Genomic DNA, 144,179 nt, shown 5'->3' with positions numbered 1-144,179 from the left:
CATTTTTGTTTTAATCTTAGATGTATATATACTTCTATGTTCTTAAATGCTCACCATCAGTCTGATTGCTAAAGTTTTCCCAGTCATCATTTGGTTAGATAACAGTGATTCTTGGCCAGGTGCGATGGCTCATGCCTGTAATCCGAGCACTTTGGGAGGCCGAGGCAGGTGGATCACCTGAGGTCAGGAGTTCGAGACCAGCCTGGCCAATATGGTGAAACTCTGTCTCTACTAAAAATACAAAAAATCAGCTGGTCATGGTAGCACACACCTGTAATCCCAGCTATTCCGGAGGCTGAGGCAGGAGAATTGCTTGAACCCCAGAAGGTGGAGGTTGCAGTGAGCTGAGATTGCGCCATTGTACTCCAGCCTGGGTGACAAGAGCAAGACTGTCTCAAAACAGAAAACAACAAACAAACAAGCAAAAAACAGTGATTCTCTAGTAGATTCTTCAAGAAAGGTAGATAGGTACAGATTTCTCTCAGTTATTATCTGGTGAAAACTATGTTTCTTTAGCCTTGATATTTAAAGGACAATTTGGGTATAATATCCTTGGATCACATTTTCTTTCTTTTTTTTTTTTTTAATAATGCCCATTGTTGCTTTGTTTGTATTTTGGCTTTGAAAAGTTTGATTCCAGACTAATTCTCTTGCTTTTGTAAGTTATCTAATATTTTTGCCTGGGGGGCTTTGGGATTTAATCTCTGTCTTTGAAATCTAATCATTTTCTTGGGCTATGTCTCAGAGTTGGTATTTCTGGGTTAGTTTTCCCCTTCCCCTGGCAAGCCCGTTCACTAGGCAATTTTTTTTTCATTTCTTCCTGCCATTCCTGTGAGTCATGAAATTAGTACTCAGATCCTACAACTACCCAGATAGTTAGCTTTTGGAATCAGAAAAGAGCAATTCTTTGAATTAAGATATCAATGTGCATGGTAAACACTAGACTATATTAGTTCTAACTAGCAACCTAAATATTGTATAGAGAAGCTGACTATGATAAATGTTACTGAGAGTTCACAGCGTGCTGGCAGTCCTCACAGCCCTCGCTTGCTCTCGGCACCTCCTCTGCCTGGGCTCCCACTTTGGTGGCAGTTGAGGAGCCTTCAGCCCACTGCTGCACTGTGGGAGCCCCTTTCTGGGCTGGCCAAGGCGGGAGCCGGCTCCCTCAGCTTGCAGGGAGGTGTGGAGGGAGAGGTGCGAGCAGGAACCAGGGCTGCGTGGGGTGCTTGCGGGCCAGCTGGAGTTCTGGGTGGGCGTGGGCTTGGCGGCCCCCTCACTCAGAGCAGCCAGCCGGCCCTGGGCAATGAGGGGCTTAGCACCCAGGCCAGCGGCTGCGGAGGGTGTACTGGGTCCCCCAGCAGTGCCAGCCCACCGGCGCTGTGCTCGATTTCTCACCGGGCCTTAGCTGCCTTCCCACAGGGCAGGGCTCGGGACCTGCAGCCCGCCATGCCTGAGCCTCCCATCCCCTCCATGGGCTCCTGTGTGGCCCGAGCCTCCCCGACGAGCGCCACCCCCTGCTCCACAGCGCCCAGTCCCATCGACCACCCAAGGGCTGAGGAGTGTGAGCGCATGGCGCGGGACTGGCAGGCAGCTCCACCTGCAGCCCTGGTGCAGGATCCACTGGGTGAAGCCAGCTGGGCTCCTGAGTCTGGTGGAGATGTGGGGAACCTTTATTAGAAATAATAAATCAGGGATTGTAAACACGCCAATCAGCACCCTGTGTCTAGCTCAGGGTCTATGAATGCACCAATTGACACTCTGTATCTAGCTGCTCTGGTGGGGCCTTGGAGAACCTTTATGTCTAGCTCAAGGATTGTAAATACACCAATCGGCACTCGGTATCTAGCTCAAGGTTTGCAAACACACCAATCAGCACCCTGTGTCTAGCTCAGGGTCTGTGAGTGCACCAATCAACACTCTGTATCTAGCTGCTCTGGTGGGGCCTTGGAGAACTTTTGTGTCAATACTCTGTATCTAACTGATCTGATGGGTTTTTTTTTGTTGTCAATACTTTCTGTTTTATCTAATCTGTATCTGCTGTGGGGCCTTGGAGAACCTTTATGTCTAGCTCAAGAATTGTAAATGCACCAATCAGTGCCCTGTCAAAACAGACCACTCGGCTCTACCAGTCAGCAGGACGTGGGTGGGGCCAGATAAGAGAATAAAAGCAGGCTGCCCAAGCCAGCAGTGGCAACCTGCTCGGGTCCCCTTCCACGCTGTGGAAGCTTTCGCTCTTTGCAATAAATCTTGCTACTGCTCACTCTTTGGGTCCACACTGCTCTTATGAGCTGTAACACTCACGGCGAAGGTCTGCAGCTTCACTCCTGAAGCCAGCGAGACCACGAGCCCACCGGGGGGAACGAACAACTCCAGACGTGCCGCCTTAAGAGCCGTAAGACTCACTGTGAAGGTCTGCAGCTTCACTCCTGAGCCAGCGAGACCACGAGCCCACCAGAAGGAAGAAACTCCGAACACATCCTAACATCAGAAGGAACAAACTCCGGACACGCCGCCCTTAGAACTGTAACACTCACCGCGAGGGTCCGCGGCTTCATTCTTGAAGTCAGTGAGACCAAGAACCCACCAATTCCAGACACATTATGAAAATAAGAGCCTGGAGTGGTGGTGCACACCTGTAATCCCAGCTATGTGGGAGGCTGAGGCAGGAAGATTGCTTGAGCCCAGGAGTATGAGACCAGCCTGGGCAAAATAACAAGACCCCTGATATGGTTTGGCTGTGTGTCCCCACCCAAATCTCATGTTGAATTCTGATCTTTAGTGCTGGAGGAGGGGCCTAGTGGGAGGTGATCGGATCACGGAAGTGGATAACCCCCTTGCCATAAGGCAGAGGGTCCGTTGAGCTGATGAACACACAAGCCATCTGCAGACGGCAAATCTAAAAGAGCTTGGTAACACACGCCCACTTGCATGTCGGGAGTCGACACCCACCCACAGCCCAAAAGGGCTTGGGTGGGCCTCTGCGCCTGCCCATCTGCATGCTGCCTTTAGGGGTTTAAGCTGCTGGGCAACCAAGCAGGCAACAACCCTGTCACATGTCCTTTGAGGGGAATCAGAGAATTCTCCTGTTTCACTGGAGCATAACACAAATTCTATTTGTATTACTAACCCGAGGAACATGAATATGCTGTTACACTAAAACACACAACAACAAAATCTTCCACAAGTTTGCATTCATATGAGCTTACTGAAGTAGATAATATCTTCATTAAATAAGGAATAGTATTGTTATACCCAAGCAAGTTAGAGAAAACGCCACACTTTGAGACCAATTAAGAGTCCTTTACTTAAGCCGGCGGCTAAAGAGACGGCTAACGCTCAAAATTCTCTCGGCCTCAAGGAAGGGGCTTGATTAACTTTTATACCTTGGTTTGGGAAGGGGAGGGGAGCTCAAATGCAATAATTCTACAGAAGTAAAAACATGCAAGAATCAAAAAACAAATGGTTACAGAGAGATAAACAATTTAAAAGACAAATGGTTACAAAAAAAGCAACGGAACCAGGTGCGGGGCTCTAAATCCTTCATAAGAGTTAGATATGGATGCTATGCGGGACACAGACTCGAGGCTTTATGTTGTTATCTTTTTGAGCAAAATCCTGGGAACTTCATACATTGTTCCAGTACCTTATCAGTTAATTGGGCTCCTTTGAAATGCTGAGGATCTGCTTACACAGGTTAACTCCTTGAGGAAGGGGGTTGGGTAAGGAGCCCTTAGTGTCTTGTAAATCAAGGGGCCAGATGGAGTTTGTCCGGCTTTCCCAGCTAAGGGAGAGTCTTATTCATATGGGAAACAAGACTAGGTAATTAAGGAGACAAAAAGGGAAAATTTGAAAATAGGGTTAGTAAAAAAATAAGGTTAGGCATTACAGTATCACATTTATTTTTACCTGGATTTGGACTCCCTAAAAATTCTAGCAGTGTGCATAATATGCATTGCTGGCCTTAGAAACTGTATGACCTAATACATGTTTGTTGTTTTAAGCTGTTAAATTTTGGGGGTAATTTGTTACACAGCAATAGATAATGAAAACAGTGAGATATAATCTAGATTACTTAAGCAGAGTATTTGGAAATTGTTGGTTGCCATGGCAGGACATCCCGGGACTTACTGAGTAGTTCTAATTAAATCAATATATAATACATTGTTGGAGATAGAGTATCTTATGGCTTACAGTACAGTGTCTTGAAATACAGCTTCATTAAGCATTTCCCCACCCCTGTCTCCTAGTGGGAGAGAGGCACTACATCTGGATTATGAGAGCAACTTGTCTGCATTGTCTGTTGGAAAATAAAGATGAACTTACTTGCCTGTTTCTGAATTTAGGTGAATAATACCTTCTGTTTGTATGCTCATCGAGCAACTCTGAATAATCACTTGGCTTTCCTGGTGGCTAGGAAGGAGTGTGGGGTGCCCTGGTTATGAAGTGCGAGCATTTAGGTCTGTGGATATTGTCCTAGCCAAAGGCCATCAGGACAGATCTGATGGACAGGATAGAAGTCCAATGAAACCAGGCTTATTGGCTCTTGGAAATGAGGAAGACTGCATGTCAATGGAACTACTGGGCATTTCACCAAAGAAAGAAGAGATAAGGTTACGTGATTTGGGTGGAAGGGAGGCCCTTAGGTAAAATTTAAACGAAGCAATGTTTTGATGGAGTCCAGGCAAACAGGCTGTGGGTTAGGGTTCAGCATTGGGCCTAAACTGCGAAGTTCTCTGTTTCTTGGAAATTAGGAAGTTAAGATAGCTTTGCTGTGTTGTGTCTAGAAGCCCTTGTCTGCAGCCTGCATCTGAGTGGGAGATTGAGGCTGCTTCTCTATGTTAAAAGACTTGGATCCTCCAGGCAAAAGTGGAACATTTCATTTTTACTGATTTGATTTCAATCAGCTAAGTTTCTGACTGCGTAAGACTTCAGAACAAGGTTTCTCACTGAGGCAGAAAGCAGAAATCACTCAAAACTGGGTTTGTGACATTTTACAGATGTAGCATGACCCTGGGAGAAACATTGTTTCCAGTTAACTTTGCAGCAGCCTTTGTCTGTGTTAGGCCAGCCTGATTCATAGCAAGGAAGATTTTTCCTTTTTCAATCTGACTTGATTTTTACTTTCTCAATAAAATGTCTGGAAGGAGAATTGTTTGGGACTTTAACAAAAAACCCAAAACATTCATACTTTTTTTTTTGTACCCAAACACTTTCAGGTCAACTACATGATTCTTTCAAAAGTATCTTGGCCAGCCGCGGTGGCTCACGCCTGTAATCCCAGCACGAGGCTGGTGGATCACTGGAGGTCAGGAGCTTCAGATCAGCCTGGCCAACATAACGAAACCCCGCCTCTACTAAAAATACAAAAATTAGCCGGACGTGGTGGTGGGTGCCTGTAATCCCAGCTACTCCAGAGGCTGAGGCACGAGAATCGCTTGAACCTGGGAGGCGGAAGTTGCAGTGAGCCGAGATCGCACCACTGCACTCCAGCCTGGGAGACACAGCCAGACTCTGTCTCAAAAAAAAAAAAAAAGATCTATTAAAAGATTAAAAGTGGCTTTCATACTAAGACAGATCCAGAGCCTGGTTTCGGAAGTAATTAAAACATAATAACATGACACGGGAAATGTGAAATGTGATCATGATAGAACAAATGCCTTCATTCCATGAGAAATTAAGAGATGAATGCCCTGAAAATGTCTGTTAGTCCAATCAAGAAAACAGACACACTATTTCAAACAGAGAGGTTTAATCCAAGGGATTCGCTATAGAGAAGTTGGTAGGGACGACAAAGCAAAAGACCCAGGAAAGGAAGGGGCAGAGCCGGGTCGGGGCCAAAGCTCCCCAGCCTGGCTAGAGGCCATCATGAGTCCACACTGAAGTTATGGTTCTTGTATCATTGAATTAAAATCAAAATTTCGATCATAGTCGAATACCAAAAAATACATAAATATGCCAGGGTAAGACTATTGGGTGGTAGTTCAGAGCATGAACCTGGGCTCACAATGGACCAATTATCACCTGTGTGATTCTGGGCAGCTTCTGAGTTGGCAATTAGCGAGAATAGGAGGAGTTGCCTCACAGGGTCGCCGTGAGGACCAGGGAAGACACTACTTGTGAAGGATGCAGATGGAGCCTGGTCTCGGTCCGCTGGAGCTGCCCCTCTCTGAGCCTGGGGCCATTGCCAGGGACAGCCACTGTCGGGAGCAGGGAGAGGGTGGGGTGCTGAGAATGGAAGGAAGAAGAGGGGAAACTCAAGGAGGGGAAAATAAGTGTGACTGTTCTGGAAACCCCCAAAGCATTGAGAGAAGAAAAAGGAGGTTGGAGTCAGTCATGGGTTTAATACCTGCTCAGCCTCCTCCCTGGCCCTGGAAGCCCAGGAGACCAGGTCTGTGAGTTTGCTGAGCCTCAGGTTTCCCATGTGAAAAACTGAAGCATTTCTTTCTTGCAGGGTGGATGTGAACACTAGATGAGGTTAATGTCCACACCCAGCTCCTGGCAGGATGCTGGGTTCCGGGAAAGGCGAGGTTTCCAAGATGGAGCCACCAGGGGGCGCAGTGGTTCTTTGCCTTGGCTGCCGTGAAAAATTGCCAGGCTTGCAAACCTGGGAGTTGATCAGAAACTCCGGAAGGCTCAGCGGCTAATCTGGAAATGGTTAGGAGGGTGGGAGACCTCAGTGAGGCGGGGTAAGAAGGCGAGGGAGGGAGTCGCGCGGGATAGCTGGAAAAAAGCAAGCGTGTCCGTGAGGCTACCCACTGAGACCTGGGCGGGGGTCCGGCCCAAAGCCCTCAGAAAACAAACTCATCCCTTTCTAGTCATTTGCTGAGCACCTACCAGGAGCCATAAACGGCCGTGTGCAAAATCAGCCCCTCCACTGGCTCCCAGTCTTGCTAAGGCGACTGGCACGTGGACAAATGTCATCTATACTATATGCAAATGAGAAGTCCTATAATGCCACCATGTCTGTAACCTTTGTGGCATGCCAGGCATTGCATAATAGTTATCCCATTTTACACGGGACGAAACTGAGATTCGAAGGATTCTCTCATTCCTGAAATTCACAAAGCTAAGAAACAGTGGATTCAAGCTACGTTAGTCTATTATAAAGCTATGTTCATGCTTTGCAGATCATTCCTCCTCCAGTAAAGCAACACGAAACAACCCTGCTCCTTGAAAGTTCACATCAGCAGCCCTCGGCAGTAGCCGACAAGCAGGATGGCAGCACGCTCCCCTACCCGCATGGCTCCCAGTCAGCCTCTTCCCTCCTCTTTGCTCGCCTCGCCCCTCCTGCTCACCTTCACTGTGACTGCGGCATCTGGCTCACCCCAGCCACCATGTTCCCGGTCACCTCCACCGTCCATTGCCACAGCTTCAGCCTGGCCTTGTCATCGCTGTTATCTCTCTGGAACTGGGCGTTCATATGTCTCACTGTGGACAATGGTGGTCTCAGGTCCCTCGCTGCAGCTGTCACAGCCGCCTGCTGCCTGCACTACCTTCCTTCCCACCCTATCAGCTCTTAGAAAACACCCTAAATGGCTGGGCACAGTGGCTCACGCCTGTAATCCCTGCACTTTGGGAGGCCGAGGCGAGTGTATCACCTGAGGTCAGGAGTTCGAGACCAGCCTGGCCAACATGGTGAAACCCCATCTCTACTAAAAATACGAAATTAGCCGGGTGTGGTTGCGCACACCTGTTATCCTAGCTACTCAGAGGCTAAGGCAGAATTGCTTAGAACCCGGGAGGCAGAGGTTGCAGTGAGCCGAGATCACGCCATTGCACTCCAGCCTGGGTGACAGAGCAAGACTCTGTCTCAAAAAAAAGAAAAAAAAAAAAAGAAAGGAAAAGAAAACACCTTAAATGCCCCCTTGTTTCCCCTTCTTCCATCACACCTGTCTCTACCTGGGATGAGTCTGGACCAGCTCCTGCCCATATCCAGGCCGGGGAACCCTGCCCTGGAAAACCATCCAGCAGGGCAGGCAGGAGGAGGAAGGGGCTGCAGCCACTGGAGGAATTCTCCAGGGAGTTGAGGGAGTGCTCACTGGGGACAGCCTATTTTCCCAGGAGCATATAGGAGAGGGTGGGAGACAGCTGCAGGGAAAGCCCTGCTACAGGGAGGGCCTAGTCAGGAATGGCAGCCCTTGGATTTAAGGCCAAAGCAATCCCTGTGAATGTTATTCAGCTGCCGAGATGAGTGCTGAATTTATCCAGGCTGGAGTTTGCCACGTGGTTCTGATGAAAAACAATGGGGCTGGGCGCAGTGGCTCACGCTTGTAATCCCAGCACTTTGGGAGGCCGAGGCGGGCGGATCACGAGGTCAGGAGATCAAGACCACGGTGAAACCCCGTCTCTACTAAAAATACAAAAAATTAGCCGGGCGTGGTGGCGGGCGCCTGTAGTCCCAGCTACTCTGAGAGGCTGAGGCAGGAGAATGGCGTGAACCCGGGAGGCGGAGCTTGCAGTGAGCCGAGATCGCGCCACTGCACTCCAGCCTGGGTGACAGAGCGAGACTCCGTCTCAAAAAAACAAAAAAAAAAAAAACAAAACGAAAAACAATGGGGATGTTGAGACTACTGGCTGAAGGGATGGGGCACTGAATCTACAGAATGATGACCCGAGGTCCAAGCGTGCTTGTTTACTTACGGTTTAGAAACCGTTCGTATCTTGAGTGCAGGGCCTGGCCGTGTTCTCCACTGCAATCCCATCCTGTAGTCGGTCACCTTCCTGAGCAAGTGCTCTGGCAGCGGGGGAGAAAGGCTGGAAGGACAGAAGTGTGGGTGGAGATGTCTGAGTGCATGGTCAGAAGTGGGTCACCCTGGAGATGGCCTGCTCCAGGGGGTGGCCCAGGATGTGGGAGACAGAGAGGTGGCGTCAAGGGAGGGGTACCAACCTCTCTCAGTATGCTAGGATTTTCCTGACTTTACCACTGAAAGCCGCATGTTCCAGGAACCTCCCCATTCCCAGGTGAACCAGGCCAGTTTGTCACCCTAAGTGGAGGACAAGAATATCCTGGAGAAGCCAGGGTGTTGGCAGGTGGTCTGTGGAAGCTACAGTCACGCAGGGTTGACCTCGTGGGCACACCTCATTTTTTGCCACACTTTGTATGTGTGACCCCTTGTGCATGTTTGTTCATCAGTGGGATGGGGCTTTTTCCTAGCCCTGAACTCCAGGAATAACAACCATGTTGAAAATGGCAAATATTTTCAAGAGTGGGAATACCAAAGCGTGGTTACATTGGCATTTTCGAGTCTGCAAATTAGGTGCATTTTACTCAGAGCCTTAAGAAATCAACAAAAGTAACCTGGCTAATTCTTTCTTTTCTTTTTCTTTTTTTTTTTTATTTTTTTGAGACTGAGTTTCGCTCTTGTCGCCCAGGCTGGAGTGCAATGGCACAGTCTGGGCTCACTGCAACCTCTGCCTCCCGAGTTGGACCGATTCTCCTGCCTCAGCCTCCCGAGTAGCCGGGATTACAGGTACCCACCACCACCCCCGGCTAATTTTTGTATTTTTAGTAGAGACGAGGTTTCACCATGTTGGCCAGGCTGGTCTCCAACTCCAGATCTCAGGTGATCCACCTGCCTCAGCCTCCCAAAATGCTGGGATTACAGGCGTGAGCTACCGCGTCTGGCCTAATTCTTTCTTTTCTATTGGAAAATTAACTGCTGATTCTCTGTAGTCGTGTCCATTTTCTTAGAACCTCGAGTAATGGTAATTTGTAGTATGACATGAAAGGACTATATATCGATATCATAATTTCATTTAATCAAGCACACAAATCATATCAGGAATGAAATAGTCTTTGGTTAAATAGATCTAGTTTTGAAAAGAGATTTTACATTTAACATGCATTACATGGCACAGACAAATAATCACATCATTACAATTCAAATTGTACAATAATTGACTTTGTTATAGCAATCAAATAAGCATCAATAAATTATCCTAGAGAGGTTTTATTTTCAGAACAGTAGTTGATAGTTCAATTATTTAAATAAATACAGACTTTTTGGAAAAATTGTAGAAATACTTTTGTTTTTTAAGAGACAAAATCTCACTCTATCACTCAAGTGTGGTGGCATGATCATAGCTCACTGCAGTGTCAAACTCCTGGCCTCAGAGCAATCCTCCCACCTCAGCCTCTCGAGTAGCTAGAACTACAAGTGTGCGCCACCATGCTGGGCTTTTTTTTTTTTTTTTTAATAAACATTTTTTGTAGAGATGAGGTCTCACTATGTTGCCCAGGCTGGTCTTGAACTCCTGACCTCAAGTGATCCTCCTGCCTCGGCCTCCCAAAGTGTTTGGATTATAGGCGTGAGCCACCTTGCTTAGCCTAGAAATACTTTTCAACCAAAAAGTGACTCTCTTATAAACAGCTAATATACCCAAAGCATATTGAAATAAGTAACATCAAAATTATACTCTATGTCAAAATCATGGATATATATAGTCACTGTAAATAAAAACATGGTGGTCTGGATAGACTTTAATTAGCTTATTCACTAAAACAGAATTATTTCCCACAATATTTAGGGGAAGATTACTGGAAATATAGTTCTCTATAAAATCAGTGGAGAACCATCATATACACACTTGGATACTTATATACACCTATAGCTTACTCAACATGTTTATACCAGAAATTTGAAGATGTCCTCTCCTCCTAAGTGACCCACTTAAAATCTATACAGCAGATTTGTTGAATTCTTATTAATTTGTATTTAACATTAAAGTGAACATATTTAGGAAAATTTTAAAGAATTTTACACCTCTTCTGCAAATGGATATATTAATGGTTAACAAATGAAATGCTGTCTCTTTGTACTAGGTTTTGGCTTAGCTCAGTTCCTCATTTTATTAGGGACTAATAAGAGAGAGAGTATAAATGCTTTATTAAGCTAAGCCTTAAATCTTGTTTATGTTAAGCTTTTTACTCAGAGATAATTGTAGATTCTGAGGTAGTTGTAGATAACTATAGATTCACATGCAGTTGTAAGAAATAATACAGAGATCCTATGTTCTTTTTACCCAGTTTTCCCCAGTGGCACATCTTGCTAAACTATAGTACAATATCCCAACCAGGATATTCACACTGATTCGGCCAAGATACTGAACATGTCCATCACCACAAGGATCTCTTGTGCTATCCTTTTACAGTTATGCCCAACTCTCTTGTTCTCCCCACTCCTGCCTGGCAACCCCTAATCTATTCTCCATTCCTATAATTTTGCATTTCAAAATGTTATGTAAAATGGAATCATACAGTGTATAAACTTTTATGATTGGCTTTGCTCACTCAGCATAATTCTCTGGAATTCATCCCAGTAGTTGCCCATGTCAGTAATTAGTTCTTTTTTATTGCTGAATAGTATTCCAGGCATAGAGGCACCACCCACTGTTTCACCAGCCACCCTTTAAAGGCCATCTGATTGCTCCAAGTTTTTGAACATTATGGATAAAGCTGATATGAACATTCATGCACAAGTTTTTGTGTGAACCTCTTTTCATTTCTCTGGGATAAATACCCAGGAGCAATTGAGGGTCAGTATGGCAGTTGTATGTTTAGTTTTATGAGAAACTGGCAAATGGTTTTGCAGAGTGGCTGCTCCATTTTACATTCCCACCACTAGTATATGACTGACTCAGTTTATCTGCATCCTTGTCAGCATTTGGTGTTATCATTTTTTTTTATTTTAGCAATTTTGGTAGCTACGTAGTGATGTCTCATTGTAGTATTAGTTTGCAGTTCCCCTCGTGACTAGTGCTGTTGACTGTCTTTTCATGTGCTTATTTGTCATTTGTATATCCTCTGCAGTGAAATGTCTGTTCATGTGCTCCATTTTCTAATTAGAATTTTTTTAACTGTTCAGTTTTGACAGTTCTTTATATATTCTAGATACTAATCTTTTGTTGGATATGTGGTTTGGAAATATTTTCTCTCAGTATGTGGCCTGTCTTCTCGGCCTTTTAACATGGTCTTTTGCAGAACAAATGTTTTAAATTCTGATGAAGTTTAATTTATCAAATTTTTCTTTTATGAATTGTGCTTTTGGTATCAAGTCTAAGAACCCTTTGCTTAGCCCTAGTTCCAAAAGATTTTCTATATCCTATAGTTTTATAGTTTTACATTTTATGTTTACAGATATGATCTGAGTTAATTGTTGTATAAGGTATGAAGTTTAGTTCAAGGTTCATTTTATTTTTCTATGGATGTCCACTTACTCCACACTTATTGAAAAGGCTATCCTCTGTTGAATTAGTTTTGTACTTTTGTAAAAAAAAATCAGTTGAACATATTTGTGTGGGCCTATTTGTAGATTCCCTATTCTGTTCCATCAATGTGTGTTCCTATGCCTCCACCAAATACCACACTTCTTGAGTACTGTAGCTACATCATAACTCTATATTAAATAGAATGATTTCTCCTACCTTATTCTGCTTTTACAAGATTGTTTTAGCTATTTCAATGCCTGTGCCTTTCCACGTAACTTTTAAAATAAGCTTGTATAGGTCTACAAAATCCTTGTTGAGATTTTGATAGGAATTGCATTAAACCTAGAGATGGAGATGGGGAGAACTGATATCTTTACTGTTTTGTATCTTCCAATCCAAGAACATGGTATCTCTCTTTCTTTGTTTAGGTCATTAATTTCTTTTCTTAGCATTTAAAAATTTTCACTACACAGGTCCTGGGTAAGTTTTGTTTATACAGAAGTATTTCACTTTGGAGTGACTGCAAATGGTATTGTGTTTTTAGTTTTTTCCACACATGTTCATCATTAGCATAGAGAAATGCAATTGACTTTTGTATGCTGATCTTGTGTCCTGAGACCTTGCTGCACACTCACTTACTAGTTCCAGAGTTTCTTTTTTATAAAATAGATTATTTGGAATTTTCTATGTAGGCAATCCTGTCATCTCTAAATGGTGGTACTTTTTCTTTCTTTCGATCTGTATGCATTTAATCTCTTTTTCTTGCCTTATTGCCATGTCTAGAACTTCCAGAACAGCCTCTAACATTTTAATCAATGTAAATTTCTAGAGATTTGCTGAAACACACTTGCCTGAATGGAGTCCATCAAACTTAAAACTATGAATTTTCAACACTATCCTTACCCAACCTTTTCAGGTTTCATTTCCTGTAATTTGGATACGTAGCCGATAACATTCGTCAGTGGTTATAAATGGCATCCACTCGGCAAAGTCCTTTGAAGCAGCAGTGACCTTTTAATGAGCTAAATGGCACCTGACTATAAACGCAAACCTAGCAAGAGGACCTTACCTGCAAGACAGGATCAGGAGGCAGAGAAGCTCCCAGTATTAAGGTGTGAGGTTGACTTATGCAGTACATTTGAGCATGTCACTTGTTCTTCCAGCTTTCTCCCCTTTCTTCTAAATTGGGAGTAGCAATAATTTTAAACTCTGAAAATATAAAATTCCCTCAGAGGTACCTTATTCTTATGTATTAGAAATCACCACTGTTAGGAACTCTTTTGAGGACTGGCTTATGACAAACAAAGAATTCTCTGCATCTTCCTATGTTTTTAGCAATAGATAATTAAAATATATTTTGACAACTCAAGCTCTCATCATGTGTTATTTTGTTAAGCAAAAGTTTATAATCATTAATAACACTTTTATTTACTTGAAAAATGTATATTTCCTATATATAGTGATGTGTTTTTTATGTTGTACAACCTCCCTAACCTACCAAAGAAAGTTTGTAGCCATTACAGAAAGACAGAAAACTTGGGACAGCTCAACCCTTTATAGGTTTTAATGATCAGAGGTCTTAGATATATATACATAGGTCCATGTAGGCCTTAGAAGTGTACACAGGTACAGTCTAATTTCTTGAAAACACTAGGAGCTCCTACATATAATATGTAGAAAGTTTTAAATCTGTAGTAAGAATCAAACTTCATAGACTTTTTTTTTTTCCCAAAAGCAAGAAACATCATCTCCAGGCAAGCTAGTCCTTCTTTTTTACAATCACTTTACTGATTTTCCTTGTTCAATTTCTACCCGTGCATTTCAATAGCTCTTTTGTTGTTAAAACTGGATATCTTCCAGGAACCACTCCATCTGTGTCTGCCGTGAGCTGTCTGGGATGTGGACTCAGCCTCTCTGAGTCTAGTTTTCTTGTCTGTAAGAGCCAATGATGACGTGCATCTCATTGGTTGCAGGGCTTAAATGAGATGGCTTCTGTTGAAGGCCTGGCCCAGGGCCGGGCAGGCAGTGGGCCCTCAGTTACTGGCTTCCTTTCTTCCTTCTGTAACATGCTGCCTTTACTTTCCCAGCTTCACCCTCTCCCCTCTCCGCTTTCCCCACCACAGAATGGGGAGCTTCTTATTTTGGATGCCCCCGTTCATGCATGAGAGAGGGGAACCCTTGCCAGAAGTATGAGCAACAGGGATCTGGGGAGCTTAATGTCAAAGCTACTCCTTTCTCTTTAATGGACTGCCATGGCTGCTTACATAGAGAAGGGCTGTGCACAAAGCACCCTATGTTCTTACACTGTTTTCATGTTATGGTGGGAAAAAAGCTGCATTCTAGCCAGTATGACCTAATAATGCATCTGCAATCCACCAGCAGGAGGAGTAATCCACGGACACACAGTCCTCCACCCTCAACCTAAAAACAATATCATGGCTGCGTGATGCACAGTCAGCTGCTTCATGGTCACAATGAGCTTAGAACCAAGACTCCGTTTGGCACAGCAAGCAACAAAGATACTCTCACAATACAAAGCAATCACATTGTAGGTACAGGCATTTTTTTTTCTTAAAGAATGAAACAACAATGATCTCAACATGTCATTTTGACCACCAACTATTATATGATTTCTGAATCGGTGAGTCTGGATTGAATACAATGGAATAAAGACTATCTACGTGAAGTATGCATGTGAGTTGGAGATCTGCAAATGACCACTTTAATCTCAAATCTAGCATGGAGTTCCCTGTTCACCCTCTCTCATTCTGCTGCAGGGATGGCAGGGCTGCTATGAACCCTTCAACAAAGAGACAGTAATCAATAGCTGTCTGGCTGCATCACTGAAAAGGTTTTCATTTAAGTGCAAACACCAAGGACTTTCTTCTTACTCCATCAGGCCTTTCTGGGAACTGCTTTGAAATATTCCTCCCTTGAAATATTGGATACGCCTCCATACCATTTCTGAAGCCAGATATGTTCTATCCTCATCTTCATAAAGAACCATTCATATTGACGAGGCCACTTCCTCATCCCTGGGTGCCTGCAGGAATAAAGAGAGACCACAGTAAAGATGCTCTTATCAGAGAGGTGCACCCTGGGCCAAATCACAGGACCTCCAGAGTCCAGGCCTCATTTGGGCTGACAGCTGCTCAGATAAGCCGGAGGGAGAACCAGGGAGCTGAGTGTCAGTGCCTGGGACCACCGTAGGAAGGCAGGGACTGTAGACCCTACTCCATGTGGCTAGAGGCTCAAGTCATGGGCCAGGCTCCTTGGTGTGAATCTCAGTTCAACTGCTGAAGAGCCATGATGCCGTGGGCTGTTGGCACTCACAAGCCTCTGTCTCATTACCTGTCACATGGAGTGATGCTGATGCAGCTCTTCATAGGGCTGTGTGGGGAAGCAGGCAATGAACCACACAGAAAACACCCTCGGAGAGTAAGTGCTCAGTGGAGGCTGGTTACCATTCTTTGGAAACATAAAGAAAGGCTTTATGCATCTCTATATGAAATGTTAACAAAATGGTGAGCCTATGAAACCAGTTTGTTCATGGGAAGATTTCCAGTCGTGCAGCAGGCTGAGAGCTACTGAGGCAAGTAAGAGCCAGCTAGAGTTGACAGGCAACGTCACATCTCGTCTTGTGCTGTTGACTGTCTTGCCTCTCCCCGATGCATACCCCTAAACAGGCTGCAGTATCATTGAGGGCAGGGGCTGTGGCTCACTTCTTTTTTTTAACTTCATAAAAATTTCCTTTTTATCTAAAAATGTCATAAACATAATTCAAAGACCAAGTCCAAAACATTTACTACAAAGCAAATGCAATAATAGGTTGATGATCTTTATTTATTAAAAAAAAATTTTTTTAGAGATGGGATCTTGCTCTGTTGCCCTGGCTGGAGTGCAGTGGCGGGATCATAGCTCACTGCAGCCTCGATCTCCTGGCCTCAAGCAATCCTTCTGCCTCAGCCTTCCAAAGTGCTGGAATTATAGGTGTGTGCCACCACAACCAGTCAATCATCTTTTTAAAGAATAATTTATTTTGAAACAATAATAAACATACAGGGAAATTGAAAGTACAGCATCCAAAACTATCTTATTTTCTTAATCCATTTGAACAGAAGTTGCTGATCTGATGCCATAACACTCTAAATGTTATGCAGCCACGATAATAACATGATTGTTGTTGTTTTAAGAAACCTACTTTTGTACTGATAACTGGAACAAAGTTTGATACCTGGAAGCGGTGCTGGTGCAACAAACCCTAATCCATGGGGCACTGGCTCTGGGCCCAGGCAGTGGGTAGAAGCTGGAAGGACCCTGAGGAGACTGACAGTGAGGGCTTATAAAAAGGTAGTGCCTGGCTGGGCATAGTGGTTCATGCCTGTCATCCCAGCACTTTGAGAGGCTGAGGCAGGAGGATCACATGAGGCCACGAGTTTGAGACCAGCCTGGAAAACATGGCAAAACCCCGTCTCTAATAAAAATACAAAAACTAGCCAGGCGTGGTGGCACACACCTGTAATCCCAGCTACTTGGAAGGCTGAGGAATAAGAATCACTTGAACCCAGGAGGCAGAGGTTGCAGTGAAATATGATTACACCACTGCACTCCAGCCTGCACAAAAGAAAAAGACTTTGTCTCTAAAATTAAAAATAAAAGCAGAGAAAGGCTACTGAAAGCTGGAGGTAAAGGGATCTACATAGACAAACTTGGCAATGCTGTTGTCTGTAGTTAGGTAGAAAACAGGAAATGTTCACATCCTTCACCCACTTTTTGATAGGGTTGTTTGTTTTTTTTCTTGTAAATTTGTTTAAGTTCCTTATAGATTGTGGATATTAGACCTTTGTCAGATGGGTCGATTGAAAAAATTTTCACCCATTCTGTAGGTTGCCCGTTTGCTCTCTGATGATAGCTTCTTTTGCTGTGCAGAAGCTGTTTAGTTTAATTAGATCCCATTTATCAATTTTGGCTTTTGTTGCAATTGCTTTTGGTGTTTTAGTCATGAAGCAAAAGAAGACATTTACGCGGCCAACAAATATATGAAACAAAGCTCATCATCACTAGTCATTAGAGAAATGCAAATCAAAACCACAGTGAATACCATCTCATGGCAGTTAGAATGGCGATCATTAAAAAGTCAGGAAACAACAGATGCTGGCGAGGCTGAGGAGAAATAGAAATGCTTTTACACTGTTGGTGGGAATGTAAATTACTTCAACCATTGTGGAAGACAGTGTGGCGATTCCTCAAGGATCTAGAACCAGAAATACCATTTGACCCAGCAATCCCATTACTGGGTATACACCCAAAGCATTATAAGCCATTCTACTATAAAGACACATGCACATGTATGTTTATTGCAGCACTATTTACAATAGCAAAGACCTGGAACCAACCCAAACGCCCATCAATAATAGACTGGATAAAGAAAATGTGGCACATATACACCATGGAATACTATGCAGCCATAAAAGGGATGAGTTCATGTCTTTTGCAGGGACATGGATGAAGCTGGAAGCCATCATCCTCAGCAAACTAACACCGGAACAGAAAACCAAACACTGCATGTTCTTTACTCATAAGTGGGAGCTGAACAATGAGAACACATGGACGCAGGGAGGGGAACATCTCACACCCGGGGCCTGTCGGGTGGTGGAGGCAAGGGGATGGAAAGCATTAGGACAAATACCTAATGCATGGGGGCCTTAAAACCTAGATGATGGGTGCAGCAAACCACCATGGCACATGTATACCTGTGTAACAAACCTGCAGGTTCTGCACATGTATCCCAGTACTTAAAATTAAAAAAAAAAAAAAAATAGGAAATGAACCTAATGAACCCACTGATCTAGGGAAGATTTTGGCCTGTTCTCATTGCTTATAATAACATGTGAGAGGAGAAGAACTAAAGAACTAGAGTTGAGTTTAAAAGCTAGCAATAAAAAATAAAAATTAAAATTAGAAACATTTGTGCACACGCACACACACGCACACCGACATCTGTTTCTTTAGGTATTGAAAGCCATGAGCTCGTGTGAACATATCCAATCCCAATCATTCTAGTTTTCTCCAATTGTGACTTTAGCCTTTTTCCGTGTCCTTACAAGCCTTGCTTATTCACTGCATCCCTGCGTGCAGGATCTTCCTCTTCCCGTGGTGTTGTGGATCGCCCCTCCAACTGACCACTTACCTTCGTGTTACTCTCCCACTGATGCAGACCAATGCCTTCTAGCCTATTTCCATTGCTGCACCAGCCCGCACCCCAGCTCTGAGCCTCCACTTCCGGCTGCCTCTGCATGGACACCTGTGGAAAGGCCACCCCCGTGTTCATGCGCCGTCCTCAGCTTGCACAAGCTCTGACTCCAGGCTGGGCCGCCCTCTCACTTGTGTGGACCCCTGCAGCAGTGGTTCTCAAACTTTAGAATGCACATCAATTTCCTGGAGCATGCCTTTTACAGATTCCTGAGCCTTATTTCCGGAGAGTTTGATTCATTTAATAGGTAGGGGTGGGGCCCAGAAAGCTACGTCTAAGTCAGCATCCTACTGATGTAAGGGTGAGAACACCACACTGAGAAATGCTGCGCTGGCATCCTCAGCAGGCAATGTGCTTTGTTTCCAGTGGATGCTTGAATCTGTTTGTTGTGTTGACGAGGAAGCCTCAGCTATTTTCATGGCAAGGCAGGGCATTGTCAAAGGTTGGAAGTAGGTAGGAATTGTACCTGGAATAGCTCAGTGCGGTGCTCTCCAGAGGCATTTACCCGGCTTCTGCTGCCACTGCTAGTGATCTCCACAGCCAGGCTGAGCTTGGCCCTATTACCACAGAAGGGCAGTGGAGACCAATCACTGTCATTTGCATCAGAGGCATCAAATGGCACAGCCTGACCTCTGCTTATTACTATTGTGTATTTCTGGGCATATCAATTTTAAAGCATTTACACACCTTGAAAACATGGCTTGCTTGGCAAATTCTACTTCTTCTGGAGACACTGCGATCATCTGGCCAGTGAGCGTTAACTGGACACATCGGGGATCTTCTGGATCAACGATGTTTTTTCTGCATGTGAAAAACATTTTTCGTATATCAGAACAAGGATAGAACATCAGCCGGCAATTCTAACGATTTTATAAAATTAAAAATAGTAGTCACATTCCTGGTTATATCATTCAGGTTTTGTTATGGATAGTTACTTTAAAATACTCAGGCCTTGCAATAGGTGTGCTTGTGTAGGTTAGATATCAGTCTGCATTCTGGGGCAGTGAGATAACATCCAAAGCGCCCTAGGCAAAAGTGCACATTTGAGGGTGGAGGAAATTGAGATGGGAAAGTTTCCTGACCCTCTGAGGGACTTGCGACAGCAGGGTAGGGTGGGGTTCAGAGGGTGGGGGTGCTTGTTTTGCTGAGCTCAGACCCCTTGCAGGAGGAGGAGTACACAGGTGAGCAGGTGCAGGAGCTGGGGCGAGTGATTTTTTAGGCACTGGCAGGAATGAACCCTGTACCAGCCTGCGGCAGCGTCTAACAATCGCCCACAAACTCTGGAGCCCCAGAGGGCATGTATTACAAACAGTGCTCTTTTAGTGGTTGCCGTCAGCAGGTGGCTAAGTGTTAACCAGCTCAGTGGAAAGTCAGGGTGACATACACTCTGCCCTCTTGGTACCTGGGTTCTTGTCCGGCATCCAGACTTAAAGGCTGGTGAGTGCAGAGGTTTTATGACGCAGTGGAAGTGGCTCTCAGTGGAAGAAGAGCTGGAAAGGGGCTGGTGCAGGACGGTGATCTTTCCCTGAGGCCTGGCCATCTCCAGCCAGGCTCCTCTCCAAAGTCGTGCGGTCTGAAGTTAAGCTGCATCTATCCATCCTCTCTGACTCTCAGTTGCTTCTTCTCCTCTCAAAGTCCAGCTGCTTTTCCCTCTGCCATCTGTGCTTTGGGGTTTATATGGGCACAGGATGTGGGGGAGGGCAGGCCAAAAAGCAACATTCAGGCTCAAAAACAGGAATGCCTGTTCTCATTTAGGGCTTCGGGTCCAGGCTTGAGGGTGGAGCCCTCGCAGGACCCGAACAGGAGTTCCTATCAAAATGGGGAGTTATTATTCAAAGGGAATGATGTTTCAGTTCTGCTATGAATAAATTCTAGAGATCTGCTATACAACATAAGAGTTCACAAAATAATATTGTGCACATAAAAATTTACTAAGAGGATAGATCTCATATTAGGTAGGTTTTCTTTTTCTTTTCTTTCTTTCTTTTTTTTTAAACTGCAGAAACAAAACACATCAAATGGACACAAGAAAACTTTGGCAGGTGTTGGATGTGTGTGTAATATGAATGGCATCCCTGGAGTAGTACAATGCATCTGTCTGGATCCAGCAGTGACTGGAATAAGGGCTTTCAAATATTGCCATCAGAACCTGCACTGGAGGGTTCCTTAATCAGCAAAAAGTGTATTAGAAATAATAAGAACAGTAGTGTGATCATATTTGTGACTGCTTGCTAAGAAATGTTTCTGCAGTGACAGAATTATCCTAAGACTTGTTTCCATTTTAAAGGTCACCTGGCAGTGAGGACGTGGGGAAGGGAACTTTTTCTTCTTTTTTTTTTTTTTTTTTGAGACGGAGTCTCGCTCTGTCACCCAGGCTAGAGTGCAATGGAGAAACCTCGGCTCATTGCAACTTCTGCCTCCTGGGTTCAAGCAATCCTCCTGCCTCAGCCTCCCGAGTAGCTGGGATTACAGGTGCCAGCAACCACACCCAGCTATTTTTTTTGAGACGGAGTCTCACTCTGTTGCCCAGGCTGGAGTGCAGTGCTGCCATCTTGGCTCACTGCAACCTCTGCCTCCCAGGTTCAAGCAACTCTCCTGCCCCAGCCTCCCGAGTAGCGGGGACTATAGGCACGTGCCATGATGCCCAGCTAATTTTTGTATTTTTAGTACAGACAGGGTTTCACCATATTGGCCAAGCTTGTCTCAAACTCCTGACCTTGTGATTCACCTGCCTCGGCCTTCCAAAGTGCTGGGATTACCGGCGTGAGCCACTGCGCTCGGCCCAATTTTTGTATTTTTAATACAGATGGGGTTTCACCATGTTGGTCAGGCTGGTCTTGAACTCCTGATCTCAGGTAATCCACCCGCCTCAGCCTCCCAAAGTGCTGGAATGACAGGCATGAGCCTCTGTGCCTAGCCTGTGGGGAAGGGAACTTAAAGCTCTCACCTACCTCTAATCATGTCAGGGTGCCTATTTCTGGAAGAAGCATAAACAAGAGAATCTGATTCTCCAAATGTCATTCAGAGAGTGGCTTCATGTAAATCCACAAGAGAAAGCTCTTCTTGGCCACAGCTTGTGCCTTATGCTGTTGCAAGCTGTGTCCATAAGTGTTTGGGAAGATGGTTCAAGGATGAGGCAGCACAATGATAATATTAGTCACTTACATTCACATAGTGTTTTCAGTATTTCTAAAAGGCTTTGATGTATATTCCATCATCTGCTGCCGTAGTAAGATTTGTTCATTTTTATACCAAGGACATTTGTACATCACCTCATTTGGTTTGATGTTCATGACAACCCTAGGAGGTTTTATTATTAACCCCTGTTTAGAAGTAAGAAAATTGAGACTCAGAGGGGTTAAGTTGTCCAGGGCCACAGAGCTCACAAGGGTGCAGCCAGGCCTGTAGGACCCTACCTTAGGTCCTCTGGTCTCAAGTAGAAAGCTAGGCTACTTCTCATCTGGTCCCTTATTTATTTATCCTTTTTTTTGAGACAGAATCTCACTCTGTCGCCCAGTCTGGAGTGCAGTAGTGCGATCTTGGCTCACTGCAACTTCCGCCTCCCGGGTTCAAGCAATTCTCCTGCCTCAGTTTCCCAAGTAGCTGGGATTGCAGGCGCACACAACCATGCCCAGCTAATTTTTGTATTTTTAATGGAGGTGCGGTTTCACCATGTTGGCCAGGCTGGTCTCAAACTCCTGACTTCAAGTGATCCACCTGCCTCGGCCTCCCAAAGTGCTGGGATTACAGGCGTGAGCCACCGCGCCCGGCCCCATCTGGTTCCTTATATCTGGGTATATCCCAGACTTGACCTCTCCTCTATCTCCCAGATCCAATCAGTCCCCAAGGTTTATGGATTCTTTATCCCAATATCTGATTATAAACTTTTAAATATCATGCTGGGACATTTTCTCAAAAGCTTGCCTTGGGGGTAAAAAAAAATACTACCACATGGGAAAAAAAAGAGCCTGTTGCACAGAATTGTTTATGATGGCAAAAATTGGAAGTAACCAAAAAGCTTAGCAGTGGGGAAATACGAATAAATTAAGTTTTATCAATACTATAACATACTGCCTTTAAAACAGATGAGATAGAGCTATAGGTGTCCATGACAAAGACATAAGTAAAAATGTTACAGGCAGTGAATCCATATCGATCTGCAGCAACCTCAATTCTTGCCTCCTCGGAAGAAAGAATTCAACTGAGGGGGGCATAAGGCAGAGTGAGAACTGAGGCAAGTTTTAGAGCAGGAGTGAGAGTTTATTAAAAAGTTTTAGAGCAGGAATGAAAGGAAGTAAGGTACACTTGGAAGAGGGGGCCAAGTGGGCAACTTGAGAGATCAAGTGCATGGTTTGACCTTTGACCTAGGGTTTTATATATTGGCACACTGACCTTTGGCTTAGGGATTTATATGTTGGCACACTTCTGGGGCCTTGCATCCCTTCTTTCTGATTCTTCCCTTGGGGTGGGCTGTCTGCATGTGCGGTGGCCTGCCAGCTCTTGGAGGGGAACATGCACAGTGCGTTTATGGGACTTGCACACATGCTCACTTGAGACGTTCTTCCCTTACCAGTCAAGTCTTCGTATAAGGTCACGTACCAGTTAAACTCTGCCATTTTATGTCTTGGTGCACACGTGTGAGCCCACTCACCCGACTCCTGAGATATTAGCAGGAAGTCGCTGATCACCAACTTCAGGTTTTTTCTATCTATTGGGAGACGACCTTTCCCTGGCACTGGGTGTGACCAATTATTTTTTTAGAGAGACAGTTAACAACCACCTGACTACCACCTGATAGTCACATGACATTCCTGGTGGGGGTGGGATTGGGCCCTCTCCCGGCCTGCTCATGTCTGACTAGCTACCTACAGTAACAAAAACAGTTGAAGAAATTTTAAAAATCTCTGGACCTTCAAACTCCTTATGCCAAAGGGAAGGTTAAGCCTAGAGGTTGAGTTATGCAACTCCCTCTTCCAAATAAATCACTGTTACCAGCATTATGCATCAGCCAGACTCCCCAGGAAAAGGTTAAAGGCTTCAGGAGTCTCCAAGTGACTGCCCCTACAGATCATTCATAAGTAAACTTTTTGCTGTCCTCCCACGGACAAGGACATGCCAATTGTAACTTTAGGTCTGCAATCTAAGTCTAGCTCCTGAAACTAAAGTCTGTTTGATTCCATGCTGATAATGGAATTGACATTCAATTGCAAGCTTATCTTCCCAGGTGCAGAATAAAGACAAGACTGGATCAATCATTCCTCTGCTTACCCAGAGACATTTGCATAATAAATTCTTCCTTTACTCCCCTTTTTTCTTTCAAACATTCACCTTATCTTATGTAAAATATTGATTTACTGGGCACTAACTAAAGTCTCACAAAGATATAACCATTGCCTTACCACCTACCTGCCTCTCTTCCTACATGCCTTTCTCCCCTTTAAGAAAATGTACAAATACTAAACCTCCTGAAAACCTCTTCAGGAAAATAACCACAGATAGGTCTGTGGCTTGCGTGTTCCTAGACATGCACTAAGGTTGGCTTAATAAATCTCAACTGATTTTGACACTTGCTTCAGTGACTCATTTTGGTTATCAATTTTGGTTATCAAGAAAAATATGTGCTGTGTGGCTCCATTAAAAGAAGAAAGAAAGGGCTGGGTGTGGTGACTCACACCTGTAATCCTAGCACTTTGGGAGGCTGAGGCAGGCAGATCACCTGACATCAGGAGTTCGAGACCAGCCTAGCCAACATGGGTGAAACCGTGTCTCTACTAAAAATACAAAAATTACCCGGGCATGGTGGTGGGCAGCTGTAATTCCAGCTACTCAGGAGGCTGAGACATGAGAATAGCTTGAACCTGGGAGACGGAAGTTGCAGCAAGCCGAGATTGCACCACTGCACTCCAGCCTGGGTGACACAGCAAGACTCAGTCTTGGAAAAAAAAAAAAAAAAGAAAAAGAAAATTATAATCTGTGGTAGTTTTGATACTGGAAAAATGTGGTTGTTAAGTTGTAAATTTTTCTTCTAAGTTAAGATGAAAGAATGATGGAATGTAATCTACATAACAAAAGCCAAATCTATATCTTTATAAAAATAACTGAGATGCATAGGAGAAAAGAAGTAAAAATTGTAAGAAGAAACTGAATTCACATATATGAAAAATATTTAGAATTTGTGTCTGAATGATACTGTCATTAGTTGCACCCAATTTATTTGTTCACTATTAAAGCTAATTTCTTCATTAAATTGTTCTGTGATGAAAGCAATGAAATTAGCTTTCAGATGTAAGTCATTATAGAATAATAACACAGTACATTTATATAGGGAGCATTTTTGCTTCTCTACTGTGGGTAATTACATAGAAATAGAAAGGAGATTATATATTTTAAAAGGCAATAGAAAACTTTGCATTTACACAGTGGAAAACCCAGCTGAACTTGGTATCACTTCCTTCTACATGTGGTAGACAGGCTAATGGTCCCCCAAAGATGTCCACATCCTAATCTCTGGAACATGTGAATATGTTCCCTTATGTGGCAAAGAGGAAGTCTGTTGCTAATCTGCTGATTTTGGATCAGAAGATCATCCTGGATGATTTGGCTGAGCCCAAGGCAGTCACAAGGATCATTAAGTGGAAAGCATTGAAGTGATTTGACTCAGAAAGACCTGCCTGGCCATGGCTAGCTTTGAATACAGAAGGGGCATGAGCCTTGGGTTGCAGGCAGCCTCTTGAAGCTGAGAAAGGCCAGGAAACAGACTCTGCCCCAGAGCTTCCAAAAAGGAACATAGTACTGCCAACGCCTTGGTGTTAATCTGGTGAGACCTCTTTTGGACTTCTGACCTCCAGAACAATCACATGATAAATCTGGGTTATTTTAAGCCAGTAAGGTATGGTAATTTTTTACAGCAGCAATACGAAACTAATACACCATCTAAAGGAAGTTGGATGGCAGCCCCACCCTTAGTCACAGGAGTGCAACACACCTGTGGTTACTGGCAGCTGTGCCCCTGAAATGGCCAGCAAATGCAGCACCAGCTAGGCGAGAGGGCCCTGAGCACCCTGGGGACCCTGATGCATGCTGTCAATTGGTGAGAGGCTACTTTGGTAAACAGGGGCTGTAGGAGGTGCTGCCCCTCCTCTGGGGAACAGATCTCATCTATTGTTGAGGCATTCACTTCCCTCTCACACGCAGCTTCAGGAACCCTAGTCCATCCCCAGGTCCCGAGAACCTGGATTGCCTAAGCCAACAAGCATATTCCATTCCCTGGCTATAGTGATGGATTCAGGGACTGGCACAACAGCAAGTTTGGTCACGAAAGCTCAAGGAGCTATTTGCTGAGGACTTCCAGAGTGGAAACCCCCCTAACTCTTTTTTGGAGTCTACCTGGAGAGGCGCTCACTTTTTGTTGGACATAAACAGGGGAGCATCCGTACCTGGGGAGCAGCCACACTGGATTACAAAGGAGCCACCCTTAAAATGAAACAGACACCACAGGAGAGAGCGAGAGGGAAAAAAATCTCATTTGGTGGACATTGTTTAGCCCCTAAGAAAAGCCTTCCTCTGAATTTTTCAGTTAAGTGAACTGTTAAATTTCTCAATTCTTTAAGTCCATATGAGCTTACTTTTCTATTTCTTTCAACTGAAAGGTTGCTCACTAATTACAGGGCTTCAAGTTTCTGGAGCTCTGTTTTTCTCTGTTCTTAGATGTGGTGGAGACGTGCCCACCTAATGTTAGATCAATGTTAATAGCGATCAATGAGCTATTTTTCATAAATACAATAAAGAAGCACCCTGGGGTGTCCCTTTGGGCTCTCTACCTCCTGCAACTTGAGCGAGCTTACTTATTTTATTTGTGTTTCACTGGTTTGGGTGACCCTGGGAGCTGAAGGACATGGGCTGTGCTGATTGCATCTCTCCTTCAGGCCAGTGGACATTCTTTTGGGTATTTCTCCCTTTTTCACCTGACTTTGGGGTCGGCTACCCATGCCCTGTGAGGATGGGCAGCTTGTAAACCAAGAGGATTCAGGTCTCAAGGGTAGGACCAGAAAATCCTGATCCATGCTCTCAAAGTGGCCACCTGGGGAGCCCAGAGGGATGCCCTTCTTGCCTGAGGACCCTAGTGGAGAGTGGCAGGAGCTGTCCTGGACTGTGACATCTGCCCTCCGGACCCTGACTGTGCTCACTCATCGAGGCTGTCCTGGTCCCCACCCAGCACTCAACAGGTGGCCTCTGCTGGGTGAAATGCTTGCATACCCAGCCAGGAGCTTCTTTTAACCTTTTTATTTTTATTTTTCCTATAACAGGGCCTAAAATAGTATGTGAAGATTCAATCTAGGGAGTCAAGGGATCAAATATCTGTTCTTAGGGGTTCGGTTTCATGCCCAAGGCATGGACCCCATTGTACTGGGGATTCCAGAATGCTTCCGAATCGGGAGAATGATCAGTCACAGCACTTTGTATGCAGCGGAGTGGATTACATGGACCTGGGGAGTCATAAAGGACACAATAAGGCAGTGCTCTTGTACTCAAATGATCTCCAATTAAAGGTGAAGCTTGCATTCTGGATAGCTAACCTTCTCGGAGATAAGTAATTCTTCTCTGCTACAACAATTTCTTTTACACTCATATTTTTGTGGGCTACAATTTTGTAAGAGCTTCATAAGGGATGTGTTTTTCTAAAAATACATGTAACCTTCCCAAACACTTTATATCTTGATAGTATATTTAAAAGTCTGTTTTATTTTTATATGTTTATGTTCAGTGGTAAAGAAAAATATTGGAGGAAAGCATGTATTATGTTCTTTGAGGATTTCAGAAATTATACCAATATATATAAACACAGTGAACAAATGACATTAAAATATTTGTTTAACCTTTGATTTTTTTTATAATATAGAGAAAATTGGCCGGGTGTGGGGGTGCACACCTGTAGTCCTAGCTACTCAGGAGGCTGAGGCAGGAGGATCACTTGAGCCCAGGAGATTGAGGCTGCAGTCAGCTATGATCATGCCACTGCACTCCAGCCTAGGTGACAGAGTGGGACCCTGTCTCAAACACACACACACACACACACACACACACACACACACACGAAAAAAGGAAGTGGATTGGACCACCCAATCCTGCAAATGATAAAATCACCACCATTGTACAATGGTTCTCAACTGGGAGAAGTTTCCTCTCCACAAAAGGCAACTGGAAATCTGGGGAGCATCTTGGTTGTCACAGAAACCGGGTTGAGGGGCTCTATCTCCTTGTACTTGGTGGGCAGGGGTCAGGAATTCTAAATGTCCTGCAATGCATGGGATGATCTTACACAAGGAACTGTCCTACCCCAAATGCCAATAGAACCCACTGAGACACGTCGCAAGGCTTTGTCTCTCCCTGATGTATCCAGCCAGATAGTAACAGAAGGAAGGTAGATGTAGACCAGGCTTTCTCAACTTTGGCACGGCTGACATTTTGGGCTGGATGATTTTTTGAGGTGGAGGGCTGTCCTTCGCATAATAGAGTATTTAGCAGCATTCCTGGGCTCTACCTGCTAGATGCCAGCAGTACCCCCGACCCCAACCCAAGTTGTAACAACCAAAAAGGTCTCCAGACATTGCCAAATGTCCCTGGGGAGGAGTCTCTCAGCTCCCTGTTTGAGATCCACTGGTGGAAATGCAGGTAAACTTTTCGACTTAGTGGAGGGAGAGGAGTGAGTTGCCTTGTGTGATTTCGTACTGTGTCAAATAAGTATGGGCATCATCTGCAACTGAGAGAGAATGAAGGGGAACGTTTAGGTTTGTTCTTTAAAAAAGAGCTCTTACTGGGGAAATGAAATGGGATTTTCTAGGCGTGCTGAGAATGCATGGGAGGATTCTGTTCATGAATTGAAAGGGGCAGCCTCAGTTCGGCCACGTGGTTTCCCTGGGCAGACCTGAGCCACCTGGGTGCAGGAACAGAGGAGGTGGAAACAGGGCTTAAAGGGGCTGGGTATGGCCAGGCGGGAGGCGAGAGGGTCAGAGGAGGTATAGGTGGTCTCAGGGCAATCGTAAAGATAGACCAGGGAGTCTAACCTGGGCAAAGAGAAAGGGGAGCCAGGACGTGCTGACGGGTGGGAGGATCGTGATGGGGGCAAAGGGTTGGCAGCTCCATGTGGTCCAAGCATGTTGCAGGAGGGTTGTACGAGCAAGAAGGATACAGGGTAGGAGGCGTGGAATGGAAATTCTGGATGTGGTGCATTTGCTAGCAAATCTGGAGTGTGGGTGGTGAGAATCTGGCTGGAGAAGCTGGAGTGTAGGATGCCCCCTCCACACAGTGCTGAAGGCGAGAACAAGAGGATGGCAGCAGAGAGGAAAATGGTGAGGCCTGCAGCTTCTACTGCCAGTTTTATTCCTGTTCCCTAGGGTAACCCTAGAACAGGATTCTCCTGTTCGGTGCTAGCCTTTCCGGGATCTGCAGAAAGCATTGCGTCATTCCTGGGACTGCTCCTTTCCAGGCTGGCTGCTTTCAGACATCCCAGCTTGTCAATGTCCCTGTTAAACTATGGGATCCAGAACTGTCCTCGAAACTCCAGCAGCAGGTGAGCAAGGTTGGGGAGTCGTCTCACCTCTACCACCCTCTACTCCATCCTCCAAGGGATGCTATCGACAATAGTTCCCTGATTTGTCATCATAGGAAACCTGTCAAAGAAAGGAATGGTCTTTGGTATGACATCCTTCCCAACCAATATTGCCTGTAAGTGGTCACTTCTTCCTATTCTTAGGGCACAGAAAAAGCTTGTCTATTTTATTAATATCTTGCTTTTAGTTTTTATTTTATTTTACAGCATACCAGTATAATGCCTCATACTGTCCTAGTTAATTTTTTCCCCAGTTTTGTTCATCCTTCTTGGCACCACTTTCCTGGTTATGACATTGGCTTCTCTTGACAAATTTCTATGTCTCCCAAATATGTATTTTTCAGTGTCTCTCACTATATCAAGCTTCCAGTCGGTTCAACCCCAGAATCCTTCCTCTGGCTCCCAGAACCCTTCCCCCTACTTTTCAGGGTATTGTGAAAGGTCAAGGAAGCAGAAACCTCCTACACAGAGTTCAGATAAACCCCACCCTACCAGTAGACCCTTTTGATCATTCACCCAATTGTTCATTCATCCACAGTTTCACATCCATTGTGAAGTTAGATATAAGAGAAATAAACAAATATAAATCTGCCCAGGTTATTATTCCCCAGTTTATGTTATTCCGTCTTGTCTATGAGAATATGACCATGCAAGTTTCTTGGAATGCCTCAGGGAAATCCACAATAGTTTCCTAATTCATCATCATAGGAAAACTATAAAAGAAAAGCATAGTCTTTTGACATGACATCCTTCCCCACCAACATTACCTGTAGGCGGCCACTTCTTCCTACTCTTAGAGCACAGAAACCATCTCTTCAACAGCCTGTTCCAGAATCACTATGTAAGCTATTTGTGTTCACCCACAGATCCTCCCAACCTCTGATTTTTGAGACTGAATGACGCTTGCCCATTTTCAGGCTGTTGATGTCTCTTTCACTCCTCAATTCAACGTTCCCATCCATGACTTCCCTGCTTTCTCTGAATGAAATGTGTATTGTTCAGAAGCCTTGGACATACAGTTGGCCTTCCACATCCATGGATTTTTGCATCTGTGGATCCAACCAACAATAGACTGAAAATATTTAGGAAAAAAAAAAAGCTACAATACAAAATAAAAAATAATACAAATAGGCCGGGCGCAGTGGCTCATGCCTGTAATCCCAGCGCTTTGGGGGGCCGAGGCAGATGGATCACCTGAGGTCAGGAGTTCAAGACCAGCCTGGTCAAATGACAAAACCCCATCTCTACTAAAAATGCAAAAATTAGCGAGGTGTGGAGGCAGGCGCCTGAAATCCCAGCAACTTGGGAGGATGAGGCAGAAGAATCGCTTGAACCCAGGAGGTGGAGGTTGCAGTGAGCCGAGATCACGCCATTGCATTCCAGCCCGGGCGACAGAGTGAGACTCTGTCTCAATAATAATAATAATAATAATACTACAAAACCAATATAGTATAACAACTATTTACAGAGCACTTAGATTATACTAGGTATTATAAGTAATCTAGAGATGACTTAAAGTACGCAGGAGGATGTGCGTAGGTTATATCCACAATATCCCATTTTATATCAGGGACTTGAGCATCCACGGATTTTGGCGTCTTTTGGTGCAGGGCTGGAGGAGGGTTCCTGGAACCAATTGCCCATGGATACCAAGGGATGAATGTATGTGTTTAACTGGAATAGTGGTCCATTACATTTCCTTACTCATCCTGGGTTAGAATTTTCTCTTATCCAGTGTCAAATGTTGTGATTCAACAGACACTGGCCAGCCACACACAACAGACGGCACCAGAAAAGGGGGGATGTGGACCCACTTCCTGGACAGGAGAGCAACAGGCGTGTTTGAACAATCCACTCTGAGAGGCTAGGCACTCTCTAGCAAGACGGTTCAATGTATGATGACCCCTTTCCTTTGAGCTTTCACATTTATGTATAACTCTGATATGCTAAGATTATATTAAAATTTATCTTCATCAATTGAATCTCACGTGTTTGAGCCATTTTAATTTCTATATTTAAAACATTTATATTATAAATAAGTGCAATCATGACACCTCCAACATACCAAAGAGGGCTGTAGCATACATTAGAATAAATCACCATGTTTCTATCTCCACTTGCACATCCATTTAAACTGTTACTTCCATCCTGAGGTAGACGGAATAACAGCTCCCCCAAAGGTGTCCTAATCCCCAGATGCCAAAGAAGTCCTAATCCCCAGAATGTGTGAATGTGACTTTATATGGCAACAGGGACTTTGCACATGTGATTAAGTTAGGGATCCTGAGAGGGAAAGATTATCCTGGATTATCCAGTGGGCCCAATATAAACAGAAGATCCTCCTAGAGGGAGGCAGAAGTTTCAAGTGAGCAGTAGGAGGTGGGATGACAGAAGCAAGCCCCGAGAGTGAGGTAAGCAAGGGACCACGCGCCAAGGAATGCATGCGGCCTCTAGTTGCTGAAAAGGCAAGGAAACGGCTTCTCCTCTGGAGCCTCCAGAAGGAAGCAGCTCAGCCTACACCTTGGTTTTAGCTTTGTGAGACTCATTTCAGACTTCTGCCCTCTAGAACTGTAAAATAATACATCTGTGGCCGGGCGCGGTGGCTCATGCCTATAATCCCAGCACTTTGGGAGGCTGAGGTGAGCAGATCATGAGGTCAGGAGGTCGAGACCAGCCTGGCCAACATAGTGAAACCCTATCTCTATTAAAAATCCAAAAAATTAGCCCGGCATGGTGGTGCGCACCTGTAGTCCCAGCTACTCGGGAGACTGAGGCATGAGAATTGCTTGAACCCGGGAGGTGGAGCTTGCAGTGAGCCGAGATCACGCCATTGCACTCCAGCCCGGGCAACAGTGCGAGACTCTGTCTCAAAAAAAAAAAAAAAAAAAAAAGAATACATCTGTGCTGTTCTAAAGCACGAAGTCTGTGGCAATTTCTTCCAGCAGCAATGGGAAATGAAAACACTCTTCCTTAATGTCCCCATGAATATTCCTCATATGCAACCAAAAAATGGCCCCACACTGTGCTCAAGGCTCTGCTCTTGTTGAGGGCTGCAGACAGCAAGAAAGACATGGTCCTGGGCTTCAGGGAGCTGCACTCCAGCAGGAGACACAGACACCAGACAGCTTGCCACGCAATTAGTGATTTCATCACCTGCTATTACAACATGGAATCCTGAGAGTCAGTGAAGCTCTGAGGGTCAGTGAAGGCTGAACCCTAGAAAACGAGTAGGAATCAGATAAGGGGGGTGGGCAGGGAAAGCACGCTAGACAAAAGTGCTTCCCACCCTCCTGAATGGGATTAGTATCTTATAATAAAAGAGGCCCCAGAGAGTTCCCTGGCCCCTTGCCTCATGTGAGGGCACAGTGAGAAGATGCCACCTATGAACCAGAGAGTAGGTGCTCACCAGACACTAAATCTGCCTCAGCCTTGGCCTTCCACCCTCCAGAACTGTGGGAAATAAGTTTCTGTTGTTTATAAGCCACCCAGTCTGTGGTATTTTGTTACTGTTATTTGCACAGACTAAGAGCCAAAAGGCTACTGGGACCAGGATAAAGACAAGGCAAGAGAGTGATGTCCGAGGCTGGAACTGTGCCAGGGTGGGCCATTTAGGCCTTGCAGGACATGTTAAGATTTTAGAACTTTCTCCTAAGAGCAATGGGAAAGACTGAAGAATTTTAAGCTGGACAGTAGAATGATGAGACAGGTGTTTTGAAAATATCCCTCTGGCTTTAGAGTGGAGAATGGGTTGATCCAGGGAGACCTAGTTGGGAGAATTTAGAATACAGTGAGTGATGCCAAGGGCTTGGGCCAGGGGGTGGAGAGAAGCAGCGAGCTGGGAGAGGCCTGGGAGGTAGAGCAAGTGAGCCTTGCGGACTGGGTGGTGGTGTGAGAGGGAGAAGGAGCCACAGCTGGCAGCTGAGTCTGCCACGCAGATAGGGAGCCCAGGTAGAGGAGGCCTCTGGGGAGGAGAGGAGGCTGGGTTCGAGGTGCCCAGGAAGCAGGTGGACTTGGGTCTAGAGCTCAGATGAGTGGTCTCAGCTGGGACTATACATTTGGGAGTCACTGGCACATATGAGTGGAGGTTTTAGGGTAGACTGGATAGAGCAGGAAGAGGTGTAGACTGAGAAGACACCACTGGCTCATAAGAGCTTCTCTCTCCCACCAATCTTCTACAGGCCGATAACTTGTAGGGGATTTAACACAAGCAGCTTGAATGATGAGTATTTCTATGTGCATCTTATACCTTCTCCCTCCCCTCAAAGGCAGATGCTCTCTTTTTTTCACGTTTATCTGTGACGGTGTTTAGCATGGCTCGTTACCCAGCAGATGCTCAGTGAGTATTTGTCCATGCGAATGCTTTATTGGAATAGGTGGCCTGCGTGGACCTGCACGCACGTATTTAGAGCAAATTTCAAGTCTCGCCTCTATTGCAGTGCAAGCCTATGATGGACATGATATTTGAACAATTCAAACCAACTTAAAAAATACTTCTGTGTTTTTGTTGGTTCTGCAGCTTCTGAATCCGAGCTTTCTGAAACATGGGTGGGGGTTCTCACTGCCTCTGGGATGCAGCTGATTCCACAGAGACAGGGAATACAGTGGGTAACAGTCCGGCTCGGGAGCCAGGTTGCCTGGGAGTGAATCCCAGCCCTATAAGGATTTGGCCTGTGGATCCTTAAGCAAGTCCTTCCCACCCTCTGTGCCTCAGTTTCCTCATCTTTAAAAAGGTGCTAACAAGTGTACCTCTCTCGGGACTCTCATAAGAATCACATGAGTTATTTCTATAACTCTTCATGTATATCATATACTGTTCCTCCCTTTATACATAGGAGGGGTACAGTGTAAATAGGGCACTATTGATTTCCATCTTTTTTTCCAGTCTCTGCCATCCCAGTCCTGTGCAAAAGAAACACCTGTTACTGACCATTGCTACCATTTACTGGTGCTGAGAGTGTGCTCAAAACTTTACACAAATTGAAACATTTCATCCTCACAGTGGACTTAGGGTACAATTATTCCCATTTTAGGGTGAAGGAGATTGAAAATCAGACAAATTAAGTTTCTCAAAGCCAGGCAGATATTAATGGGAGGGCTTAGGACTCAAATTGATGATCCTCAAATTAGAAGCCCTTTTCTCTAGTGTGGTGATTCTCCTATCTAACTGTGGATCAGGAGTACTCTGGCTGTTCCTTGAAAGTGCAGATCTGAAGGCCCTTATTTTCAGAGACTGCTGGAGCGCAGAATTGGCATTTTCAACAGAATCAGGTGGCTCTCCTGGGCTCAGGCTGCTTCTGAGCAGGGTTTAGTCATGCTGCAGCCCACCAAATGCTTCCAGAATCAAGCCCAACAGGGTCAGGCTGGCCTCAGACCTGCTCCCAGGCCCCGAGCTAGCGCCCAGGTTGAGAAAGCAGACTTCAGGGTCACCCCAGGGCCCTCTTGGCTCATCTCCAGGATCAGGTGATCCTGTGGGACTGAAACAGGGCACCCTGGCAGCTCCCCCCTGCTGAGGGTCTTGCTGCAGTGCTGACCTCTGATTGGAGGCCACTCTGAAACCACTTCTCAGATTCCTTCTGAGTTCCCTCTGCCATTTCCGCAGACACTGCCAGGACCTGTCCTGGGCAGGCAGATCTCTTGCTACTCAGCCCTGGGTCCCTGTGCCTCAGCCTGGATGGCAGATGTCAAGAATACACCCATGACCCCTGCCCCCTCCCCGTAGAGGCCTCCATAGACCAAAGGAAGCCTCAGGGGGTGCTCTGCCTTTTTTCTTTTTCTGCATCACAGAGGATCCAGGAGGTGCCCCATAGTCTAATATGCGACATATGCTATGGAGTGACGCCCTCCCTGCAGTGCATGTTCAATTGTCCTTTCCAAAAGCCTGCTATTCATCTCGTTAGAGATGCACCACAAACAATGCATTTAAAAAGGGACCGGCCTGCCATTTGAATGCGTGATTCATTTAAAGGGAAGAAGGTGGCTACAGGGAGAGCAGAGGCCAAAGGGAAAGGGAGGCTGAGCCAGGATTGGAACTGTCTGTAGAGACGATGCAGCAGAGAGCAGGGTATGGTCATGAAGACTAACTACTGCACTGTCCATTTTTCTGTCTTGCTATTCTCAGCCCCTCAGCCTCCTAGTCTGAACGATGAAAGGCAGGAGTGGATGGCCAGGGCCCTTCCAGGCCATAAATACTTCTAAGCACACTGGAGTCTCATCTCATTTTAGAGGGGAAGCTTTGCTGCTTCGAGGGTCACACTGGCCAGCAGCCCCAGGTGGCCTTAGCTCTGCCCATGCTGCAGAGACCTCAAGGACAAACAAGCAGGATGGAAGTGGCTTCACGAACCAAGATCAGCAAGGCTGTCCTAGAAGACCAGGGAAGGGTATGGGTTTCTCAGAGGGAGGAGCCTTGGACTGGGAAGTCCCAAGAGGTTGAGTCACAAGAGAGGAAGAAAATGAAATCCTGGGCAATAAATCGGTGAGGGAACTTTAGTCCATAGGACTAGAAAACTGAGATATAGTCTTAAGATGAGAAGAAAGAGGTAAAGAAGGGAGGGAACACCAGGGAGGAGCTTAGTGTCTTATTTTTGAAGGTCAGGTTGGGCAGGCTGAGCTGGAGATGATGGGTAGAAGGATGGATGGACATACAGATGGGGAGTGAGGATGTCAAGGTGGGGGAAATTGTAGCCACGCTGTGGAACCCTACTCAGCTCCCCTATTGTGGACAGCCTTGGTGTTAACTGCTAGGGGACTTTGTATATGTGGTCACATGTTACACCTTGTCTTGATTCAAATGATGCTGACAGGTAAGCAAGGAGGCAAGAAGAGCCTGTGCCTTTAAGTGTTCACGCCTACATGTGCCTGGCTTATAGTAAGTGCTCAGTAAATCTCATTTGAAGGAAAAAAGTCTTATTTTCATCACAATATTTAATACGTTGTCTTGTACTCAGTATGCTTAATTGAACTGAGTTTATTATTAGTATCTCCCTACCTTGTCTTTATACGTTTGGAGTAACAGCTTTCCCTCCCAAATTCCTTTCAATTAATTGAAATCTTTTCTCATGTTTAGACACTTTCTTACCATTTCTACACACCAGATAACTTAGGTACACTTCTTTGTCATCTCAGGAATGTTACTTTAATTATTTGCTTGTCTGATGGGGAAAGCCCAGCCTGTAAGCACAAAAGGACATTGACAGAGAACATGTGCAACTGGAATGTCAATATTGAATCCTCTGCAGTTTTCCTGCTTCTTCCAAGACAAAAGAAGAGAAAATTAGACAAAGACACACAGCACAATATTTGCAAGTCATATATCTAAAAAGGTTCCTATCTAGAATATACAAAGAACTCTTACAACTCAACAATAAAAAGATAACCAAATTTAAAAATGGGTAAAGAGTTTAAATAGACAGTTTCTCAAAGGAGACATACAATTGGCCAATAAGCACACAAAAGGATGCTCAGCATCATTAGTCATGAGGGAAATGCAAGTCGAAAACCACGTCAAGATATTACTTCACACCCAAAAGGACAGGTATGATAAAAAAAGACAGACAATAACAAGTATTGGTGAGGACAAAGGGCAATCAGAACCCTCATACATTTAGGAAAACAGTTGGGCAGTTCTCCAAAAAGTTAAACACAGTTACCGTAAGACCAAGCAATTCCACTCCTAGCTATATACCAAAGTGAAATGAAATCATATATCTGCACAAAAACTTGCCCATGAATGCTCATAGCAGCATCACTTATGAAAGCCAAAACACGGAAACAAATGTTCATCAACTCATGACGAATGGGTAAATAAAAATGGATAAATAAAATGTGGTATATTCATGCAATGGAATATTACTCAGCCATAAAAAGGAATGAATTAAGGCACATGCTACAACATGATGAACCTTGAAAACATTATAATAAAGTGGAAGAAATCATTCATAGAAACCCATATATATAATGTCCAGAATAGGAAAATCCATAGAGACAGAAAGAAGCTTAATGATTGCCAGGGGCTAAAAGTCCTGCAATGAAACACTTATGTCCATCTTAACAGCCCTCAAAGCTTTTTGGTGGATGTATATTTATGGGCGTCACATCCTCATGACTTATTTGTATCATTTCTGCTTAAGATGGAGTCATGTCTAACAGATAAATAAACACTGATAAGCTGGATGGGGACAGGTGGTCAGAAAATGGAGGAAAAGGATAGTGTAATGGCAGAGGAACTACAGTCATTAGTGAATTCATGAAATAGGAACCACAGAGACAAAGCTCAACAGGGTTGAAATAAAATTAGGGAGAGAGAAGTGACTGCATGAGATATGACATCAGAAACAAGAGGAAGGTGAAAGAGAATACTTGAACACTGGCTCATCAAGCTTTCTCTTTGCAAAGTTCTCTGACTCTTCCTAGACGGCTCTTTTATTTATTTTTATTTATTTATTTTTATTTTTTGAGAACAGGGTCTGCACTCTGTCACCCAGGCTGGAGTGCAGTGGCACGATCGCTGCTTACTGCAGCCTCGACCGCCTGGGCTCAATGGATCCTCCCACCTCAGCCCCTGAGTAGCTGGGACTATAGGCGTGCGCCACTACACCTGGCTAATTTTTTTTATTTTTTTGTAGAGATGGGGTTTCACCCCATCGACTCAACGCCCTGCCCTGAGTCATTTTTAAAAGAGCTTTCCGCCAGGTGTGGTGGATAGCTCTTTTTGGGAGGCCGAGGTGGGTGGATCACTTGAGGCCCAGTAGTTCTAGATAAGCTTGGGGAACATGGTGAAACCCGTCTCAACTAAAAATACAAAAATTAGCCAGGCATGGTGGCGCCTGCCCGTAGTCCCGTCCAATGGGAGGCTGAGGCAGGAGAATTGCTTGAATCTGGGAGGTGGAGGTTGCAGTGAGCTGAGATCACACCATTGCACTCCAGTGTGGGTGACAGAGCAAGACTCTGTCTCAAACAACAACAACAAGAACAAAAATGACTCAGGTTAATGTTAGCTCTAGGAATACACGAAGGTACAGCAAAGAAGAGGTAACATGAATCAGAACAGAGAGCAATTTATTTAAACTTATATGTTCCTTTCAAAAGGAATGAACAAGATTCAGTGAAGAGAAATTGGATTCAGCTTCTATATCCAATTAGATCTGGGCCCTGGGCTTTGAAATGCGCATTCCATCTCAGGTGGACATAGACTCCAGACAGAGATGCATCTTGGCTCTTAGCAAGCCAGCTGCTGCAAGCAGGTGCTCACTGCGTGTGTTTGCTTGATCCAGCTCATCTAAAAATGACTGTATGAATAGAGTGCTTTCTAAGTCCAGTTCTAGGGGAACAAATCCCAGGGCCTGCCTTTGGAATTAGATTGGTTTGAGGTTTTCATCTACCATTCGACATTTTCTTCTTCCTACAAGTATAGTTAAAAAGATGGAGGCCGGGGGAGGAGTGGCCACAGGCCATTCGCATTTCCAGAATCTCTTTTTACTTTTCACACAGAAGAAACAATTAAACTTGGTGCACCCTCATTTAGTTGTTTGCACTAAGGGTTTATCTTGAACCCGCGACATAAAGGCAAACTGACCCTCCTGCTGACACCTTTCCCTCAGTTACTCTGCTTCACAGAAGCAGCTCCTCTTCCTGTTGATGTGTCTGCAGTATAAGGTGCTGCCTATGAGATAGGGCAGGGATTACATCTACGTCCCCGCACACCATCCCAGTTGCTCTGGTGTGAGCCGTCCCTCTCTGGTGTGTGATTCCTCAGTGCTGACTTGCAGCTTCAATATGAGCCCCTAAAAGCAAGTCATTCCGAGGGATCCTCGTTGCTGAGAGGCTTCCACTCTAGGTCTCGTTGAGGCCCACTGGGCTTCAATCCATTCCATGGTCTGGCACCTCCCCTCTGCAACTAGATTCCTTTGCAATCTGGAATCTTTTCAGTTTGCAAAACCACACCGAGGCCTGTCAATCAAAGGGCTCTGCCAAGAGCCGCTGGTCATGGTGAGGCAGGGACGCCTTCATCCTGGGGGAATAAGAGGGGGTGTGACCCGTGGCCATCTTTCATTAAGAGCCTTTGGAGGAAGAGGAAAAAGTACTCCTGGATCCTCCTTTCTTGATAATCAAACCAGTCTACCTAGGAAACTAGCACTTGTCCAAACTATCAATAGGAATGTTCTAGGAGCCCTCAGGAGTGAGGTGGCTGAGTGCCCTCTGTGGCGCCCCAGGAGGCCGAGTTCTGCTTCTCCAAACCCCAGTGGTCAGACCTGCTCACGTCTAGGCATTTCCTCGGGACCACCCTACCCCAGGATGGGGTGGGGTGCAGCACATTCACCTGACACTGAGCCACCATTCTGGCTCCAAGGCTGTGTCTCTCCCCTGAACTAGTGAAAGGGCTGACAGTGTTTTGCTCCTGGGCCTGTTCCCAGCTGCTTATTTGAACCCTTGCTCTGCGAGGGCCTATGCTGTGGCTGCAGCCCTTCCTCTTCACAGTCACTGGGGCCTTGGACAAGTCGTTACTGACTGTGTTCAAGGGGGTGCATCTCAGAAATCTGTCAAGGCAGACCTGTCAGCACTTTCAGCTTTCAGCTTTGCTGGGCTGTGCTGTTTCAACTGTCGCGACATGGGCATCTGCAAAGCTGCAGTCATGCTGTGGAAGCTCTGACCTTTTTGATGGAATACTTTAAACCCATGCATACATTTATGTAGTCGGGGGGCATCTGTCCATGCTTATGTTATTGAAGGAAAGGGAAACTGGTGTCTGCCTCTTTGCCTCTGCTTTCTTGTGCCATTCAACTTACAATAGGGAGGAAATAACAGAGAAGTCCATTAAACAGACATATTCTCTTAATCACGTGGTTATTTTCAGAATTTAATTTTTTTTTTTTTTTTTTAAGACAGAGTGTCACTCTGTCACCCAAACTGGAGTGTAGTGGCCTGATCTCGGCTCACTGCAAACTCCACCTCCCGGGTTCAAGCGATTCTCCTGCCTCAGCCTCCCAAGTAGCTGGGACTACCGGCCCACACCACCAAGCACGGCTAATTTTATTGTATTTTTAGTAGAGACAGGGTTTCACCATGTTGGCCAGGTGGGTCTTGAACTCCTGACCTCAAGTAATTTGCCTGCCTCGGCCTCCCAAATTGCTGGGATTATAGGCATGAGCCACCTCACCTGGCCCAGAATTTAATCTTTGAACAAAAAGGTTTGAGAATAATCTTACCCCAAAATTGTGAGACCGAGGTCTGTATTCTGGTGGGGTTGCCTCCCAGCTTCTCGCAAGACTCACAGTATAACTCAACATGATACGAGCTTTTGCCTTTTAATTTAATAATCTCTTAAAGAGAATCCAGCTTTGTTACTATCACATGATCAAATTTCTCCTTTATTTTCCCTGGGAATAATGGACAGAGGGAAATACTGTTAATTCATGAAGAAAAACTTTGCAGAAAATTAGGCAGTGTTTAATTTTAGAAAACTTCCCTCTCTCGTCAGTAGACACCAGCTAGACTAGGGAAACTGTAAAATTAGGAAATGCTGATTTCCTCTCACATCATGAATTTCTAAATCCTAGGAAGAAAAGCTTGGAGAGCTTCTGAATATAGAGAAGTTCCATTTAAAGATTAGGCCCCCCCTTGGAGATGTATCAAAATATTATAAATTCTAAACTGAGACTTAATTCTCAAAGATGTTTTACTTGTACTAAAACAATCTGTCCACAAATATAAAACTCTAAGTGATAAATTGTTATTTTTTTCCCACTGTGGGAATCTCTAATGTGAAAATATACTCTATGAAAAGAAATTTTTTTAAACCACACAAACTGTTGTATAACAAAAATGTATTCTACTCTTAAAAAACAAGAAATGTTTTTATTTCAGGAAAAGCATCTGATAAAACCTCTTTGGGTTTCATTTACATCCTGATCTTCAAAATGAAAATTGATCCAATATGATCAGGGAGAATATCACCCCTCAGACAAGTCCTCCACAGTCCCAAGGGCTTCCTGCCCTGATTCACCAAGAAGGTGCGAACCTAAAACTCATGCTGTTCAAGGCTGCATGCTCTGTAAGGGAAGATATTGCAGGGAAAGAGACATTTTTGGGTGGCCTTTCTTTGTCAATAAATATTTATTGAATTTTCATAAAGTAGATTTCTTGGCTGAGCATAAATTCATTTGGTAAAGGGGCATGTGTCCATACTTATGCCATTGAGGGAGAGGGAAATGAAGAGGAGAGGGCGTTGCTGATTGCCAGTGACTCTTTTAAACTAGACCGTTATTCGCCATTTGCCATTTTAACCTGAGCTGGGAAACAGATTCCCACCCCTAATTCATCTCATTAATTAAATGAAGACATCACAGCACCCAGGAGTAAACAGAATAATTGGATAAAACAGACTTTAAATAAACTAACAATTATTAGGCAAGACATGTTGGTAGGCTCCGGCTTGTATGGGTATGACGTCTGACAAGTGGAAAAGCCACCTTCCTTTCATGGCTTTTTAGCCTAATCTTTTAGCATTTTAACAATATTTAATTGTCAAATAAAGATTGAATATATTCAACATATGCAATGTGATGATTTGATGTTCATACATATTGTGTGAGCATGGCCACAATCAAATGAATTCATACATCCAATCCATGCTGTACATTAGATCCCCAGAACGTGTTTGTCTTCTAACTGAAAGTCAGCACCCTGTAATCAACATTTCCCCATTCCCCCCTCTCGCCTGGTCCCTGGGAACCACCATTCTGTTGTCTGCTTCTATGAGTCGATTTATTTAGATTCCACATATAAGTGAGATCATGCAGGATTTGTCTTTCTCTCAGACTCTAATCTTGACTTCATTTTACAAATGACCTAAGCCACCCTGAGCCTAAATCACAGTTCTTAGTAGCCTTTACTGGAAACCCAGGAAATGCATATAAGGCAGCTTAAACGTCCTCATTATCCTAAAGCAGTGTTAGCATCACTCAGGCGCTCCTTCCCCTAAGAGGTCCTAGGGGAGGGGCAAAGCTGTCCAGGCCGATAATACGTCCCTCTCATCCTTGCCCTTCAAGCAGTTGAAAGTCACTCTTCTACTATAAATTTGCAGGAGTTCGCACTTTATAACAGTCTATGTAGAAATCTATATACCAAATCTATATCAGCCGTGATGGCTGTGCTCACCTATTCCTTCTTCACCATTCTTGGAGTACCCTACCTCCAGTCAACCATGGATCCAGAGGGCCCTTAGATATCTTCCCCTCCCCTCTTCATCATACCAGTGGGAAAAGTGACACCCTGAACCGGCAGGGTATTTCATTCTAGCCCAGCAACTTTGTTCTACAGAAATCGCCAATCTAGCTGGGCACAGCACTTTGGGAGGCCGAGGGGGGGGTGATCACGAGGTCAGGAGTTCAAGACCAGCCTGGCCAAGATGGTGAAACCCCATCTCTACTACAAATACAAAAATTAGCTGGGCACGCTGGTGGGTGTCTGTAATCCCAGCTATTCAGGAGGCTGAGGCAGAAGAATCGCTTGAACCTGGGCAGCAGAGGTTGCAGTGAGCCGAGACTGCACCACTGCACTCTAGCCTGGGCAATAGAGTGAGACTCCATCTCCAAAAAAAAAGGAAAGAAAAAAGAAAAAGGAGAAATCACCAACCTAGTACTTTTCCAGCTGAAAGTCACATTCTACTTATCATCCAGTCAGATTCACTTTCCAAATTATCTCCTCCAAAAAGAAGGGCAGGCCAATAATGCCCAATTATTATGCCCTGGGGTGGGAGTCAGGACAACTGCGTCCCATTAAATCTAGGAACTTTATTGTGACATTTTAGGGAAAGTTCAGGGAACTGTGGATCAGGGCAATGAAAAGATCTGGAAAAAATTCCTAACTAGGTGGGATGAACTAGCCCAGGCTGGACTTGACAGGTTCATTTAAAAACTCTTTAAGGTCCCTAGAAAGCTGTAAAATATGAAGAGATGTGCATTCCTTTCATCATTCTCAAGATATTGGCTTCTCACGGCTGTGGTTAGGGAAATTGCATCTGCTGAGCATTTTCTTCATTAAATTTCCTGAGACTCTTGGGGTCATGGATACTCAATGTCCTTCAGCTATTTCAACGTGGATCTAACTTTATCTTTAAGACACAGGCCCGTTAATGGATCTAAATATCATTTTTGAGTGACATGACTTGTCAACCTACATGCAGGGATTGCTAATGGAAAAGCATTTTCTTAACTCCATGCCAAAGAACATACATCAGCTTTGACTACAACAAGCTATCAGGTTGATGCTTTGAATTTGATAAAACTAGATATAAATCAAATATTAAGTCAATCAGTAAAGAGCCAGACACCGCTATTTATTCTTAGAGGGAGGCAGGCCCCTGGCCATGAAGGGCGTCCTAGGCCATATTAAGGATTCTGTTGCTTTTCCTCAGGATCTGATTTGGATTTTAAGAGAGTACCCCAGCTGCTGGATTGAGGATGAATTCAAGGTGATGAAGAGTGGATTGGGGAGACCAAGTAGGGGCAACTGTAATATTCACTCTTTTGAATAGAGAAGAGTTGAATGTGTGAAAGCTTCTATCTATCTATCTATCATCATCTATCTATCTATCTATCTATCTATCTATCTATCTATCTATCTATCCATCCTCCATCTATTCATCTATCATCTACCTATTCATCCATCCATCATTTATCTATCTATTCATCCATCTATCATCAATCATCTATTTATTATCTATGTGTAATCTATTTTTTCATTTATGTATCTGCTTATTAAACATGTACACATTATAGATAAAATTGTCTGGCACCAAAGGGAGCTCTGAAAGTAGCCTGTCCTCACAATAGTCTCAGACTTGCATTCCTCCTTCCCTAAGCCCGAGTTGTTTTTGCCCCAGTTGTTGGAGGCTTCTTGCTCCCGGGCTGTATCCTTGGTGGAGGTGGCACTCACCAGCCCATGCTGGTGCAGAATCTGCAGTAACCGGGGCTAACCTGATGAATGCAGGGGCAGGCTTGCAGCTGAAATGCCCCCTCTCCCAGGGATGCCCAGTAGGCTGTAGGAAACGGCCGCGAAGGCACCCCCTTTCCTTCCTCAGAAGTCAGTGGCCTCCCAACTTCCTCCCTGCCCAGTTCTGGGATGAAACAGGGATGATTCACGCCCTCCCCAGCTGCACAGACTAGCAGAAGAACAGGAGCGCTCAGAAGGCACCACATGGGATGGTTAAAAATGCTGTTGCAGGCCAGGTGCTGTGGCTCACACCTGTAATCCCAGTACTTTGGGAGGCTGAGGCAGGTGGATCACCTGAGGTCACGAGTTCAAGACCAGCCTGACCAACCTGGTGAAACCCCGTCCCTACTAAAAAAAATATAAAAATTAGCTGGGCATGTTTGCATGTGCCTGTAATCCCAGCTACTTGGGAGGCTAAGGCAGAAGAATCACTTAAACCAGGGAGTTGGAGGTTGCAGTGAGCTGAGATTGCACCACTGCACTCTAGCCTGATCACAGAGTGAGACTCCACCTCAAAAAAAAAAAAAATAATAAAAGCTGCTGCAAATTTTCCATGCACAGGATGCACAGGATGGAAGGCAGTTTTTATCGTTCTGAGTATGAGCTGCCCTCTGAAGCTGAGAGGAGCAGGTGGCCTTGACTTGTCGTTATCATCATAAGACATGGGCGCTTTCTTGAATCTCCCTGCTCCTGTGGGAGACGCTGTGAAGCTCGGAAGCACCTGACGACGAACTCCGCCTTTGCTGGTGACCTCTTCAGGCCCGGTGTCAGGCAGGAGGGGCCCCTTGCTGGTACCTTGCCGGGCTGTCCTTCAAAACTCTACCCAGGTGTTTGGGTAGCTGCGGACACTTCTACCAGATGCCTCGCTACGCTCCGGTGGCCCTAGGAACCCCTTGCTTGGCTTGTTTATTCAGGGCTCTTTTTCAATGCCAACCACATGGCTTTGACTTGTTAAGTCCTTGTGTTCAATATTACCAAGATTCTGAAGGTAAACCTAAAATGTGATGCTCCACTTGGAATGTGAACCTCACACAGGTGAGTCACATCTGGGCTTACGCCGATTATGGGAAGTCGTAGACCCTAGGGTGACAAAAGCCCCATTGCTTGGTAGGCTTTGCATCGAAGTGTGATGCTTACTAAGGCAAAACTTGGTTTTGTAGGCATTTATTTACATCATATGTCAATACTTCAGAAGCTTAAACAGTGTCGGGGGTATAGCAGTTCTGGGAAACAGTTTTACAAGAAGACATAAGCTAAGGGGTACCCACGAGTGTGTCTCATCCTTCCTCTCCCAGGCCAGAGTAACAGGTATGCTGAGATGCTCTTGCCCTTGGCCCCGGGGTGCTCACCTCCAGCCATGAGCTGCCTTACCCAGTTAGCCACGGGGCTGCACAGGTGTTTGTGTGTCCTACATGTGGCCTGCCATGAAGAAGGTCCGCAAACGCGGCTCTAGGCCATGCAGGCAAGTCTTCCCCAGGGACTGAAGGAAGTCACCCTGAGATCCTCTCCCCCGTGAGGACCTCTCCTAAGTCAGATTTCTCACTGCTCCTAGCTCCAGCTCCTGCTGCCATCTGCCTGAGGGTTGCCAGTTGACAAATCCTCCCCCAGCTGGAGTGCTGCCGCAGCTTTGTCCCAGGTATATATTCTGTTGCCTGTCCCCAGAGCGGCTGTGCTCTGGGTTCTGGGAGCCACACGCTCCAGCATGACTGCTTTCAGGATACCTGAATGAGGAAAGCCTGGGAAGCTTAGAAAGGTATCCTGGATTGGAAGGCCGAGGCAGGTGGATCACCTGAGGTCAGGAGTTCCAGGCCAGCCTGGCCAACATGGCAAAACCCTGTCTCTACTAAAAATACAAAAATTAGCCAGGCATGGTGGTGGACACCTGTAATCCCAGCTACTTGGGAGGCTGAGGCAGGGAGGATTGCTTGAACCTGAGAGGCAGAGGTTCAAGGTTGCAGTGAACCGAGATTGCGCCACTGCACTCCAGTCTGGGAAACAAGAGCGAAACTCTGTCTCAAAAAAAAAAAAAAAAAAAAAAAGAAAGAAAGAAAAAAGAATAAGAAAAGAAAAGAAAGGTATCCTGGAAATGTACTTCTAGTAACAGTAAGCTTGACTGACCAAGAACAGGGAGAATATTCCATGAGAAAGGAAGTGTTTCTTTTCCTGGCTTCTTGCTGTAACCTGGTGGGGAACAGGGTCAGCTGAAGTGTCTTCATGTGGTCTGTCGTGGCTGAGGGGAAACAATGGCTTATCCAGGATGCATCTTGCATTGTATAGTTGCTTTGATTAGCCTCTGTAAGAACTAATACATTGTTTGGTTATTATGTTTTCCGTGTTGTGCATAAAGAATAAGAGAATTTCACAGATGGGATGAGGCCTGTTGATTTTCTAAAGCATCACTACATTTAGGTGGAGTGACTAAGGTCCTGGAGGTTAAAGGGCTCACCCCAGGCCATCCTGGACATTTGCTGCTCCTCTGGGAAGGATAAGGGGATCTCAAATGCAGCCCCCACACCAGCTCCATGCACACATTTCCCGGGGAGGACGCGAGTTCAGGCTTTGCATTTTGAATTCAGATAAACGGGCCTGCATCAATGTTCTGTTAATGCTTAAATGTCTTTAGAAGCGTTTTCTTTCAGAGAGCTTTTGAAAAAGTGAATTAAAAAATGCTGGCTCCTTATTGCACATATCTCTGGGGACAGGATAGAAATAAATTGGAAAGACAATATATAGACTCTGTGTTGCATGACTCTGTGTTGCATGACTCTGTGCTGGGGAGATGAACTATTGGCTCTTCCTTTACCAACCCTCACTCCCACCCTCGCCCTTTTCCATAACAACAGGAGCTGTCTGGACTCCTGCCAGTGTGGCACAAAGCATTTTGCACCTATTTCCAACACTTGCAATAACCCTCGGAGGCAAAGATTATTATTCCCATTTTACAGATGAAGAAACTGAGGCTCCCAAAGATCAACTAACTTGCTACGAATCACACTGCTTGGTGAGTGGCGGAATTCTAATTTATCTGATTTCAAGGGTGAACATCAATGTGCATCTCAGAGATCTGTTAAAGTCATGTGACCCAGAGAGAAACCCACCTCCAACTCTCTGTCAAAAACTTCCCAAGACCCGTGTGAGTGAGGGCAAACCATTGTCTACCTGCAGAACTCCCCTTCTGATTCTGGCAGCATCAGCGAGGCCATGGGGTTTTTCATCAGATCAGCCACCACGAGGTCCTTGGCTGTCATGTAGAAGAAAGGAATCCCAGTGCTATTGTTGAAGGGGCCATCACTGATGGGCAGGCAGTTCCCAAATGGCAGTCCTTGGATCTAACAAACACCAAAAAAGGCTTTTTCAGTGCAGAGCTGTGGTTTGACTTGATCTGGGAGCTTAGCTTGTGCCTCTGGCTAGGAAATACAACACCAGGGATGGGGGGAATCATAGCATCACAGTGGCTCTGACAGGTAGTAAATCAAGGTAAGGTGGTCCCCAGTCTGCCCAATTCACTCCGTGGTGGCTCTAGAATTTCTCCATAGGAGATGCTTAGCAGTGGCATCCTGTTTGGAAGGGGTGGTGAAAGGATTCTTCTTGAAGCTGCCTGTGCATGGCAAATATACTCACTTTGTTAAATTTCTTGTTCTTTTGGGGAGGGACAATGACATTTATGGGGGGTGGCACTAAGCCTTCTCCTCAAGCTGCCTGTTACAGCCCCACTGCCTTAACTCCAAGGTTAACTGCCTCTCCCAAGTTGTTAGCAACTTTAGGGAGGATGTTTAAGTCTTTAACATCTTGCCTGCTCTTTGGACTTCAGGAACTTTCTATTATTGTTTCTTTTAGGGCTACATCACTTTCTCATTTATTAGTTGCATTTTTTATTGTAATCAATAATATTTCATTGTATGACTCAGCAAGTAATGAGAAATAGATTTGTTACCCTTTTTGCATAAAGGAAGTCACAGAAACATGATATGCCAATTTTTCTTCATGATCACCCAGTAGGGTGGGAGAAGGGTGGTGCTATAGTTTGGATATCCATTCCTCCAAATCTCATGTTAAATTCTGATCCCCGGTGTTGGAGGGGAGGCCAAGTGGGAAGGGTTTGGGTCATGGGGGTGGATCCCTCATGAATGGCTTGGTGCCCTCCTCGAGGTACTGAGTGAATTGTCCCTCTGTTAGTTTCCTTGAGAGTTCCCCTGAGAGAAGGTTTAAAAGAGCCTGGTGCCAACTGGGCGTGGGGACTCACCCTGTAATCCTAGCACTTTGGGAGCCCAACAGTTCAGGATCAGCCTGGGCAAGATGGTGAGACCCCCATCTCTACAAAAAGTTTTTTAAAAAATTAGCTTGGCATGGTGGCACACATCTGTAGTCCCAGTTACTCGAAAGGCTGAGGCAGCAGGGTTGCTTGAGCCCAGGAGTTTGAGGCAGCAGTGAGCTATGGTCACACCACTGCATTCCAGCCCTGGTAACAGAGCCAGACCCCATCTATAAAATAAATAAATAAAAATAAAAAGTGCCTGGCACCTTCCCCTCTCTCTTGCTTGCTTTCTTGCCATGTGATCACTGCACACACTGGCTCTACACCTTCCACCATGAGTGGAAGCAGTCTGAGGTCTTCCCAGAAGCAGATGCTGCGCCATGCTTTCTGAACAGCATGCAGAACTGTGAGCCAAATACACCTCTTTTCTTTATAAATTACCCAGCTTCAGGTATTTGTTTACAGTAATACAGATGGACTAAGACAGGTGGTATATCATGTTTCTGTGACTGCAGATATAAACAAAAATATTTATTTATTTATTTTACTAGTATTATTATATTTTTGAGACAGAGTCTCACTCTGTTGCCCGGGCTGGCCTTCAGTGGCACGATTTTGGCTCACTGCAGCCTCCGTCTCCTGGGTTAAGCGATTCTTATACCTTAGCCTCCCAAGTTGCTGGGATTGCAGGTGCATGCCACCATGCCTGGCTATTTTTGTATTTTTAGTAGAGACAGGGTTTCACTATGTTGGCCAAGCTGGTCTTGAACTCCTGACCTCGAGTGATCTGCCCGCCTCGGCCTCCCAAAGTGCTGGGATTACAGGTGTGAGCCACGATGCCTGGCCAACAAAAATATTTAGTGTTGAGCTTTTCCCCAATCCTGCCAGTCAAGCATCCCAATTTTCCATGATTTTATCCCTAACAAAGTGCACCTGGTTGTTACTTAGCTCAGAATTCAGGGGTTGTCTTTGTCCTTGAAATGTTGCATGATAATGGTGTGTAGAATTATAAAAGGCAGGGCTTTAATTTTTTCAGGAACATGAAATGTTAAGAAATCTTCCAAAATGGTAATATAACTTTGTACATATATCTCATTTTTCAGCTTGTCATAGCTGCCCAGAGTCATGCTTTGCATACCTGGCAGTACATTGTGTAAATGCTTTCTGAATTTATTGTTTAAATCAAATGTCAATAAGGATTAGAAAGAGGAACCCCTAACAAAGCTAACAGAAGGAAGGTTGAAAGTCAAAATATCTCTAATACATTGGCACTAGACTTTATTTAATTTCTTGAAAAGATTTGTGTTTTCAACTAAGATCAGTGTCATCTTTAATCTTTATGTCTTTTTAAGATGTGTCTTAGGAGTGCAAGATACAGCTGTGAAAAATCATCTAGATGTTGAGAATATCCAACTGGATCTGCATTTGACACTGAAGAGGTTAAGACCATTGCCAAAATCGAAATAAAGTTGCCATTTAGGCAGTTCTTAAGCAAAAAAGGACCTTAAAAACTAAACCTAATTTTATAGACGAGGAAAGCAAAGTGGAGAAGCCAGTGACTTGGCCACAGTCTTGGTGAGACCTAGAGATGGGGCAAGAATCTGGCCAATGTCCTATGCCTTCTATAAAATAATATTTGCTTTTTCTAGGAAGTAAATATGAGTTCACATTACTGCCTTGTAGCTCTTTCGTCTCTCTTAACACCCCCAAAAGCCTTCTGGAGGCATGGAAGTTACATCTACATTACTTATCCATGTCATTCTAGGTGGAATCATGTCTAACAGGTGAGTAAAGCATTTGCGAACTGAACAATTACAAGTGCAGCGAATAGCTCATTCCAGCATTTACACACTTTGCATAATAAGCCTCCTTTCCAGAAAAAATCTTGAACTCCATTTTCTTAAATGCAGATTTCCGTCGAAGCCCTGGTGCTGTCTCTCTCCCCATCCCCGCTTCAGCTCCAGGTCAGAAGGTGATGGGGAGTTTGGGTCTATGGGTTTGTGCCCTGCGCTGGGAAGGGCTGTCCCTGCCTACTCTGCGATTGCAAAGGCGGCTCTGGCTGCTTTGGTCCAGGTCTCGGTCAGACGCTGGTTAGGTGTCCGTCTCTCTGCCTGGCCACCTCAAAGTGGGGATTCGGTACCCAACCCAACCTGGCAGGAAGCCTGGTTATCCATGCCCCTCTCCCACCCTCCCCCGACTTCGCCAGGCTCACGGAGGCACCATCGCCTTCCATTATGTACAGTGTCGAGGGTCCCATCCAGCGCACCGGGCACGTCTGGTGGACCCGGATCCCAGTCCCGAGCGGTCGAGAGCACGTCCCAGTCCCCGTCCCCCGGCCGCCGCCTGAATGCCAGGCCCCCTTGCGCTCCCCGCCGGGCGCTTACCTTCTCGTGGGCGGACACGGTGGCCAGGCAGCCCCAGACGCTGGCGTGGGCCAGGGAGCGGGCGGTGGCGGCGCGCAGTCTAGGGCCCGGGGGCGCACCGGCCGCCTGGCCGCCCTCGCGCCGGTAGGAGAACATCCCGGGCGGCGCCGGGGGCGGCCTGGCGCGGGCTGCGCCCGCCTGGGGCCGCAGGTGTGCATCCTCCTTGTGAGCCGAGGCGGGGAAGCTTTGCTGCCAGATGCTGCCCGAGTCCTCCAGCAGCGCGGGCATAGCCTCCTCAGTGGAGGCGCTGTCCAGCTCCTCGTCCACCTCGTTGGTGATGGCCCAGGACACCGAGCTCACGATCACGTAGCCCGCGGCCGGAGATAGCAGGGCGCTGCAGCACAGCAGCCAGGAGAGGCGGGTCCCCGGCCGCGCGGGCCGCCGGCCGCGGCGCACGGACATCTTGCAGGCTGCACGCCCGGCCGCCGGGGCCGCCAGCAGCGATAGTGCCGGGGAGCCCGGCAGCGCCCCCCTGCGGCGGAAGCACGGAGCCCGAGCCCCCTTCTCACCCCCGCAGGATCCCCGGGCGCGGTCCCCCGCGCGAGTCCCGGCGAATCCCTGCAGCCGCACGCCAAGCTCAGAAGTCCAGGCTCGCAGAATACCAGGTTCCACGCACACGCCGCGCATCCTGCGGAGTCCTCCTCGCGCGCCAGGTCCAGGGATGGGTTCGTTTCCTGCAGGATGGCACAGGTTCCGCAGCCAGAGGGTGGGCGTTCAAATCCCGGCTTAATACACGCCTCTTGCTCAACAGCTGTGAGACCTGCCAAGCCACTTAACCTCTCTGTGCCCATTTCCTTCATTAGCTGACGAAGATAATATCTACCTCTTAAGGATGGTGGATGGGACGGTTGAACGATTAATATTTGAAGAGGCTTAGAACAGTGCGTGGCATAGAGCAAACGCTCTACAGTAGTCCCTTGGTATCCGAGGGATATTGGTTCCAGGATCCCTGTGGATACCAAAATCCAGAGATGCTCAAGTCCCTTATAAAAAAATGGTGCAACATTTGCATATAACCCATGCTCATCCTCCTTTAATATCTAAATTGCTTATAAAATGCCTAATACAATGTAAATACCATGTAAATTGTTGTTTACTCTCTTGTTTAGGAAATAGGACGAGAAAGAAAGCCAATATATGTTCAGTACAGATGCAATCACCATTTTTCATTTTTTATTTTTCTGGTGAAAGGTCTTGCTCTGTCCTCCCAGGCTGGACTGCAGTGGCACAATCACAGCTCACTGCAGCCTCAACTTCCCAGGCTCAGGTGATCCTCCTGCCTCAGCCTCCAAAAGTGCTGGGATTACAGGTGTGAACCATTGCGTCCAGCTTTTTCTTCTTCAAATATTTTCAGTCTGTGGTTGGTTGGGAACCCACAGATAACGAAGGGCTGACTGTATTTAGTTAACTAGACACAAGGTAGGGATTGTTATCATCATCTTATTAGAGGTCAGAAAACTGAATAAATGGTGGAGGTAAGATTAGCACCAATTCCATCAGATGCCCATTCTCTTTCTCTGCAGGGACGATAACCCTTCTTACACTTCGCTGTGTCAGGAGGGCATCGCAGCCAGTTCATCTAATAGCAGAATCAAGTTATTTGCATTTAAGCTGAAACAAACTGGCCGAGGCCACATGGACAAATACCACCTTGGCCAAGCCCCTCATTCCAGGTCATCAGAACTCCGGTCCAAGCCCTGGAAAGGAAAAATGCGGAGGAATATTGCAGGCTTTTGGCTGTTTTCTTTTCTTTTCCTCCCTTCCTTCCTTCCTTCCTTTTTTGAGACAGAATCTCGCTCTTTCACCAGGCTGGAGTGCAGTGGCACACTGCAACCTCTGCCTCCCGGGTTCAAGCGATTTTCCTGCCTCAGCCCCCCGAGTAGCTGGGACTGCAGGCGCCCGCCATCACACCCAGCTAATTTTTGTATTTTTAGTAGAGATGGGGTTTCACCATGTTGGCCACGATGGTCTCGATCTCTTGACCTCATGATCCACCCGCATCGGCCTCCCGAAGTGCTGGGATTACAGGTGTGAACCACCGCGCCCAGCCATGGCTGTTTTCTTACTCCTGCCTCCTCATGGGAGAAGTGACCCATCTGATGGATGAGTTTCGAAAGGCAAGCTTAACATGATTTTCTCAGCTCCTGCAAAGCTATTCTTTTCTGAATGGTCTGTTCACTCTTCTCTTCTGTCTTGCCTGAGCTGACCTGCCCCTTCAGCAGGTGAGAGGTCGCCCCGCCCTGTCTGTGACTAAGGGAGTAGTCAATTTCAGAACCTAATAGGAATCCTATTTGGTCAAAATTTCCCATTAGCTTTACTTCTGTTAAGCTTTCTGATTCTTGAGTTTTATTTCCCAAATTAGTTCCACACTCAAAGGGGACTTAAGAGTGAGATCAATAATCACTCGTCAAACCCCATCACACAACTTGTGCCAGAACATAGTAAATGCTCCATTAATGACAGCAATTGTTGTTTGTTTTGGCCATTTACCCCTGAATATTTAACAGGTCCCTCAAACTCAAATTTTGGAAGAGAATTCTCCACGGATTTCCCGGTTTCCTGCAGAATCTAAACCTGTTTGAATAACCTTGAAAAGCTAGAGATAGTGTCTTTCTGGAGAGACTTAGGGATTCATTTTGCAGAGGCATCCCAGGTAGTAAAGATATGGGTAGGAATATGTTTATATATATATATTGAAAATATATATATATTTGAAAATCAAACTTATTTTCAAAATGGTTGTACCAGTTGATACTGCTACTGTCAGAATGTGAGAGTTACTGTTACAGCTCTACATTCTCATCAACACAGATTAGTGTTAGGTTTTTTTTGCCCATCCCTCGCACCCCTCCCACGCCAACCAAATCTGGTGGATGAGCAATGGTATCTCATTGTTATTTTAATTTGCATTTACCTAATGACTAATATGGCTGATCGTTTTTCATGTATTTATTGCCCAGTTCGAAATCTTTTATAAAATGCCTGTTAATGTCTTTTGCCCATTTAAAAAAACGTGGTAAAAAATGTAACATGAGATCTATCCTCTTAACAAGTGTACAGTATAGCATTGTTAACTATAAGAACATTGTTCTATAGCAAATCTCTAGAATTGTACCTTGCATAACTGAAACTCTTTATCCACTGAACAGCAACTCCCCGTTTTCCTCCCCCCAGCCCCTGGCAGCAACCATTCTACTCTCTGTTTCTATGAGTTTGACTATTTTAGATACCTTATATAAGTGGAATTATACAGTATTTGTCCTTCCATGACTGGCTTACCTTACTTAGCATGATGTTCAAAATTCATCCATGTTATAGCATAAGACAGGAGGTTATTCTTTTTAAAGGGTGAATAATGTGTTCCGTTGCATGTGTGAAAGGAAAATATCTTGGGCCCCCAAAATCAAAATCTGAGACAGGTCTCAGTTAATTTAGGAAGTTTATTTTGCCAAAGTTGAAGATGCTCCCATGACACAGCCTCAGGAAGTCCTGATGACGTGCTCAAGGTGGTCAGGACACAGCTGGGGTTTATACATTTTAGGGAGACATGAGACATCAATCAATACATGTAAGAAGTACATTGGTTCAGTCTGGAAAGGCTGGACAACCTGAAGCAAAGGCAGGAAGACTCGAAGTGGGGAGGGAGCTTCCAGGTCACAGACAGGTGAGACACAAACAGTTGCATTCTTTTGAGTTTCTGATTGGCCTTCTGGGTTCACATATGCATATATCACATTTCCTTTTTTTTTTTTTTTTTTTCTGAGTCAGGGTCTCACTCTGTTGCCCAGGCTGCAGTGCAGTGGCACGATCATGGCTCACTGCAGCCTGGATTGCCTGGATTCAAGTGGTCCCCCATCCTCAGCCTCCTGAGAAGCAGGTACTACAGGCACACCACCATGCCTGGCTCACTTTCATTTTTTATTTTTTGTAGAGATGAGGTCTTACTATGTTGCCCAGGCTGATCTCGAACTCCTGAGCTCAAGCAATTCTCTGACTTCAGCCTCCCAAAGTGCTGGGATTACAGACGTGAGCCACTGCATCGGGCCCATATTTTCTTTATCCATTCATCATTGATGGACATTTAGGTTGTTTCTGCCTTACAGTTATTGTGAATACTACTGCAATCAACATTTGAGTGTAAATACCTCTTTGAGATCCTGTCTTGAATTCTTTTGGGTAAATACCCATAAGTGTGATTGCTCAATCATAAGATAGTTTACTTTTAATGAACCTCCATACTGTTTCCCAAAACAGCTGCACTATTTTATATTCCTACCAGTGGTGCACAAGAGTTCTAATGTATCCACCTTCTCACCAACACCTGTTGTTATTTTTTATAATGGCCATTCTAATGGGTGTAAGGTGATATCATTGCAGGGTTTTTATTATTATTATTATTCTTTCTTCTTTGTTCATTTTAGAGACAGAATCTTACTCTTTTGCCCAAGCTGGAGTGAAGTGGTAATGATCATAGCTCACTGTAACCTCAAACTTCTGTGCTCAAGCGATCCTCTCTCCTTGGCCTCTGGAGTAGCTAGGACTATAGATAGGCACATGCCATCATGCCTGGCTAATTTTAAAATTTTTTTTTTGTAGAAATGGGGTCTTGCTATGTTGTCCAGGCTGGTCTTGAACTCCTGGACTCAAATGGTTATCCCACCTTGGCCTTCCGGGGTGTGAGCCTCTGCACCCAGCCACTAAGTGGATGTTGATAGGAATTGAATTGAATTTGTAGATTCCTTTGGGTAGTATGGACAGTTTAACAAAATTATGTCTTCTGATTCATGAATACGGGATGTCTTTGCACTTATTTGTGTTGCCTTTAATTTCTTTTATCAATATATTCTATATTCTATATATATTGAAGAGATTAAGAGGCTTAAAATCGTATATATATATATAATTTAGTTAATGGCCATAAATTTGAAGTGTCTAGATATATATATAAATCATATATACTATACATATGTATAGTATATATAAATCATATATACTTTATATACATGATATATATGATTTATATACAGTGTGTATATGATTTTAAATATATATACAGTGTATATATAGAGAATATATATGATTTTAAGTTCCTTAATCACTTCAGATTTATGGCCATTAACTTCAAGGGGGCATTAGCCCTGCCTGGTAGTACTCTCCTACTTCTCTGATTCATTCTCCTCCCCTTTTTAGGAGACTCTCATACCTTTCCTTTCTCCTACTTTCTTCAGGTCTCTTTTCAGATTACACCTTGTGAGAGAGGTCTTGCTTGAATGCCCTATAAGAAGCAGCATCAGGCTGGGTGTGGTGGCTCATGCCTGTAATCCCAATACTTTGGGAGGCAGAGGTGAGCAGATCACCTGAGGTCAGGAGTTCCAGACCAGCCTGGCCAACATGGCAAAACCCCAACTCTACCAAAAAATACACAAATTAGTTGAGCATAGTGGCACACACCTGTAATCCCAGCTACTTGGGAAGCTGAGGCAGGAGAATTGCTTGAATCCGGGAGGCAGAGATTGCAGTGAGCCGAGATCACACCATTGCACTCCAGCCTGGGCAATGGAGAGAGACTCTGTCAAAAAAAAAAAAAAAAGAGCATCCCCATCCCCATAGTGAATTTTCACGATAATACTTATATCTACTTAAGATATTTTGCTTATATTTGCTGATTAGCTTAGTGTCAGTCTTCCTGTACCAGGAAGATAAGTTCAATAAAGAGCAGAGATTTGTCTATTTTATTCATGGTTGAGAAAACGATGCCCAGAGTGTAACGCTTTGACATGCTGAGTACTTTGAAGTAAAGGACAGTGGAAGAGCCTCAGAAGCAAAATCCCTTTCTGGCCTTTTCCTACCCTTCTTTCTCCTGCTCCCCTCTCCCCCACAAGGCAGGCCACAGGAACTAGAATTTCTCTTCCCCAAGATGGATCATAGAAATTAGAACCCCTCTCCTTCAAAGCCAGACATAAAGCCTAGAAATATGACTCTAATCCCCTCTGCCTTTCTGTATAGGAGCTGGCCATAAAGAGATTCTTGGACCCACCTTGTCTGAGAGTAGGTCATGAGACCTCATTCCAGAAGGGGTCCTGCCCCACACCTGGGGGAAGGGAATGACACAGAAGAAGGAAGAAGAACATGAACAGACAGGCCTTGCTGGGTTTCCCCACTCAGTGTATTACCATTAGATCATTCACTTTTTGTCCAATCACATTTCTTCATGGTTGTCCGTTCTTCACCGAACCTAAGCATGGAAATGGACAGTTTTCCCTGAGTCTTTGAGTCTTTATTTATTTATTTTTTGAGAGGGAGTCTTGCTCTGTCGCCCAGGCTGGAGTGCAGTGGCGTGATCTTGGCTCACTGCAACCTCCGCCTCCTGGGTTCACGCCATTCTCTTGCCTCAGCCTCCCGAGTAGCTGGGACTACAGGCGCCCACCACCACGCCCGGCTAATTTTTTTTTGTATTTTCAGTAGAGGCGGGGTTTCACCGTGTTAGCTAGGATGGTCTTGATCTCCTGACCTCGTGATCCGCCTGTCTCGGCCTCCCAAAGTGCTGGGATTACAGGCGTGGGCCACAGAGTCTTTATTTATTTAGGCTTTCATGTCACATAAAACTTTGATGGTACAGTTTGGATCTGTGTCCCCGCCCAAATCTCATGTCGAACTGTAATCCCCAACGTTGGAGGTGGGGCCTGCTGGGAGGTGATTGGATCATGGGGGTGAATATCCCCTTTGGTACTACTCACTAATAGTGAGTGAGTTCTCGTGAGATCTCATCGTTTAAAAGTGTATAGCACCTATCCTGCCCACTGCCTCCTGCTTCAGCCATGTAAGATGTGTCTGCTTCCCCTTCAGCTTCTGCCATGATTGTAAGTTTCCTGTGGCCTCCCCAGAAGCCAAGCAGATGCCACCATGCTTCCTGTACAGCCTGTGGAACCATGAGCCAATTAAACCTCTTTTCTTTATAAATTACCCAGTAGCGGGTATTTCTTTGTAGCAATGTGAGAATGGGCTAATACATTGGATTAAATATTAAATACATTTGTTATGCTTTTCTCTTTTTTCTTTTGTTACAGGAGTGTTGGCCATGACCCTTATGGTGGGTGAGGAAAGGTATCACAGCTTTCCACCCCTACAATCCCAAGTGTTCATAGAGTACCTGGTAAAAGAAAAAATACATGACAAATACTTAATTTTGGAAAACATCACTGTAAATTTTTGATCAGATATGTGTTTCTGAAAAATCTGTCTGCTGCTAGCATGTTAGTGGGCTTCCAACTTATCATCATGAATGAACATTTATGTTCCAAGATACATGTGGGTGCAGCTATTATTACTGTGAAGAGAAATGTGATGTGCCTCTCTTTCTGTACTCACCATATTGACAATCAGTAATGTGCCCAAGGCGAATATCTGTCTGTACAGGTTCTCATTATTATTCCTATTTCAAATTACTGTTTCAGAAAATAATATTGTTTCTATGCATACTAACGGATCAAATGTTTGTTTCCTATCGAGTTAAGTTGAATGGAGGGCAGTGCTGTAATAATGTCACAACTGATGGGAGTGATTGATTGTGGAATCTGCAGATGGCCAGGATCTCACTGCTGCTTGAGGACCCTGAGCAGGTCATTTCCACCTGGGAACAGAGCAATTGGGATAATGATTTAGATGTTATTCTGAGTGAGTTGAACTGGATAAGGTAGGTGGTAGAGTGACGTGGTTGACAACTCCAATTTTTTGACACCTCCCTGCATCCATACCCATTAGGAGTACCTTATCTTGCTAACTCTGAGTTTGGCAACATGACTTGCTTTGGTCAATGGTACAAGACCACACTTGATGCAAAAGGAGGTGTGAAAACATGCTTGTGTGTTTCCACGTCTGCTCTCTTGGACTCCCTTCTGCCATGAGCACATGCATGAACTGGCCTGTTGAAGGGATGTAGGAACCACAGGGAGGACAGCTGAGGCCATCCCAGACTAGCCAGCCCCCTACATACCTGTCAGGAACCTTGGAGGGCTGAGTGAGCCCAGCTGAGATTTGTTAAGTCCAGCCCAGAACAGCAGAACCAGCTACCCAAGCAAACTGCGGACTGGTGACATAGACGGTGGTTGTTTTAAGCCATGAAGGATTAGTTTGTTATGCCGTAATAGTGAACTGATCCATGGTACAAGCAGAAAACAATCTTTGCAAACTGCTAGGTGGATTCCTTATGACTCTTGAAGAAAAATCTAAGTTTGGGGTAGGGAATAGGGGGATTTTCTGTTCACATTCATGTTCGCTTTCAAGTAATAGACCACCAGTTACTTTCAGTCATAGGAACCATCTCTATTCAGTAATTAAAATGTCAGTGTAATAATCAAAATGTCAAACTTTATGAAGGTTGACATCTTCTCCTCTCTCCTGCTAGCTGCTTTAGGATTTGAGGGCTGAGGTGGGTGAGGCAGATGTGTTTGCATTCTTTTTCATTTTTCTCCTTGCTGGGCCTCATGTCTCGGCTCATCAAGGAAGGGGATTGGGAGTTAAAAACAAAGACTTGCCTACGAGGCAGGTGCAACTCTGTTCTCACACCAGAGCTTGTTGGTCATGGTGGTTTTCTTTCTTTCTTTTTCTTTCCTTTCTTTCTTTTCTTTTCTTTCTTCTTTCTTTCTTTCTTTCTTTCTTTCTTTCTTTCTTTCTTTCTTTCTTTCTTTCTTCTTTCTTTCTTTCTCTTTCTTTTCTCTTTTTCTTTCTTTCTTTTTTCTTTCTTTCTTTCCTCTCTCTCTCTTTCTTTCTCTCTCTCTTTCTTTTTCTTTTTTTCTTTCTTTCTTTTTTTTTTTTTCCAGACAGGGCCTCGCTCTGTGGCCCAGGCTGGAGTGCAGTGGTACAATCACAGCTCACTGCAGCCTCAACCTCCTGGACTTAAGCTATCCTCCCGCCTCAGCCTCCCAAGTAGCTGGGACTACAGGCGCTAACCACTATGCCTGGCTAAACTTTATATTTTTTGTCAAGATGAGGATTTCACCATGTTTCCCAGGCTGGTGACAAACTCCTGAGCTTGAGCAATCCAGCCTCCCTGGCCTCCCAGGTGCTGGGATTACAGGTGTGAGCCACTGCATCTAGTGACTTTTCAAGCCCAGCTTGCTTCCTCTTGAAATCCTCCTGTGTGCTTTTTAATCTTTCTTCCACCAGGAACCTCCAATCCAATCCCCATAAAGTGGGCAATGCCATTTATTTATTTATTTTTAAGACAGCGTCTTGCTTTGTCATCCAGGCTGAAGTGCAGTGGCATGATCATAGTTCACTGCAGTCTTGAACCAGGCTCAAGCAATCCTCCTGCCTCCTGAGTAGCTGAGACTACAGCTACGTGCCACCACATCCAGCTAATTTTTTTCTTTTGTAGAGATAGGGTTCTCATTATATTGCCCAGGCTGGTCTTGAACTCCTATGCTCAAGCGATCCACTCACCTTGACCTCCCAAAGTGGTGGGATTATAGGCGTGAGCCACTGTGCCTGGCCACCTTGTATTTTTTAAGATACACTTTCATATATAACATATGCAGAAATGTAATCAAGTCAAATCACAAACTTTGTGACACATTTTCCCAAGGTGAACACACTACACTGTATGGCCAGCCCCCAGCCCAAGAGTGGGAGCACCGTGAGGGTTACTGGCATAGACTTCATGGAGTGGCAGCCTTGACAGCCATTTTTAGACCTCACATAAGCTGTTTGAAATCCAGTTGAACCCTGTCATCCTTATCCTCAGTGAGACTTCTCCTCTCTGTGTGGTGTTTGCAATAGAGCCTGCTTGTTCCTCATCTCACTGATGCCAAATCCAGCTCATGCCACAGCTGCTGGCTATGGAAAAAATCTAATGGTCAACACTGGAGTCATGTAAATGAGTTCCATTTTATGTATGTTTTCTTTAAATGACCCGGATCCACAAGTCCCAAGGGAAAGCCTAAGGAATAGCACCCTGGGCCTTAATAAAGGCAGGTCTCACAGGCTCAGCCACAGGCTGGTTGAGCTCCCTGCTGCCTCCAGACTCCTCCTGGCCCTCCTAGTGATTCGGTGCCCCTAACCTCTCTGGGTCTGTGAGCGATAAACTTCTGCTTCTTGCATTTTAGTTTCACCAACACACCCAAACCTTATTCTCTCCCCCACCCACCCCATCAGGGCTCTCCTGGACAGGCCCCAAGATCAAATAAGAAAGAAACCATAATAATACAAATCGCAACAGTCCCAGAAGTCCCTCCTCCTGTTACTACCCATCCTCAACCCCTATCCTAACGTCTAACACTACAGAGAAACAATGAAAATTGTTTTCTTTGGTAAACTTGGGCATTCAAGGACAGAATGCCCAGAATGACTTCTGCTAGCTCTTAGCTAATCAGTTTACCCCAAAACATGCAAACAAAATTCACCGTTCCCAGACTTACAGATCCTGTTGTTGCCTGTGTTCTGTGACTCAGTCCACCAACTGTCTACTTACTTATGAGCAAACACATGACATGCAAAGTCACTGAGCAGTGAGCAAAAGAATAAACGTCTCTCTGACTCATTCTTCGACAAAAAGCAACTCCTCCCAGATAGCTTGAGATAATATATTAAATGTAGTTGAAAAAGGCTCTTAAATATGATTACTTTTTTATCCATAAAGATGAGTAATTTTAATGAATCTACAGACATATAGCTCCTGTGTTTTTTTTTTTTTAATGTCCAAGCATTTGGGGAAATGTAATTCATTTCATAAGTAAATTTAATTCATTCCATATGTAAAGATACATGAAATTTAGTTCATTTCATATGTAATATAAGATCAATAAAATATTCTGTTTTTTCCATGTATACTGGAAATCATGTTAAGCACGAATTTTAAAATTCCTTTTAAATATTATAATCAGTTACATAAAAGTGGATTTTGCTACAAAAAGAGAACTAAAGAGTGACTCAAAGCAGGACATTAGCCTCTGCTGCAGACATTGTTGAATTCAAAATGCTCTCACTTTAAGAAAATTGGGATAGTGAACCAAAGGTGTTTAATGGACCAGTGAATGAGTTTAACAGTGATATCATATTGATTTTTTTTTCTGTTCCTCACTGCCTGAGGGGATCTATCTACAAATTCTATTTCGATTAAGGCACCACCAAGGGGAGGAAAAATATTGCCACTGGCATTTTACTGCTTGTACCAGTTGGTATTCTTTGAACTTTTTCTTTCTCTGGAGCCTTAACCATTTCTTTACTCCCAAAAAGCATTCTCAAATTTCTTTTCTGCCATGTCTCAAAATAGAAATACTCGGACAGCCCCAAAAGAAAAGCAACAGAGGCAAAAATTATTCTCCGAATCAGTTTATATATTTTATCAAAACCACCTCCTTGAAATACATATAAACATAAAATAGACAATGCTACACCTATTATATACATAACATCGTCTTTCGTCAATAGAAAAACTTTTTTTTTCTTTTTTTTCTTGTTTTTATTTTTTATTTTTTGATTTTTTGAGACGGAGTCTCGCTCTGTTGCCCAGGCTGGAGTGCAGTGGCGCAATCTCCACTCACTGCAAGCTCCGCCTCCTGCGCTCACGCCATTCTCCTGGCTCAGGCTCCGGAGTAGCTGGGACTACAGGCGCCCACCACCACGCTCCGAGAATTTTTTGTATTTTTAGTGGAGACGGGGTTTCACCGTGTTAGCCAGGATGGTCTCGATTCTCTGACCTCGTGATCCGCCCACCTCGGCCTCCCAAAGTGCTGGGATTACAGGCATGAGCCACCGCGCCCGGCCTTCTTTTTTTTTAATTATTTTTTTCTTTTTTTGCACACAAAACAATAAACATTTTCTAAAAATACATACAAACAAAAAGATGCATATCAAACATATTAGGAAGGTTGCACATGGGAAGACTGGGAATAGAAATAGGGGGTGGGAATGAAAGAAAATAAATGAGAGAGGGACTTTGTATGGATCAATGATAATAACTCAATCCTCTATGTCTTTGACAAAGAAGAAGGAGAAGGAAGAGGAAGAAAAAGAAAGTGGGATAAAGGATCAGAAAGAGAGGAAAATAGAAAAACTTAGAGTATGACTCCAGGGTAGACCTGTTTTGTTGTTGCTGGGTTGGTTGGTTGGTTTGTTGTGTTTTTCATGTTTCGCCATGTTGGCCAGGCTGCTCTTGAACTCCTAACCTCAAGTGATCAACCCGCCTCGGCCTCCCAGAGTGCTGGGACTACAGGCGTGAGCCACCACGTCCAGCCCCCACACTGCGTCTGGCCTCCTTGGTAGACCTCCCAGATGGGGCGGCCGGGCAGAGGCGCTCCCCACATACCACACGGGGCGGCCAGGCAGAGGTGCTCCTCACTTCCCAGACGGGGCGGCCGGGCAGAGGCGCTCCCCACATCCCAGACCATGGGCGGCCGGGCAGAGGCGCTCCTCACTTCCCAGACGGGGCGGCCGGGCAGAGGCGCTCCTCACTTCTTCCCAGATGGGGTGGCCGAGCAGAGGCGCTCCTCACTTCCCAGACGGGGCGCCCAGGCAGAGGTGCTCCTCACTTCCTAGACGGGGTGGCGGCCGGACAGAGGCGCTCCTCACTTCCTAGACGGGGCGGCCGGGCAGAGGCGCTCCTCACTTCCCAGACGATGGGTGGCTGGGCAGAGACGCTCCTCAATTCCCAGACGGGGTGGCCGCGCAGAGACGCTCCTCACTTCCCAGACGGGGCGGCCAGGCAGAGGCGCTCCACACTTCCCAGACAGGGTGGCCGCGCAGAGACGCTCCTCACTTCCCAGACGGGGTGGCCGGGCAGAGAGCTCCTCACTTCCCAGATGGGGTGGCCGAGCAGAGGCGCTCCTCACTTCCCAGACGGGGCGCCCAGGCAGAGGTGCTCCTCACTTCCTAGACGGGGTGGCGGCCGGGCAGAGGCGCTCCTCACTTCCTAGATGGGGCGGCTGGGCAGAGGCGCTCCTCACCTCCCAGACGATGGGCGGCCGGGCAGAGGGGCTCCTCACTTCCCAGATGGGGCAGCTGGGCAGAGGCGCTCCTCACATCCCAGACGATGGGTGACCAGGCAGAGACGCTCCCCACCTCCCAGACGGGGCGGCAGCCAGGAAGTGGCTGCAATCCTAGCACCCTGGGAGGCCAAGGCAGGCGGCTGGGAGGCGGAGGCTGCAGCGAGCCGAGACCACGCCACCGCACTCCAGCCAGGGCAACACCGAGTACCGAGTGAGCGAGACTCCGTCTGCAGTCCCAGCACCTCAGGAGGCCGAGGCGGGTAGACCACTGGAGGCCAGGAGTTGGAGACCAGCCTGGCCAACATGGCGAAACCCCGCCTCCACCAAAAATACCAAAACCAGCCAGGCGTGGTGGCGCGCGCCCGCAATCCCAGCCACCCGGCAGGCTGAGGCAGGAGAATCACGGGAGCCCGAGGCAGGGAGTCTACAGCGAGCCGAGACCATGCCGCTTCACTCCAGCCTGGGCAACAGAGGGAGACCGTGCGAAAGAAAGAGAGAGAGAGAGGAAAAACTTTAATATTTTTAAGAATGCAAGTCTATCAGTTTTCTTATTCTCTATTCAAATAAATAATCTCACACATTAGCATTGTTTTCTCTGAAATAAATATCTTCAGAGCTTTGGGGTACATCTGATATCTGAATCACAAATTGTTGTCCATCTTTTAGGGTTATGAGGGCTTCTTGTCCCATAGGAAGGCTGAGTTTAACTGCGCTTTCAGTGGTTTCATCTTCCAGCAGCACCTGGATGAGCTGCAAGAGGGAAATGTTTAAAGGGAAAAGATAAAAAGAGACAGTTATACTATTCCTTGTTGCAGGAACTGCCATTTGAATTCTTCTACCAAGCCCGTGGTCCCACCCTGGGATGTAAAGGAGAAGTTCATGTATTTATTCTTTTTTTTTTTTTTTCTGAGATGGAGTTTCACTCTTGTTGCCCAAGCTGGAGTGCAATGGCACCATCTCAGCTCACTGCAACCTCCGCCTCCCAGGTTCAAATGATTCTCCTGCCTCAGTCTCCCAAGTAGCTGAGATTACAGGCATGTGCCACCCTGCCCAGCTAATTTTGTATTTTTAGTACATACAGGGTTTCACTATGTTGGCCAGGCTGGTTTCGAACTCCTGACCTCAGTTGATCCACCTGCCTCAGCCTCCCAAAGTGCTGGGATTACAGGCATGAGCCACCGCGCCCAGCCCATGCATTTATTCTTACTAAGAGAACTCCTGATTTCTCAGGAAAACACTCAGGGTCCAGTGAGGACTCAGTGGGAGGCTTTGCAAGGCAGGGATGGTGCAGGGGCAGGGAGCTGATGGGCTCTCTTTAGGGAAAGGAAGAGGGCTCTGCGGTTTGTGAGAAATGTCTTCGTGAGAGCAAACCAACACTCTTCCTTAACAGACACTGGAGAAAGCAGATGAGTGGTGAAAGTCGGCAGGGAGCCTGTGAAAGGCACCCACGGTCTCCATGTAGCTGGAGACCCACCATCAATTTGGGGGTCTCCAGACGGGTACTAATCCCCGCATTCTCAACAAGTCTCTGGAGCTGACATAGTTCAAATTCCCACACAGGCTCTCCTTCCCCCATCCGTCAAATAAACCATTAAATGGGGGAAAAACCTATGAAAACAGCAATCTGGTATTGGTGACTCAATTGGGAAGTAACAGATTCGAGAGATGGGGAGGTTCTAAGTTAGTTGAAGCTCTCCTCAGCCACTTCACCTGACAAGCAAGTCTTCCTATCAGAGAATGGCAAATGTACCATCCCTCCCTTAGCTCCAGGAAACTTGGCCATGACTACTTTAAAACCAATAGAAATGTATTTGCTTGGTCTGATTTCATCAATAAACCTCCTATAAGCTAGTATACTTTGACAGAGATGTGTGCACCATAACTTCAAATGCAAGGTTCATGAAAGCATGTCTCACTCTTTCTCTAAATTCAACAAAAACCATCACCACTAATGAGAAGATGTTTTTCTTCTTTTTCAAAAAATTGTTTTCACCTTTATCTTAGAGGTGAAGAGACACTTAAAAAAATGTGTCTTGCTCTGCTGTAATCCTGGAGTACATGACCTAAATTCGTTATTTAATATCAGTATAGTTTTTCACTTCGTTCTTAAACATGCCTTGGCATCTGACTATTTTGAACGCCGCTAGAATGTAGAAGAGGGACAGATGGATATGGCAATCCGGAATGCTGACTTCAGTTGTTACCGGAGGTGCAGGCCGGCGCTAAATTGTTCAGGGAATGAGTCTGCCACAGCTGTGAAGCTGAATGGGGTGTTAACTGGTGGCAGATGAATGCAGATGGGACACGCAGGGTGTGCTTTTTTGTTGATGATGAGTGCAAGTGCTGAATAATGGATGCAATGAAAATCAGATGAGCGTAACTTTTTGGTGTGATTGTTTAAGTTATTATAGCTAATTCAGCAGGCATGAACGAACAGAAGCAGGTTTAATTAATCTCTAATGTGTATTACCTTGGATTACCTGACATTTGTCTGCTTGTATTGCTTTATTATGTAGTTCAATTAAGTATTTAATATCTTCTCTATTGTTTCCACCCATTAAATATAGGCCAAACCTCATGGCAAGGAACTTCAGAGGAACTAAGGGACTGGGCCAAGAGTGTTAAGAGAAAGTGCTCAGCTTAGGAGGCCGTGGTGGAGAAATAATAATGATGACCAGTGGTTATTGGGTATTTACTATATTCTAGGAAATAGTCTAAGCATTTTACAACAATTAACTCATTTAAACCTCATAATGTCCCTATAGAATTAGACATGAGTATCCCCACAAGTTAAGCAATTTGTCCAACGTTCTAGCTAATAAGGGGAAGAAGTAAAATTTGAACCCAGAAATGTATGTACCAGGATTGCCCTTATCAGATTTGAAGGTATTGTTAGTAATTAGTCCCAAGTGACCAATTTTGGAATCAAAGCAGATGGTAGAAATCACTCTCGGGGAGAGAGAGAAAGCTGAGAAGGACAGTCTTGGAAGGATCTGTGCAGGTATGAATTCCTGTTCTCCCAAGGATTAGTGAAGTGATCTTGGGAAAATTACCCAACCCCTTCAAGATCCTCAGTTATGCCAGCTGTAAAATAGGGTTGATTATAACACCTATTTCACTGAGATGAAAAGATGCATTTAAACGCTCAGCTCCAGGAGACTGTCAGCATCTGCTCTTCACGCCTTCTAACTGTGGCTGAAGAGGTAAAAGCTTACTCCTGGTTACCTTGCTGACTAAGAAGCATGTGTATATAATTTGACTAACATTCTCCGCTTGGCTGCACTTTAATCTGGCTCCTGAACCTTCTCCTTCGCCCACTTCCTTATAAAATCCAGTTTTAGCAAGAACCCTGTTGAGTCACTTTAGCGAGAATGCCCCATCTCCATATGTGATCAGTTTCCTCATCCTCTGCCAGCCTCCAGGTGATGTCTGGTCACCCCAGCTGGCTGGACTTCTATAAGAATCCTCTTAGGTGGGTTTAGCCAGAATCCCCCTTACCTCTGACATTTCTTCTTAGTAAGTTCCCATCCACTGACCCCCACTCGGCTCCTAGGCTATAAATTCCTCACCCACCACCCTGTCCCTGCTGTACTCAGAGTTAAGCCCAATCTCCCTCCCCGGCTGCAAAAGCCCTATGGAGATGGTACTGAATAAAGCCTTCCTTACAGATAAAGCCTCCCTTACGGTGCTTTAACAAGTGTCACTGCAAGATGTTTTTGTTTTTCCTTTAACAAGTTGTCATGCTACACTCTGACCTCTTGCTCCAGCCGGTGAGCGCAAAGAATTTGCTTTCACTTGGAGCTGAACACTGCAGCCCAGCATGAATGCTGGCCCTGCTAGGGCTCTACAGAATGCTCCAGAGTACACTCAGGCACTTTCCACTGGTGGCCCTTGGAGGGCTCTGCTGCCAGGTACAGCAGCAGGGAGACCCATTCTCCTAAGTATAGCCTAGCCAAGCCATCGCCTCTTCAGATCTAACTGGGCCTTCTTTCTGCCAACTGTCTGGAAACACCTGCTTCCTGAAAGCGCCTTAGCTGCTGCCAGCTAAGGAGGCCCAGCTCTCATCAGCACCCCTAAGTTGGGGTCAGTGTTTCACTGCTGCATCCTTCATCGACCATGTCTGCTTTTTTCACATGGACACTCGTGGAGGAGGCGAGTTTCTCATTTATAGACACACATCAGAATCTGCCTCACAGAGAGCATTGAATGCAGCTAGATATGTGACTTACTATCTCAAAGTGAGAAACAAAGACCAAATACAGATAGAGAACTGGTAAACCTGAGAGATGCATTTCCCTGGCTCCTGCTTTTTTTTCTTTTTTTTTTTTTGGTCTAGGGAGGTGTCTTGTCCAAGCGTTGCTCAATAACAGGTGTGCAGGATCTCTGCAATCGGAGAACTCGGAATGAGAGTTTGCTCAAGAAGGAAAGGGCCCTGGAAGGTTCCTATTATTCTGCGGACTCTAAGGCATGAAGAGTTTTAGGCTGTGACTCATTGCCACGGCCAAGACCACTATTAACCTGCTTCAGGTTGAATGATTGCACCTGCTTCAATTTCCTATTAAGCACAACTCATCTGTGCGAGAAGGGGAACTTGTGGGCACAAAAAGAAGATGAATAGCAGCTAAACATCAAACATGTGCAGAGAAATTAGTCCTAAGACGATTGCTGTCAGTTTTTTTATGCCAGCCCACTCCCCACTCCTCAATGGAGGCATTTCAGTTGCTCCTCCATCAGTCCAGCTCTGCTTCATGGTACTGAGGTCCATGTCCGACCTCTCCAACCTGTGTCCTGCACTCCTCAGGGCATAAAACAACCTCCTGTCTAGGGTTGTAGGTGAAGAATGGACTTGAGATCAGGCAGGCAGGGGCTCCAATCTCTGTTCCACTATTTCCTTGCATTTCCTTGCTGTGTGACTTTGCGCAAGTCACTCAGCTTCTCTGAGCCTCCGTTTCCTCATCCATCAAATGACAATGACAAGAACAAATATTCTACAGGATGGCATGGCTTCAAGATAACATACATAAGGGCTATATAGTAGGTGTTAGGTAAATAGCAACTCTAATTTTTGTATCTTTCAACAGGTATCCCAATTTAATCTTTTCAAAATCCTCTGTTCAGACTATTCGACATTTCCTGTCTTTGAACACTAGGGGAATTTTCAGTGCATGCCACTCAGACGTTAGTGGTGTGCTATTGCTGAGTTAGTCTAACCAGGCCAGGCACACTCTGGGAAGGCAAGAAAGACCCAGGCCATCAGATGGTCCATACTTCTAATCATGCCAGGCATCTATTAATGTCCCACAAACCTGAGCCGACCAGTAATCAACAGACAGTGAATTAAACTCACCCCCGGCAAAGTCACCTAGGGTAAAGATGATTGTAGAATCCTTTATCATTGTTTGGACAAAGTGATCTTGAGGGTTTTCCTAACCACCTATGGCTCTTATTCCCCTTGAAACAGCTGTGTGGAAGGGGGTCCTGGTGTCTCTACCTTATTGCCCGTGGCAGTGTCCACCAGGAAGCCCAGGATCCTGAGGACCATGTTGCTCACACCCACAGGATATCGGCCCTGGCCCATGTGTGTCGGCATCACTCCCAGTGGCTCCATGCTGGGGCTGGCACATGCCTGTGGCAGTGAGGAATTCAGAGGGTGGAAAAGTGCCTGGTCTGGCTGGCCGAGAGTCAGGTCATCTGGTAGCATTTCCTTGACATTCCCCATGTCCTCCTCCTCCTCTTCATCCTCTAGGCATGACTGAAGTATAGGAATCACATATTCCAAAAGCAGCAAGTGAAACAGATGCCAGGAGCCTACATTGAGATAATAACCAAAAATGAATACATTTGATCGACAGACAATAAACAAATCACTGTGAAACTATCAACTTTTCTGTGGCTAACACCTGTGTACGTGAGCCTTGTTCCAATAGCTTACCCAGAAGAGGCCTGGGTGGTGGGCCTCTTTCGTAGCATCCATCAGTAGAAAACCCCTGGCAGGGCAGCTTTTGGACAGAAAGGACCAAGAGCTAAATAGCCTATGCCATGAAAATGAACTTAAAATCCATCCGGTGTGAGATGGGAGGAAAGCAAACCCTACAGGGAACTGGGTGCTGCTCCCAGAGCTGGAGAGGGTACCCCTCAACCTCACTGTGCCCCATGTATGATCCACAGGAATGTCCAGAAGGGGTGGGAGGAACTGGGGGCAGCGTGCAGAGGGAGCCCTGCTGCTGTTTTGTGGTGTTTGAAACGTAGCGCCTTGCCCCTCTTGCAGACCCTGTGGCTGCAGCTCTTTGTGTGGGAAGTGGGTAAGGAGGCCAGCTGGCGTTCCACCTGTGAGTGGTGTCTTCTCAGGTGGGCCTGCAAGTGCTGTCATCAGAGAGACAGGAGGATATGTGACTTAGCTGAGTGCTCCAAATCCCAAGGCCTTTGAGCTCCCAGAAAGGAAAACAATTATTAATGTTTGCTTGAGAAACAGAGGGGGAAATCTGGCCTATTGCAATTGTTAAAAGATAAGTTTTAAATAAAGGTAAAACCATGACTTTTATACAGATATAAAATGGACACATCAGGCCGGGCACAGTGGCTCACATCTGTAATCCCAGCACTTTTGGAGGCCGAGGTGGGCAGATCACGAGGTCAGGAGATCGAGACCATCCCGGCTAACAAGGAGAAACCTCGTCTCCACTAAAAAATACACAAAATTAGCCAGGCAGGGTGGCACGTGCCTGTAGTCCCAGCTACTCGGGAGACTGAGGCAGGAGAATCACTTGAACCCAGGAGGCGGAGGTTGCAGTGAGCCGAGATCGCACCATTGCATTTCAGCCTGGGTGACAGAGCCTGGGTGACAGAGCGAGACTCCATCTCAGGAAGAAAAAAGAAAAAAGGACATATCAAAGGTTTTATTTAACTCATTAATTAAACGATGTATTACATCTTATTGCTACATCAGTAAGATGTTGTCACTGGTTCAAAAGAGAATTCAAAGTACTAACTATATACTATAGACAGAAAAGAATGCCGACAGTGACAAATAGATGCAAAAGGGATCTGTCCTCAGGGCAGTATCAATCACAACCACCTGACACAACTAGCTTGTATTTCCGTGGATGAGGGTCATCTGCATTATCAGTTTGCTGCAACTTACAGAGCTGTAAAAATAACTCAAAGACAATGGAAGGTAGAGATAACCCAGAAGGCTGTGCCAACCTTTTGTCCATTTCAAAGCCTTTTGTCCATTCCAAGTAATCTTTTCATCCATTTCAAAAGCCCTTCACAGTTTTTTCCCTGAGTAGTGTTCTCTTCCTCCACGGATCTGGGTGAGACATCACTGCCCCCGTGGAAGGCATGACCTTGCCTGAAGTGAGCCTGACAACATCGTCTGGCCTATTTAACCTTGGAAAATCATGGTCCAAGTCTTGAAACCATTGTTCAAACTACTGGTGTGAATACACTGATTTCATGTGGAGGTACAGAGAAGGTAGACTGGGAAAAGTAACAACTACAGACTAGATTTCTTTTCTTTTTTTGAGACAGAGTCTGGCTATGTTGCCCAGGCTGGAGTGCAATGGCACAATCTCAGCTCACTGCAACCACTGCCTCCCTGGCTCAAGCAATCCTCCCACCTCAGCCTCCTATGTAGCTGGGACTACTGGACCACCACACCTGGCTAATTTTTGTATTTTTTTTTTTTTGTAGTGACAGGGTTTCACCACATTGCCCAGGCTGGCCTTAAACTCCCAGGCTCAAGAGATCTGCACGCCTCAGTCTCCCAAAGGGCTGGGATTATAGGTGTGAGCCACCACACCTGGCTCAGGGCTAGATTTCTTCCCATGATGCATATGAACTCTGCTGTCTCTCTGCTCTGGAAGGGCAGGAGCATAAAGCAGAGTCAGTTTGGACTTCAGTGAAGGGAAGAGTCCCACTATAAGTGAGTGTCACCTATATGGCAGCTGATAGCAGCAGCCCTCAGGGAGCTCCAGGGTGTCTGCAAAGCTGGTCTAGAATAGGGCTTGCTTTCTCTTCCTTCTTGCTGTGAGAGCATCTGGCAGCTCTCTGTGCAGGGATCACTTGTCATAACTACTGTGCAAACTCACAGGAGTGGAGACTTTATCTTTCCACTGCTGTATGCCCAGTGCCCAGGAAGGTGCCTGGGAAGCAATAAATACCTTTTGAAGGAATGATCCATTTCATGAAGCTGGTGGGCTGAGTGGTGAACTTCCCTTCCTATAATCCTTTTCGTTTTTTTTTTTTTTTGAGGTGGAGTTTCGCTCTTGTCGCCCGGGCTGGAGTGCAATGGTGCAATCTCAGCTCACCGCAACTTCTGCCTCCCAAGTTCAAGTGATTCTCCTGCCTCAAGCTCGCGAGTTGCTGGGATTACAAGTGTCCGCCACCACACCCGGCTAATTTTTGTATTTTTAGTAGAGACAGGGTTTCACCATGTTGGTCAGGCTGGTCTCGAACTCCTGACCTCAGGTGATCCACCTGCCCCAACCTCCCAAAGTGCTGGGATTACAGGTGTGAACCACAGCACCCAACCCCTGCAACCCTTATTATAAGGCAATTGCATCAAAGATGTGACCTTCCCCAACAGAGGAAGACCAGTGATTTGACCAGGAAATTTGCAAAATGAACATTACTTCCTTCTCTCTACCATCTGCATACAATGGCAACTTAATTATTATTCCTGAGAGTTAAGTATGAGTGCTTTAAAGAACCCATTTTGTCCTCCATCTCAGTTGTCTCTCTCAGTGCTTTTCTCTAAATGTCACAAAGCTCATAATTCAAGAACAAGAAGAGGCTTCCTGTGTGTCTAATGATGATGAAACAGGAAGGAAAAGCATGGTCCATCTGTTTGACAGACTATCACACTGACACTAAAAATAAAAATTACTATCATGTTGTATGGTTTGCTGTATCTATGTTATATTTTACATAAAAGGTTAAAAGAAGACGGCTGGATTCTACATAGCAATATGCAAAATACTTATGCCATAATGACATTTTTAAAAGGTAGAATACAAAATATTTTCTTATTCTCTGACTTACCAAAACTATCTCTGTGGCAGAGGGTCATGGCTTTGCTCACAGCAGTGAGAAGAAGATTCCATCTCAGCTGGAAGCTGGCGGCCAATTTGATAAACTCTTCTTTGCTTCTGCTTGGCTGTTAAGTTTTTGTGAGAAAAAAGGCTGCAGTTTGTGATAAAATCAAGAAGCATAGTATGTTTTCAAATGCACACATTTGTCATGCACACGCATTTTTAAAGAGCCAAAGAAGAGGACGATGAAATAACAAGAGTGGGAACTGAGGCAGCGGGGCCAATGTCTGGTCTTTCTCTGTCTTCCATGGAGATGGTTCCAGGGCAGAGCCCTTTAAAGTTGGTGGAGAGAAGGAGGAAGGTAGGAAATTGGCTTACTTTTTCTCTTAAAATCATCTCTTAAAATAAAAAAAAAAGCAAAAATTTTTTTTTTTGAGACATGGTCTTCCTGTTCCCCAGGCTGGAGTGCAGTGGCACGATCTTGGCCCACTGCAGCCTCGAACTCCTGGGTTTAAGCGATCCTCCCACCTCAGTCTCCTGAGTAGCTGGGACTACAGGCATGCACCACTGCACATGACTAATTTAATTTTTGGGGGGAGGGTGGGTAGAGATAAGGGTCTCACTGTATTGCTCAAGCTGGCCTTAACTTCTGGGCTCAAGTGATCCTCCTGCCTCGCCGTCCCAAAGGAACTGGGATTAGAGGCATAAGCCACCATGCCCAGCACCACACCGTTTTTAAAAAGAGGTCACTTGTGATGTGTGACACAGAAACACTGTAGGGACAGCCTCATTGAAGTCCACTTGGGAATGGCCATCAAGAGGGGCAGGGGTTGTTTCATTCCTGCACTTCTGCATGTCAAATCTGATTGTGGAAAAGGGGCACAGAATCCCATAATAATGAAAAGCAGTGGTGCCTATTTGGAAAAGCTGGTTGTCATGCTTGCTGTGTAAGCAAGCTCCAAACTGGAAAGTCCCAGCCCCTGCGCCCAGTGGAACCAAGGTCATCTGACAGCCTCATTGGCACTAAACTGTGTACCAATAAGATGCCGCTGCATACAGACTAAGAGATTCCCTCTACCCAGGCGGAGAGCAGCCTTGGGCCACACTTGAAGCCATCTGTAAGCCATGAGTCATGGATTTCAAATGCATCTGTTGATATGCATGCTCCAAGCCTCTTCTCATCCTCCGTCACATGCCTGTGGACCCACCACAGCTCTACCACATGTCTTTGAGGAAGAGATGGAGAGCCCGGCTACAAACAAAGAATGCCCTTTCTTGTCATTGCTTCTTTTCCCTTCTGCCCCAGCGAAACCCTTGGCACACCAGAAGGTGGCCCCGAGCTTCAGGGGACGTGAGGTCCTTTCGGTAGCAGCATCCTGCTCAGTGCTCTTCACCATCTGAGACGGACTCTTGGGAGGAGCCCCTCCCATCGGTGTTCAGCAGAGGGTTTTATGTTGAAGGGACAATAAGAGTACAAAAGCACAGGGATGCTGCTGGGCATGGTGGTTCACGCCTGTAATCTCAGCACTTTGGGAGGCAGAGGCAGGCGGATTATTTGAGGTCAGGAGTTCGAGACCAGCCTGGCCAACATGGCAAAACCCTGTCTCTACTAAAAATACAAAAATTAGCTGGGCGGTGTGGCACATGCCTGTAATCCCAGCTACTCCGGAGGCTGAGGCAGGAGAATTGCTCGAACCTGGCAGGTGGAGGTTGCAGTGAGCTGAGATTGCACCACTGCACTCCAGCCTGGGTGACAGAGCAAGACTCCATCTCAATTAAAAAAAAAAAAAAAACCCACAGGGATACTTCCTAAAAGCATCGAGGGATGCAGCTCTGAGTGACCAGGGCTGTCTCTGCACAAATGTTTGAAAGTCAGCCATAAACACCATTGAGCGTTCTTCCTGTCACCTCCACAGTGTGGCACTTCATGTCCCCCAACATAGAAGCTCCTCCAGGCCCCGGACTGCCCTCTGCTCGCTGACTGCCAGATACTAACTGAAGCCATGGGGCATCTCTGACAAGCCCAAGGGTGTACATCTTAATAGTCTGAGCATTTGACTGACAATAATCTGGTTTGTAAAGATCAGCCAAACTATTTTACAAAAACAAGACCTTCAAAGGCACGCAGATACAAAAACGCCATTTTTCTAATGTGCCTCCTTTGTGAAGGCTGAAGGCACAATGATGGAGACTTGGGAAACATATAGTGCTCTGTGGTTTACGATGTAGGACGGCAGGGTTGGTAGTGATGATTTCAGTGGGTTCATCTGATTAAAGCTGGAGGCTGAGTTCTAGTTTCCACTTAAGGAACAGACAGTGGACAGCTCCTGTCTGTGAGGATGTATAATATAAGCCTTCAGCTAGCGAATGAATAAATGTCTCAGTAGCCATCCAGCTCTGGATATGGTCACTGCTGTTATAAATAAGCTTTGGCTAAGATCAACAGGAGGAATAAAAACCATACAGAGGCCGGGCGCGGTGGCTCACGCTTGTAATCCCAGCACTTTGGGAGGCCGAGGCGGGTGGATCACGAGGTCAAGAGATCGAGACCACGGTGAAACCCCATCTCTACTAAAAAAAAAAAAAAATACAAAAAATTAGCCGGGTGTGGTGGCGGGCGCCTGTAGTCCCAGCTACTCGGAGAGGCTGAGGCAGGAGAATGGCGTGAACCCGGGAGGCGGAGCTTGCAGTGAGCCGAGATCGCGCCACCGCACTCCAGCCTCAGTGACAGAGCAAGACTCCGTCTCAAAAAAAAAGAAAAAAAAAAAAAAAAACCATACAGAATCTGGGATAATTATTTTCAAGAAGCAAATGAGACCAGGCACCTGCCAAGGGTTGGAACTGGCTTTCCAGCTCCTTCCTGAGGATTTTTCTGGTTCATGTCTAGGAGGTTTAAGACCCCAAAGTCCCCTGCAGTCTTCTTGGTCTCAGTGATTATTTCTCCTCTTTCTTCTCAACTGAGAAGGGATACAGACAAGGCCAGGCAGGTGGCACAAGGGAGTGGCTGCAACATGGCCAGAAGCTTAAAGAGAAAGCCCAGGCCACGCTCCCAGCCCCAGGCCCTCGGAGTCTTTGTTCTCTCCACCAGTGTGGACCGCTCCTTCCTTCCTGGGTAAGCTCCTCCTGCTCTTGAATGCCCGACCCCCCTCTCTCAGCTTATTTTAATCCCACACATGCTTCGTATCCCAGTTTTAAGTCCCACCTTTTCTTAAAAGCCTTTCCCAACCACTTCAGCCTTGGCAAGCACAAAGTCTCAAAAGGTGGGGCCCAGGCTGCCTCATTTCCCTCTAGGTTTTTTTTTGTTGTTGTTGTTGTTGTTTTGAGACAGAGTCTTGCTCTGCCGCCCAGGCTGGAGTGCAGTGGCGCAATCTTGGCTCACTGCAACCTCCAGCTCCCAGGTTCAAGTGATTCTGTGCCTCAGCCTCCCGAGTAGCTGGGACTACAGGTGTGTGACACCACGCCCGGCTGATTTTTTGTATTTTTTTAGTAGAGACGGGTTTTCACTGTGTTAGCCAGGATGGTCTCGATCTCCTGACCTCATGATCTGCCTGGCTCGGCCTCCCAAAGTGCTGGGGTTACAGGCATGAGTCACCATGCCCGACCAGACGGAGTCTTTTGTTGCCCAGGCTGGAGTGCAGTGGCTCTCAGCTCACTGCAACCTCTGCCTCCCAGATTCAAGCGATTCTCCTGCCTCAGCCTTCCAAGTAGCTAGGATTACAGGTGCGTGCCAACATGCCCAGCTAATTTTTGTATTTTTAGTAGAGACAGGGTTTCACTATGTTGGCCAGGCTGGTCTTGAACTCTTGACCTCATGTGATCCTCCCGCTTTGGCCTCCCAAAGCGCTGGGATTACAAGCGTAAGCCACCGCGCGCGGCCTCCCTGTAGGTTTTAACCCGCAGCCCCTAGCTCTCCCCACCTGCCCTGGGCCCCTGGAGCGAGGGGCCGTGGCCTCTCTCAAGGCATTCTCAGCTGTCCACAGGTGACTGCCCCCACGGAGGATGATGAAAATCAAGCCCAGGATCCCACTGAAGCAACTTCCAAGAGCCACGTTGGTTGGAAGGATCAAACCTGCCCATATCAACAACGAAACCATCTTTGGGCTTTTGAAATCAAGCCAGACACTTTACTGGAACATGTCTGCAAAACATGCAGACAAGGGCTGTTCTCCCCCTAAAACAGACAAAACCCCTCCTCCTCTTCCACACTCCCATTGCTGCAATACACCTGCACACACAGTCACCCACACCCACTTCCACACATGCTCACACACACTGTCACACACATGCTCACCTGTACACACACTCATCCATGCATGTTCAAACACCCACACACACATACTGCACACCCACTCACCTGTACACCACGTTCACCACACCCACATACACACATGCTCACCACAGGCTCACCCCTCCACACATACTCCCACACACCCAAACATATGCACACACACACACACACACTCTTATGTGATGTGCTCCCCCTCGACCCCCATTCTCTGCCTGCTACAAAATTTGAGGCCATCCCCTGCCCTCACACCCAGGCCAGCTTTGTCACATTTCCGACCAGAGCCTAAGAAGCCTCTTTCCCATCCCTTAGGCAATGGGCACTCATTTATCTAGAATGGTCAAAACACTTTTGTTTTTTTTAAGTCACAGCTTCCTACCTGGAACACAAGTGCTTGGAGATGTGAAGACAGACAGCTGAGGAATACCCTGAGATCTGTTAATGTTCCCAGCAAAGAAATTAAGTTTCTTAAACCTACAAAGGCACAAAATAAACAAACAAAAGATTGCATGCAGCAGAGCAGAATTTCTCTTAGGTATTTTTGTACTGGGTAACCTGGGAACATCACTGAACAATAGCTCGAAGGGACTTCCCAGGGCCTCACGCTCATTGTGAACACAGAGGATGTCCTGAGGCTGGCTTTGTCACCTCTGCCGTCATCTATTCAGCATTACATGGACATACCTGTTGTGAGCCACCTCTGCCACTTGTTGAAACAGAAATATTTTGAAACCATAACTACACCTTGCAATTATCCAGACCTTGTCTTCAGATGAGCTCATTGCACGATACAGACATGACCTCACCTATCCTTGCCATCTTCATAAAAGGGCTGGTTTATTAATGTCATTGAAGTGATGGCAGACATACATCAAAGCTGCTGAGAGACGGTGAGTGCCTTGCCTGCGGTTATGCACTCAGTTAGGTGGAGCCTGGTGTGACTTCAGGTTCCGGGTCCTCCACCTGCACAGGTAGCACTGACAGGGAAAGAATAGCCTTTGGCCTTCCCAGCTTTTTGAGTGCTTCTGCATACCAAGCAGAGTTCGGAAAACGGAGTCGGTTGCAGTGGCCCCCCTGAGGCTTAGGTGGAGGTGCGCTTGAACTTGGAACCGGAAGCATTTGCCTGCAGGTATCAGCAATGGCTGGCAGTCTGCTATCTCCCTGCAGAACTCTGCGTCTTCCTGTTGGGACTCACGAAGATGCCAGTAGGAGCACAGGAGCCCTGGCCAGAACAGCGGGCAGTCTGGAAGGCACCTGGTGGGGAGGGTCTCATGACCTCCTGGGACTCCCTGGGATCCAGCTGGGGGCAAGAGGAGGGTTTGGTTAGCCAGTGCGTTGGGAGGGGGACCTTTTGGGTTCCTACTAATCAGAACTGCAGAATTACTAATCAGAATTAGTAATCCTACTAACAGCTCTGAAGCCTGCCAGATTAGGTGTTAACCTTTTAGTTGCTGGATCGGTGGGGAAAAAAAAGTGCCCTATGGGAGGATCTGGGGTTGGGGTCAGCCAGGGGACACTACCAAGGGACAGGACAGTGGAGGGGAGCAGGCAGAGGTCATTCACCAACAACTAGGGATATATTTTAGTATTTTAATAACTGGCACAACCCTACCAAGGCCAGCCCTACTTCAAGGTGAAAGAAAGAGGATGGGCTAATTTACAGGTGGTGCTTTTGTGTACTCCTGAATTCTGTATCCATCAAGTCACGAAACACTGAAGTGCTCCTCTGGGCCAGTGCAATGCTGGGTGGCCCAGGGTGAATAAGACACAGCTGACAGCCTGAAGGGGCTCATGGGAACTGAGCGGGCAGCTGTAGACACAGCTTAGAGTACTAGCAAGGAGTTATGCCCATAGAGGGAGAGGCCATTCGATTTACCTGGGGCATCGTGGCAGCGAGTATTTGGAAAGGACACACACAGGGGAGCCTGGCACCCTCCCTGTAGCCATCATAGGAGGGCCTAGAGACGCCCATAATTCATAATCGGTAACCATCCTGCAGCTCCCTCCCTCCCAGGTCCTCCCTGAGTCTGGAGAGCTCCTTCTGCCACTACGTTCGCTCCCCAGGGACGCAACAACACACATCAGCCAGCAACGCAAGCTCTTTATGGAAGGGGGATTTTTTTCTTGAAAAACAATAACAATGATCAATAGCAAATGGCAAGAATATCCACCTGCTTCCTGTCACTTGTTTGGAAAGTAATGAAATATGGTAAAAGCACCATTGTTAAACTTCACATTGCAAGTAACAAGAGTGATGGGAGAATGTGTCGACGCAGACATCTAGCTCAAGGCAATTTAGCATGATTGAGGAGACACAGGAGTCTGTGCGTGTACAACACAGATGCAGAAACTAAACTTTTCCCCCACAGGAGACATTCTGGAGATAAATACTGTCAAGCAGCAAGCACACTCATCTGGTCGTTTATTAACTCAACTAACAGGTATCAGCACTGCTGCCCTGTCTGGCCCTGGGGTAGGTCCTGGGAGCACAGGGACAGGGCATCCCGGGGTGTTCATCACCCTACTACAGGAAAAGAAGTGTGAGCAGACCACTTAGAACATCGGAGTTATAAAGTTCTACCCCTATTAAGAAATTTGTGAGTTAACGATGGCCATGCTAGCCCCAAATCTATGCCCAACACGCCAATAAAGCAAGCTGCAGAAGGGAGTTTACATTTCATCTCTGGGTTGTTCTCCAGTTCATCTGCGCCACGCCGGTCACTTGCCAGGGCTTTCTTATAAGTGGCCAAAGTGCCTTGATTGATGATGGCCTGCAGATCTGACTTCAAAACACTGACACGCCTCTTACTTTTCAATACCATTCGCATAGTCTAAAGACAATGGGGAGGCATAATACTTAATTCAATCTTGTCATTTTATTTTTGCCTAACTCTCCCCCAAATTGCCAAGATTTTTGTTCTGGGGGAGGAAGAAACATTGATGTGGGTGTTACCCATTAAAAATGAATCTTAAACAAGAATGAAAAGGTTAAAATTGCACACATCCTAGAACTGCCCTTCTGGAAGAAGAAAGAATGCATCTCTAGGAAGATGCATTCAACAGGGCTGTCTGGCACTGCTGCTGCTGCTTCTCTGCACCACACTCACCCCACGCCCGAATGACTCTAGCGAGAGAGCCTGGGGATTGAGCCTCTGCGAGGAAGGTGTAGGGAGAGCCCGCACTGATCCTGAGGGTGCGGCTGCGGGATTCGGAAGCTGGCGGTTCCTTCCTCGTGGGAGCCTTGGCCATGAGGAATTTGGCCTCTGGGAGGTGATATCCTCAGCTGTCAAATGGGGACAATCTAGTCCCCAACACTGTCCGACTGCCTGGGGTGCATCTGGTGATCCTCACAGCAGTCCTGGGAGAAGGCCTCCCTTTTACAGAGGAGGACACTGAGGGCTCTTGGGGCGTGAAGTAACTTTCCTAAGGGACAGTAAGTGGGAAAATAAGGTTCGGAGCAGGGGCGGGCTTCAGAACCCATGCTTGCTGCTCTGGTTGGGTTGAGAGGAAGAGCACGCTGCAGGGTCATTTCCAGACCGACCGAGTCAGGACTGTGAGAGCCCTGGAGAACAGGACTGGCTGTGACTGGCAATGGGACACAACCCCGCTGAGCTCAGAGTCTGGGGAGGGCTCTGCACTGGGAGGATGGGGCCCAGCTCGGGGTCACGGAAGCCACAGCTGGGATCCTCCCAGTGGAGACTGATTTGGAGCAGAGTGATGGTCCCCAGGCTTTGTCCCGATAGGGTGCTCACAGGACTTGAGAGAGGACTCCTGGTAGCCCACGAGCCGGGTGCCAGCATCATAGAATCTTTTCTTCAGCCCTTCTCAACCTTTCTCTAAATCACCCCAGGATTGAAAAGGGCAGAGCTGAAGTAACTGGTGGCCTGGCCACACTGAGTCCACAGGGCCACACACACAGGTGAAGGGTGTATCTGTCTGTCTGTCTGTCATAGGCTCTGCTATGACACCCTGTTACCTCTGACACTGGCACCTCTGTGTGGGGCCTCCCTCAGGCATCTTTTATTTGTATTTTTTTATTTTTTTGAGATGGAGTCTCGTTCTGTTGTGGCACAGTCTTAGCTCACTGCAACCTCCACTTCCCAAGTTCAAGAGATTCTCCTGCCTCAGCCTCCCGAGTAGCTGGGACTCCAGGCACTCACCACCATGCCCAGCTAGTTTTTGTATTTTTGTTTGATAGAGACAGGGTTTTGCCATGTTGGCCAGGCTGGTCTCGAACTCCTGATGTGAAGTAATCTTCCTGCCTCGGACTCCCAAAGTGCCGGGATTACAGGTATGAGCCCCCCACGCTCGGCCATTAGGCATCTTTTAAATGTTGACCTGCTTTCCCTCCTGCCCTGAGAGAGCCAGGAGATTGGAGCCTTCCTGAGGATGGATGGAAAGGGGGCAGGCTTCTAGCTTTCAGTCACAGGGGCCCACCTGGACTCCTCTGCCAGTGGCCAGGCAAGGTCACCCTGCCTGCCCTCTGCCCTCCAGATGGACAGAGCAACCACTTACTCTTAACAGGGACCTAGAGCTTTCACTTCTTTTCAGGAAACTGCTTTGTTCCGTCCTATCTGCTTGGCTGAGACCTACCTTAGCCATGTTGGAAAGGTACGTCTTTCTTCTTAGTCTTTTGACAAATAGAGTAACTTCTGTTAAGAACAACACATGTGGCCATTAATATGATAACTTCAAGTTCTCATGTGGACAGTGGGGAAGAGAAGGTGCATGTTTAGGGTAGGATGGCACAGCTGGCTAAACTGCAACTTCCCCACCCCGTGTCTGCTGGCCCTCTCTGAGTGGCTAGGAGATCCTGGCAAGGGACACTTGGCTGAAATGTCCTCATGTGCCAGAAAAATTAAGTAACCCCAGCATCTGACATGCATGCTACTATGATCTGAATGTTTGTGTCCTACACCCCCAATTTCATATGTTGAACCTCACCCCCATTGTGATGGTGTTAGGAAGTGGGGCCTTGGGGAGGTGATGAGGCCCTGAGTGTGCAGTTCCCATGAAGAGGATTAGAGGCCCCAGAGAGACCCCTTGCCTCTTTCACCATGTGAAGACAAAGCAAAAAGACAGCCATCTGTGAACTAGAAAGCAGACCATTCCCAGACACCCATCTACTGGTGCCTTGATCTTGGACTTCCCAGCCTCCAGAACTATAAGCAATAAATTTCTGTTGTTTATATACTGCCACCTAGTTGGTGGTATTTTACCACAGCAGCCAGATTGGACTAAGGTACTCAAAGGAGTTTAGGGTTTTTGTCCAGGAACCCTGAGCACCCCCCAACTTTCTCATCCTACAGTGCTTTTCTTGGAAAATAAAGCAAAGGAAAGGATGAAAAGGGAACACATAGAAACAGGTGTTCTCTTCTTGAATGCATTCATTCATTTGACAAATATTTGGGAGAACACTCATGCAGTGTTTGCTCAATAACTATTTGCTGGGTTGCTGCTGAGCTGATGGATGGAAGAGGACAGCCCTTGCCTTCTAAGGGCTTGTGCTCTGGAGGGTGGGTCACCAGATATGCAAACACAGCCCAAAAGCAGGCTAAGTGCTCCCATGTCATGTGAGAGCACAAGGAAGAAAGGGAGGCTGTCTGGAAAAAGGTATTGAGGAAAGCTTCACTGAGAAGGTGACATTTAATCTGGGCTTTGATGCGTAGGTAGGAGTTAGCCAGGAGTAATGGAGCAGGAGGCAGTCCAAGCATAGAAAATGGCAGGAATAAGGGCCTTTTCTGGGGACAGCTTGTTTAGTGTTGCTGAAGAGCACTGTTGGGTCATGGGAGTCCCTGGGGAGATGGACACAGGGATGGGGCCAGAGGCCAAACTGTGAATGACTGCACAGCAGTGGAGGAGAGTGGGCCATCTGGGCAGTGGGGGCCAGGGAAGGTTGGTAATTGATTTACTGCTGTTTTAGAATGATCACTGGGGGTGGAGGGGAATGTGGCTGGGGAGGGGGATGGAAGCAGGATGACCAACTAGGAAACTGCTGAAGTAGCGTACAGAGTGAAGAGACAGAGGCTTGAATTCGGGCAGTTGTTAAAGGAGCACAGGAAAACTGGAACAAGGCTCTGTCCCCACTCCTTGGACCCCCTTTGCAGCAAGTCCCAGTCCCACCTTCTGCAACATCCCTAAAATTTCCAAGTGGGGCAAACTGGATAAGGGTATGCAGCGTGAGTAGTGAACACAGCTGGGGGTGCAGAGGGGTGGAGGGAGTGGCGATTAGACACGGTTCTATGCTGTAGGCACTTTGAGAAGTCCCCTATCTGCACTACCTAGGAAATAATTGCAAAGGAAGCAAGACTTATAGAAATGTGGGGAAATAACCAGTGCCGGCTTGGTGAGAAAATGGCCCTGAGTTGGCAAGGAGGGTGGGACCCCGTGGGGAATTTGAGAGCTGCAGGCAATGATAGCAAAACTTCACAAAGGTGATAGGGAGAAAATGGGTATTTCCAGGACGATCTGACAAGGCATGGCAGGTGCGGGCTGGCCTTTGAAGGAGCATGGAGTTGCAGGGGCACAAAGAGGGCAGATTTATAGAGAACTGGACCAACCGACAGAGAAGTTCAGGCTCGCACTCGGAAGCCACTGCAGGCCTTGAACAGATAAATAGCCTGGTGGAAGCAGCATTCAGAGACTGCAGCCTGGCAGCCAGACAGAAGGGGAAAGCATTCTAGAAACTCAGCAGAGAGATGGTGCAATTCAGGAGTGAGACGTGAATGCCCTGGTGAATATCCACACCTAGAACACCTTGACCTGCCAAAAGTCCATGTTATTATTCAGAAGAGAAATAGCTTAAAAGGGTGTGGCTGGACCACCACAAAAATCCATCACCAGCACTAAAAGCCAGAAACCCTGAGCAGGCTGGGCCTTCCGGACTGTAGCTGAATGCATGGGGCAGCAGCTGAAAGCTACCACCCAGGGTGAAAGTCAGATGCTTCATCTACGCTTATAGAATTTATTTATTTATGTATTTCTTTACTTTAAAAACAGGGTCTTGCTCTGTCACCCAGGCTGGAGTGCAGTGACGTGATCATGGCTCACTGCAGCCTCGACCTCCTGGGCTCAAGTGATCCTCCCACCTCAGCCTTCTGAGTAGCTAGGACCACAAGTGTGTGCACACCTGTAGTCCTGTATAAAACTTTTTTTATAGAGACAGGATCTCACTGTGTTGCCCAGGCTGGTCTCAAACTCCTGGGCTCAAGCGATCCTCCTGCCTCAGCCTTCCAAAGTGCTGGGATTACAGGCACGAGCCACTGCATCAGCCCAGAATTTATTTTTTTCATTGAAACCTACCTTTGAGTTTGGAGATCTGCAAGAGGGCTGGAAAACCTTCCAGAGCATTAAGAAGCCACAGCTTAAATTTCTTACTAAATAACCGCACAGATTTCAGGTACTGAATAGAAACATCTTCCAAGAAGTCATGAAGGAGAACATCCTCAATTCCCTACAACAGAAGTATCAAGACACTATGATTCTGCTGGTGGTGCAGGTGTGACTGAAGCTCACGCACGCCACAGGGACAGGGTGGGTCTCAAGAAGTCTGAGAGCTGGTCCCCACCCAGGTTGAGGGGGCAGCACCATGCAGCCTGGCCACTGTTTCCCGTGCAGGATGTCAGGCTAGTGCAGCCACAGTTGGAATTTTTTTTCCAATATATTTATTTATTTCTTTATTTGAGACGGAGTCTCGTTCTGTCACCCAGGCTGGAGTGCAGTGGCATGATCCTGGCTCACTGCAACCTCCACCTTCTGGGTTCAAGGGATTCCCTTACCTCAGCCTCCCAAGTAGCTGGGATTACAGGTGCACGCCACCACACCTGGCTAATTTTTTTTGTATTTTTAGTAGAGACGGGGTTTCACCATCTTGGCCAGGCTGGTCTCGAACTCCTCACCTCGTGAACCACCCGCCTCAGCCTCCCAAAGTGCTGGGATTACAGGCATGAGCCACCGCTCCCGGCCTCAAATATTTTTAAAAGATTGATAACTGATTCAAATACTTTTTAAAAAATCATACACTGCCGGCCAATACTAGGTGGGTCAAACCAAATATATTTAAGGGTTGAACCCAGCTTCCAGTTTTCATATTTTTTGTTAAAAACTTGGAAGTACTAGATGGTTTCCTTAAAAATAATAAAAGGTAAGGCTTGTGACTCGCTGAAGGAGAACACCTTTTTAACCCAGAAAAGATATAGACCTGACCCTCCAAATACAACCCTCCAAATACAATCACTTTAGAGATACAGCTTCAACCAAAGCAAAGCGAAACAAAACAAAACAAAACAAAAACCTTGGCAGTTATGCATATTACAATTCCAATTATTCATTTTAGAATGTCTTCTTTTACAGAAATTCCCAGAGAAAGAACTTCGACTCAATTCGGACTTCACTGGGTATGGAACCAGAGGTCACGATGTGCGTTGGCTTTTGGTTTCCATGAAGTAATTCAAAAGGAAAACTGAGTGGTAAGCAGAGATCAGAGGGCTCCTGGTCCATACACCCCACTATTCACTCCTCAGAGGACCATGGAGACTGCAGAGAGGTGGAGCTATGGGTCCAAGCCCAGCATTTGCTGCCAATTTCTGCAAAGGATATACCCTAGAGACTCACGCGTCCTCCTACCTTGTACAGCTGGACGTCGTAGCATTTAAAGAGCTGGCACATGTCAGGCAATGACATCAGCATGACTGTGTCTTGCTGCAGAGACTTCCAGAAGGAAGTAAGCAAGTCCTCCACCTGGGGTAAGTAACAGAGCATATCGCCAAAACTCGTTTTCCACCTCGCAAGACTAACCCCCCGCCACAGATACTTTCTTAGCCCCAGATGACAATGGGATGAAGTTTGTTCCAGTGCACGTAAAGCTTTGCCTCTCAGCTTTTCCAAGCTGTATTTTGATAGAATTCTTTCCAACAACCCATCTGAGAGCACCTGCCAGTTGGATGGGATAATGTAGAACATTATTAATATTTTCTTGAGGCAGTTTCTAGAAGGGAAGCTGTTTCTGACCACAAGGGGGCTCCAGTTGATTATACTGGGATGAGGACTGGGCCACAGGGCACAGCCCAGAGAGAATAAATGTTCATTGACTGACTGACTGATTGCCTCAATCATTTTTCAGCTCAGATAGAGGTGTGATAGTACTGAATCTAAGAGACCCCCTCCTTGCCATCAAGTTAGAAGTCGCTTAATGACTGTGGAAGAAAAAGGGTACTGGCATGGTTCTACACAAGAGCCTTCTCTGAAGACTTACGTGGACAACTTCGTGGAGGATCAAAATCGCGGCTCCTCTTTTCTGTTTTTTTCCCATGTTGACTTTTCAGTTTCCGTTGCTGAACCAGGTGACTGGTCTGCTTCGCAGCCAATAAAGACTCTTGCCTGTTTGGGATTTCCACAGGCTCAGGTACTGCGAGGCATCACAACCTTGTCGTATCTCGCCTGGTCCTGGTGCTAGACCTGCCAGTGACATCAGACAAGGAGCTGGCCCCATGCGTAGGTCGTCAAGGAAGTTAGGGTCAACTCCTGAATTACAGGACCACAGGCGCTGATTTAAAATCCTGTTATCAGGGCATTAATTCTAGAGAAGACTTCTCCAAAAAGACTCCGAAAAATACAGCACAGGGTGTAGCAATCCCTTTTCTCTCAGGCTGGGAACCTTGGAGCAAGGAGCTTTGGGGAAGGGGGTCTGGGTGGAGCCATCACCACAGACCTGTCTCTGCTCACCCCTCACCACCCGCGTCCAAGTCACCAAACCCTGTTGCTCCTGCCTCTGAAATATTTCTCTAACCTTCCTGTTTCTCTCTGATGTCACTGTCACTGCCCCAGAACCGACTCTTGTTGCTTCTCACCTCAACTGTGACAAAACCTCCTTGCTGCCTCTGTGTTCCATGATGGCCAAGCCCTGTTGTCACTGCTCCCCCACTGTCTTCTCAACAAGTCAGAGTTCTTCCTGGGGCATCCGAGGCCCCTTCTGGCATCAGCCTACTTTCCCACCTCCCCTCTGACTTCTCTTTTTTAAAAATAATAAAATCTAGGCTGGGCGCGGTGGCTCACGGCTGTAATCCCAGCACTTTGGGAGGCCGAGGTGGGCAGATCACCTGAGGTCAGGAATTTGAGACCAGCCTGGCCAGCATGGTAAAACCCCATCTCTACTAAAAATACAAAAAATTAGCCGGGCACGGTGGTGGGCGCCTGTGGTCCCAGCTACTCGGGAGGCTGAGGCAGGAGAATCACTTGAACTGAGGAGGTGGAGGTACAGAGAGCCGAGATCGCACCACTGAACTCCAGCCTGGGTAACAGAGCAAGACTGCGTCTCAAAAAAAATAATAATAATAAAAATAAAAGAAATAATAAAATATAGTCATAGTGACCTTTTTGTCACATCATGCCCGTGAACATCATGCTGCCTTTACCTGCACCATGGGTTCTACCTGGAATCCCTCTCCTACCCCATTATCTGTCTATTGCACCTCTGCCTTTCCTACTAGAGTCAGCAGCAACGTGGCCTGCTTTGGAAGCACTCCCTGGCCTTCTCTGTTACCCTTCTCTGGGCACCCAGAATAGTCTAATCATGCAGCTATTCTAGAACTTTCCACATTGCATCATATTTATTGGGTAATATTGCTCCTTTCATTACCAACTACTAACTTCTCAAGCCTTATGGAGAATACTTTCCTAGTCCTGGTAACGGTGTCAGTCACAGGGTAGAATTAAATACTTATTTGATGAGTAAGTGAAGAAGGAAAGGAATATGTCAGATATCCAGTGTGGATGGATATTTGTAACATTGCATCAACAGGACAGGGGCCATCCTGAAGGCATCTTGGTCTCTCCCTCACTACAATGCTTTACGCCGAGTAGGTAGTAAATGCGCTCGTGCTGAATGAACTTTATCACCCAAAGTTGAAGTGCTTAGAATATACTAAAGCATCAGGAAAAAATTCTCATTTGAATGTGCACTTGTTTCCTTGGATTTTCATCTCACACTGCAGAAGATGAAACTCAGAATAGCTGAAAGATTTATTCATGTTTTCCACAGCCAATTCTAGGATAAAATCCAATCGTGACAATACCCATGCCAGATCACTCAGCTGCGAAGTCTTGCTCCATCTTCAGTTAGCGCATATCAATAAAATGGCTCTTCAGCACCATTGAAAATTCCAGGGTGAATTTTATTACCAATACTTTATTCAAAATGAGTGGAATTAGGATCTAAAAAATAGCTGAATTTGTATTTAGAGCCTAAAGTTATCTGTATTAGCACCTTGGAGAATTTCCAGCTGATTACACTGAATATCAATCTCACCTCCCAGAACTCAATGACTACAACATAGGTGCATGGCATGTAAGCACTTCAGTGCAGTGGGTTACCACTGGACATCTGTTGATGGGGTCTCTTCAAATAAAAATGATTAATAAGGAGTCATAAGTGCTTGTATTTTATAGATAAAACCCTACCCTCTCAAGTTCTTGGTTCCTCACGTTTCGTAAAATGTCTTGACAATAGTTGCAGTATTCGTCAGCAAGGAAGGCCATCTAGGAAGAATATGGAAAATTATTTCAGCTTGTGGGCCTTTTCAAAAATGAACTGATCTTCACAGACTTTTCTGAAGCTCTCAGAGGCTGCTCTTGTTGCAATTCTCAAATGACAATAGCTGGGCTCTTCACTTGGGCCACAGCATTTTTTTTGTTTGCTTCTATAAACTAATGCAGACCTTATAGGCTGATAGTTCATGTAGCCTTCATTTCAATGTCATAACTCATATTTGCAGATTTATTCTACCACTACAAAGGCCACCAAACTTTGACACCTTTTTTTCTAAACTTCAATTTTCCCCCTCCATAATCCCCAGCCCTAATTTCTAGAAAATCCATATATCTGTTCTTTTCTTTGTCTTGGGGAAGAGGCAGTCCCACCGTGAGCCTTGCCATAGGATGTAATAAGGAACCCTGAACTTCCTGAGCACCATCAAACCAGGGAAGGTTGCCGGTCCTCACCGGTCCGGCAAAGGCAAACATTATTCCATGTGACACAACCATGACCACAGGCACAAAAGGAAGCTATTTACTGCCCTAAGCATCACACGGCATGAAAGGCTAATCTACCCATGAGTGCAAACCTACCATATTACAGGAGTATTTCTTTGCCAGTTCTTGCTCCAAAAATGGACATCTCCTGCATTCAGACAAAGGGGATCCAACTGGGTCTGTCTTCATCGGTGAATGATCTTCACACTAAAAATCATTTGTGCAATGGATTGTATCTTTAAAATACAATACTTTTTTGGCATATAAATCATCTTGTGATCACAGTATTCTAAGTTAATATTGTGTATAACCTTTTAGCCATACCTCCGCACACATTACTGATTCCAGCAGCTTTCCTCTCATATTTTATTCCAAATGCTGCTAATTTTTGTCTATAATTCTATGAACGATGGCCATCAGGGAAGGGATAGGATTTAATATATTACCAAATATATCTCTCTTGGGATCATCTATTTACAAATCCTCTATAGCAATGTACAATAAGACTATTACCTATGAATTATTTAATATCACAAATACACTTCTACAACCCTTGTCCATGTAATTGTTCCTCCTTGAAATAAAATCATCCCTGTTTGGGTCATCCTGCCTATATCATAGCAACGGTTGGTTATATGAGAAATCTCAGGGCCATTGCCAACAAGGAAAATGAGGAGCATGGACTTTCCTTTAGAAGAACCAATTACAGGCCCGGGCATGGTGGCTCATGCCTATAATCCCAGCACTTTGGGAGGTCGAGGTGGGTGGATCACTTGAAGTCAGTAATTCAAGACCAGCCTAGCCAACATGGTGAAACCCCGTCTCTACTAAAAATACAAAAATTAGCCAGGTGTGGTGGCGGACACCTGTAATCCCAGCTATTTGAGAGGCTGAAGTGGGAGAATTGCTTGAGCCCGGGAAATGGAGGTTGCAGTGAGCCAAGATCACGCCACTGCACTCTAGCCTGGGCAACAAAGAGCAAAACTTCTTCTCAAAAAAAAAAAAAAAAAAAGAACCAATTACAGGATGGGAAGGAGGAAGAAAGGTGGCATGGTAGAAAGCAAGTGCAACATTCCTCCCTGCCTCCCTGTGTCTCTCATGCTGCTGTCCCATCTGGGCAGAGGGAGGCATGAGGGATCCTCCTGGTCTGAATAAAGGGTACCAATTTTATTTGAAATGATTTCTTCAGCATTGTCATAGACTGCTTTTGAATGATTTCCCTTACAATAAAGTAGGATGAAAGAATTCTTCCAAGTTGAAAATTGAGCGGCCAACCCTGCTACGCCAGACTGTGACTTCATTTTCTCTCAAATCTCATGACCCGCTCTCTGACCCTATAGTTCCAAGGTCAGCATTCTATCCTTAGCCTGCCCAGACCTTACACACCCTAAGCCTCATTAAGCTACTCACTTATAGAATTGCTTCTGTGGGTTTTGGTATGTTCCTGTCTATAAGACATCTGAGGGCAGGGCAGCTTCTCTAATCACTTGTGCCCACCTTTTAGAAGAGGAGTAAGCTCAGCCACCATCCCATGCAGTGCTGCACACACCAGAAACAGGCACCACTGTGTTTTCCTCCTCTCTGATGCCCCAGTAGCAACCAGTACAGCATTGAGAATCACAGAAGTGATAGAGCACGCTTAACTGTCCTCTCAGTGCCCTAAAGTCTGTCCTTCATAACGGTTGTGATTCTGAACCTCTTTGAGAATCTGATGAAAGCAACTGACTCTCTCCTTGGAGAAAATGCATAGTATGCACACAATATTATGAAGATGCCACGTTAAAACTTCCCCCATTAATACTGTTGGAATGATGTAGGGGTATAGATGTCTAAATAAATACATAAAGCAGGAACACAGAGGGGACAGCTCAAAGGGGTCTCTCTATTGGGTACTGTCTAAGCCTCATTCAGACCACACTTTAGAATACTGGCTTTATTCGGAGTCATCAGAAGATGGGTCTTCTTGACATTTATGCGGCCAACAGACACATGAAAAAATGCTCATCATCACTGGTCATCAGAGAAATGCAAATCAAAGCCACAATGAGATACCATCTCACACCAGTTAGAATGGCGATCATTAAAAAGTCAGGAAACAACAGGTGCTGGAGAGGATGTGGAGAAATAGGAACACTTTTACACTGTTGGTAGAGTGTAAACTAGTTCAACCATTGTGGAAGATAGTGTGGCGATTCCTCAAGGATCTAGAACTAGAAATACCATTTGACCCAGTGATCCCATTACTGGGTATATACCCAAAGGATTATAAATCATGCTGCTATAAAGACACATGTGCACGTACGTTTATTGCAGCACTATTCACAATAGCAAAGACTTGGAACCAACCCAAATATCCATCAATGATAGATTGGATAAAGAAAATGTGGCACATATACACCATGGAATACTACACAGCCATAAAAAGGATGAGTCCATGTCCTTTGTAGGGACATGGATGAAGCTGGAAACCATCATTCTGAGCAAACTATCTCAAGGACAGAAACCCAAACACCGCATGTTTTCACTCATAGGTGGGAATTGAACAATGAGAACACTTGGACACAGGGTGGGGTACATCACACACTGGGGCCTGTCGGGGGTGGGGGGCTGGGGGAGGGATAGCATTAAGAGAAATACCTAATGTAAATGACGAGTTAATAGGTGCAGCAAACCTACATGGCACATGTATACCTGTGTAACAAACCTGCACGTTGTGCACATGTACCCTATAACTTAAAGTATAATTAAAAAAATAAGAATTTGAAACAGAAAAAAAAAAAAAAAGAAGATGGGTCTTCTTGTATGTGGGTATGGGTGATGCTCAAGTTGATCATACTGAACGATGGAGCTATTCCATGAAGCTCATTGGCCTGATCATAGGCGTTCTGTTAGAGAACTGAGGAATCCTCAATTTCAACTCTGGGCTAACCTCTCATACTGTGAGACCCCAACTACATCCATATTTTCCAGAGCACTCACACCCTGGTTATGTCAGTGTTCTCTGGGTGTTACTGCTGGTATTCCCAAAGCAGCATTCTCAAACACATCAGAATCCCTTGGGGCCCTTGAGATCCATGTTCCTAGGCCTCTAGTGAATCTGGTGAGACAAGAACTCTAGATGTATAACCATCTTCCCTACTGAGCCTTCTGCATGCCCATGTTGAGAACTGCAGCTTTAGGCAGACAGTTCTTTGTCGAATGCTACAGAAATCTCTACATTTCACCATGGCACATACAACACAGTTTCGCCTGTTCAGAAGAAAACATCTGACAATGTACTGTTAAAATATTCAAGAAACAATTACAAGGAGAATATAAAAATGTTTTATTACACAACATAATAAAGAGCAAATTCATGATTTCCTGAAGTCAATTCCCTGAGGTCTCTTCCTCCATAGACATTACTTATAGGTATAATCCTTTCATTAAAAACTGTGAAAAGAATTGTTCTTTCACAAACAATATTTTTAAAATCATAAATTGAAATATTCCTTTACAACATAAACAACCAGAAATCTAAAGTAAAAGTAGAGTACAGACCACTAAAGTGTGGATCCCTGCAGGAGACTCTCTACAGCAGAAGGCACTCAGGAAGCATGCTGAGGAATCCCAGTGCAGAAACAATAATTCAGCAAAGCAAAAAGGGGGATGGAGAGAAGTTGATCAATGGGTACAAACAGACAGTCAGAAGAAATGAGACCTAGGGTTTGATCAATCAGTAGAGTGACTATAGTTCACAAAAATCTATCTGATATTTTCAAATACCCAGACACGAATCATTTGGCTGCCTCCAGATAAAGAAAAGATACCTGTTTAAGGCAATAGGTATCCCAATTATACTGATTTGATCTTTACACAGTACAGAAATGTATCAAAATACCACATGTATCCAGAAAATATATACATCTATTATATATCAGTCTTTAAAAATCCACCAACTTTTAAATAATAACTGTGCTGAGTGTGGTGGCTCATGCTTGTAATCCCAGAAGTTTTGGAGGCTGAGGCAGGAGGATTGCCTGGGGCCAGGAGTTCATGACCAGCATGGGCAACATAGTAAGAGCCTGTCTCTACAGAAAATTAAAAAAAAAAATTTCTGGGCATGGTGACATACACCTGTAGTCCTAGCTACTCAGGAGGCTGAGGTGAGAGGACGGCTTGAGCCTAGAAGTTGGAGGCTCCAGTGAGCTGTGATCGTGCCACTGCACTCCAGCCTGGGCAAAAGAGCAAGACCTTGTCTCTAAAAAATAAAATAAATAAATAAATACTGCATAATGACAACTATGTATAAACAAAAGCTACATCTAAAAAATGACAAAGAAAAAAATGAGAAATTCTACATGGATTCTTTAGGTATATTAAATGCGGTTTGAGATTTTCGATAGACCCAAGAAATGTCATTGGCGTTACATGCTACCATTCATCTACTCATTCTTTTGTGAGCGTGCACTAGGTGTTAGCCCCTGGGAGTCCGATGTGTGACACCTTCCCACCATCACCTGCTCCATCAGGCACCATCTGCCTCCCCCGGGTTACTCCATCAATTCTCCTGAATGCCTTTGATCCTTCCTGCATCCTTGAAGACACTGTTCCCAGAATTATCACCCCCCAAAGCAAATGTATCCTGTTACTCTCCTTCTGAAGATGCCTCGATGGTGCCCCACGGTCTCCTAAGTCAAATCCGAATTCTCTGCCTAGCATTGACAAGCTCTGTGCCCTCTGGTCCTCTCCACCTACCCCGCCCAGTGCACTGCTCCCCAGCATATGCACGCTGGGTTCCACACATATTTGTCATTACCTCCCGCTCCAATGCAGGCTACACCCTCAAAATGAACACCCTCCTAAGAGAGGAGCCAGCAACTCCCTCCAGGACTAGCTCAAGGATAATATGACAGGCAGAATCAGGCCCCTCCACCCCAAAAATGTCCACATCCTAATTCCTGGAACCTATGAATATGTTCCCTTGCATGGCAAAGGGACCTTGCAGATGTGATTAAGGTTAAGGACCTTGAGATGGGAGGTTTTCCTGCCTTATCCAAGTGGCCTCATGTCATCACAAAGGTGCTGTAGAAAGGGCCACCTTTCCCAGGTGCAGGGAGCCAGAGAGAATGCAGTGTGAGAAGGATCCGGCCTGCTTTTGCTGGCTTTGAAGATGGGGCAGAGGCCGTGAGCCAAGGAATGGGAGTGACCTCTAGAAGCTGGAAAAGGGAAGGAATGGATTCTTCCCTGGAATGTCCAGAAGGAACACGGCTCTGCCAACATGTTGATCTTAGTCTGGTAAGAATGGTGTTGAAATTATCACTTCCAGGGCTGTATGATAAGAAATTTGTGTTGTTTTAAGTCACTGACTTTGTGCTAATTTGTCACAACAACAGTAGGAACCGCACTCTTCAGTGCAGCCCTCTCTAATCACTCTTGCCTCCCATAGCCCCTCTCCCCCACCCCCAATTTGGAGTTCCCAAACCACCCATGGCCTGCACTGCGCACTCGACATGGTACCCATTGTTCCACTTCTATCTTAGCTTCCCAACTACAAAACTGTGTCCTACTTTAGTAGAGGGACTTTGTCTGTTTTTAGCTGTTCTTTCACAACCCATTCAGCCCTCAAGAAGGCTGGTCACTAAACACGTTTATAAAAGGTTATCTGTTCAATGACACTTGTCAACAAGACAGTATCTGTTATGGACAGAATGTTGGTATTCCACCCCCCCCACCCCCGCCAGGTCATATATTAAAACCCTAATCCCGGCTGAGCATGGTGGCTTACTCCTGCAATCCCAGCATTTGGGAGGCCGAGCGGGGCAGATCGCTTGGGGTCAGGAGTTTGAGACCAGCCTGGCCAACTTGGTGAAACCCTTCTCTATAAAAAATACAAAAATTAGCCAGCGTGGGTGAGGGCGCCTGTAATCCCAACTACTTGGGAGGCTGAGGCAGGAGAATCCCTTGAATCAGCCTGGACAACAGAACGAGATTCCATCTCAAAACAACAACAACAACAACAAACCTCTAATCCCAACGTTATGGTATTTGGAGGTGGGGCCTCTGGGAGGTAATTAGGTCATGAAAGTGGAGGTCTCATGAATGAGATTAGTGCTTGCTCCCTCTCTTTCCACCACGTGAGACACAATGAGGAGTTGTCTGCAACCTGAAAGAGGGCCCTCCCGTAACCTGGCCACGCTGGCACCTGGGACTTCCAGCCTCTGGAACTGTGAGAAATAAATGTTTGTTGTTGAAGCCATCCTGTCAATGGTAATTTGCAGCTCGCACTAAGGCAGTATCCAAGTACTATCATATCGTTTTGGCCCACTAAAATAAAATCAACTCATGATGTCATACATTAGTTATTCACAGTCCTGGTGTCCTAATTCAAAGAGCTGTAACTGTAATAGGGAGACACTTCAGACACATTTATTGCCAACAGCCTATATATCCTTTTTAATTTTAGCTGAAGAAACACAGTTAAGCAGGGAATGTGCAGCCAAACAGTAGGTTCCTTAAGGACAGAGACTATGTCTGTCTTGGCACAGCATGTGGAAAGTGGTGGGCACTGAACGTTCATGGTCAGATGGATGAATGGTTAGGGGCTACCTAGAGTAAGAACATTACACACAGAAAAATAGCTAGATCGAATTAAGCAATCACTGGTATTGGTAGGTCTGGGTCTATTATAGTAAATCTATTTGATTAACACTCACTGTTGCTTCTTGTTGGATAATGCTGTTATAATTAGTAGATTTTTCAAAGGCAATGGCATCTCCACTGTGAAGGAACAGAAAACAGAGAAGTAATTTTAGCCAGACACCTGTCTCTGAGCAGAAGCACGAAGTTTCTTTTGCAGCAAGGTTATTTGTTTAGGGGTATAACTTTTATTGAAAAACTCTCTGCCATGTTTCTATCCACAAATGATAATGATCACAAGCTTGGGGCTTTAAAAAATCCATTTCTGTAACTGGGACAACCACGCATTTATTTTTAAAGGTTTACTCCTTTCAGAAGCAAGAATATGATATTGTCATAGGTAGAATTCGCTCCTGTGGGAAAAGAAAAATCATCATGAACGTGAATTCTTATTGCTTTTTTATTTTGGTGCATTTTAAATGATCGATACAGAAGTGATAATATCCTCTGAGTTGATGGATGTAGAAGAACACCTTTACAGAACAAAGAAACTGGTAATTAATAATAGAGATGTAAATTTCATTTCACCATGCTTCTTGGATTCATATAAGATAATGGAGAAGTTTATACATAATGGAAAACAGACTTGGTCCTATCTACGCAGTACGGTGCATTTTTTCTTTAATCATGGGCATTCGAGAAGCTGTGAGCCCAGTTCACTTGCACCAGGGAATGTCCATTCTCAAGATGCCAGAGGTGGTGGTGTCTCCTCCCACTTCCCCGTCACTCAGCCCCAGAGTTATGGCTGAGCCAAGGACAGATATGACTTTGGTGGGTCCGTCCACTCCAAGTCAACACACATCCTCATGCCTGATGGTTTCAGCTCTACCTGAACATAAAAAAGAGAAGAGGAAGCCAGCAGCCTCTTGCTATGCTTCTGGAAGCTGGGCAATGGTCGTCCAGGTAAGGAGGACCTGGGAGGAGGTAGGAGTCAGAGGGGAGGTAGAGGAAAATGGCTTTCCTTCCAAATAGGATGGTTCTATGTCCTCCCCAGCCTCTTGAAAGCCCCAGGAGCTCTCTTCTGACGGTTTGGGTCAGTCCATTCTCCAAACCAAGTCATAGAAAACTGGGCAGAATGCTTGATACCCATCTGATAAATGTTTCCACATAATGTTCTATTTCAAAACAGGGCACATAGATTCAGGGTCTGGACACAAACCCACTAGAAAGGCACTCTTCATCTTTTAATAAGAGTTGTTATCAAAATAGAAATTTTGCCGTGACTTTCCAGTGGCTGCAGGACACAGCATCTGTTCAACCTGAAGGGGTATATGGATAAGCCCTGCACGTGCACATAGGGTGATGGGCAACACTAGAGGAGCCAAAGGCAAAGAATTTGGAGTGTCTTAGGAATTTCATTTGTCATGTGTTATGGACTGAGTTGCCTTCTCCTCAAATTCCTATGTTGAAGCCCTAGCCCTCTATGTGACTGTTTTTGTAAATAAGATCTTTAAGGAGATAATTAAGGTTAAATGAGGTCATAAGAATAGGGCCTTAATCCAATCCAGGACTGGTGTCCTTATAAGAAGACACCAGAGAACTTGCTCTCTTTCTCTCTCTCTCCATGTGAACATGGAAAAGAACATGTGAACACACAGTGAGAAGGCGGCTGACTGCAAGCCAGGAAGACAAGCCCTCACCAGAAACCAAATTTTGGCGTACCTTGGTCTTGGACTTCCAGACTCCAGAACTGTGAGAAAATAAATTTCTGTTGCTTAAGCCACCCAGTCGGTGGTATTTTGTTATGACAGCCCAAGAGAATGCATCATATCTCAATGATATCTTGGGTAGGTGTGACAATTATGCAGTTTCTTCAGGTAAAATTTATAAACAGCCCATTGCCACAGATTCTGGGACATTACAGCAACAAAAACAACAAATAATAAATCAAACTTAGAATAAAGACTAGAGTGAAATAAGACAGAAGAAAATATCAAAAGTGAAATTTCACTAAATAAAAGGCTCATAGAAAAGAAATTTAATCAGCAAAATATGGTCATCCCTCTTTAGAGATGTCTAAAAATTACTTGTGAGACTTTCTTCAACTAAATTGGAGGAAGGGCAATTTCTCTCCAATTCCACATTGTGTCAGCATGCTACTCCTAATACATTTTCTTTGGAAAATGAATGCAAGACCACAACATGAATACACTGAGCTCCATCCATCCATACATTCATCCATCCATCCAACCATCCATCCATCCATCCATCCATCATCAGTGCATCTCTCATTCATTCATCAGTGCCTACTGAATGTCAGGCATTGTGCCAGGCCTTGGTGGATATAGCTGTGATCCAGGGAGACAAGGTCTGTTTTCACAGAGGTTATAGCCTATTGGGGAGGAAAAATGTCACACAAATAATCACTAATCACAGGGATGTTGAGTGAGGGTTATGACAGCTGAAGTGTTGGGTGCTAGGAAAACGTACATCAGGGAACCATCCTATTCTCTTGTTAGTCCAACAGTGCACATCTCTGTCAATTGGCAGCTTGATGAGCTCAGGAGAGCTGCATTTGTGATCAGTTAGCCTGATCTGGTCGGTGTTCATCACATCACCATATAAGGATAGCTTATTAAACAATTTTGAATGGTGACATTGATCCTCATAGGGCATTCCTATAGATACGCAGAAACAGATATTTCAAAGCTAGAATGTCTGGTTTCAGACTTAAAGGAATGACAAGGAAAACTCTCGACTTTATCACTCATCCCTCTCCCTCCACCCTGACTCTGGGAGCTTTGGACTAATGAGTAATGCTCATTACGACTGAGTAATGTTCTCAATTATTCTGAGTTCCTAAATGATACTCCCAAGTTTCTGCCTCTGTTCAATGCAGAATATGGGCTTAATTCAACAGCAATCGAAAGGAAGGTGGCATCACCCTCCTCATCTTTATAGGGAAGGCTGAAGTGACAAGTGACGTGCCTGCCATGTAGGGGCCCGTGTATACCAGGAATCCTCACTGGGAGAGCTATGTTACTTTTTAGCATTTAATTGGGAGACTTTATGTATTAACCTAATGGTGGGAAAGAGAAAATATTTCAACCTCATGAAGAGATGGGGTCATCTATGAAAAAGTCCCCATCTCTATCTGGCCGGACAAAGACATTCATTTTTTCAAAGGAATGGCAAGGCTGTCTCTTTCCACTTCTGGAATGCCCTAATTTAAGAGACTGGCTCACAACACGGGTCAACATGTAGGTTTAGTGAGATCATATTTATTTTCTAAAATCACCTAGTTTCTGAGGCCTCTGCAAACGAAGAACCACAAAAATATTCAAGTGACAGGGGGATTAGGAGGCAATAACATAGTTGGGCTACAAGGCAGGTGAGCAGAGTTGCTGGAGACCAGCAAGTGGGGATTCGTGAGGGTCCAATTTCAGGTTACCAGCACCCTGAGGGTCTGGCAGATTCAGAGGAGCAAACACTGCAGGCATTGCCGGGCTTTCACCTGGCAGGCAAGGCTGGACTAGGCTAGAGAGGGAGGTTGTGGTAGACCAGCGCTCCACCAGGGTGCAGTTCCCCATATGGGGTCACCACCCAACAGCAGGTGCAGGGAGCGTGAGGCCAGAGCAGGCCTGGAGGTGGCCGTTTCAGACAGAAGCCCTGAGTGCCCACCGGGACAGCTTTGTGTCTTTGGGCTCACTGCCCCCTGCGTCATTTCCAGAGTGTGGCTCTGAGTCAGGCCGTTGGACATTTATCAGGCTGTGATCAAAAGCAGTCATTGCTAAAATACAGCGCCAAGGAAACCACACACAACATCCAGAGCTGGCCTTGTTGTGAAGGAAGGGCTTCCAGTCCAAAAGGCATCTTCTCCACTTGCTCTCCGAGGCCTGTGATGCTTTAGCAATGCCAAATCACTGAGTTAGAGAAAAAAACAGAGCACAAGGCAGATCGTGACACAGGAGTGACTCCCAGGCGAGTCTGTCCTTGGGTCATTTGCATGCCTTGGGAGCTGCCCGGATTAGTGACTGCTCCTCGGGGGCCCAAGCCAACCCCGGCCTAGGATGTTAGGATTTAAACCACTGGAGGGAAGGGCGGAGTCAGCTGGGGATGGAGGGAGAAGAGCCCAGATGGGGAAGACCAGGGAGGGAGGAGGGCTGAGAATTCCTGCAGCACAATGGAAAGGGCCAATGGAAAGGGCCTCCTTGTTCAGCTCTGCAGCTAGCTGGCTATATTGCTTTAAGCAGATCACATGAAGCGCCAGGGCCTCAATTTTGCACCCTGTAAAGGGAAGGATTGGGATTTGGTGACCCCCGCAAGACCTTTTCCAGCTCTCACGGGAACACGGGGACTCAGAGGTCCCCCAGGTCTTACACAATGGTCTGAAGGTTCCTTCTGGGCTTCATGCAGGGACAATGGAGGAGGGCCTGGTTTCTTCTGGGCACCAGCAAATTGTCCACTTCACTCAGTACAGTGAAGACACAGACCAAGAACCACGTTTTACTTTAATTTTTATGATCAATTTGTCTAAAAAAAAGTCAGGCATAGAGAGGACTGAGACACAATTATATAGCACATAACTCATCTTGTTTCTTTAATTTTTCCCATAATGTCTTTCAAATGTAGTGTTAGCTTAATATGCTTTTTGGCATTAACTTTTTTTAGTCTAACTACAATTTGCATTTACATTCTCAGGTTTTGACATCATTTGTCATTAGTCCAGACTTTCATTGACATCATTTTGGCATCATAACTTGCCCTCGCAAATCACTCTAACCAGCGGTGAAACAACTTGAAGCAATTACAAAGGTAAGAGGATAAAAATGTAATAAAACCTAATTCACGTACCATACTTGTTCCGTGTCAGATTTCAGAGCAAAGGCGCTTCATCTTCCAATCATTAAAGGCTCTCATCGTAACTCTTCCTCAAAGCACATGAAGTAATCATTTTGGTTTTGATTAAGAGAAGATATCTTTGACTTGATGAATATTTTTACGTATGTTAAAATAGTAAATATATATTCACATTGAGACATATGTCATTATAATTTTGAAAAACTAATGTAATTTTGATTATACTAATAATATTAATCATTAAAATACACTCAGCACTTACTCATCCTAAATGTTTTACTTGTTTTACTCTAGTTCTCATGAACACCTGTTAGGGAGGTAGGTAAGAATTATCCTCAACTTGCAGATGAAGAAGGACAAACAGAATTCACAGAGCTGGAGACCTCGCTCTGACTTCAGAGTAGAATATTACCTATTCTATGATTCTGTCTTTTAAGATGGAATCACGTGTGTGACGAAAAAAAATAATGCACACAAGAAGCAAAAAGTAAGATATCATTTTTTTGAAACTGAAAATTAACAAGAACAATCTTTCTTTAAAATCTGGTCTTCTGTGTGTTGTGGTTTAGTTGTTTTCTGCATTGGGGCCATTATTGTTATATTACTTAACTGTATCCTGACCCATTCGATTTTATGAACAGCTTAATTGCAAAATGATGACCGAGGGGGAGACCTGTGGAAGTGCGGGAAGTATAAGACATCCACTTTCACCTTCTTGAGGCAAAACTCAGCCACTGGGGGTCAAGCTTCACTGGCAGACAGCAAATAACACGTTGCATTGCACGGGCGTCTGTCTGTTGGAGATGGGCAAGTGAGCAACAAAATGATACAGTTCCCGATGTGAGAGGTATTCGGAGCGGTACCTCCTTTTAAAACCTTTACCAAGCAACTAAGGGTGCAGTCTAGGCTGTTATTCTCCACACATGTATTTTAAGCGGCCAGACAACAACCAGGTAATACATATTTTTTAGTATTAGCAAGTTCTAACCAGCCTTGAAAACCATAGGGTGGACAAGGCCAAAAAGCGGGTTGCAACTTGGACACCTTATTAGTACCTGAGAGGGAGGCCCTCTGGGGCTCATCGGAGGCCTTGCGGAGGGCCCTGGCCCCAGGAAGACTCAGCCCTGACTCTCAGCCCCTCCAGGGGCCTTGGCTGCACACACAGAAGGAAAACAGGCTCCTGCTTGGGGCTGGAGAGATCCCTCTGAAAGAACCGCTGGTGTCTGACATCACCAGGCTGTGGTACCACCGCCGCCGGCTCCCTGTGAACCCGCTCGCCCCCAGCGCGGTGCAGCCTGGAAGAGGAACCTCTCCCTCTTCTACTCCGCCGCGTCTGCACAGCCGCTGTGGACCCGCGGCCCTGCATTCCCCAGGCTCAGGCCCGCCAGGCAGCCCCCTGAGCTCATGGCTGGCAAAAGAACAAAGGAGTGGAAGAACAAAGGCATGGCGTGTTGAAGGCACAGTTTTAGAAGCTTTTTAAAGGCCTTTAATAAGCCGAGTTGAAAAAGCTGACATGGTGAGAGAGGAAAGCGTGTGTGTGTTTCGGGAGGAATGAGGGCGAGGCTTAGTTTCCACATATCCCCAAGGGAAACTTGAGCCCCCCAATGGCTGATTGCAGACTTTACATGACATAGAATGGGGATTCATGCTTGGAAAATGACAACAAATTTATCCTTGAAACAAAACCCAGGGATTTTGCCTAAGAGGTAGAGAATAAAGGTTAATTACACAGAGCTGTTTCTCCAGATGTGCTCGCTGGGGGCGAGCGGGTTCACAGGGAGCCGGCGGATAATACACGCACATATACACACGTACACACACATACACATGTGCATACACACACACACACACATGCTCCACTCCCTCGCTCCCCTAGACGATAATAAAGTATTTTATACTTTGGCCTGGATTCTTCCATGAATTTCTGAGTCAGCAGTTATACCCAGGTCCAAGCCTCAATCTGGTTGCCAACTAAACGGGATTGGAATCTGGGGAGGCCATTCTGCCCTGATAGGGGAGCAGAAAGGGAGGGGGAATGTGCTGGACTTTGTGAGGTGGTCTTGTTCGTATGGCACACATTGCACATTTATGGTCATTTTCATTTAAAAACATAGCCTCAAGCTGTTCATTTGTTTTAAAAATCAAACCTTGGTCTCTCCTTGGTGAGGACGGATGCTGCTTCTGCATTTTTCAGCACGATTCACCACAGTCCCCATCCCACCCCAGTGAAAACGAACGCCCCCTCCCGCTGCTCAGCCACCTCTCCAGGTGTCCACTTACGTGGACCACCAGCGCCCTGGTTCCCGGCTCTGTCACGACCCCCCTGCTGCATCTGTGGGCACCCTCTTCTCCCCTCCCCAGCACAGGGGTGTGGAGGGAGGAGCCGGATGTGCAGGTTCAGGGACCTGGGAATCAGAATTTCTAAACTTATGGGGCTTAGGGGGCAATATGGAAGCAACAGGGAGGAGATAGGGGCTTATCTTGAGACTACATTTATTTTAATTAGATTCTATGCTTCTTTGGAGTACTTGGCGGTAGTGAGAGAAGTCACTCCTTTGCTACAATCCTGGTTCATGGCCAAATCTCTCTACGACGATGCTCTTATTGGTGTTTCCATTTCTTTCCTTAACACGAGGTCCAGAAAGAAGAGATAAAGACAAATGAGATGCCCTTGAACAGCCTGTGCACAGCTCAGTGACTCTGAGAACTGATTTGGGAGAGCTTGTATGTTCTGCTCTAAGATGGTCCTAGCAAGATGTGCTCTTTTTAACCACCCTCACCCCCAACCAAAATGAAATTCCACTTCCTCCCTTAGGCAAATATTAGTAGGAGAGTTTTGGTAAATCACTCCTCAATTGCTGCACACATAGAGAAATGGCTGCTTCACCCAGGCATAAAACACTGGGGAAAGACCAACATACTCATCGTAGGTTTGCTAGAGGGCTCGCTTCTGGGTTTTAAACACAATAGAGATCGCATTCGTAAAAGCCGTGTGTGAGAACGCACCCTGAGCACACACAGCTGCACACCATGGGGACTGACCACCTCCAGGTGGGCAGCGCTCTGGTCCTCTGCTGGCTGCTGACCTCCCTCTGCTAGGGAGCCCTGCTCTGGTTCTGTTAAAGGCAACGATGCCTGTGTGTCCAGATAAAAAGCAACCGTGTGCACAGATGAAAATGCCAGGAGAGTGCTTTGAAGGAAAGGAAGGAGTCATACTCCAACCGTGAGAGAGAGAATGGGTGTCAGCGGAAGAAACCCTGAGACCCCGGACCCCCCAAGAAATGGGCAGGAAAGGGCTGTGGGATACTTCATGGGGCCTGCCATGATGTCTTTTCCTGAATTATAGGATTCTGCTTGATTTATTATTTTTAATTGAAATTCTTATGATAATTGTAGATTAACATGCAGTTGTAAGAAATAATTCAGGCTGGGTGCAGTGGCTCACACCTGTAATCTCAGCACTTTGGGAGGTTGAGGCAGGAGCATCGCTTGAGGCCAGGAGTTGCCCAGCCTGGGCAACATAGTAAGACCCGTCACTTACAAAAAAAATAAAAATAATTAGCCAAGTGCAGTGGCTCCCAACTGTCGCCAGCTACTTGGGAGACTGAGGCAGGAGGATCCCTTGAGGCCAGGAGTTCAAGACCACCATGGACAACACAGCAAGACCTGTCTCTACAAAAAAAACAAAAAAATAGCCAGGTATGATGGTGCCTGCCTGTGATCTCAGCTACTCAGGAGGCTGAGGCGGGAGGATCACTTGAGTCCAGGCGGTCAAGGCTGTAGTGAGCCGTGATCATGCCACGTGACCACACTCCAGCCTAGGTGACAGATGTTTCCAAAAAAAGAAAAGAAAAAAAGAGGAAGGAAGAGAAAAGAAAGAAGGAAGGAAAGAAAGAAATAATTCAGAGAGATCTCTTTTACACCCTGTTTAGTTTCCCCCGATGGTTACATTTTGCAAAAACTGTGGTATAATATCACAACTCAGATACTGACATTGATACACTCCGCTGATCTTAAATTTTCCAAGTTTTACTTAAACTCATTTGTGTGTATATTTATTTCTACACAATTGTATCACCTGTGCAGGTTCATGTATCCACCACCACAAACAACCACATTCATCTCTTGCTTCTCCCACCCCTACGTCATTTCAAAATATTTTATAAATGGACTCATATGCTATATAACTTTTTGGGATTGGAGTTTTTTCCACTCAGCAAAATTCCCTGGAGATTCATTCAAGTTGTGTGTCAATACTTTGTTCCTCTTTTTTTTTAATTTTTAATTTTTGTGGGTACATAGTAGGTGTATATATTTATGGGGTTCATGAGATATTTTGATATAGGCCATGTGTAATAATCACATCAGAATAAATGGGGTATCCATCACTTCAAGCATTTATCCTTTGTGTTACAAACAATACCATTATACTTTTATTTTTTAATATACAATTAAATTATTATTGACTATCGTCACCTGTTGTGCTAAGTGGTTATTAGATCTTATTCATTATTTATGTTGTTGCAAATGACAGGATCCCATTCCATTTTAGAGCTGAATAGTACTCCACTGTGTATATGTACATTTTCTTTATCCATTCATCAGTTGATGGACACTTAGATTGCTTCCAAATAATAGTTTATTCCTCTTTATTATTGAGTAGTGTTCCACAGTATGGATGGATCATAGTTTATTTACAGTCACCTAATGAAGGACATCTAGGCTGATTCCAGTTTTGGGCTGTTACACATAAACTTGCTATGAATGTTTGTATGCAAGTTTCTGTGTGGATATAAGTTCTCATGCCTCTGGAATAAATGTCCAAGGTGCAGTTGCTGGTTTGGGTGGTATATTGTACATTTGGTTTAATAAGAAACTGCCAAACTGTATTTCAGAGTGGCTAGACCATTTTACCTTCCCATTGTGTGAGTGACCTAGCTTCTCTACATCCTTGCTGGCGTTGGGTGCTGTCACTATTTTTTATTTCAGTCAATCTGGTAGGTGCGTAGTGATATCTCATTGTGGTTTTATGTTTTATTTATTTATTTCTTTTTGAGATGGAGTTTCGCTCTTGTTGCCCAGGTTGGAGTGCAACGGTGCAATCTTGGCTCACGGCAACCTCCGCCTACTGGATTCAAGCGATTCTCCTGGCTCAGCCTCCAGAGCAGCTGGGATTACATGCGCCCGCCACCATGCCTGGCTAATTTTTTGTATTTTTAGTAGAGACAGGGTTTCACCATGTTGGTCAGGCTGGTCTTGAACTCCTGACCTCAGGTGAGCCGCCTGCCTCGGTCTCCCAAAGTTCTGGGATTACAGGTGTGAGCCACCACGTCCGGCCTCATTGTGGTTTTAATTTTTATTTCCACAGTGACGAATGGACTGAGTGTCCCTTCATGTGCTTATTTACAATTGCTTTATCGTATGTTTATGTCTTTTGTCCATTTTCTAATTGGATTGTTTGTTTCTTTTACTGTTGAGTTTTGAGCCTTCTTTCTATATTCTAGATACTAGTCCTTGGTCAGTTATGTGGTTTGCAAATGTTTTCTTCCCGTTTGTAGCTTGTCTTTCCCTCCTCTTCATATGGGCTTTCTGAGAGCAAAAGTTTTGATTTTGATGTGGTCCAACTTTACATTTTCTTTTTATGGATCATACTTCTGGTGCCTGGTCTGAGAACTTTTTGTGTGCAAGTCCCAATGATTTTGTCCAAGGTTTTTAAGTTTAATATTATGTTTTAAATTTCAGTCTACGATCCATTTTGAGTTAATTTTCATATACATTATGAAGATTAGACTGAGGTTCTTTTTTTTTTTTGCCTGTGGTTTTCTAATTGTTCCAGCACCATTTGTTGAAAAGCAGCCCCTTTCATGGAATTAATTTTGTACCTTTGTCAAAAATCAGTGGAACATACTTGAGTAGTTTTTTTTTTTTTTTTTTTTTTTTTGAGATGGAGTTTCACTTTTGTCACCCAGGCTGGAGTTCAATGGCACAATCTCAGCTTACTGCAACCTCTACCTCCTGGGTTCAAGCGATTCTCCTGTCGACCTCCCGAAATGCTAGGATTACAGGTGTGAGCCACTGCGCACGGCCGAGCGGATCTATTTCTGTATCCTCCACTCAGTTCCAGTGATCACACAGATCACTCTGTGTCCATGCCGCCACCAATACCACACCATCCTGATTGCTGTGGCTATATGGTGAGCCTTAATATAAGGGAGAGTGTTCTCCTCCCATTTTATTCGTTTTCGTCAAGTTTGTTTGAGCAATTTGCTTTTCTATACAACTTTTTAGAAGAGGTTTGTCTACGTCTACGAGAAAATCTTGCTGGGATTTAAAAAAAAAATCTTATTGAGAGATAATTCATATACCATACAATTCACCCATTTAAAGAGTCCAAGTCAATTTTTTTTTAAAGCATATCCACAGGGTTATGCAGCTGTGTAGAAAAGAGATAACATCGCAGGCCTGAGACTGCTCTCGTAGAAAGCTCTGCTGCCAAGTTTGGCCCTTGGCTAGGGTCTGGGAACTTGGCTCTTGGAGTGTTCCCAGTCAACCGTTAACTGATAAGAGTCGTTCCCTGTGCCTAGACTGTACAAACAATATGGTTTATGCTGAACACCTGCTTTCCTTTTAGGAGTCTATAATGTTGGCCTGTGCTAGACAGAGGGTGCTTATGTGACCAGCTTTCAATAAAAACTTTAGGTGCGGAGTCTCTAATGGGCTTCCCTGGGCAGAAACCTCAAACACGTTGCTGCATTTCATTGCTGGAGGAGGAGTGAACTTTGTATGATCCCTCATGGGGGAGGGGAGAGCACACAGGAAGCCTCACAAGGGTTCCACCAGACTCTGCCTCTTTTTCCATCATGATCCTGGGTATCTTTACTGTGTCACTGTCATAAATCTTAGCCATGCGTACAATTATATGCTAAGTCCTGTGAGCCTTTCTACTGGATCTCTGCAAGTGCAGGTGGTCTTGGAAATCCCTAGTGCAGTGGTGAGATTTGCTAGAATAACCTGAATTCACTGAAGTATAGCTCCAGCATTACTCAAGAAAAAGAAAGGGCAGTTTGATTGTTCAGTGTGCACACATTTAGGATGGTTATGTCTTCCTGGTGGATTGATCCTTTTATCATTATATAAGGTCCTTGTTATGGTTTGAATATTTGTCCCCTCTGAAACTCATGTTGAAATTTTTTTTTGAGACAGAGTCTCGCTCTGTCGCCCAGGCCGGAGTGCAGTGGTGCGATCTTGGCTCACTGCAAGGTCTGCCTCCCAGGTTCATGCCATTTTCCTGCCTCAGCCTCCCGAGTAGCTGGGACTACAGGCGCCTGCCACCACGCCCAGCTAATTTTGTTTTTGTATTTTTAGTAGAGGCGGGGTTCTACCGTGATAGCCAGGATGGTCTCGATCTTCTGACCTGTGATTCGCCCACCTCCGGCTCCCAAAGTGCTGGGATTACAGGCGTGAGCCACCACGCCCAGCCCTCATGTTGAAATTTAATCCTCAATGTGGCAGTATTGAGAGGTGAGGGCTTTAAGAGGTAGGTGATTCAGTCTTGGGGGCCCTGCCCTTAAGAATTCATGGATTCATGGATTAATGGGTTATCATGGGAATGAGACTGGTCTTTGTAAAAGAGGAAGAGACCTAAGCCAGCACACTCAGCCCCCTTGCCATGTGATGTACTGGGCCACCTCGGGACTCTGCAGAGGGCCCTGTCAGCAAGATGGCCCTCACCGATGTGGTCCCTTGAACTTAGACTTCCCAGCCTGCATAACTGTAAGAAATAAATTCATTTTCCTTATAAATTACCTAGTTTCAGGTATTCTGTTATAAGCCACAAAAAATAGACTAAGTCAGTCCCTTTTTGTCCCTAGTAATTTTCTTTGCTCTGAAGTCTACTTTATTGGATATGAACATAGCCACTCCTGCTATCTGTGGATTAATGTTTGCATGTTACATCTTTTCCATCCATTTACTTTCAACCTGCCTATGTCACTGAATTTGAAGTGAGTTTCTTGGCAACAGTATATACTTGAGTCATTTTTTTCTTTTTAAATTCACTCCACCAGTCTTGTCTTTTGACTGATTATATAAGATAATTTACATTTAAGGTAATTCTTGGTATGCTAGCACTTAAGTCTACCATTTTATTACTTGTTTTCTATTTGTTTCCTTTGGTTCTTATTCTTCTATTTCTCTTTTCTTGGCTTTCTGAGGATTAAATAGCATTGAGGACTCTATCTTGATTTAATTGTAGTGTTTTTGAGTACATCTCTTGGTATAGTTCTCATAGTGGTCACATGAGTATTACAACAGACACGTGTGGCTTACCACAGTCTGTTGTTGGTGATGTTTCTCACTTTGAGTGAGGTGTGGAAATCTTTTTTTCCATTTAGGCCTCTTTACCTTCCCCACTTTTAAGTATCATTGTCTCAAGTACCAGATGGAGGCCTAATTTTTGTTTCATCAAGTATGATTCATAGAACTTGTGACTCAAAGGACAGCGAATTGTATGTATCCCATATTTCTGCTCTTCCCATTGTTTTTTCTCTTCTGATACTCCAACATTCCTTCTATTATCATTTCCTTTCTCTTTGAAAAACTTTCTTTAGCTTATCTCTAAGGGTGAGTCAGCTAGTGGCAAATTCTTCTGGTTTTTCTTTGCCTGGGAATATTTTTATTTCCCTTTCATTCCTGAAAATAAATTTGCTGGATGTAGAAATTGTGGTTGACAGTTCTTATCTCAGCCTTTGAAACTTTTCATGCCACTTCCTTCTGGCTTTCTTGGTGGTTTCAATGATAAATATGTTGCCATTCAAATCACTGTTACAGGTAATGTGTTATTTTTCTGCCTGCTTCCAGGGTTTTTTTTTTCTTTGTTTTTTTTTTTTTTTTTCGTTTTCAAAAGCTTAATTTTCAGAGCCTTTGTGGTGTCGTTTCAGCCTGCTTGGTTTATCTGGTGCCTCTGGGGCTCCCACTGGTTCCTGCGGTGCTACCTGAGGAGGGAGAAGGATTTCCCCAGGCTAGACTTTGGGACTTCTCTCCATGAGGGAGGTGCTCCTCCTACCGATGCTCCTGGCTGCCTCTGGGGAGCGGAAGTGTCAGTCAGGCTGTAGAACAAAGAGGCTTCCTGGACCAAGAGGCTTGTTGAAGCTGGGTCTCTCTAGGCAGATTGGCTCACACCCTCAGTATCTCTTGGTAGAAAAGGGGTGTCTCAGACCCAGGAAGGAAGGAGAGTATTTTCTCTATTAACCACCCCCAAAATTATTTTGCCTGATATTATTAGAAGAACTCAAGGAAGGAAGAATGAATCTACCTGGGTTGCCTTCTCTTCCTAGGTCAGGCTTGGGAAACATTGAGTCTGGGTTTCAGGGTGCAGGGCGGGGGATGCAAGATGCTCTGCTACGGTGCTGATTGTACGGTCCTGGGTCCCAAACCAGCTCACTCTCTTATCACCACGTTTCGGAGTTTTCCTTTGGTTGCCTCTTGCATTATTTCCAGGGTTTACAGTTGTGCTAGTGTGGAGGGGCATGGAGAAATAGGTTCATCTTGTCCCAACCAGAAGTCCCCACCATTGTATTTTAACTGATCATATTTTGAAGTATTAGGCACAGTCATATAATTAAGCATTCCACTTACTAGTAATATTGGTTCCTAATGTACATATGGTTTGTTTTCAAAAAGTATCAGTGGTAGCTTGTATTACAAATCATGTACAGGGAACAAGGTGATGTAGATTCACCTTCCTTTCCTGCCTCTAATACAACTAAATATTTGGAAATTATTCTACAGACAAGGATAGAAGAGCTCCGAAAGCTGGAAAGAAGAAGGTAGACTGGGTAGAGATGACAGGAGTAGAGAAATGACAGTGTGGTGGGTTCCCTGGGTTTTCTTTTTATCTTCCATGCACCCCTGGACTGAGCACTGGAGAAATGTGCAACGCAGTCTGTTATGTCAATAGGCGTAGGCATAAAATCCCAAGAGAAGCCTGCACTCTGGCCAAAGGACTAGGAAAGAGAAGGGAAGTCCAGTGGAGACCTAATAGGGGGCTGCAACCCTCTTTCCACAACCAGGGCATGGACTGGTGACGCATCTGCCCACAGTAGCAGCTTCAGAGTTCTGGTAGACTGACCTCCACGCTCCATACACCCACACCCAGAGCACTGGCAGGCGGGATCAGGATCAGGATCAGCCTGCCTGCCAGTGCTCTGGGTATGTGTATGTGAGGTCACTACTGTCCACCTGCATGCACAGTAGTGAAGCCGTGAGTCAGTTCAATGCCCATTCCATGTGTGGAGCACTGAAATGGCAGGTCATGCTCCCCCATGACAACACTGGCAGAACCTGATGCCTCCCTCCTTACACCAAGGGCCATAAGGAGACCCAGGCCCAGCCACTCTGGCTCTCCCCACTCTCCACAGAAAGTGGTCCGTGGAAGTGGGTTGAGCCCCTGCAGGTGGCAACAGTAGGGATTAATCAGAAGTCTCAGCAGTGCCAAAAGAACGAAGCAGACAAGAATAGCATGCAAAGGCTCAGGAAACTGAGCTGGCATTGGACCCACAGCCCATAAAAGTAGGCCAGAACCTACACACTAAACCTAAACCTAGACTGCCTTCTGTCTAAAACAGAAGATTTAAATAGGATCAAGAGTCTCCTAACATAACCAAAATTCCCAAGATACAATGGAAACTCACCCATAATCCCAAAGACCAGGCAAGCCACCATTTGAATGAGAACAGACAATCAACTGATGCCAAGGCTGAGGCGAATCAGATGTTGAATTATTTGACAAGGATTTTCAAGCAGTCATTATAAAATTGCTCCAACAAATAATTATGAATTCTCTTGAAACAAATGAAAAAATGGAAAACCTCAGCAAAGTCATATAAGTCATACAAAAGAATCAAGTGGAAATTATACAACTGAAAAATACAATAACTAGAGTAAAAATGTTATGTAAATACCATGAAAAAATCATGCAGTCATGACAAAATAAATACATCAAAGTACAGATCAATATGCTTAGGAGCCCTACTGAATGTTTACTGTGTGCCAGATGCTGCACTAAGCATTTTCCCTGTATTAATTAATGTAATCTCACAACAGTCCCATGAAGTAGATGCTGTTATTCTCATTTAATGGATGAGGAAACTGAGACACAGAGAGATTGAGTGACCTGCCTAAGATCACACAACTTACTAGTGGTAGAGCCAGGCAGTCTCTTCCAGTCTCTGCTCTTATCCACAGGTAGTATTGCATAGCGTTCTGCTGCCTCTTGGGAGAATTAAAATTATTTAAGTCATTCATCTTAAGGCTGTTTCTTCCAGGGCCGCCACAAAAGCCTCTCCCTAGTCTCTCTAACCTCTACCTCATCTCTGTGTTCAGGTTCTTCTCCTCCCACCCTCCTGCTCACCCATTGAAGTCCACCCTCAGACTTTCTTGCTCCTTGAACTAATCTCTGCCTCAGGCCTTTTGCACAGCCCTTTCCTCTGCCTGGAACGCTTGTTTCAGATCTTCACTTGGCTCCTTGACTGGCACTCTGTTCAAATGGTGTTGTCTCGGGGAGGCCTCTCCATGACTCCATTGTATTGTCTTCAGGTCACATCTCGCGATTGTTCCTTTTTTTTTTGAGACAGGGTCTTGCTCTGTAGCCCAGGCTGGAGTTCAGTGGCGTGATCATAGCTCACTGCAGCCTTGACCTCCCGGGCTCAGGTTACTCTCCCACCTCAGCTTCCTGAATAGCTGGGACCACAAGTGCACCACCATGCCCAGCTAATATTTATATAAAAATAGATATTAAATATAAAATATTTAACTTTATATTTTTTGAAGAGATGAGGGTCTTGCTTTATTGCCCAGGCTGGTCTCGAGCTCCTGAACTCAAACGATCTGCCCATGTTGGCCTCCCAAAGTGCTGGGATTACAGGCAGGAACCACTATGCCTGGTCTATTGTCCTTTTTTATTCTTTTTTCCTAACTAAGCTAATAAAAGGAGAGATCTTGCTTATCTTGTTCACTGCTATATCACCAGTAGTTAGAACAGGCCTGACTCATTGTAGGAACTCAAATGAATGAACAAATAAGTAAATGGCAGATGAGTTATAGAGTTTTCATTACCTGAAAACCAGAGAGATAAACTTATTTATTTTGAGACCTAATTTTTAAGAGGAATTTGTCACACGAGTCCTTACATAATAAAATAGACACTTTTCATCAGTACAGCTCATTAACAACAGTGTACCATTTCTTACACTTCTGCTTTCTAAAATACACTTTTAGTATGTTCTGAATGTGGCATTGGTAGTGAAATTATCCTTAAATCTTAACGCTTTAAAAAAAAAATCTCTTAGTTGGCCAAGACTTTAAAGTTGGTCTATTATTTTTGTTTGTTTTTGTTTTTTGTTATTCTTTTTGAGACAGTGTTTCATTCTGTCACCCAGGCTGGAATGCAGTGGCGCGATCTTGGCTCATTGCAGCCTCCACCTGCCAGGTTCAAGCGATTCTCCTGCCTCAGCCTCCCAAGTAGCTGGGACTAGAAGGCACGCACCACCATACCTGGCTAATTTTTGTATTTGTGGTAGAGATGGGGCTTCAGCATGTTGGCCAGGCTGGTCTCGATCTCCTGACCTCGTGATCCACTCTCCCTGGCCTCCCAAAATGCTGGGATTACAGGCGTGAGCCACTGCTCCCGGCCAAGTTGATCAATTATTAAGTATATGCTGAGCATAGAGTACATGAAAAGCACCTGTTGCTGGGCTTATCTCATGACCAGCTGATGTCATTCTTGCCTTTATCTTTGTCCTCTAGCAGTCCTCCTCTTCCTCACCGATGATAAAGCCTATTTTCCTTCCCCCACAAAGGCCACTCCTAGCCCCTCTCTCTGTGACATCGGAAACAGAGTCCCCGGGACACTAATGGTCTCTCCCCTCCGAATGCCGAGTGCCTGCCTAGTTACTTGTTTTCCTGGAGCGTGCAGGGCTCTCCAAATTGTCTGTTAGTTAACTGACTGCTAGGTGCCAGGGGGTGGGGGTGGGGGGCACACAATGGAATGCAGGATCTACACCCAGCCTTTCAGGAGCCTACAGATCAGCAAGTGAGAGAACATATTCACACCAGGGACGTTCTAACAGTCACTAAAATAAATCTCTCATTATAGCTATTCCTTTTCCTAGCTTCTCTATTTTTGCCAATGTAACTTTTCCATCCCTGTGACTAAGAGATGAATAAGAGATATAAGAGGAAGAGCTGGCTTGGCGCAGAACACAGTGACTTTATTTGAGGTTGAGTTTGAGGTTTAGGTGGGACAGGCTTGACTGAATCATCTCTGCTCCCTTCTACTACACTGACTCAACCAACTGCCAGATCCTGAAGACCCTGCCTCTAAGAGGTCTCTCAGACCTGCCTCCTGTCTGATTCCAGTGCAAATCTGAACAACGGCAGCAGCCCTGGGGCCATCTCCAGGCTCGTCACCCTCTCCTTTGCCAACTATTCTTCTTAAATCCCAATGCTGAATTTTCAGTTCTCCAATAGCTATTTCAGTGCCCACTCTGGGAATATGTCCTTGTTCCTGCAGCTGTAACAAAATACCTTAGACTGGGTACTTTATAAACAAAATAAATTTATTTCTCACAGTTCTGGAGGCTGGGAAGTCCAAGATCATGGTGCAGGCAGATTTGGTGTCTGGTAAAAGTTTGCTCTTTGCTTCTTCTTCTTTTTTAACATACTAATTGTACACATTTATGGGGTACATGTGATATTGTGATACATGCATCAGGGTGTTTAGCATATCCATTACCTTAAACACTTATTATTTCTTTGTGTTGGGAACATTTCAAATCTTCTAGATATTTTTGAAATACACAATATATCATTAACTATAGTCACCCTACTGGGCTACCAAATACTAGAACTTATTCCTTCTGTCTAACTGTATGTTGATATCCATTAATCATTAACCTACCTTTCATTCTTCCCTATTGTCTCCAGCCTCTGGTAACCACCATTCTACTCTTTGCCTCCACAAGGTAAACTTATTTTAGCTCTCTCCTATGAGTGGGAACATGCATATTTGTCTTTCTGTGTCTGGCTTATTTAACTTAACATAACAACCTCCAGTTCTTGCTCTCTGCTTCTAAGATGGTACCTTGTTGCTACATCCTCATGTGGCAGAAAGCAGAAGGATGACAGAGATGAACAATGTGTCCTCACATGGCAGAAGAGATGAAAGGGCCAGCTAGCTCTCTGAAGCCTCTTTTACAAGGTTATTAATCCCATTCATGAGGGTGGAGCCTTCATGGCCTAATCATCTTGGAAAGGCCCCACCTCTTAATATTGTTGCATTGGGGACCAGTTTCAGTGTGAATTTTGGAAGGACACAAACATTCAAACCACAGCAGGACAGAAATAAACAAAGCTCCATGGTTTCTGCCCTTGTGGATATTCCACCCTATTTCTCAAAGGAAGCCTCCAAAGGAGTTGTGGACACCCCCCACTATCCAGCCTGGGAATCTAGGCCCCCTGAACTTTCCCTCCAGATTCATCTTCTTCTACTAGAGCTTCATGCATGCCTGTACGGACGAAGCCCATGCCTTTATGTACCTTTATCTTTGCTCCCCTAAGCCTGGATGTCCTGTGCACTCCTGCCTCCTTCTCCGACACCTCCTGTCAAAATTCTAATCTGTTCTTCATTGCTTCACTCAAAGCCCAACGTCCTTGTAGGCCCTTCATGATCCCCTACCCAAAATATGTGCTCCACATCTTTGAGTTCTTATGGTACCTTTTGTACATTTCTGACACTCATCATGTTATACTTGAGGATCAAAGTAAATGGACATCTTAGCCTCCCTCTTCAGCTATCAGAGAAAACAGTCCTTGTCTTACCCATACTGGAGGCTCCTCATCTCTCCACCACAGCAGCTGCCTCATACATAGGATGCTTTATACCAAGGGTGACCATATAATTCATTTAATTTATTGCTCAAACTTGAACACCTTTGAGAGTGAAAGGAGCACAATTAATAATTATGCAGGGCTCCAAGTGAAATTGGTATTGTCCTTGGCTACTTGGACATATGGTCATCTTTTTATGCCAAATGAAGGCTCAAAGAACAGGAATGCTGGTTGTATGGATGGACAGTGATCAGCATGAAGAAGTGGAAGAAAAAGCTTTCCTGTAGCTGGCATTGTTGGGGATGGTCCCATGGGGCGGGTGGTCTCTGAGATATGTCCAGAAGGTACGGATGGGATTCAGGAAGGTCCCATTAGACAGAGACAAGAAGAAATGGCACTATGGAAGGCTGGATGGTGGGAGCAAAGGTGGACTGCATTTGATATGTTCAGGGTAAAGTGAGTGTGGCTTAAATTATGGTTGATATTGGGGAGAAGTAGGCAACACGGTTGGAAAGTGGAGTTGGAAGGAACTTGGCTAACACCAGCCTAGGGTTGGTCTTTATTCAGGAGGTAAGAACAAGCACTCACGTGTTTCTGAGCAGGAAGGAGACAAAGCAAATGTAGAATTTTAGAAGGATTCATCTGGTAGCTGTGTTTAGAGCAGGGAGAGGCTGAGGAGGGGGAGGCCATATGGGATCACTGGAAATAATTTCAGTGTAAGATGACAAAGGATTAAAGGAGATATTGGTTACCAAAAAGAGTGAGTTCAGGAAACTTAAAGAGAAAAGTTAACAAGGCTTTGTGACCCACGGGGGTCAGGGGTGGTTTTGGGGTGACACTTTGTATAGGCTCTATCTGTTGGTATCAAGATTGAACTAAGAAAATCAAGGGGCAGAGACAATTTGGAGGAAGAGGCTAAATTTAGATTTCCATATGTTGTGTGTGAGGTACCAGTGGGTCATCTAAATGGAAATGTCCATTAGAGAGCCAGGGAGGAATGCCTAGGAGGTGGGCAAGGTCAGGACCAGTGAGAAGGATTCAGGAGTCATCCACCTGCAGAGGCCATAGGTGAAAGACAAAAAAGGATGAGATGTTTGGGGCCAAACAGTGGGAAGAGTAATGGCGATTATCAAGATGAGATCTTGGGGAAAGCCTACACTTAATGGAGAAGGCAAAGAGCAGGAGACTGAGGATTCAGGGCTGGGGACGGGGGGTTGGATGACACAGTCCTGAGGGCTAAAGGAAGCTTTCAGAGAGGTGCCCAATTGTGTCAAATTTTGCAAAAAGGTTGAGAAGGATAGACTCCGTGAAAAATGGCTTTGGCAACTGGATGACAGTCAAAATGAGAAACGTCTAAGGAAATGAACCAGAAATGGATTTCTCTAGTCAGTGACATTGCCAGAGGCTGACAAAGGGGCATCGGTTAAATGTTGATGTGATATGTGTTTCCTTAAGGAGGACTTAAAGACAGAACAACCAAAAAGTCAGTTAGATACAACTAAAATATGAATCGTTCTTTTATTTATTAATTTATTATTATTATTACTATTTTGAGACAGGGTCTCACTCTGTCACCCAGGCTGGAATGCAGTGGCACAATCACGGCTCACTGCAGCCTGGACCTTGTCAGGCTCAGGTGATCCTCCCACCTCAGCCTCTCGAGTAGCTGAGACTACTGGTGCACAACACCATGCCTGGCTAACTTTTGTATTTTTTTAGTAGAGATGGAGTTTTGCCATGTTGCCCAGGCTGGTCTTGAACTACTGAACTCAACTCAAGTGATTCTTCCACCCCAGCCTCCCAAAGTGCTGGGATTACAGGCGTGAGCCACCACACTTGGCCTGAATGGTTCTAACCTTCACCAGGCTTGTGACCCAAGACCAAAGTACCAAAATGATAGTTACTAACCTGTGATACCTTTTTTCACCTATCAGGTAGCAATACTGGGCATAGAAGAAAGAGCTTTTCTTGATACAGATTCCATCATAATGATACCTGGAAAAATAAAGGCTGCCTTAAAATTTATGTCTAACTACTGACATGCTTTATGGAAGGCAGAGAATAGGCGAGCTAATGAAGACTTAGAGTTCTTCTCCAGGTTTTATCATTGGCTGCATTTCTCTGGAAAAGCTAATCCTTCAGTCTGGCCAAGCTCTGTTATGTAGACAAGCAACTTCATACACTTTCACACATATCAGCCTTGAAATAGGATTGTGGAGGCTCTCCTCTGCTTGCCTGATGCAGGACATGCTAATATTAGAGATGTAATAGGGAAAGCCTCCTTGTGCCCTGCCCCGCCCCCTCAACCACTGCCCCCCAACCCCCCGGCACTCATTAACCTTTTTCAGGTGAAGGGAAAATGACACCAAGGTTCCCTCCACTGAAGTTGTCAGAAACCCAGTAGGGAAGTCAAGAGCCTTCTCTGCAGCCCAGACCTTCCTCCGCTAAGCCCAGGGGACTATAGCATCTTGTCCCTGCTTAAGACAAAATTTTTTCAAGTTAATGATTGCCTAATATTAGGTTTGGCAAACACTTCCACTGTCTTCAATTCCTTGGTGAGTGGCAGCCCCCTTTCCTAATCTGGCTTCAATGTCTTCTCACTGATTTCCCCTCGCAATTTAAAACGAGCAACAAATAGCAATAATAATTGAGTGACAATTATGACACAAGGCACCCAATAATGCTGGAATTTATTTTCGCATTAGAAATACAACCTTGGGGCCAGGCGCGGTGGCTCACACCTGCAACCTCAGCTCTTTGGGAGGCTGAGGTGGGTGGATCACCTGAGGTCAAGAGTTTGAGACCAGCCTGGCCAACATGGTAAAACGCTGTCTCTACTAAAAATACAAAAAATTAGCTGGGCGTGGTGGCAGGTGCCTGTAATCCCAGCTACCCGGGAGGCTGAGGCAGGAGAATCGCTTGAACCCAGGAGGCGGAAGTTGCAGTGAGCCATGATCATGCCATTGCACTCCAGCCTGGGCAACAAGGGTGAAACTCTGTCTCAAAAAAAAAAAATAGAAAAGTAATAGAGCCTTGGGACTGCACCTCCTGAATATAATTCAAATATGCTAATTTGGTGAACACAGAAATTTTAGTTCAAAGGGTAATTAAAACAGTTCCAAGGCCGGACATGGTGGCTCATGCCTGTAATCCCAGTGCTTTGGGAGGCCAAGTGGGAGGATCACTTGAGCCCAGGAGTTTGAGACCCACCTGGGCAGTTCAGCAAAACCTTGTCTCTAAAAAACACAAAAACTAGCCAGGCCTGGTGGGACACACCTGCAGTCCTAGCTACTCAGGAGGCTGAAGTGGAAGGGCTGCTTGAGCCCAGGGGCCTGAGGCTGCAGTGAGCAATGATTGCACCATTGCACTCCAGCCTAGGCAACAGTTCCATTATTTAATATGTGTTAATTATTTACATATTTCAAGAATGAGACACTTACAGGACTGTAAAACAATAAAAATATATGGTAACCTTCGTATTTTAACAAAATTCCAAAGAAAATAAGAGGCTAGTGTTTCGTTCTAGCACCAACTCAATGATTTCAGGCACTGGGAACTAATGTGAATTGTGGACACTCTTTGATAAGAGTTGTTATTTATAGTTTGTTTCGTTTTGCATTTTTTATAATTCATTTTGTGATTTTCGAAATCCTTGTTTTTAACATTTGAAATAAAACAAAAATTCTAAACCTACCTGGCACTTCCTCTAGAGCCCAGTCTCCGGGTGCCAAGGTCAGGAAAAACCAATCTCACAAGCTAAAAGAATAAGCCAAATTTAAAGTTGCTACTTGAAGACTTAGAAACAAACTTCCATTTTTTTATCTTACAATATTTAAATGATATTTCTATTTCCTCTTTTCTAATAAACAAACAAGAAAGAAAATAAGTATAATAAAGAAATAAGGTAACAATAAAGAAAATAAGTGTAAATGAAAATTTTGGGGAAAAAAAATCAGACAAGTGTGAAAAAGAAAACATACCACTTGGAGGCCAGGCACGGTGGCTCCTGCCTGTAATCCCAACACTTTGGGAGGCTGAGGCAGGCAAATCACTTGAAGTCAGGAGTTCGAAACCAGCCTGGCCAACATGGTGAAACCCTGTCTCTACAACCTGGTCTCTACTACAAATGCAAAGGCTGGGCATGGTGACTCACACCTGTAATCCCAGCACTTTGGGAGGCTTGAGGCAGGCAGATCACGAGGTCAAGAGATCGAGACCATCCTGGCCAACATGGTGAAACCCCGCCTCTACTAAAAATACAAAAATTAGCTGGGCGTAGTGAGTCGCACCTGTAGTCCCAGCTACTAGGGAGGCTGAGGCAGGGAAATCACTTGAACCTGGGAGGTGGAGGTTGCAGTGAGCCAAGATCGCGCCACTGCACTCCAACCTGGCGACAGAGCGAGACTCCGTCTCAAAACAAACAAACAAACTTAGCCAGGGCGTGGTGGCACACACCTGTAGTCCCAACTACTCTGGAGACTGAGGCAGGAGAATCACTGGAACTAAGGAGGTGGAGGGTGCAGTGAGCCAAGATCATGCCACTGCACTCCAGCCTGGGTGACAGAGCAAAACTCTGTCTCAAAAAAAAAAAAAGAGGAAAAAAAGAAAACATATCACTTGGAGAAAATGCCATTTAAATCTCAATGTTGGCCAGGCATGGTGGCTAATGCCTGTAATCCCAGCTCTTTAGGAGGCCACGGTCGTCAGATCACCTGAGGTCAGGAGTTTGAGATCAGCCTGGCCAACACGGTGAAACCCTGTCTCTACTAAAAAATGCAAAAATTAGCCGGGCATGAACCCAGGAGGCAGAGGTTGCAGTGAGCCGAGGGTGTGTCACACTCTAGCCTAGGCAACAAGGGTGAAACTCGGTCTCAAAAACAAAACAAAACAAAAAACCCTCAATGTAATTCTTCCAGTCTTTTTTTCAAAGCCCCAATATATGTAAGTGTTCTCTGTGTTTCATATTTAATACCCGGCATCACACAATTAGCATGTCTGCAGTTTTGCATTCTACTTTCTTCCCTCAACATTATGCCATGGACATTTCCCCTTGTCATTAAAAATTCTCTGGAAACAGGGAATTATGAAACATAGTTATAATTGGTCTCACAGGCTGGCATCATAGTCCAACCTGTGAGAATGCTATAATTTTACAATTTTCTTCTTTTTCTAATGTGATAGTCATTTTCACTTTTTTATTATTATTATATTTTAAGCTCTAGGGTACATGTGCACAATGTGCAGGTTTGTTACACAGGTATACATGTGCCATGTTGGTTTGCTGCCCCCATCAACTCGTCGTTTACATCAGGTATTTCTCCTAATGCTATCACTCCCCCAGTCCCCCACCCCATGACAGACCCCAGTGTGTGAGGTTCCCTTCCCTGTGTCCATGTGTTCTCATTGTTCAATTCCCATCTATGAGTGAGAACATTCAGGGTTTGGTTTTCTGTCCTTATGACAGTTTGCTGAGAATGATGGTTTCCAGCATCATCCATGTCCCTGCAAAGGACATGAACTCATCCTTTTTTATGGCTGCATAGTATTCCATGGTGTATATGTGCCACATTTTCTTAACCAGTCTATCATTGATGGTCATATGGGTTGGTTCCAAGTCTTTGCTATTGTGAATAGTGCTGCAATAAACATACGTGTGCATATGTCTTTACAGTAGAATGATTTATAATCCTTTGGGTATATACCCAGTAATGGGATTGCTGGGTCAAATGGTATTTCTAGTTCTAGATCCTTGAGGAAGCACCACCCTGTCTTCCACAATGGTTGAACTAGTTAGACCTCTAACTTAAGAATATCATTGAAAAGCCTTCCTACATGTTTAGTTGCAAAGCAAAATCCAGATGCACATCTTAAGTACCTAAAGAAATTATGAGAAAGTACGCAGCAGGCTCAGATTCTAGCCCTGAGAAATAATCTGGTGTTTGGGAGAGAAAAGCAGAAGTAAAGTGCCTGATCGTCCAGCAACATAATACTCCATACATTTGATAATACTGAGTCACCCCAACCCCAGATTATCCTGTGATTTCATTTTAATATAGAGAGCAAATACAACACAGTTAAAATGAAAAAATCAACTGGGATAACTTGCAGAAGATATAATTAAGTTAAAAATTGTATCCTGAATATAGAGAGAACTCAAACAGATCAATAGGAAATACGCCCCAATAGAAAATGATCTGGTGGTAATATGTACACACACAACATACACATGACCAAAACGCATGCAAAAGTGCTCAACTTATAATCCTATAAATGCAAGTAGAAACAGCTAATTCTAGTTTTTACCCAACAAGTTTCCTGGGGTAGGAATGTTATGAATTTGTGTAAGAATACCATGAATTATCATCAGGGATGGGAACTGATTGCAATTGTTTACAGTTGGTTGCAAAAAGCAATTCAGCAGGCCACACGTGGGGATCTATCCTAAAAAAACGACCATATATGGATGAGGACTTACGGTGTTTAAAACAGAGGAAAATTACAAACAACCTATATTTCCAATAAGGGATATGGTTAGGCTGGGCGTGATGGCTCACACCTGTAATCCCAGCACTTTGGGAGGCTGAGACGTGGGTGCATTGCTTAAGCCCAGGGGTCCAACACCAGCCTGGGCAACTTGGCAAAACCCTGTCTCTACAAACAAAACAAAACAAAATTAGCCAGGTGTGGTGGCACACGTGTAGTCCTGGCTACTTGGGAGGCTGAAGTGGGAGGCTTGCTGGAGCCCAGGAGGCAGAGGTTGCAGTGAGCTGAGATCATGCCACTGTATTCCAGCCTAAGTGACAGAGCAACACTCTGCCTCAAAAGAAGGGGGGGATATGGTTAAATAAATTATGGTACACCCCCCAAAATATTTCACAGCTATTATACAAGATGCACTTGAAAATACCTTAATGTGAAAATGTTTATGATATTTGAGGCAAAAAGAATGATAAAAGTTAGTATTTCTTGGGTGCTTTCCACGTCCCAGGACTGTTTTATTCTCTTTACATGTGTTTTCTCATTCATTTCTTAAAAGAACCTCATGAAGTAGGTACTATTATTAATATTACTATTATTAATATCCTGACTTTATATGTGATGAAGTGGAAACAAGATGGTTATCTTACCCAGGGTTACAATCTAAGAAGTTCCATTCCAGGCTTGATGCTGTTAAAAATTTTACCATGTTACCTGATGGCTACCTGTCTGTCTGCCTGTGTGTCTGTCTATCTACCTATTTATCTTTACCGGTTAGGGTCCCAATAGGAAACAGCACACTCAAGTGAAAATAATTGAAGAAGAGTTTGTCAAAAGGAGTCCTTATAATAGGTATGGCCAGGAGGTAAGGAAGCAATAAGAGGCCATGCAGTACTCAAGGCCCAAAGAAGAGACAAAAATCAAATCAGGAAGAAGCAAGTCTTCTGAGGGGTCCTCTTGTCTAATGATTGATTATCTGTCTGTCCATCAATCCATCCACACATCAATCTTTCAATCCATCCAGGCTTGCAGCCTCTGCATGACAGGATGAGGTAAAAAGACAGCAGATAACATGCCATAAAGTGAATTGTGAGATACATACCCTAGGGGACTTGTGTCTTCGGGCATTTAGCTGAAATGTGGTTGTAGAATGCTACAGAAGCCCTTAACACTAATCCCCCACAATGAGGTAGAGAGGAGAGGACACATAAGGGGCTTTCTGGCTTCAAGACCACCCTCTTCCCTGGTGTGGGAGGGGTGTGGGCCCCCTCAGGCCTGAGTCACTCAAAGAGTGGCATCAGACTCCCGGTGGGCAGTGAGGGCAGGGCTGGCCAGCAGCTCTGGCAGGAGAGTGGAAGAGATGGGTGCAGCTGTGAGTTCAGCTGGCTCATCCACCGTCTGTGCAGGCTGAGAAGGCTGCGTCCTCTCCATGAAAGAGCTGGCATGTGGGAAAGCCCAGACTCTGCCCTGCGAGGCCCCCTGGACAGGCGGTCAGCCACAGTAGCCCTGGGACATAGCCTGCTGGGCAGGCAGCACGTGACCGCTGAAAAGTGTGTTTCGCCAAACCTGGGGATGCACGCTGGGACAGTCCCAAGGGGGCCCTGAACACCACCACCGGGAGACAGGGTCCGCCTGCCCCCAGAGCCTGCAGCCATGAAATAAGAACTGTACAGCCACTTACCTCCTTCTCTCCCTCCCAGAAGGGTCAGGCCACACCTGGTGAGCTGTGGGAGGAGGCAGAGGGAGGGAAGAAGCCCCAGGCCTAGTTCTCTGTGTCAAGATACCAAGCTAGAGGGGATGGGGAAACAGTTCTACTTTAAACCAAGTTCAGAGTTTTGATATTATCTGGGACTGGATACTCTAAGCATCAGACTGATGACATTGTTGGGTAGTTACAGTGACAACAAGACTTGGTGTCATCCATGAGTTTCCAGCAAGGTCATGCTGATTGCTCAAATGCTCACTCAGGAGCTGAGGAAGAACCAGCCACTGGATAACTTCAGACACAGAACAGGAAGATGAAGTTGCCATGTGGTTACTTCTCCAGCTCCTGCCGGTCCCATATGTGTGCATGAGTGAGTGTGCACGTCTGCAAATGAACTACACACACATGCCTATATCTCTGAACAGGGAAATGATAGCTGGCATTCATTTTCTTCTTTTTACACATTTTCCTCTAATTTCCACATTTCCTACACAGGGGATGTAGTCCTTTTATAATCAGAAAAACATCAGTAAATGTTATTTCAAAAGAGGAAGTCAGCCTTCCGGAAATTCCCTAATCCATGTAAAATATCACTTGTACCAGGAATGAGTCTTAGCCATCATATGCCCAGTACCACCACAAAGAGCAACAAACATTCCAACATCTGCACAGGAACTTGGCGAGAAACCGACTCTATTCCCAGGGGAGGAGGGAGGAAGTGAGAATTGCGGATTTTGTTGTTTCTCTTGTAAACATACCTTGGAATCATATCCTTTTCCTTTCCCCTCCCTTCTCCATTTAGTCACAAATTCAGCAGCGCAGAGACCCTTCCCAATACCAGCTCAACTGATGTGGCCCATTTTTCAGGCAAATTTCCAATGAGAGCTGAAAGTGAGTACCTTGGCATCTTGAGGAATTCTAAAGGAATCCGAGAGTATTGAGATAAAAAATGCCTCCTAGCTGCATGTAGTCACACACTGGAGTCTCTTTAACTTTTTTTCTAATGCTTTGCAGTAGAATTACGATGAAGGTGAAACAGCTTTATAAAAAAGATCTTTAAAAGTTCATGAAAAAGAGTTTTTGCTATGTTAGAAAAGGAGGATCCCATGGAGCTAAAATATGCCAAGCCGAAGTCACCCACTTCCCTCTGATAAGGGTGGTAGATGGCTGGATGGGAAAAGGCTGCAGGGCCAGGATACCCAGCACTCAGCTCAGCCTTGGATGATGTTTCCCAATATTCGGAGTGATGAAATAGCAAAATATGACCTGGATGATAGCAGCTGGGGGAATTCTCAGCTACTGGGAAAACCCTAGAGTCACCTAGCGAGATGACTTGATAAAAGACACACTTTTCAAACATAGCCACTTCAGCAGGTTGGGAAGACTGGATGAACCACCTGTGATTCAAGAATATGGTGAGAAATAGAACTGCAGGTCAAAACTGAATAGGTGGCCGGGCACAGTGGCTCACCCCTATAATCCCAGCACTTAGGGAGGTGGGCAGATCACGAGGTCAGGAGATCGAGACCATCCTGGCCAACATGGTGAAACCCAGTCTCTACTAAAAAAAAATACAAAAAAATTAGCCGGGCGTGGTGGTGCACGCCTGTAGTCCCAGATACTTGGGAGACTGAGGCAGGGGAATTGCTTGAACCTGGGAGGTGGAGGTTGCAGTGAGCCAAGATCGTGCCACTGCACTCCAGCCTGGCAACAGAGCAAGACTCTGTCTCAAAAAACAAAAACAAACAAACAAACAAAAAACACAAAAACTGAAGAGATAAAATACAATAGGAATAACAGAATAACTACTCTTGGGTTCAAATAGTTAATTACATGATGATAACAGTCTGATAAAAACAACAACATTTTGTATTTATATAGAGTATTAATATTTTACAGTTTACAAGACTGTTTTGGGAGGCTTATCTTAATTTCAACTCTTTAGAAAAAAATACTTAAGGGTTGTTTCTGTTAACTACAAGCTTAAAGTGAACAGATACAGAAAAATAAAAGCCAATAGTAGCCAAAAAAGGTAAGCGCTCTTGTCCTTTGAGCACATCTGATGCAGTGGGTTGCACCCTTGGGGCTACCTTAAAGAGAAACATCAATAACTGAAGTCATAATGAAACAGGTGGGCAGGGAGGCGAAGGGAAGACAGGGAGAGGTGAACAGTTGTTTCAAATATGTGAGCAGCCTCCATATTAGAAGATTCTGTGATTATCAGAAGTGTAGAACTTCCACAAATGACCAGAAGTTTCAAAGATGAAGACTGTGTTTAGAAGACTGGATCTAATCATTTCAATGTTTTGCAAGTAAAATTGAAATCCACAGGATTGCTGTGGGGAGGGTAATGGTTTGGCCACATCCCTTGATGTCACTCAGCCATGCACCCCCTGACACTGCAAGTTCACTCCTGGACATACAGATGCAAGAGGCAGGAGGCTCATTTGAACCTGGGAGGTGGAGGTTGCAGTGAGCCGAGATCGTGCCATTGCTGCAGCCTGGGCAACAAGAGGGAAATTCTGTCTCGGAAAAAAAAAAAAAAAAAAGATCTTAACCTCCAGAGGAGATCTTTTAAGAGCCAATGAGTTCTCTCAGCACAACCAAATTGTGAGAAACATCAGTTGTCCGATATCACAAAGTGGCTCTCAGCTTGTGTGGTGCCAAAGCGGCTCTCAGAGCTTGGCACTTCCATGCAGGGAGTACCATCCCAGCAAACCTGGCTCCCTGAAGAGTGCTTGGAGCTGCCATAATTACATTCCCTTAGGTGCTACCCATTCCTCATCCTTCCTGGTCCCTCACTATGAAGCATGGACAAAGGGAAGTGGCTAACAGGATGGCTCTTCAATTAGCTGAAGGATATTGACCAGCTGGTGGGAAGGAAGCCAAAGATACCCACCGAAAATCCATTAGACTCAAATACATTGCAACATTTCCTCCATTAACTTGCTTCCCTTTTTTGCACTCAGTGAATAGAGCATTCTTAATCTTCAACAACTTACCTTCCCAAAGGTGGCCGGGTTGACTTGGTTCTCAGTGTTTTGCCCACAGGTCTCCATGTAAATCTCATACATGAGACAGTGAGGAACACTGCACCCTTCGCAAATGCAGAAGTTGTCAACCAACCTGGAGGAGAGGAGGACAAGGAAGAGGAAATTGGCATTTGTTTTTCTAGAGCAAAACATTTTGACAAAATCATTGGTCAAGATGTGTATGAGGTTCCAATAAATGAAACATGTCTAATTTATTGGATGAATCCCTGCGAAGGCTCACAACCGGCATCACTATGTACCCGTTTGTCCTTAGGCCAGTGTTAAGTATATTGACTGCGGCTTTTAGAAGATCAGAAGCCCATAACGTGTTTCTGTTTTTGTTTGTTTCCTGGCAGGTTGACATGCTAAAAAGAAGTTCAAATTAGGACTTCAACAGACACTGCTTCATAGACCTTTATAAAGGTTACAGCCAAGAGCTACATAACTACAAAGTGGAGAATTATTTATTCCACTTTATGAATAAGACACAAAATAATACCCAGGTAAAGCCTATCACCCTTGCAGGCCAGCCTGGCTTCCCAGGCCCGATTTTCACATCCTTCCCTCTCTAAGCCCTGTTCCTCTGAAGCAGTTGCTTGCATGGTTCTTAAACCCCTGTGGTTTATGGCAGGCCATTATGTTTGGATTCTTTGAATTGCAATGAGGTGTAAAATGCGAGACACCAGGAGATACCAAGAGAGGCAGAGTGCTGTTGCTCTGCTTTCTTCCCTATTGGGTACAGAGCCAGAGCAGCACAGACCGAATGCAGCAGTGCCTGTGACTTCTGCTCAAACTGGGACCTTCAACTACCCAAATGCTCCTGGTCTGGGGGGCAGAGTGTATTCCTTACCAATGAGGGGCTCTGGCTGAGGTTCACAGACAACCCCTGGCCCCTGGGGACAGCCAGGTGCCTGTTCCAGCAGCAGTATGTGAGTGTGGGGGTGAGTGGTGAAGGTGGCCTGGGTCAGAAAGTGTCCGTAGTGACATCCAGCCACGACCTTCCTTTCCTGGTGGGACAGACCGTCGTTCTTTAAAAAAAATACACAAAGCAAGCCAGTATAACTCTTAAACAAAGAGGAATATTTATCTAGCAGAGACTTTACAGACAATACATCTCCTTGGCATCTGTTTTTTTAGAGCAAAATATGGGTATTTTGCTCTAGAAATACCCATATTTTGCTCTAGATGTGTATATGGGTAGTATACAACTTATCTTCTGGAATGAGGCACACTGAGGCCCAAATTTACTTTCCTTGGGAACTAAAGGACATAGTCACAATTGTTAACCCCACTGGCTTCCCAGAAAAAAAGACACATGGACATAAGGAATGGAGGAATCTCTGGCCCTGCAATGCTTCCTTGGGGTAACAAATTACCACAGGCCCAGTGGCCTCAAACAACAGAAATGTATTCTCACAGCTCTGGAAGCTGGAAGCCTAAAAATCCAAGTGCCAGCAAGGTCGGTTCCTTCCAGAGGCTCTGAGGGAGACCCTGCTCGATATTTTTCTCCTTGTTTCTGGTGATGGCCAGAAATCCTCGGTGTTCCTCAGCTTCACTCCAGTCCCTGCCTGTGTCTTACACGGCCTTCTCCCTGTGTGTCCGTATCTCTGTGAATTTTATTTTTTTCTTTTTTGTATTTTTTTAGTAGAGACGGGATTTTGCCATGTTGGCCAGGCTGGTCTTGAACTCCTGGGCTCAAGCGATCCACCCACCTCAGCCTCCCAAAGTGCTGGGATTACAGGCGTGAGTCACCACGCATGGCCAGTATCTCTGTGAATTTTCTTATCAGATACCAGTGATTGGATTTAGAGCCCATCCTAATTCAGGATGACTTCAATTTAACTAATTACATCTACAAAGATCCTATTTCCAAATAAGGTTACATTCTGAGGTTCCAGGTGGACGTGAGGTTTTTTTGGTGGGGATGCTATTCAACCCAGTACAGGCATCAAGGAAGTAGATTTTTCTGGGATGCTTCCCTAAATCAGTGTGGGAGCCTGACACTTCAGATACTTCACAATGGCTTAAATGCAGCTGCTACTGCATCAATTATTTGGCTCAAGGTTGAGTACAGGGTGATATCTATTGATGGGATGGTGGGATGGGGGAGTGGCAGATTCATATATATAGTCTGCAGTGGTGCAATCATAGCTCATTGCATCCTCAAATTCCTGGGCTCAAGGGATCCTCCTGCCTTAGCCTCCTGAATAGCTGGGACTACAGGGGTGTGACCATGTCCAGATACTTTAAAAAAAAAATTCTGTAGAGACAGGGTCTCACTATGTTGCCTGAGCTAGTGTTAACCTCCTGTTGTCGAGCAATCCTCCCACCTTGGCCTTCCAAAGTGCTGGGATTACAGGCACAAACCACTGCACCTGGCTTATATTTCTTTTGCTAAGACACTACTTGTTGATATATGAAAAACTCAATATTGGAAGTATCACAGAAAAACGTTGGCTAAATCCGGGAAACTGTGGCAAAATGTGACGTGCATTGAATTCAAACTCACTTCTGTTTATTCATAGTTATTCCAGATTTAGTTAGGGAATTATATCCTTAAAAAAGAAGTGTAAAAAATACAAACTCCTTAAAATGAACTCTAGTTTTCCATGTTTGCTGATTGTTCTTTCCTGTGACAGACGCTCATTTGTTCTAAGTCTCTATGAATTGCTGTCCTCCCAATTTCAAAATGATACTACCGAGACTGCCTGTTACCTAAGTGGAATAGGAAGGCCAAATCACACTCTTTTTTTTGAAGGAAAATTTGTATTATTTTAATTATTTTTACATACAGAAAACTCAGCAGTGTACATTTAACCCAGTTTAGTGCCAAGTTCTTTAGCCTTTGCCTTTTCAAGCTTGGTGATACGAGCCACAGACTTAGGACCCAGGATGTTGCCGCCCCAGTGATGGCAGAGCTCATCGTATCTGTCGTTGTAATTGGTCCTGATAGCTTCCACCAGCTTAGCCAAAGCGCTTTTGTCTTCCGAGTTCACCTGTGTGAAGGCGACAGTGGTGTAGGTCTTCCTGTGGACTAGACGGCCCAGTCTTGCCTTCCCCTTGATAATGCAGTAAGGGACCCCCATTTTACGACACAGGGCAGGCAAGAAGACAACCAGCTCGATGGGATCCACGTCGTGCGCAATCACCACCAGCTGAGCTTTCTTTTTCTCCACCAAGGTGGTGATAGTGTTAACTCCTGCTCGAAGGACAGGTGGTCTCTTGGTGGGGACATCCCCTTTGCCAGCAGCTTTCTTCTCGGCCCAGGCCAACAGCCTCTGCTTCTTCTCTTGCTTTGTCTCTGGTCCGTACTCGTGGGCCAGCTTGAACAGCTGAGTAGCTGTTTGGCGGTCCAGGGCCTGTGTGAACTTGTTAATCGCAGGAGGCACTTTCAGCTGCTTATAGAGGATGGCTCTCTGCGGCTGCAACCTGACATAGCGGGGCCATTTCACAAAGCGGGTGAGGTCTCTTTTGGGCTGGAAGTCCTGTCCAATGCCAAAATTCTTAGGCCTTTTCTCAAACAGGGGATTCACCACTTTCTTAGCCTCCTGCTTCTTCATGACAGCAGGGGCCGGAGTCACCTTCTTTCCCTTGGCCTTCTTTCCTTTCGGCATCTTGGGCGGCGGGAGGAGAGCCAAACAATACTCTTAATAAGAATAATAATAAAGGTCTGTGGCCAGGAGTCCTTTCTATGCCACACATGTAAAGAAAGGGCTGCCTTCGGATGTGAGCCCTGTGTGGCTGCCTTGATCCTGGCAGTTCCAAGAGATTCATCCTGTTTCTGACCATGTGTCTGTGGTCATTTGCCCAACATTCTAAGCCAAATCGCAGAGACTGACCAATGGCAGCCAGTCAGCATACAGTAACCGGGCAAGCAGAAGGTTTGAAAGTGGACTTTGTCGCCCAGTAGTTGCCTCAGCCTTCAGTGTCCACACACATGGGAAATTACAATCATGACTATTACCCCGGGCTTTGAACCTCAAAGACCCAGGTTTCCATTCTGACTCTGAGACACCTGAGAGTTTTTGTGATTAGAAAACAAGCACATGACGTGCCTACTACCCTGGCTTGCACATACCTCTTATTATTATCGTTTTTATGTCTACCATCAAAATCTAGAATGGAAACAAGAAAAATGCTGATGTTGGCGGAGTGGCAGCACAGACACCTGCTGTAGGTGAGCCTGACTTCCAACCACCTGGGGCTCCAAGGAGAGACTGAATGGGGACTGGCAGAACTGCTGGCAGGTGACATTGGTTAAGGGTTTTATACTCTGCCACCAAAATGTCCTTTGGTGATACACCTGGGAACAAAGCCTGTCTACATTGGAAGTGAATCAGATCACTGGATTCCTTGCTTAGCTTCATAATAACACTATTTTCCTGGTCTTGCCATCAGACAAGGTGGGTTATTAAGATCTTGAGACCATTCATGATGTTCTCCTCACTTTGAGTGATGAACAATCTGATGATTACTGACTTCAGAGCACAAATACTTAGCCAGTGGTTCACACATTTTCTGAGTACTCTTTTTTTTTGAGATGGAGTCTCACTCTGTCATCCAGGCTGGAGTGCAGTGGCACGATCTCGGCTTAATGCAAGCTCCGCCTCCCAGGTCCACGCCATTCTCCTGCCTCAGCCTTCCGAGTAGCTGGGACTACAGGTGCCTGCCACCTTGCCCGGCTAATTTTTTGTATATTTAGTAGAGACGGGGTTCCACCGTGTTAGCCAGAATGGTCTCAATCTCCTGACCTCGTGATCCGCCTGCCTCAGCCTCCCAAAGTGTTGGGATTACAGGCATGAGCCACCGCGCCCAGCCTCTGAGTACTCTTTAAAGAAAAATGTCATGAGCAACTGGGCACGGTGGCTCACGCCTGTAATCCCAGCACCTTGGGAGGCTGAGACGGGCAGATCACCTGAGGTCAGGAGTTCAAGGTCAGCCTGGCCAACATGGCGAAACCCCGTCTCTACTAAAAATACAAAAATTAGCTGGGAGCAGTGGTGTGTGCCTGTAATCCCAGCTACTTGGGAGGCTGAGGTAGGAGAATCACTTGAACCCGGGAGGCAGAGGTTGTAGTGAGCCGAGATCATGCCACTGCACTCCAGCCTGGGAGACAAATCAGACCATCTCCAAACAAACACACATACACACACACACACACAAATCAAAGAAAAATGTTGTGAGCCCCCCACACTAGGAACTAGAGTACCTTTTCAATCTGGCTGATCAAAAGCTACCATGAATTCTGCACCTTTCCAAATAAATTTGTATTTTTAAAATTTCAACACAGTCTGCAGAAATTTGTAAAAGTCTATGTGGGAGATAGTTATGTAGTCTACAGCCAGGGTTCAGCATGCATTGGGATTAGATAATGCTTAGGTTTTGCCCGGTCTGAAGCCAGGGGTCAGACCTGCTAGGTCTGCACCCCAGCAAGGAAGTCAGATCACTGTTCTTCATTCCTTTGTGTTCCCCAGAGCTTTAACCCCACCTATCCCCATTTCTGCAGTCTTTCCTGTCTATGAATCAGAAAACTTCTATTACCTCTGGCCCCTGAGACTTGGCCAAGCTCTCCTGGAACCTTTCTCCTGGGAGAATTTATCCAATGTGGATGAAAATGGCACTGATGTCTCTAAGACATGTTGGGGTCCTAACAAGTGACTGATTAGAAGACAAAACAATGAAGTAATGTGGAAAATGGCAGGTTTCCTCCACAGGACAACAGTTGGGCCCCTCCCTGGTCTTTCACTCAGACACTGGCTAACGGAGCTGTCTCCAGGCGTTCAGACCCCTCGCCCCGCACTACCCACCACTGCACCTCCACCGTCCTTAACACCTTTCAGGCTTTGGAATACCAGAGGCTGTTCTTGATGTTTATGTTAAGACCACTAGTGCCAACGACCTGTTTTGGGTTTTTTATTTTGTTTTGAGATGGAGTTTCACTCTTGTTGCCCATGCTGGAGCGGAGTGGTGCAATCTTGGTTCACTACAACCTCCACCTCCCAGGTTCAAGTGATTCTCCTGCCTCAGCCTTCAGAGTAGCTGGGATTTACAGGCACCCACCACCACACCCAGCTAATTTTTGTATTTTTAGTAGAGACGGGGTTTCGCCATGTTAGCCAGGCTGATCTCGAACTCTTGAGCTCAAGTGATCCACCTGCCTCGGCCTCCCAAAGTGCTGGGATTACAGGCCTGAGCCACCACATCCGGCCTCAACGATCTGTTAAACATACCACTTCATCAACTGGATGTCTAAAGAACAGCCCTCCCTAATGAAACGGTGACCCCTCCCTTATTTCCATTGCCTCCACCCCCCAACCTTGAAGAGAGGCCTATAGGGATAGGAACTTGTAATAGGGGACTTGAATAAGTCAGACTCTCTGCTAAAATGGTCTACACCAGGGGTGTCCAATCTTTTCTTCCCTGGGCTACACTGTAAGAAGAACTGTCTTGGGTCACATATAAAATACACTAACACTAATGATAGCTGATGAGCCAAAACAAACAAAAAAATCTCATAATGTTTTAACAAAGTTTATGAAGGCCCAGCGTGGTGGCTCGCACCTGTAATCCCAGCACTTTGGGAGGCTGGGGCAGGTGGATCACTTGAGGTCAGGACTTCCAGACCAGCCTGGCTAACACGGTGAAACCTTGTCTCTAATAAAAATACAAAAATTAGCAGGGCATGGTGGTGCAGGCCTGTAATCCCAGCTACTACGGAAGGATAAGGCAGGAGAATCACTTGAACTCAGGAGGCGGAGGTCACAGTGAACCAAGATCATGCCATTGCACTCCAGACCGGGCAACAGAGCAAGACTGTCACATACAAAAAAAAAAAAAAAAAAAAGGAAAAGAAAGTTTATAAATCTGTGTTGGGCCTCATGCAAAGCTGTCCTGGGCCTCATGCAGCCCTTAGGCCAAGGATTGGACAAGCTTAGTCTAGACCATCATAAGCCCCCTGGTTACCATTTGAAGTGAGTTCACAAACGGTCTTAGGAGGATGTTCAGGTATTTTTTTAATCAGTTTCATCATTCTTTCAAGTCTGTGGAGCATAACTTAAACCCTAGAAACTCTAATTTACTAAATGGCAACCTGAAGTCATTGAAAGGCATCCTGAGTCCTTTCTTCTAAGAAGAACGATGCATGAGGGGCCTGGGTCAGTGAGTGTAGCAGAAACCCAGCCCGGCTGAAAAACGCTGTGTGCTTCAATATTTATTCGTTTGATTTTTTTTTCTCTTATTGAAGATAAGACATATCGAAAATGTTCTTTTGGAGGCAAGTGGTAACTGTTTAGGACTGCCAGGGTTATAATCAAACACGCCCTTCATTTTTGTTTCACTCACATGACTTTTTCAAAAGTCTTCCCTGAGAAATATGCTTTGAAACTTAAAAAGAGAAAAATGTTCTCTGTTATATAACAGTTATTCACCTTGTAAAACTAAAGGTCCTAGAACTGGTTTCAATTATTTTTCTATTTAAGAAGATCTGCAACCCCATGAGTTTCTCAGTCCCAAGGGCTGAGGATATTTTTCTTTCCCTTTTTTCCTGCTTCGACTTACATAGATAGAAGTGAATTTCACAATGTGGAATGCATTGCTAAAGCTAAAAACTCCTAAGCTTCAAATTAGGAAACATCCCATCCTGGATCTAGGGAGAGAAAGCTTTTCCTCCCCTGGCCAATGCCCAGGCGCTTTTGGATGTACATGGAAGCAGGGTCCAACCAACGGGTCCCCGCGGGGCAGACCGGATGGCTTTCCGCGGGAAGGGTGACAACGGGGAACCCACAGATGGGAAGCCCGGCCCCATCGCCGATTCGGGCCCGGGGCTTTTACGCGTGTGCGTGCATGGGAGGTCCCTCCGCGCTGCGGCGGGCGAGCATCAGAAAGCGCTGGGCCTGGGGCCGCTCCTCACACCCGGCTTTGACCCGGCGTCCCGAGGGCAGCCGTAGCGGGAACCACGCTTCCCCTCGCCGGCCCCACCTCCTCCATCCGAGCGTCCCAGGCGCCTGGCGGCTCACCACTGGATGACGCCGCTGTGCGGGCCCCGGCTACCCCCGCCGCTCGACGGCGAGGCCGGCACCCCCTCGGCCATGGCCCGGCCCCGGGCCTGCAGCACCGAGGCAGGCAGCGAGCGGCGGCCGTGGGCGGCGCTGGGTTGCACCGGTCCTGCCACCGCCTTTCCTTGGTGTTTACTTTAGAAAGGGGCGCGCGGGGGTCGCGCGGGGCGCGAGGCGGGAGGCCAGTCCTCCAGGCCTGAGCCCGGGGGCGCGGAAGGCGCGCGGCGAGTACGGCAGGCCACAGCTCCCCAACCCCGGCGCCCCGCCGAGGATGCGCGGACCCCGCCCTGCATCCTGCGGTGTGGGCTGGAGCCGCCTCCCGCTCGCACCCAGCGCCCTTCCCACCTCCGTACCAACCAATCAAACAGGGACGCGAACAACAAGCACCAACTTACACCTTTTCCAATCTGGTCGCGGTGTTGAGTCCGTGGGGGTCCTTGACTTGCTTGAGCCTTGGAGTTACTCAGGCAGTTTTCAAAAATATTGATACCCCGGCTGCCGCTCCCCATCCCAGCCCCACCTCTCCGCAAGAGGTTCTGATGAATTGGTCTGGGCGAGGGCAGCCTGGGCCAACCGGCTTTTTCAGGATCCCCGGGTGATGCTAATGTACCCGCCGTTGCTGAAAACCACTGGACCTAGCAGTTTTGAAAAATCTCGGAGCTCAGAATTTCTGGCAGGCGGGCGCCTCTGGACTTCTAGGAGGCTGGTCCCAGGTGACTCCAGTGTGCCGCTCCAGGTGAGCAGTGCCACCTCAACGTGAGTCCCCATATCTGTAGCCAGGCCCTGCCAGTCCTTGCCCTCAGGAGCCATTTATGTCAGTGTCATTGCTGTGTGACATGGAGCTGCTGGCCCTCTCCAAATTCACTTCCTTTGTGGGGAACTGTGTGGTTGTTGTGAGTATCAAGCGACATTCACTTGCAAGGCTGTGGCGTAGTCAGAGCTCAGTCATGCAGCCGTTACTGTGGCTGCTAACTGCTTCAGAGTCTCCGGGTAAGGATTTCTCAATCTGGATCAAAAACACATTTGCCGACTTCACAACAACAAAAACCAAACCGCCCAGTTTAAAAATGGGCAAAGGACTTGAATAGACATTTATCCAAAGAAGATACATAAATGCCTACTAAGCACATGAAAAGATGCTCAACATCATTAATCATTAGGAAACGCAAATAAAAAACCATACCCAAGAGGATGGCTATTATTTAAAACACAAACTAACGAGTGTTGGTGAGGATGTAGAGAAATTGGAACCCTTGTTCACTGAGGGTGGGAATTTAAAGTGGTGCAGCTGGCCGGGGGTGGTGGCCCACGCTTGTAATCCCAGCACTTTGGGAGGCCGAGACGGGCAGATAACCTGAGGTCTGGAGTTCGAGACCAGCCTGGCCAACATGGTGAAACCCCGTCTCTACTAAAAATACAAAAATTAGCCGGACATGGTGGCAGGCACCTGTAATCCCAGCTACTCGGGAGGCTGAGGCACAAGAATTGCTTGAACCTGGGAGGTGGAGGTTGCAGTGAACAAAGATCGTGCCACTGCACTCCAGCCTGGGTGACAGGGTGAGACTCCATCTAAATATATATATATATATATATATATATAATATATATATATATATATATATAATATTAAAGTGGTGCAGCTGCTATGGAAAACAGTATGGCCGTTCCTCAAAAATTAAACATAGAATTACCTTATGATCCAGCAGTCCCACTTCTGAGTGTATACCCAAAAAGAATTGAAAGCAGGAACGAAAACAAATATGTACAGCAATGTTCATAGCAGCATTATTCACAATAGCCAAAAGATAAAAGTAACCCAAGTGTCTATGGACTGATGAATGGATAAACAAAATGTGGTACATATACATACACTAGAACATTATTTACCCTTAAAAAGGAATGAAATTCTGATACATGCTACAACACAGATACACTGTAAACATTAGCGCACAGAAAAGCATGATTCCACTTACATGAGGTCCCTAGAGAAGTCAAATTCAGAGACAGAAAGTAGAATGGGGGTTGCCAGGGGCTGGGGGTTGGGGGATTAGTGTTTTAATGGGGACCGAGTTTCAGTGGGGGAAGATGAAAAGTTCTGGAAATTAGATGCTGATGGTTGCAAAACAATACCAATGTACTTAATACCACACCACTGAATTGTGTACTTATAAATTGTTAAAATGGTAAATTCTATGTTATATATATTTTACCACAGTTTTAAAAAATTTCTGCTCCCAAAACATACGTGCGCACACACACACACGTTTGAGAACCACTTCTGGAAGCAGGAAAGAGATCGATTCAACAAAGCAAACAACTGCCGACTGCCTCCCACGTGCCAGCCCCTGGAAGGTAGTTGCTGGGGCCCACCAGGGATCTCCAGGGCCAGCATCCTCCCTTCCACAGGGACACCATTACCAGGGTGAAGCTCCAAGGTCAGTTCCAGAGAGATAGCAGGACATTCAGAACCTGGACCCTGAAGTTCAACCAGGTCACTGGAGCTGACCCGGGATGGCATCTGACTCTACTTTGGGGCACTGCCCCATTAATCAGCCTGGTCCTGAAGCCTGGGGCATTTGGAGTGTAGGAGTGGGATAGGCAAGGGAGTGGGAATGACGTAATCAACAAGTGAATGGGGCCACTGTTAGCCCTATTTATCTTCTCAGCTGAGTTTCCTTGTTTGGGGCCGGCTGCTTTAAAACGCCACCCAGTAGAGGACAGTTGACCCCACATCAAACTCTCTCAAGCCAGGAGCTGGAGGGAACTTCACCTCGTGCCTTAAGAGCATCCATATCAGGATGGGAGGGCAACTATGTGAGTAACAAACAGAGTCAGGAGACTGCTGAATGGCAACCACGATGAAGAACACACAGGAAAAAAGAAGATGAAGCAATGAGGTGAGGTGATATGGCAGGGCTCTCCAAGGCCTCACTCTGCGGGTCAGTCTGTCTCTAGGAGAGGTAACACATCCCTTTGGACTCAGAGGGGGAGCCCCGTGAGGTTCCTTCATCTGATTTGCTTTGCCCTGAGTGCTAAGTCCTGTCCTCCTGCAGTGGGACAGGCAGGTCCTTCTCAGTGGCTGGGGGAAACATGGTTCCTTCCCCTTCTCATACTGGTCCTACAGCAGCTCCTTCCACCCAGGAAACTTCCCAAGATGCCTGCTCATGTCCACAGAGACTGGAAATAATCAAGGGAAGAGCCTGCTGTTATTTAGGACCTTATTATGTCACTGCTGGTGCCATAATATTTGCACATTTACTGAGTGTCAACCAGTACCAGGCACTGGAACAGACCTGGGAAATACAATGGGGACACCATGACCATCTGGTTGACCAGTGGTCTCTTTGCTAGCTACTGCATTGAATGTTAGATGCTATGAAAAGCAAACATCATCTTATCTTGGCTCAGAGCTCTTGAGGCTTGTTGATTAGAAGACTCTAGAAATGAGGCCATGTGATCAATTTTACACCCTCCACCCAGAGGGCCTATTAATTTCATCTATTACAGGTGACAGCTGTTGTCCCTAGTTTGACCAGCCATCTTATAGATCAGACTCTGAGTAGTTTTGTGCTAATACAGCGACACTCTCAGAAGATTTATTCCCAGTGCATGCCTTCCTAATGTGCTAAATATGCAAAGGACATTTACCTCTGCACACAACTCCATTACTAGCAGCATAATTAAGGCTTTCAGTTGAGTTGACCACATAGCCACATAATTCGCTCAGTAGAAATTAGGTATAAAATCCATTTTCTTTTCAAAGAATGTTTAACTGGAAGTGACATCATAAAAAACTTCATTCTGTGGCGTTCACTGAGAAGACTGCTAGACCCATGCATGTGCTGTCTTGTACCTGAAAATCTATTCTCTCTGTAACTCCAGGTTGAGCATCTTTGCTCTAATATCTAAACCATGACAAGAAAAATAAATTCTAAGGTTTATATCAAGTAGAATTCCAGTTTCTTATGTCACATTTTATGTACACAAAGCTGGATAACCACATCTCTTTTATCTAAACGGTAACTTATTTTACCTACTTCCATCTAATTGGTTTCTAGCTTATCTAATTAGTCTCATTTCACCTTCTAGAAGGGCACCAGCTGTGTCTTCTCCTTGCACAAAACCATCTCTGATCTAGGGTGCTTAATTTCATTCAATTCTTGCAATTATTCACTTTCTGTGGATGTACCCAGGTGTCTTCAGGCAATAGATGTATTTTTAAATAAAGCTAATGAGCATAGTGGATTTGGTCCAGAATGCACAATGTAGCTGCATCTGCACAGAGCATTACAGAGAACAGACAACTGCATGTTCCATTTAGCCTGGAAGAGATTCCTTAAGATCCCTGGGCTCTAAACCAGCAAACTATGGAGACTTTCAAACTACACTAGAGCAAAACAGTCTCTGGAGAGATTCCAAATCACTATCATATGTTGCAATTTTCCTTGGTCTACATTCACCTTTTGAATATCTGGCTTTTACCCCAGTTGAAATCAATGGGAACATTGCATTCAGGAGAATGTATGTAATGAGAAAACCTAACTCCAAATATAAAACACTTCTCTGCCATTTCTTTATCTAAAATCCATGATTCAGAGGACCATGACGATATCCCATTGCTATAGATGTTTTTTCCCCAATGCAGTTTTCCTGTTTCCCTTTTTGCAGAGAGGTGCTGGCCACATAAGGTATAACAAATAGCAATATCTGCAGAGGAACTCTGAGAATGTGTGGAATGAAAAGAAACAGCCTTCATTCCTCACAGAGTGCTTGTAAATTGTAATTTGCAAAGTAATGCATTTGAATTCTTTTGTTACATTAAAAGTGGGACTTTTCTGGAAGTCTCATAGAAAGCCAAGCAAAAACAAAATGAAAAGTGGTTTCCTTTTCTGCAGATGATTAGTAGGAATTTAATAAGTCATCTTATTAAAGCCATCATGTAAGCAAGGCAGACACTTTTCCAAATCATAATTATGAGCAAAATCATAAATCTTACCCCAATTTATTAAATAATTTTCCAAAAGAATGAGAAAAGGTACACTAAGTCGATTACTTTGGATTTGTGTAAATACTATTTTAAAGCTTTTTACAAGCATGAAATAATTATTTTTGAAAAGCAGTTTTAAACGATAGCATTAGCTGATTTTGGGTGTGATAAACCTTCATCTGTCCTCATGGTTCATATTATTCTTTGGTAGAAATGTACCGGAACAGCTGCCTGCTCCCTGCCGTTCTGCATGGAATTATTTCCTGGTACCATCCTCACCGTGAAATCAATTTCACTACAGCATCTCCAGACAAAGTACATGTTTGACACATCTTTCTAAAGGACAGCAGACTGCCTTTCAATTGGTCATGTGACCCTCCTTTTGCTAATTACCCATTGGAATTCCCCAGCAGAGAGAAGCAGGAAAGATGCTTTACAAAGAGCATCTGCCTGTGAGCTTTGCTGGAGAACAAAGGTAAACGCATCGCAATAAATGTGTAAAGATTGTTAAAGCTCACTTTATGAAACAAAGCCTGGCTTTAAAAACCACTAATCTTAAGACCCCGCAAAGCCAGTCTAAGATGCAAATAGTTGTCAAGATGGTCTTTTTCAAATATTATTTTCACGTTATCGATGTGCCGGGACCGTAAACACTTACCCAGTGCCTCTCAGCGCATCTGTGTGGTGAACTGAGAGGCAGGGACCTTTCCCACCTGCCTCTGCTTGTTCCTCAACCAGGCCACTCCATTTAACAATGTCTTAGAACCTTGCACAGGAAGCAGGCAAGGCAAGAGAAGCTGAAGAGAGACACCACAGGCACCCGAGTCCGAAGAGCTGGAGGGGGCAGACCCCTGAGAATTTCCTGCCTCTCATGTGGTCCAGGAGTTCCTGTGTCCTCTGACAAATTACCTTTTCCCTTGAGTCATTTAGAGCAGGTTTCTTTTTCTTACCACAAGTTCATGAGGGTTTTTTTGTTTGTTTGTTTTTTGTTTTTTTGGGGGACGGAGTCTCATTCTGTCACTCAGGCTGGAGTGCAGTGGCACAATCTTGGCTCACTGCAACTGAGAGGTGACAGCATGCTGGAAGTCCTCACAGCCCTCGCTCGCTCTCGGCACCTCCTCTGACTGGGCTCCCACTTTGGTGGCACTTGAGGAGCCCTTCAGCCCACCGCTGCACGGTGGGAGCCCCTTTTTGGGCTGGCCAAGGCTGGAGCTGCTCCGTCGGCTTGCAGGGAAGTGTGGAGGGAGAGGCGCAAGCGGGAACCGGGGCTGCGCGCGGCGCTTGCGGGCCGGCTGGAGTTCCGGGTGGGCGTGGGCTTGGCGGGCCCTGCACTCAGAGCAGCCGGCCAGCCCTGCCGGCCCTGGGCAGTGAGGGGCTTAGCACCCAGGCCAGCGACTGCGGAGGGTGTACTGGGTCCCGATTTCTCACAGGACCTTAGCTGCCTTCCTGCCGGGCAGGGCTCGGGACCTGCAGCCCGCCATGCCTGAGCCTCCCACCCTCTCCATGGGCTCCTGTGCCGCCCAAGCCTCCCCGACGAGCGCCACCCCCTGCTCCAAGGCGCCCACTCCCATTGACCACCCAAGGGCTGAGGAGTGCGAGCACACAGCCCAGGACTGGCAGGCAGCTCCACCTGCAGCCCCGGTGCAGGATCCACTGGGTGAAGCCAGGTGGGCTCCTGAGTCTGGTGGAGAACCTTTATGTCTAGCTCAGGGATTGTAAATGCACCAATCAGCACCCTGTGTCTAGCTCAGAGTCTGTGAGTGCACCAATCCACACTCTGTATCTAGCTGCTCTGGTGGGGCCTTGGAGAACCTTTATGTCTAGCTCAAGGATTGTAAATACACAAATTGACACTCTGTATCTAGCTGCTCTGGTGGGGCCTTGGAGAACCTTTGTGTGGATACTCTGTATCTAACTGATCTGATGGGGACGTGGAGAACTTTTATGTCTAGCTCAGGGATGGTAAACGCACCAATCAGCACCCTGTCAGAACAGACCACTCGGCTCTACCAATCAGCAGGACGTGGGTGGGGCCAGATAAGAGAATAAAAGCAGGCTGCCCCAGCCAGCAGCGGCAAGCCGCTCAGATCTCTTTCCACACTGTGGAAGCTTTTTTTCTTTCACTCTTTGCAATAAATCTTGCTACTGCTGGCTCTTTCGGTCCACACTGCTGTAACACTCACCGTGAAGGTCTGCAGCTTCACTCCTGAAGCCAGCAAGACCATGAGCCCACTGGGAGGAACGAACAACTCCAGACGTGCCGTCTTGAGAACTTTAACACTCACCGTGAAGGTCTGCAGCTTCTCTCCTGAGCCAGCGAGATCACAAACCCACCAGAAGGAAGAAACTCTGAACACATCCCAACACCAGAAGGAATGAACAACTCCAGACGCACCACCTTAAGAGCTGTAACACTCACCGTGAGGGTCCACGGCTTCATTCTTTAAATCAGTGAGACCAAGAATCCACTAATTCCCGACCCACAACCTCTGCTTCCTGGGTTCAAGTGATTTTCCTGTCTCAGCCTCCCAAGTAGCTGGGATTACAGGCACCTGACACCCTGCCTGGCTAATTTTGCATTTTTAGTAGAGACATGGTTTTGCCATGTTGGCCAAGCTGGTCTTGAACTCCTGACCTCAGATGACCCACTTGCCTCTCAGCTTCTCAAAATGCTGGCATTACAGGTGTGAGAGCCACTGCGCCCCGCCAAGTTCATGAGTTTCTCTAATACCTCTCATTTGTTTTCTCGGTAAGGATCTGGGAGGAGGAGGTAGCTCCCACACCCTTCCGGAGGTGACCATTTTGAAGGACAGTTGGTGCCCCATGGCTAAGCTAAGGGGGAGCTGGAGTTGAGTCCTTAACTGGACAGATATTTAGGGAGCACCCACATGAGCCTCTTGCGTGCTAGGGGCTGGGGAGACCTCAGGAAGGATACATTGCAGTGGTCCCTGCCTTCAGGGTATCCACGGTAATCACCATGTCTAACAAAGACACAGGAGTGAAAGTAGGGCTACCCCCAAACTTCTGTACAGCAGAACCCATTAGACAGTAGTTGGAGGTCTGGCTGGGGACCAACGCATGGGCCCCTTGGCAGGGATCACAGGAGTCACAGCCAGACCATGGGGCCCACAGAGCCCACGGGAGGAAGCAGAAACAAGTCCCTCAGGGAGAGTGACTCAGGTGCAGCCACACATTGGCCATGGCTGCCATCAGTGTGACTAGCACCCAGCGGACAAGGGCACTGCCTTAGAATCCATGGTCCTGTGATGAGGAGGGACCCGCATGGGTGGGGCCTGCCTGCCACTTGGGGCTGCTGCTGCTAGCCATCTTTCCCACTTTGAAGAATGCCCTGGCCTGAGCCATGAGTTACAGCATCCTCCTACCAGGTGAGCTATCCCTCTTCCCCATAGGCCCTGGGGCCATCTTGGAGAAAGCTGGAGAAGAAAATAAACAGAGATAAGTCATGTTTACCTGAGGAGACTGGGCATGATCTCAGAGGACTGACTGAGTTGTGACAGTGGGCTAACTCTAAGATCAGACCAAAACTTAGACCCCCCCAGCCCTAGTGTGTCCAGAATTGGTGGGTTCTTGGTCTCACTGACTTCAAGAATGAAGCTGCGGACCCTCACAGTGAGTGTTACAGCTCTTAAGGTGGCGCATCTGGAGTTTGTTCCTTCTGATGTTCGGAGTTTCTTCCTTCTGGTGGGTTCGTGTCTTGCTAGCTCAGGAGTGAAGCTGCAGACCTTCGTGGTGAGTGTTACAGTTCTTAAGGCGGCGCGTCTGGAGTTGTTCGTTCCTCCCGGTGGGCTTGTGGTCTCACTGGCTTCAGGAGTGAAGCTGCAGACCTTTGTGGTGAGTGTTACAGCTCATCAAAGCAGTGTGGACCCAAAGAATGAGCAGCAACAAGATTTATTGCAAAGAGCGAAAGAACAAAGCTTCCACAGTGGGGAAGGGGACCCAAGTGGGTTGCTGCTGCTGGCTTGGGCAGCCTGCTTTTATTCTCTTATCTGGCCCCACCCACGTCCTGCTGATTGGTAGAGCCAAGTGGTCTGTTTTGACAGGGCACTGATTGGCGCGTTTACAATCCCTGGGCTAGACATAAAGGTTTTCCAAGGCCCCATCAGAGTAGCTAGATACAGTGTTGATTGGTGCATTCACAGACCCTGAGCTAGACACAGAGTGCTGATTGGTGTGTTTACAAACCTTGAGCTAGATACAGAGTGCTGATTGGTGTATTTACAATCCTTGAGCTAGACATAAAGGTTCTCCACCTCCCCATCAGATCAGTTAGATACAGAGTATTGACATAAAGGTTCTCCAAGGCCCCACCAGAGCAGCTAGATAGAGTGTCAATTGGTGCCCTCACAAACCCTGAGCTAGACACAGGGTGCTGATTGGTGTGTTCACAAACCTTGAGCTAGACACAGAGTGCTGATTGGTGTATTTACAATCCTTGAGCTAGACATAAAGGTTCTCCAAGGCCCCACCAGAGCAGCTA

The 144,179-nt window shown here is 45.6% G+C and overlaps 2 protein-coding genes and 2 pseudogenes across 3 annotated transcripts; 1 reads left to right on the top strand and 3 right to left on the bottom strand.

The window, feature by feature from the left end:
* Nucleotides 1-9,738: 9,738 nt before the first annotated feature.
* On the bottom strand, nt 9,739-51,306 carry CREG2 (cellular repressor of E1A stimulated genes 2). The gene is made up of 4 exons (XM_030827862.1): nt 50,697-51,306; nt 47,217-47,386; nt 19,148-19,261; nt 9,739-15,250 (listed from the first exon to the last, which is right to left on the bottom strand). Exons 1-4 carry the CDS (start codon nt 51,135-51,137, stop codon nt 15,103-15,105), a joined length of 873 nt encoding a protein of 290 aa, XP_030683722.1. The 5' UTR covers nt 51,138-51,306; the 3' UTR covers nt 9,739-15,102.
* Nucleotides 28,750-39,714, top strand: LOC105740798 (annotated as a pseudogene).
* Nucleotides 51,307-64,291: 12,985 nt separating the features above from the next.
* Nucleotides 64,292-126,682, bottom strand: RFX8 (RFX family member 8, lacking RFX DNA binding domain). 2 transcript variants are annotated; one of them, XM_030827361.1, is made up of 11 exons: nt 126,611-126,682; nt 89,159-89,269; nt 88,517-88,570; nt 85,661-85,774; nt 84,338-84,488; nt 81,629-81,687; nt 79,710-79,866; nt 77,415-77,509; nt 72,761-72,875; nt 69,210-69,526; nt 64,292-64,468 (listed from the first exon to the last, which is right to left on the bottom strand). In XM_030827361.1, the coding sequence occupies exons 1-11, from the start codon at nt 126,680-126,682 to the stop codon at nt 64,292-64,294; spliced, it is 1,422 nt and encodes a 473-aa protein (XP_030683221.1). The 2 variants fall into 2 exon arrangements, with proteins under 2 accessions (XP_030683221.1, XP_030683222.1); XM_030827362.1 differs by lacking the exons at nt 81,629-81,687; nt 85,661-85,774; nt 88,517-88,570; nt 89,159-89,269; nt 126,611-126,682 and having other exon boundaries at nt 84,338-84,385.
* A 2,771-nt stretch (nt 126,683-129,453) lies between these two features.
* LOC105740813 lies at nt 129,454-130,254 on the bottom strand (annotated as a pseudogene).
* Between the last annotated feature and the right edge of the window lie 13,925 nt (nt 130,255-144,179).

This window comes from Nomascus leucogenys, chromosome 14 (genome assembly GCF_006542625.1).
Source record: "Nomascus leucogenys isolate Asia chromosome 14, Asia_NLE_v1, whole genome shotgun sequence".
NCBI lineage: Eukaryota > Metazoa > Chordata > Mammalia > Primates > Hylobatidae > Nomascus > Nomascus leucogenys.
This window is presented reverse-complemented; position numbering and strand designations above follow the sequence as displayed.

What these genes read in the sequence shown, in the direction of transcription:
- CREG2 (XM_030827862.1), bottom strand. Translation starts at nt 51,137, where the DNA reads ATGTCCGTGCGCCGCGGCCGGCGGCCCGCGCGGCCGGGGACCCGCCTC. An exon ending in TCAGAAGGGGAGTTCTGCAG is followed by an intron (nt 19,262 to 47,216) that starts GTAGACAATGGT and finishes TTTCACATGCAG; the next exon opens with AAAAAACATCGTTGATCCAG. An exon ending in AAGCAAGCCATGTTTTCAAG is followed by an intron (nt 15,251 to 19,147) that starts GTGTGTAAATGC and finishes TTATTCCTGCAG; the next exon opens with GCACCCAGGGATGAGGAAGT.
- RFX8 (XM_030827361.1), bottom strand. Translation starts at nt 126,682, where the DNA reads ATGTATGAGATTTACATGGAGACCTGTGGGCAAAACACTGAGAACCAA. An exon ending in ACGACGTCCAGCTGTACAAG is followed by an intron (nt 84,489 to 85,660) that starts GTAGGAGGACGC and finishes CTTCTGTTGTAG; the next exon opens with GGAATTGAGGATGTTCTCCT. An exon ending in TCCAAGCACTTGTGTTCCAG is followed by an intron (nt 72,876 to 77,414) that starts GTAGGAAGCTGT and finishes AAAACTTAACAG; the next exon opens with CCAAGCAGAAGCAAAGAAGA.